General features: G+C 41.0%; 1 protein-coding gene across 6 annotated transcripts; it reads left to right on the top strand.

The window, feature by feature from the left end:
* Nucleotides 1–9,882: 9,882 nt before the first annotated feature.
* C1QTNF7 (C1q and TNF related 7) lies at nt 9,883–120,556 on the top strand. 6 transcript variants are annotated; one of them, XR_007125282.1, is made up of 4 exons: nt 43,954–44,306; nt 110,978–111,223; nt 116,756–117,820; nt 118,009–120,556. XR_007125282.1 is itself a non-coding variant. In XM_047718928.1 (4 exons), the coding sequence occupies exons 3-4, from the start codon at nt 110,986–110,988 to the stop codon at nt 117,385–117,387; spliced, it is 870 nt and encodes a 289-aa protein (XP_047574884.1). In that variant the 5' UTR covers nt 43,954–44,306; nt 91,993–92,054; nt 110,978–110,985; the 3' UTR covers nt 117,388–120,556. The 6 variants fall into 6 exon arrangements, 5 of the variants coding, with proteins under 5 accessions (XP_047574885.1, XP_047574883.1, XP_047574884.1 ...); XM_047718928.1 differs by adding an exon at nt 91,993–92,054 and having other exon boundaries at nt 116,756–120,556; XM_047718929.1 differs by lacking the exon at nt 43,954–44,306 and adding an exon at nt 9,883–9,946 and having other exon boundaries at nt 116,756–120,556.
* The last annotated feature ends 3,943 nt before the right edge of the window (nt 120,557–124,499 follow it).

Raw genomic sequence — 124,499 nt, forward strand, 5'->3', positions numbered from 1 at the left:
TCACGCGCGCTCCCTCCACTCCCACTTCGCTCTGTAAACACTCGTGTTCGCACGCCCGCTCCCACACGCGCACGCCCTCCCCCTCGCTCCATAAAAAAAAAAAAAAAAAAGAAAAGAAATGGGCAGAGGACATGAACAGACATTTCTGCAAAGAAGACATCCAGATGGCCAACAGACACATGAAAAGTGCTCCATATCACTTGGCATCAGGGAAATACAAATCAAAACCACAATGAGATATCACCTCACACCAGTCAGAATGGCTAAAATTAACAAGTCAGGAAATGACAGATGCTGGCGAGGATGCGGAGAAAGGGGAACCCTCCTACACTGTTTTGGGAATGCAATGGAGCAACCACTCTGGAAAACAGCATGGAGGCTCCTTAAAATGTTAAAAATAGAACTACCCTATGACCCAGCAATTGCACTGCTGGGTATTTACCCTAAAGATACAAATGTAGTGATCTGAAGGGGCACGTGCACCCGATGTCTACAATAGCCAAACTATGGAAAGAACCTAGATGTCCATCAACAGACGAATGGATAAAGAAGAAGTGGTATATATACACAATGGAATACTATGCAGCCATCAAAAGAAATGAAATCTTGCCATTTGCGACGACGTGGATGGAACTAGAGGGTATCGTTAGCGAAATAAGTCAATCGGAGAAAGACAACTATCATATGATCTCCCTGATATGAGAGAGAGGAGATGCAACATGGGGGTTAAGGGGGTAAGAGAAGAGTAAATGAAACAATATGGGATTGGGAGGGAGACAAACCATAAGTGACTCTTAATCTCACAAAACAAACTGAGGGTCGATGGGGGGAGAGGGGTTGGGAAAGGGGGTGTGGGGTTATGGACATTGGGGAGGGTATGTGCTATGGTGAGTGCTGTGAAGTGTTTAAACCTGGCGATTCACAGTCTGTACCCCTGGGGATAAAAATATATGTTTATAAAAAATAAAATTTAAAAAAAAAAAGGTAAGGTTTGTAATTTAAATTCAAAGTGAGCTTTGCTACTCCACAGTTCCCATCCCCACATCCACACTAACACTGAACCCACTTAAATCAACTATGTGGATCAAAAGCCTAAGACAGATTGAAACAGTGGTGGACCCACCTTGTAGGGTAATGACTTGCCGTACTATTGAATATTACAATTTTCAATGATATTGAAAATTATACATGTCACCTGAGCACAGGAAATGTAGGGGTAGACATGAGAACTGTCTCTGCCTAGCACTGAAGACACAGATTATTCTCTGGTCTACCACAGAATCAGGAAAGAGCCCAGCCAGAAAGCCTAAGGTGTCAAGCTGTGTCTCCACCCACATAGTGAACTTTGGCCAATAAATTTCAACCTTGGACCCAGCATGTTATAATACCATCTTCATTAGAGGGAAGCTAAACCAGGAAAAGAAGATTGTGGAAAGGGAAGGCAGACTATAGTATCACCTCTCTCTTTCCCGTGGGCTGAAGATGAAATGTGAGCAGGGAGATAAACATGTTCTCCCTATCCCCACAAGGGTCGGGAACTTAGAACAGCCTCTTCTTGAATTTACTCTGCCCATGATTTGTATCATAATGTCAAGAATTCTTTGAATCAAGTGTTTTTTGGAAAACATGGAATATTTTACTCCTTAGTGTGAGATTGATTGCACATCATAGTACAGTTTTTCACATCATCTGTATCTGTGTCTTTCATAGACTCTCTCACACTGACTCCAGGCTCAAGCATGAGATGTGCTTTGGCAATGGGTCATAGCAAACTTGATACAAGCACAACTTGAAAAAATATTTGCATATTTCACTTCTTCTCTTGGACTCATACAATTGCCTGGATACATGTCCATACTATCCTTCTAGGAATAAGATACATGAGCTGAGTCAATTGCCCTAGCCAACCCATCTTAGAACAGCCACAGCCAACAACCAAAACACCCACCAAGACTAGAAGAAATGCTTAGCGAAGCACCACCAAGATCAATGGAACTTCTCAGTCAACCCACGATTCATGAAGAATAATAAATGGTTGCTGGGGCGGGTGTCCCATTTATTTTATTTTATTTCTTTTCAGTGTTCTGAATTCATTGTTATGCACCACACCCAGTGCTCATGCGATATGTGCCCCTCCATAATACCCACACCAGGCGTACACAACCCCCCAACCCCACTACCCTCCAAAACCTCATTTTGTTTCTCAGAGTCCACAGTCTCTCATGGTTTGTCTCCCCTCCCAATTTCCCCCTCTCATGTCTCCTCTCCATCTCCCATGTCCTCCATTTTATTCCTTTGTGCTCCACAAGTAAGTGAAACCATATAATAATTGACTTTCTCTGATCAACCTATTTCAATCAGCATAATCTCTTCCAGTCACATCCATGTTGATACAAAAGTTGGGTATTCATCCTTTCTGATAGAGGCATAATACTCCAAGGTATATATGGACCATATCTTCTTTATCCATTAGTCCATTGAAGGGTATCTTGGTTCTTTCCACAGTCTGGCAACTGTGGCCATTGCTACTATGAACATTGGGGTACAGGTGGCCCTTCTTTTCACTACATCTGTACCTTTGGGGTAAATACCCAGTAGTGCAAATGCAGGGTCATAGGGTAGCTCTATTTTTAATTTCTTAAGGAATCTCCAAACTGTTTTCCAAACTGTTACATTCCCACAACAATGTAAGAGAGTTCCCCTTTCTCCACATCCTCTCCAACACTTGTTGTTTGCTGTCTTGCTAATTTTGGCCATTCTAACTGGTGTAAAGTGGTATCTCAATGTGGTTTAATGGTTGCTATTTTAAGTCATGAAGTTGTTGATTTTAACCTAGAAATAGGTAAATCATATATCCTAAATGAGATTGCTCTGGACTGAATTGTGTTACTCCAGAATTCATCCATTGAAGCCCTATCTTACAATGTGATGGTATCTGAAGGTGGGGGCTTTGAGAAATAAGTTGGTTTAGATGAGGTCATGAAGGTGAGGGTCTCATGACAGGCTTTGTGCCCCTATAAGAAAAGGAAGAGATACTCTCACTTCTGACCCCATGTGAGAACCATGAGAAGGCAGCCATCTAAAACACCAGGAAGAGAACCCTCATTAGAACCTGTCCACACTGGCACCCTGATTTCAGACTTCCAGCCTCCAGAACTGTAAGAAAATAAGTGTTGTTGTTTAAGCCACCAATTTACAGTATTTTGTTATGGCAGCCCAAGCAGACTAGAACAGCTTTTGGTACTGAGAAGCAGAGTGCTGCTGTAGCAAATACTTGAACATAAGGAAGCAACTTAGGCATTGAGTCATAGATAGAGACTGGAAGAGTTTTGGGGTATACGAGAAATATGGACATTAATGGCAATCCTACAAGGTCTCAGACAAATGAGGAACATGTAATTGGGAACTAAAGGAAAGTAATCCTTGTTAAAAATCTTAGAATCAGCAGAAAACGTGGTTGAACTATTCTAGTGTTTTGTGGGAGGTAGAAAGTGTGAACAATGAAACTGGATGTTTGGCTTGCTTTTTTCTGACTTCTTACAGTGAAATGCCAAAAGACATAGATTAATTGAAGAAAGAATTGTTAAGCAAAAAAGGAACCAGAACTTGAGGATTTAGAAAATTCTCAGCTGATCCATATTGTAAAAATGAGAAATCTTGTTCTGAAGAACACACTAAGGGGTGTAGCTGAACAATTTGATAAAGAGATCAAGTGTAGAGCTCACGAACTTAATCAGTTTATGATATTTTGTTATGGCAGGTGAAAAGATTCCTATATATAACTAGTATCATCCAAACTTATTTACTATCCTATCCCTTCCCATGGAACATTCCAGAATATGATTCCACAGACATACTCCAGGGAAACACTGGGATAAATAAATTATAATAATACAAATATGTCAAGATACAAGATTTTAGAGACATAATAAAAAAGGACAATCAGGATTTTATGGTGGAATATTTTGGGGAAGTAGAAAAGGGAGTAAAAGCAATATTTAAAATCCTGAGAACCTGAGAGGATTGTGGTATTAATGACAGAATTAGGCAACTCAGGAAGAGTAGTTTGAGGGCTAATCGTTTTGCCTTCAAGATATTAAACCTGAAGGAATGTATTATCCCCAGGAAGTGAAAGCCAGCAGGCATGAGAAAAGTGGTGCTATGGGAGAGGTCATATTAGTTCTCTAGGTTCCAAATACTGGGTGACCAAACTCATGAAAGAAGATCCTGCAGAGCAAAGAGAGTCAAAGTCCAAGTGAGGCACTTTAAAGTGCTGTGACATAGGAGGGATAAACATACAGAGACACAGAGTGGAAAATGAGTTGTTCAAGGCCAGTAGCAGAGTTCAGACTATAACTCAGACTGTTGATTCTTTTTTTTTTAAGATTTTATTATTTATTTGAGAGAGAGACAGTGAGAGAGAGCATGAGCTAGGAGAAGGTCAGAGAGAGAAGCAGAACTCCCCGGGAGCTGGGATCCCGATGCGGGACTCGATCCCGGGACTCCCAGGATCATGACCTAGCCGAAGGCAGTCATCCAACCAACTGAGGCCACCCAGGCATCCCAGACTGTTGATTTCTTGATAAGCCTACTACAGTGCTCATGAGCCATTTAGCATAATTGGATATTGGTTCACTGAAGGGCAACCAACCAAGATGGCAACCTAATTGAAATCATGTTGCATGAAGAACAGTTGAAAGAGCCAGAATCATCAAACTTGGGATAAGGAAGATGGACCTGTGGGGAGGGAAGAGGCCAAGTGTTGCCTCTGGAAATTGTAACAGCTTGTATGTGTGGAAAATGGAACAGGAATTTACTGTTACTCAGAGAATACCTGGTCAAGTTAGGGCCTTTCTCCCAGGGAGCTGTCAAACAGAAGAGGACTGGCGTTCTGCCAAAGCTATACAGGAGGCTCATGAACAAAGAGATAGTGAATTAGAACCTCTCAAATCTTCCAAGTCTGCACTTCTATGATTTAGAGATAGTCTCCTTTTCCAGTTTTGACTATTTGCAATAAGTTAATCTGCAACCTTACATCACCAAGAAAGTTAAAACAGGTTTTCAGATTTTCTCACCAAGACTGGAAACCATGAATGTGAGTGCCTGAGAGACTCAAAGAAATGGCTGTGCCCCATCTCCATCTCTCAGAGCTAATAGGAACAAGCACACAGTAGGCACCTGTGTACCATCTGATCCTCTGGGGCATGTCAACACCCCCTAGTGGCTTCACCTCATAGTTAGGACCGGATTATTTCCTACCATTCTCAATAAAGAATATTTCATTTACTCTCCAATCTCCAAATATCAGTAACATCTTACAAGAGGCAGATGAAATTTTCCAACAAGATTCATTTTTCCTTTGGCCTCTTCCTTGATGTCTTCACATGTTTGATAGAACTCAGAAAAGGCTTTATTATAAAATCCAGATGAAGCCACCTGGGTTTTAGGATATAATTGGAAACTTGGCTGCTGCATGCATGGAAAGGAGAAGAAATAAAGTCAACCATAAGAGCACAAACCTTAATATATGAAAAATGTTCAAACTTCATAATTACATTCAGATAAGGAACTGCATGCTTTCCAAGAATAACAACCTGCTGCCTCTAAGAGTTTAGCATGTTTTTCAGAAGAAGTCTGTATTCATCTCTAATGTAATAGACGCTAAGGAAAATATACGGTGTAAGCATATTCTCTTCATTTGGCATGGAGATTGTGTTTTAATCAGCATTGAAGAGTTCAGGTACTAGAACCAGACAACCCACATTCAAATCCCAGCTTTGTGGGGCGCCTAGGTGGCTCAGTTAAGTGTCAGGCTCATGGTTTTGGCTCAGGTCATGATTTCAGGATCCTGGGATGGAACCCCTCCTTTGGGGGGGTGGTCCATGCTCAGCATGGGGTCTGCTTGAGATACCCTCTCCCTCTCTCTCTGCCCCTCCCCCTGATCACAGTCTCTCTCAAATAAATATTTTTTTTAAATCTTAGCTTTGTTACTTACTGGCTACATGACCTTGAACTAGTCACTTAACCTCTCTGTACTTTATTTAGGCTCCCCATCTATAAATTGAAGATAATGTTAGTATCTACCTCACAGGATTATTGAAAGAATTATATGAGTTCATACATTTACAGAACACATGAAACAGTGCCTAGCACATAATTGATGCTCAACAAATGTTCCTCATTTTTATCACCACTGCTTTAAAATGGTAGAAGATAAAAGGGCCTGACCCTTTTAAAAGAGCTTGCAGAATGAAGTGTTATTTCTAGTAGGAGAGCCCAAAATACTTGCGTGAGAAACAAAAATGTATGAAATAGGGCCTCCTGTGTCCCCATGTAGAGCAGTTCAAAGCCAGCACAAATGGCCTGAGTAGAGGGCAGCTTTGGGAAATATTAGCTCTCGATTAGCACTAATATGCTGTTTAGCACATTTCAACTGAGGAGCAGCCTGGAACAGTCAATGTCAGGATGACAGCCTTGTTCTGTACACACAGTAAAATAAATGTTTGGGTAACTGGAGTTTGCACTAGTCAAATGCTAACGAGTGTATTTAACTTGTAACTTGGGAGTTTATAACTTCCTTTATCCCCTGCTTTGAAGGTTGCTTGTGAAAGCTGACAGCAACTCATTGGACAATTTTCTTAATAAATGCAAATATTTTTAAAGGTGGGGAATAAATTTTGTTTTCAGCATCTAATTCTGTCACACTAATCTTTCCACGGTTTCCAATTTACTTAGCCCAATAGTGCACCATTTATAAACCTTAAATTTATAGTGTTCACAGTAGACATTTAGCTAGATTGGTTTTGCAAGAGCAAGAAAGTGGTGATTTATTTTTAATATAAAAATACAATCATTTGTTCAGTACTTTTTATTGTTTCAGGCCCTCTTCTGCATTCTTTGCATGTATCATCTCTTTTAATCTTCTATAAATCTTTCAAGGCAACTATCTAATGTATTAGAGTTGTTGACACTAGCCAACTCCCACAAACCCCCAAACTCAGTGGCGGAATACAGCATAGGTTCGTATACAATTCAGTAATGTCTGATGAGGTCAGACAGTTCTACTATGCAGCATCTTCGAAGGGATGCCTCAGGGTTTGGGGTGCTTTCTACTATGGAACTCCCCTCCTCTTTTGCTTCCTGCCATGAGGATAGAGGAAAGAGAAAAAATGTGGAGTAGGTACACCAGCTGCTGTGGTGACTCACAGTAAGTCCTGCTAAGTAACGAAGTGAGGTGTTTAATTAACTCTCATTAATTAACCCTACGTTACTCCTACTCACCTCCCATTGGTTGAAATCAGTCACGTGGTCAACAAACAGGGAGAGAGGCGGGGAAATAGTGAGGAATCTGTAGACGACCTGAAATCCTAAACACACCCGCCATAATTTACTCTTCTGGTCCCCAAATATTCATTTGCTTCTCTCTTTTGTTATGTATAAGGAAAAGAACACAAACACAGAATACACCCCTCTTCAAAGTAAACAACCTCAAATTCCATCTGGTCATTGCATTGAGATCAAAGAGCAGACTTAGGAGTTATGTGAAGCTCTTGTCATAAGTCTGGATGTCCCATTTCTTGATCCAGTGATCTGTAAACAAGAGGAAAGTGATCACTGTCACTCCAAAAGTCAAGTTTCTTCCCTCTCTCATGCTCTCCCTTTCTCTCTCTCTCTCTCTCTCTCTCTCTCACACACACACACACACACACACACACACACACACACACACAAAACAAATGGAGTTACAGTGATGATACAAATACAACAAAAATTTCATGGAAAGCATTCTGGATATGGGCCTGGCCCTGTTCTCTGGGGAGAACTTCATTGTCCTTCTCTATGGCCATTAGTTCTTCCTTCTAAGAGTCTCCGCTTGCTAACTCTGAAGCATGTGTTGGGGAGCCAGCCCTCCATGCAGCCCACAGTTCACCTGCTGGTGGGAGAGGTTGTTTTCAGTCTTCAAAGATATTTCTAGTACAGGCTTATACTAACTTTAGCAATGTAAGACCTTCAAAAGACTGGTAGGTTCCTAAAAGCCATCAAATTTAAGTACCATCTCTCTATTCCCTTTTATATCTGTTTATAATTTAACCATTTATTTCCCAGGCTCATCTCCTTCTTGAAACACCTTGCAAAATCCAGTCAACAGCAGCCAGCACACACAATGGATGTTTCCCTGCCATGCACCCCGCCACCCCACACCCAGCCTCCAGTCCTGGAGCTACAGGGTGATGTGGCACAGATGGCTTTGCAAGTTATCGTAGATGTCACCACATTTCAGCAATTGTGGTGCTGGGGCAAAACAGGGCACATCACCTTTCCAGCCTCTAGTGTCCATCTCCTTGCCACTCAGCTCCTAACTACTTGGCCAATGGCACTGAGTGTGGGTTTTTGTCAGAGCGGCACCCCACATCCTTTACTAATTTTGGTACTGGTCAGGGGAAGCAATGTTAACTGTTGTGGTATATCACAGTGACACACAACAGGTCCTGCTAAATAACGTAAATGAGGTGTTTAATAAACGTTTGTTGGGTAAATGCAGCATTTTGTGTATATATACAAATAGGTTGTTTAACATATTTGTATGTAATCTTTCACAATTAAGGAAGCAAATGCTTAAACAAAGGAATTCAAGGTCACATAACTGGAAAATCATGGATGCTGGTCTGGGACACTACATGTCGTAGAGCCTGTAGATGTCTCCTCAGTAGAAGCCAGAGCAAATAGACTCTAACTTTTTCTCTGCTTTCATAACAAAGAAAATCTGAATCCAACTGCTTCCCTGCAATTTTAGACCCATTCCCTCTGCACTATTTCAGTTAGAGATATTGTTCCCTGTCCATAGCATAATAGTTACTTTAGGTGACTCAAAAAACACAGCAGAAAATAATCTATAGTTTTAATATAATAAATGAGGTTTTGGTCCTATAATTGTTTGCATAAGTCTACATAAGCACACGGAGTAGATAGATCATGTCTGTGTTGACATCTCTATTCTCCACCAAATTCCTTATTTTTTTAACTAATGTTTTCTATATTAGGAAGTTTTATTATGCCATAACCATTCATTAAATCTGGCAAGAGTATATGTCGCCCTGTTTGCTCTCTGTACAAGCTTTGACATATTAGCCTTCCCTGATACAAACTCAAATCGTCGAAACTGTTGGATGATCTGAGCAGGTATTTACTGAGTACTTATTATCTATCAGGTACTGAGGAAGACCTGCTTTAAGATCTACTATAAATATTTTTAAAATCACCATTTAAGTTGGCTGTAATTGGAATTCATAAATTTTGTGTGTGTGTGTGTGTGTGTGTGTGTGTGTGTGTGTGTGTGTGTTTAATGGCAGGTGGAGAAACGTGGTTGAATGAGTAAAATCATTGCTTAAGTCTCTATGTCAGAGACTTAGCCAGTGACATGGACACACACTGCAAAGTGAGTATCCCTCCTACAGATTATGATTCACATACAGAATGCAGGTTAAAATAAGTCCAATTTACATGACATTAGTTTAGGTATTTTCCCCTTTTATGAAACTAAAATATATACTAATTTTACATTTTCAAACAGATGAATTAGGGAAGAATTGCATAGAAATAATTGTGTTAGCAAAAGTGATGCTTAAACACAATTTCACTAGTATTACTGTTCTGTAAGTTGAGACAGAAACTTTTCTGTATTTTCTGTGGTTTTTTTCCCTTTCTTTTCCTTTTTTTTTTTTTTTATCCCAGTGAAGTGATGCCATTTGGTCTCAAAGCATCACTTGAAAAGACAAAGAAGCAACTGAAGTCACACAGTGAGAAGAGCTATGGATAAAAGAGAGAAATAGAATTGCTCAGATACCTGAAACCTTTGCTTCCCATTTGCCTCAGTCCGGGGTTTGCAGAAGAACGTCACTGGCTCCAACTCTTTCCTAACGAGCGTATATATTAAGCTCTTTGAAATGTGAGTATTATGGGAAGGATTGCAGTTGCTTTAAATTATAGACGTTGGCAAGTGGTGGGGAGGAGCGGGAGGTTGTTTAAACTGAGGGACAGTTGCAAAACTTCGTGCAACAGCATGAGCTCCAAGCTTCAAACACATTCTCATGCTCAGAAGAGCACTTTATTTTTCATCGAGTTATTTTTTGTATTGTTTCGAAGCAGCTTCGAATAAGACGCACATATTTCTGCTTTAAAATTTTTAATGGTTTCTAAATTCATGGGACAACCAAAGCAAGAAAGCCTCATGTCTGGGGGGAAAGTGTGACATCAGCAATACCCAGAAAAGGTAAGCCACTCTTTTCATTGCACTTTTCTCTTTTTCCCTCCTGTTTGGCCTTCGTCAAAAATATTTACTGGGAGAACTTAACAGAGCTGCTTGTAAAGAAATGGGGAACTTGTAAAAATATGTCAACAAATTATGAATCAAAGGTTGGAAATCCTTAGCAGTCATGCCTTCTCCTGCTTTCTATTCCGCTTGATGCAAACCTCTGTGAAAGCTTTGACTCCTTGAAAAATGGGATTTCTCTTAGAAAATATGTGCAGGAGATTCCTCAGAATCTCCAAACCGATGCGTCTCACATTCACTAATGTGGTGACGGGCTCATTTATTGCCTGGGTCAGAGTATCTATGTTTTCTTATCCCGATATATGAAACTCAACTTCCGGAGCTGTGATCTTTGTATTAACTTAGAAATCTTTGCCATGGAAGATTTTAACATCACTCCGAAAATTCTCTTAAGTGTGGTTACTTGTAACTATGTGGTTACAAGTTCTTACAAACTTGTTTTGCAGAATACGTTTTTTAAAGTTAACTAAATCATTTGGCTTTTCCTTTGTAACAACACAGTGAGGATATTATGGATATGATGTCCTCGGAGAAAAAAGTTCAACCCCAAGTTTGTTCATTCCAGTTGCAGTTGACTGACCATGCTAGAGTCTGAGTAGGGTGTCTCTGCCCTCTTTGTTGTGCCTCTGATACAGGTAGGGAGCAGAAAAGCTCAAATATTCCTTGGTTTTCTAGGGCATTGGTCATATGGGAAGTATGCTGTGGTTTTAGGTGGAGGGGTACATAAATGTGTGGTGTGTTGTTCTCATTTCCCTGGGAAAGTCTCTGTTATCAGATTTCCCATCTTTCCGAGGCAGAATTCCAGGTGCAAATAACTAGCCATCCACAGAGATCTATCAGTAAATTCTTCCGGCAGACTATGATTTTAACAGAACGTTCATTCCTCCGCACACACATATATGCTCACAGGCGGAGGCAACAAAGCCGCACGGGTTTAACCAAGCTTGAGTGGTCTGGGACATCTAGGCAACCCCAGTCTGCAAAGCCCACTGGTGCAGAAGCAAGAGCAAAATGCCCATTGGGCCTGGGTGAGATGGGAGGCTCTGCCTGGGGAAGCATGCTTGTGTTGGGAAGGGTTCTACCTGCCTTGCCAGAACAGCTGCTGCTCTGTCTCTGGGATATTTTTTCCTCTGTATCAAATTCTAATTATATAAGATGGATTATGGTGGCTTTTCCTACATTTTGTGGTCTCAGTGGGAAAAAAAAAAGAGATTAAGATCAGAAGGAAGATGTTAACAGAGAAGAGAGAAGTCAGCTCGATTAGCTCATTGCAAGGTGGTCGAGAGAAACTGCTAGTTCCTTTCTCCATACCCAGTTGTTGGTGGAGGAAGTGAGGGATCCATGCCTGCCACTCCGCCGTCCTTCTCCTCCCCTTGTCTTCCCTGCTCTCTTCCTCCCTCCACTTCTCTCCACACCGGCCATGCAAGCTCAAGAGAGGGAGCAGTGGATTGGACGGACAAGATTATTACCATCTCCTCCTCTCCACCATTCCCAGGCCAGTTGGGGAAGCCCCCACCCTATTTGGAGGGGGGTCTCCAGGACCCCACCCCATGACTTCATCACAGGCAGCTGGGGAGCTGGGGTGGCCAGCGGTTGCATGGCGCCTGAGTACACCCTGGGGAAGGGTGCGGCCCAGAAATGCGCAGTGTGGCATGACGTGGCTGCTGGGGAGCGGGGTGCGGACTTCCCATCACGGGCTCTTGTGGAGGCTGGCGGCATTTCTGGAAGCCAGGCCCGCCAGGCCCCACCTCTGGGCCTGAGAAGCCCCCAAAGAGGACAAAAACAAAAAGGCAATTAGAGTTGCTAATGAAGCCCCAAGCCAGCTGACTCATCTGAGGCACAGCCACTGGGGGGCTTTGTAATGAAACCTGGACAACACCCTGGAAAGGACAAGTCAGGTTTGTCCCCAAAAGAACACTGATGAGAGGCCTGATGTGACCTAATCGTTCTCCTCACCTCATAGAGGCTGGGGAGAGGCCACATCTGCAAGGCGCAAAGGGAGGGCAATGTTAACTAATGAACTGCCAGGGCATTAGGGAGTAATGTTGTCTGAACCTGACAAGGGTTGGAGCCAGCGTCAGCCCAGGTTGCCAGTTAGAGTCACACTGGCAAGTCCATGACCCATGACCTGACGAGCCCCAGGCTAGGTAAGTGACCCCCTTGAGCAGCTAGGAAGATTGTATTTCACCAAACTCTAACTGAGCATCCACTCTGTGCCGGAAACTTTACCAAGGCTCTTAGGAAATGGCCCTTGACAGAGAGACCAAATGTTAACAACAGTGGAAAACACAGAGGGGTTTGCACATCAACCTGCTGATATCCAAAAAAGCTCCTCGTAGAGTTGCATTTGAACTGGACCTTGGAGGAAGGGTAAAATATCATGAGCGAGGCAAGGGGGGCAGGAGCATCAGGCAGAGGTCAGTGAGCAAAGGTGCAGAGGTGGAAAGGTCATGGCTTCTCCCATGAACCAAGGAGCTTGGGAAGGCAAGACTCTGTTGCCCAAAGTGCATCCCAAGGAATAAGACTTTCATGAGTTATTATTAAGAGGTTAACCAAAAGCATTTCCTGATCAGGCAAATTGGGGAATGTGAAAAGCTGTGTACCACAATGGACCAGAACTCAGGTTCTGGGGTTATAAATATCTGATTCCAATCCCAGGTCCAACTCTTTAACTGCTGTGAGAACTTGGACCATTCAAGTTTCTTCATCTGTTAAGTGAGGATAATAATTACATCTATTCTTAAAGGGGATAAAGCATTTGAGGATTAAATGAAAGAACTCAGGTAAAGGGTCTACTGTCAAAGTATCTGCCATGAAAGAGCTCAATGAATGTTAGCTACTCTTACTAGCTTTTTTTTTTTTTTTAAATGTAGGACTTCTCACAGATTTTAGTTTCTTACTATATCCTCTGTCTCTCCATGAGCAGGTCATTAGCATCTGTTTTCCAAACTTATCAGATTGTAAAACCATCCCCATCCCTTTCCTGGAGTATCACACAAACTATGGAATATAGAATGCATGCTGGACAATGGCAAGGCTGAGTTGGCCCAGTTAGTTGAGGCCACATGGGCTTCCACACTTGCATTTCCCAAGAATTAGTTGAAATTTATCAATCTCTACCAGCCTCTTCACGCATTGTTTTCCATGTTTCAAGGAAACAAAAGCCCCACAACTGGGATTTTCATATCTAAGAAAATTGACTTAAAATAGAAAAACTATTGTCAACTTTTACAGGGGAAAGTAACAACAAGGCAAATTGTTGTCACACCCAAATTTCACACCCAAAAGGTCAGTCTTTGCCTGTGTTTTGAGGGCCTACTGCATAGAGGGCAATGTACAGGACACAAACTAACTAAAACATGATCCCACGTTTAAGGAGTTATCAATCCCAGGGGGGAAACAACACATGAGATTCAGTACCTAAAAGGCAAAACTAGATTTATAAGGAAGAATATAAGAGACTTCAAAGTGAATGAGAATTCACAGAAAAGGAGCTTGCAGTTCTTTGGAGTAATCAGAGTAATATATAACATTCTTTGATGTTTACTATGTACAAGGAACTATGCCAAGCCCTTCACAGTATGACTAACCTATGTATATTTATTTCATAAGGCTACACAGTCGGTGTTGACTTGCCCATCTCACAGATGAGAAAACTGAGCCCTAGAGAAATTCAATAACCTGCCTGAGGTATTCTAGGAAGTAAGGGGCAGAATATACTCTCAAACCCAAGTCCATCTAATGCTCTATATTCCTCACCCAGGGAAGGCTCCTGAGAGGAGGGAATATGTAATTTAGCCTTGAAAAATAGATAAGGATTGGTGGGAGGGGTATTCATTCCAGGCAGCAAGAACATTAGTAAAAACATGAGAGAGGACAGCGTGCGGAGTAGCCACAAAGCTCCCTCAGCAGAACAAAGGACATGCATATAGAGCTGAGGGAAATGAGCTCAAAAGACTTGGTTGATTAAAAAAAAAAAAAAAAAAGGGAAGAAGAAAAAAAAAATGAAAGAAAAGAAAAGAACCAGACTTGGTTGGAATCAGATCATAGAAAGCCTTGAATGCCAAACCACAAAGTTTAGATTATTTTTTAATGGAATAATCTTGTAAGTTTGTAAACAAGAAAGTTTATGAGAATGGTGATTTAAGGTGATTAATCAGTGTCCAGAAGGGATGAGACTAAATCTCCAGTTAAGAAGTAGATGTTTGTCCAGATAAGAGATAACAGCACCAGGTATTCACACAGCAGTTAAAGACTGGAGATGCTCGTTGGGCCCAGCCCCCTAAACCTTCTACCCCAAAGCCCTGACCATCACAGTGGTCTGTCAGAATAATAACCTTAAGGTCTTGCTAAATCCAAATTCAACCCTATAAAATGGGAGAGGGTGGGGGATGGAAGGGATGGGAGGATCTAGTTGACATCCAAGGGCCTTCTGATACCTCAAACTCCATGAAGATAAATGACTATGCACTGTTATGGAAATCATTAACTATATAGCTCCCTATCCAGTCACATTTCCAGACCGCATCTCCACATCAAGCAGGCATATTTCCAAAAGAATTTGAGGATTTGCAAAATTTTATGGCAATTACATAGGAGTGGTATTGGCATGCAGTGATTGGGGGAGGGTATACTTTAATATATCCCTTCAGGAGAAACATTTACCCATCATCCTGGCTGTGTGCTTTTTGCAGAATTTAGCTGCCTACCTCTTGTGACAGAGTCACCCTAACTGCAATTCATACATCAGGACCTTGTAGTGCTCCAAATGGTAGTGACTTATGTAGGTGGCTTATGACCTCCTCCAGCTCCCAAAAAGAGGGTCAGCTTCCAGAGAGTAGAAATTCATGCATCTTTAGATTCTTTGATTTTTTACCAATATGGCGGGTCTGACTCAATTTACAAATGCAGGTTTCCAAGAAGTGTCACATTTTCTTATTGTCTTTCCTTCAACTTGAATCTGATTCTAAGGGTCCATGCCAACAGGAATTCAGGTTTCGGTTATTACCTGGCTCCTCTCCCCATGACCTCCAATACCAGGGAGGTCTTCATGCCAGTTATACCCACTCTTATAAATTGCCTGTCTCTTAGATGTCTGTGGATTCTGATTTCAAACCCTGCATGGGAACTGGGAATCATTGTCCAGGCTGGGAACCTAGAGTCTGAGCAATCCCAGGCCACACAGAGTCAGTGTTTCCACTTCTCACAGATGTACCCATCCCTGACACTCTGTCTCCAGGTCAGTGGGGGGAGTCTTGTATCAAAGGCTCCCACTCCACCTCTCTCAGCATATACACTTGGACTTGGACCTTCAGAAAATAAAGCAGGAAGTGTAACTTTCAAGAAATTTTTGTTTCCTGCTCTGCACAACCTTGAAACAAGGACACACAAAGGACAAGGCAACATTCTTGGAATAAGCTGGGGGTGGAGAACACAAAGAAGGTTGTCATTCCCCCAATGGGTATTCAACAATCATTAATGAAAGATGTGCCCCAATAACTAATGAAATGGCTCCTCCAAAGTTTGTTACCAGAGGAGGTATTATTATGATCAGCATAATAGAGCCTTTTTATCAAACATCTATCACATGCCAATACTTCACAAACGCTGTGTCCATATCCCCATCTTTCAGATGAGGAGAGGTGAGCAGCTTCCCTACGATCCCACAAGCATGATGAGGTAGGGCAGGTATTTAAACTCAAGTTATGCCCGTCTCCAAAATCCACACCCTGTCCATTCTGCCACATGGAGTCCCAGAAAGGATTCCTATTTTCAATTGGGCAGTCTACAGGTCTGCTCTTGATGGTTGCCTTTTCTGACTAAAATTTGTTTAAACAAAGGATTTGGGGGGGGTTCTGTTTTGTTTTGTTTTTTACCATGAACATAGTGTGACTCTGTTTGATACAGTAATAATCTCACAGAATGGTTTACTACCCCATGTCATCATTCATCTGCAGGCAGCATCGAGGCAAGTGTACTCTTGTTTGAAAGACAAGAGCAGGATAAGTTGACTTGCCCAAAGTCATGGAGCTAGAAAGGGCTTAAACTCATATATGTCCATCTCTACTTCAAGGGGAAGGAGTTATCCCTAGTTAATGAAAGGCTAATTATAAAATAACATTAAATATTTGCAATTTTACAGTCTTTTCATCTGCCAATAACAGAAAACTGCAGCTTATGTAGTTCCCTTAAAACACATCTTGCCAGATGTACCGTAACATATTTGAGAACCATCAGTAAGGCATTAGTTGGTAGCCTTGCCAATTGTCAACATCCCCAAAGGAGCTCATTCCCTTAAGTTGATAAATAATTTTTTCCAATGTCTTTCTTGCATCATGATTTATTTTTTTTTAGGAAAGACTTCTTACAAAGTAATTTTTTCCCACTTCCCTGTGAAATCTCATTTGACATCAATGGAATCTTTGTCAAGGGACTCTTTGAATTTATTGCTATTATCAACCCTTCTTTTTAATTTAATTTTATTTTTTCACTGCTTTAAGATTCATTGTTTATGCACCACACCCATAGTGCTCCATGAAATATGTGCCCTCCTTAGTACCCACCACCAGGTTCACCCCTGCCCCCCTCCCCTTCAAAACCCTCAGTTTGTTTCTCAGAGTCCACAGTCTCTCATGGTTTGTCTCCCCCTCCGATTTCCCCCAATTCACTTTTCCTTTCCTTCTCCTAATGTCCTCCATGTTATTCCTTATGCTCCACAAGTAAGTGAAACCATATGATAATTGACTCTCTCTGCTTGACTTATTTCACTCAGCATAATCTCCTCCAGTCCTGTTCATGTTGATATAAAAGCTGGGTACTCATCCTTTCTGATGGAGGCATAATATTCCATTGTATACATGGATCATATCTTCTTTATCCATTCATCTGTTGAAAAGCATCTTGGCTCTTTCCACAGTTTGACAATTGTGACCATTGCTGTAAACATTGGGGTACAGATGACCCTTCTTTTCACTACATCTGTATCTTTGGGGGTAAATACCCAGTAGTGCAATTGCAGGGGCATAGGGTAGCTCTATTTTTAATTTCTTAAGGAATATCCACACTGTTTTCCAAAGTGGCTGCACTTTGCAACTTGCATTCCCACAACAGTATAAGAGGTTTCCCCTTTTCCACACCCTCTCCAACACTTGCTGTTTACTGTCTTGTTAATTTTGGCCATTCTAATGGGTGTAAGGTGGTATCTCAATGTGGTTTTGATTTGAATCTCCTTGATGGCTAATGATGATGAACATTTTCTCATGTGTCTGTTAGCCATTTGTATGTCTTCTTTGGAGAAATGTCTGTTCATGTCTTCTGCCCATTTTTTTGACGTGATTATCTGTTTTTTGAGTGTTGAGTTTGAGGAGTTCTTTATAGATCTTGGATATCAGCCCTTTGTCTGTAGTGTCATTTGCGAATATCTTCTCCCATTCCGTGGGTTGCCTCTTTGTTTTGTTATTATCAACCCTTTTATCATGGGTAGATTTCTATAAATTTCCCAGATCATTATCATCCCCTCTTGTCCTTCACAATAAAGACCATATTCCTTGGAATGGACTTGGAGGGCCTTTAAAAATCTGTCTTTGGACCACATTCATTGTCCGCGTTCTTCCCTCTTGCTCCCTGCATTTGCATATACCCAGGTATACCAAGAATCACAGACTAGGGGTTCAACAACAGAAATTTATCTTCTCACAGTTCTGGAGGCTGTATGTCCAAGGTTAAGGTATCAGTAGGTTTGTTTTCTTCTGAAGCTTCTCTGCTTGGCTTACAGATGGCTGCCTTCTTGCTATGTCCTCATATGGTCTTTCCTCTACGCAGAGAAGCCCTAATAACTCTTTGTGTGTCCAAATGTCCTCTTCTTATGAGGGTACCAGTCAGATTGGATTAGGGTCCCTGTTCTGGGCCTCATTGTAACTTTATCACAGCTTTAATGGCCTTACCTCCATATATGGTCATATTCTGAGGTACCTCAACATGGAATTTCAGGGGGACATGATTCAACCCATCATAACCCAATACCTGTGCACAGTGAACTCCACAGTTTCTCAAGCACCCCTTTTCTTTATGTGTCTTAGGTCTAAAGAATTGAGTCCATTCTCTTGCCTTTGTATGAATTATAATGAATCATATAAAACTGCTGATTTTCAACCATTTTATAACCCACCAAAAATACCAACTTTATATGATTCCAATATAATCTGGAAACTTAACAAAAACAAACTTAACAAAAACAAAAACTTGATGCCAGACCCTTAAAATATCTCAGAAATTGTTAATCATCCCCCTGTTTGTCCCTGAGGCTAAGAGGGAATGGTATCCAAACAGACTTTTAGATACTTTTTAAAGATCTTATTTATTTATTTGAGAGGGAGCATGAGCAGGGGGTAGTGGGAGCAGAAGGAGAGGATGAAGCAGACTTCCTGCTAATGCAGGGCTTGAAACCAGGACTCTGAGATCATGACTTGATCTGAAGGCAGATGCTCAACTGACTGAGCCCCCGGGCACCCTGAACAGACTTTCAGAATTGATCCCCACTTACAGATTCATCTCTAGTTTCAATGTCACCAATAACAAAAAATTAATACTTAATAAGGTAGCACCTTCCATTAAAACATGACTGGTGAGCAGGAAGTTATTAATTATACCCAGAATATGGCCCTTTTTAATGTTTCTCCATTAGTCCTTATGCTGCTTTTAGCAGTAGCAAGGAATAGTCCACTTGAAGATGAAGCTGCCTTCCCACACTTCCCTGGGCTCCTCACACTTACAAGGAAGACTTGCCCCTGGACACCATGGGGTTTGCTGACAATACTTATGCCCCTCTTGAAACAGACATCCACACCTCAGCACCAAATTCCAGACAAGTTTCACATCTAGTGCTAACCCCGTATCAACTTTCTAGGATAGAGAGTGTCTACTTGGAGTCCTGCGTTGAGAAAGGAGTAAGTATTAGTACTCTAGGAGTAGCAGGAAAGAATATAGAATGAAATTAGTGAATTCTAAGGGAGAATCAGATACTTTCTAGAGCTCCTCTAACTACTACTCTACATATTGTCTATAGCCCAGACTGCCAGGAGACCAGTTAACTCTCTCTGATTTAAATACTCTATTTCCTCAATGCTAAATTAGCATCAGTTTGCTAGTAAGCCCATCTCATAAAAAAGCTAACTAAGGGATGCCTGGGTGGCTCAGTCAGTTGGGCGTCTGCCTTCAGCTTGGGTCATTGTCCTGGGATCGAGTCCTGCATCTGGTTCCTGGCTCAGCGGGGAGCCTGCTTCTCCCTTTGCCTGCTGCTTCTCCTGCTTGTGTGCTCCTTCTCTCTCTCTCTCTCTCTAGCAAATAAATAAGTAAATAAAATTTTTTTTTAAAAAAAGACCAACTAAGACACTAGGATTATTTTTTAAACTTAGTTGTTAGCAAGGTCTATTTTGACCCATGGTGCAGTGTTGCTTTTCTTCATAGCTAACTATACTGGTTCTGTGTGCCATTTTCAGCCCTAACCCTTCCTGACTGTGCAAGTTATATGAACTCTAAGCCACTGTGTGTTCATCATTGAGAATGGGAATAATATATTCCTATTCCACTGGACTCACTGGAAATAGCCAATGAGATATTATGTGAGAAAAAGTATACAACCTAAAAGGTGATACAGATTTTTGTTATTGTGAGGAGCCTGATATTTTTGGCCAGCCAGCTAACCTTTCCCTTGGCCTCCTTGTTATTTATGGAATTGCTTCTCACTGAACACACATACTTCTAGTAGGGGATTAAAACAAAAGCACAAGCAAGAGAAAGGAATACACACCGGATGCTCAGTAAATGGGCTTGCATGTGAATGAAACGTGTCAAAGGGAAGGATTTCAGCCAAGAGGAAAGTGTTTCCATGATGCTGTCAAAGCAGAGTGACAAAATGCAGACTGGCTCTCCCAGGGGCTTGTTTGATCAGCCAAGGCCTTGGATGTTTGTTTTGCAATGATCTATGCTCACCATTTGCTCACATGGTCTACACTGTTGTTCTAATACTTTTTTCTGCCGAAGAAAGTGTACCCATGTCTTAGCATTATCAGCAACACATTAGCGAGCTCTAAACAATACACAAAGTCAAGGGCTACCACCCTAAAGCTCTTGGATTAATGAGGTATGCATGAGTGGAAAGTGGGAGACAGAGACCCTGGGGACCTAAGGCAGCATGCTCCCCCTGAAGGAGGCAGGCATCCCCCACTCTAGTGGGCCAAGTTCCTAGGGCAATGTGACCTCACGGTGCTAGATTTTCAGATGTTTCAAGTAAATCCATATATCTGGATTTGTATGTGAAATGTTCCTTTTAAAAAACACTTGCTGCGCTTTTGACTCTTAGAAATGGCAATTTCATGTGACTCAACCCAATATAAGCTAGAGACAAAAACAAAGTTTCCACTTTCTTATTGTGTAGGAAATCTTAAGAGCCTTTGCGCTTCAAAAATCTTACCTAAATAAACATGTATGTACATGCACTCAACACTAACAGCTATCCTCAATGAGGGCGATCCCTGCCCAGAAGGTACTCATGTGATAAAGCCTTCTTAAATTCTTTCAGCAACCCCAATAAGGCTGGTCCTGTTTATCACTTTTTACAAATAAGACCCAAAGCCTCATCATCAGTTAGCAATGACACATATGGACATGAGCATATAGTCCCCTGGCCAACAGAGCTGGTATCCTTGTGTTGTTTGAATGGGAGGAGGAAATATAAAGCACATGTCACTACCCACCCCCCAGACATGGGCAGGTTGGGGTGAATGCTTTCTCCTGGCCTCCTGCAGTAACCTCCAATCTCCATACACTTTGTATTAGTGCTCTCAGACTGCCATAAATAAATAATGCCACAGGCTGAGGACTTGAACAGCAGAAATCTATCTTCTCATAATTCTGGAGGTTAGAATTGCAAGAGCAAAGTACCGGCAGGGTTTGTTTTTAATGAAAACCCTCTTCCTGGCTTGCAGACAGCCGCTTTCTCACTGGGTCCTCACATGGCAGAGAGAGAGAGAGATCTGATGTCTCTTCCTCATATGAGGACACCAGTCCTATTAGATTAGGGACCCACCCCCATAACCTTGTTTACCTTAATTACCTCCTTAAAGGTCTTATCTCCAAATATAGTCACATTGAGCATTAGGGCTTCAATATTTGAATGGGGGAAGAGGACACCATTAAGTCCATAACACCCCCAACCTTTTCCATGGAGTCATCCTGCCCCCTTCCATGGAGATTCCACCTCTTCTGTCATTTTCTTCATCTTCCAGTTCATACCACTTGTCCTGCTCTTACCTGTCCACTTCACTCAGCCAGCTGCCTCCCCATTCCACTACTTCATTCTTCTACACAGTCTCTCCTTTCTCCCTTTCCTCCCCGCTCCCACATTCTCCACCTATTTCTCTCTTCCTCTGCTTTTTCTACCAGTCTCTTCCCTTCCAGCCACCCCCTACTCCAACATCCCATCTGTTCCCCCATTTTCTCCTCACCATCTTCTCCCTCCCTCCCCATCAGGCCTAGATTCCATATTTGTGTGTGTGTATGCCCTCCATAACTGGAGTGCCTAGCACTGCACCTAGTACAAAACAGAAACCCCAGAAATGTCAGTGTGCCCCTCCCTTACAGGCTTTGAGGCAAGTTCAAAGATAAGAACAAAATGAAGCATTTTAAGTAGAAATCAAAAATCAAAGCCATGAAATGAAGGGACAAAATGTGTAAACCACAAGGACAAATCTAGTTACCATGAGTGAGCATGAAATTTCACTTCCTGGCAGCCAAGCCCAATCTTTTCACACTTCAAGTGACTCATACATTCTCTAGCATGCTCTAGGTACAGAGCCACAAGAGGGGGGATGACGTCCCTTTCTGCAGCTCTGACCCCGCCCCACCCTGGAACAAGTGTCTTTCCCCACATCTCAGCTCACTTTTCAGTCCTGGCTATGCACCACTACGTTGCGTTAAAATCTCACTCACATCCTATTTAAATGTTGTTTTGTGTGATAAACCATGCAAATCTTATAATTAAGGCAATTGGTAGTTGAAGTTGTTGCCATGGTGTTGCTAGAAGGAATCTGCAATCCGTAGTTAATCACAAAGCTTACTGAATGCAGGCTCAACGGACAGCTGGCTGGTTAGGGGAGAAAAGGATCACAAAAAGCAGGGAGGGAGGAGTGGGGAAGAGGAACATGGCAGGGTGGAGGGGTGTAGAAAGAAAAGTTTTGCTGAATCCTTACCACTTTCCTCAGTAGACACTCATTTTCCTCATCTTTCCCAATCCTGTGTTCTTTCCTTTTCCTCTCACCATTACTGACTCTCTGAGGCCCACAGAGAAATCCTGTCTCCATCTCAAGCTGCTTCCTCCCAACGAAAACCTAGTCCTTCATTTCCCACATTGTCTGCTGAGCAGAGAAGACAAACCATCATTGCAAACTTCCTGTGTTGCTATTGACCTGGCCACTCTCCCAGATGTGTTCTACAACTGGTCAGTGCCTGAGAGTCACTGCTCTGTTACACTGTGGACACCACTTGTCAACAGGGCCATTGTCAAGCTGAATAGGGGTTGCTTGGATGATGGGAAGAGAAGTTTTAAGACCAAAGCACACATAGAAGGGTGGCAGGGTCCTACCCTGAAGAAGGGAAAGGAGGGGGAGGTACAAGACTGATTTCACGTATTTGAATATTTATTTCCCTCAGGAAGGACTTCTGACGCAATTCTCCAAGCTTTGGCCTCAATTACTTAAGATTCTTAATCCATAGAGGATTTGACTTCAGTTAAAATAGCAGCTTTATTGTTTTCTAAGCTTGTGTTCTGGGTCCTCATGTCCATCTCCTTGCTGGAAAAAAATGAAGAAAATAGTATCCTTCTCACCAAAGTTGTGTGAGGATATAATATGATGCTCAATAAATAATAGCTAATATTAATATTCCCAGTACTTCTGTTGAGATGCAGTAGAAGAAAAAACTTTAGATATGCAGGGTTATTTAGTTGTTTGGATCATAAAGTACAAGATTTTCCTTCCTCCCTCCCTCTCTTCCTTCCTTCCTCTCATCCTTTCTTCCATCCTTTTTCCCTTCCCTCCCTCCCTTATCTCTTCCTCATAGCCACCCAGCTGTACTCTGAACCTATATTCAGTAAGCTTTCTGATTCACCAAGAATTATGGATTTCCTTTAGCAGCACTATAGCAACAACCCCAATTATAAATTGCCTTACTCACAAAACTGCATTCTAAACAGGACTTGAGTGAGACCCTGAAAGAGATTCAGAAGAAGTGTGCAGCAAGTGGGGGAAACAGAACTTTGTAATATTATACAAATGAAGGAGAGGGTGGGGTGTTAGCCGTGGTTCTCAACGTTAACTACACCTTAATCATCAACAAAGGAGCTTTTAAAAATCCCAGTGCCCAGGCTGCATACCAGACCCTCACATAAGAACCTCTGGGGGGTGGTATCCAGGCATCAATCATTTTTAAAGCCCCCTCCCCAGGTGATTCTAATATGCAGACAAGACTGAGATCTGCTGTTTGAAAGAAAGTGGTGGCCACTGGGCTGGGAAGCTGCAGAGTTGACGAGCTTGTCGGCTATAGGCACAGCATGAGTATGTTGGTGAGAGATGTTTCAGGAGAAGTGTGGAAACAGAAAGCAGGCTGTGAAAGGAGCAAGAGGCTAAGAAGCTGCTCCACCCTCAAGGCTCCAACCTTCAACAAATATGGTGGAACTGGGAAGGGAAGGTTGAGGAACAGAGCTTGAGGAGTTAGCAAAAGCAAAATAATTTCTTTTTAGAAAATGAGGGACCTGAGCCAGAGAAGAATCTACCATATCTTGTATGCTTGCAATTTTAAATTTTTGAACATAGTGAAAAAGGTGTTTGCATTGATCTGGTAAATTTCATGTGGACCATTTCTGGTTCATCACAGAGTCTTGACCAAATGGCCTATTTTACACCTCATCCTTTGTTTCATTTTAACTGTCATTTGTTACATTTCCTGTTATGTGTCAAATATGTCACTTGATTACCTCGGGCAAACCTCACAAAATCCTGTAGCGTGGCTGCCTCCCATTTTACAGATTAGGTGAGGAAGTGAGATTCAGAGAGGTTGGGTGGTTTGCCCAAAGTCAGTAAGTGGCAAACCAGGGTTCAAACCTGGGTCTGTATGACACCAAAGCCCACCAGTCTTTTCACTCTGCCATTGTACCACCAGATAAAACACAAATTCAATCCTTGGACTGCTGCATGTTCCCATTGAAACCCACAAAATGACTAAAACTATGACCTGGAAGGTCATGTCCCAGCACCAGAGCCTCTGAATGAAATTAATCAGAGAGTAGAAAATGTATCAGAGGCTGCAGCTCCTGCTTTGGGTTGCAGAGAGCTTGAGCAAGAGGGGGTGGGCACAAGGTCTTTGCGTCTTTGACACAGGTACTCAGTAGTGGAGGAGCAGGCAGAACCGAGATCTGACAACTGACACTAATCTGATAATGCAACATCCAGAGCTCAGGTGCAGTAGGGTTCAGAGAGAAACAGCCACACTCAACTCTGTTCCTCTCCACCATCTACCCATTCCTTCCTTCTTCCATGGATATGTAGTCCTGGCTGACCTCTGCATGCCAAATCATCTGACACATGCCAGCTCATTTGACCACCTTCCCTTGCTGAAACTGAATCTCCACATCCCCTGATTATCCCTGAAAACTGATTTGTGTCTATTTGCAAGTAATACTTTCCTTCTGTACATCCAGGTATATACGGTCTAGAGGGCTGCTTTGATTTCTGGAATATTAGCTTAGAGGAGAATGAAATCTAATAAAAATTTATAGTATTAGCTCCAAATAGCAGCAGAATCTGTGTTAAAGAGATGATTTCTATTTGGGCTGCCATCTGTAGGTATTATTCCTTACATTCAAATAAGGGACCGACCAAAATATTGCTTTCCCTTCCAATCAGGAAGCCTAGAATTGCTGATGCAATGTCCACATGAAAAAGCCAATGACATTTCATGTTGCCTTTAAAAAAATTTTAATATCATATTTTAAAAGAAACTGGCCAGCAAGTTCATTCCAGGACAAGTTTTAGATTCTCTGCAAATCAAAACGGTTAAGACCATAACAGAGACTATTTAGTTTGGACAGACAAACTGCCAACATGCCCATAAAAGGGAGAACTGGCTGAGCATTTTTCTTTTGGCTCTTATTTCCAGATTTTCTTCAAAAGTTAGTCTAAGAAACATTTGAAAGAAGCCATGAGATATACCCATAAAACACAAATGCCTCAAATAGAGCTTGAGTCTCAGACCGATTCCATCCGGGGATTTTGTGGTGATTCAGACAAAATTCCTATCTATGATATCCTTAACTGATTATAAAAGTCATCAGAATAAAGGAAATGTGGACATTTGCTGAGTGCCTGCTGTGTGTCTGACATGTGCCTGATGTCCTTGCTGTTAGACAAGCCTTGTCTCAGACTGTCTTCCCACAGATATATATAGATAAATAGATATAGAAATAAATATATGATACATGTTTTTTATTAAGATTTACTTATTTATTTAAGAGAGAGAGAGAGAGCATGAGTAAGAGCATGGGGAGGGACAAAGGGACAAGCTTGATCCCAGGACCCCAAGATCATGACATGAGCTGAAGTCAGATACTTAACCCACTGGGCCACCCAGGCGCCCCTATATATATATATATATATATATATATTTTTTTTTTTTTTTAAAGAATTCTATGAGGTAAATAGATATATTAACTATTTTATCATTATGGTTTAGAGCATATAGATGAAATTTCAAATGATAGCGCATAACCAAAAAGAGGACGTTTTGAAGCAATTCTAATCCTTGGAAATCTGAAGCTGATCTTTTCTATGTTCAAAGCTTCACTCAAGGTACATCCCAGTATTTGTGGATCTCTGTGACAAAGTGCCACTAGCCCCTCCTCTTCCACAGCTGTTTTCTGGAAGGCTGATTGTGTGCACTTAATCCTCATCCAAACCCACCTGCCAGCTGGGGAAAATGAGGCTCAGAAGTCCCAAACTTCAAAGGAGAGGAGGGTGGACAAGGTCTTGAAGGAAAGAGAGGACCCACAAGTCCAGTGGAAAACAGAAAAGACTCACATATGTAGTCCCTAGTGAAAGCCAAGCAGCCCTGTTTGATCAGAGTTCTGGAAGTCATGAGATAAAAGTTAGATAAGGTTTGGATAAGAGTTCAAACTGTGAAGACTCAAAGCAGGAGAGGTAATGTTGACTTTAGCCTCAAGGAACTGACGAACTATCAGAGGCTTTTGAGTGACAGAGTCAAATGAGATACAGAATTTCAGAAGGATTAATCTGGCCACTGTGTGAAAGAAGGACTGAAAGTGGGGAGGCTGGATGGAGAACTTTCCTCAGGGTTCCATGACAGTCTGAAGGCCATGGCTGTGCGGAGGCTCCGCAGGCCATCTGGGTTCTGCTGTGTCCTGTTCTGGATGAAGAAGGCATCTTTAGGCTATTCATATTCCACCCAATGGGCTCATGTTGAAGGGCTAAATTTCACGGCCTTTGATGTGGAAATGTCATCCTGACAGTGCGGGAATTCCAGGAACTCTTCCAGCCTAGAACATCTTCTGAAGAAGGAGCTCCATACACTCATGTTGACCTTAGGAAGCGGGAAGACAAGATAAGGAAAAAAGTCACTGGGGGAAAAATGTGCTTGTCTCCTAAAGAATTTCCCAATGCTGGGCACCTGGGTGGCTCAGTGGGTTAAAGCCTCTGCCTTCGGCTCAGGTCATGGTCCCAGGGTCCTGGAATCGAGGCCCACATCGGGCTCTCTGCTCAGCAGGGAGCCCGCTTCCTCCTCTCTCTCTGACTGCCTCTCTGCCTACTTGTAGTCTCTCTCTCTGTCAAATAAATAAATAAAATCTTTTTTAAAAAAATAGAATTTCCCAATGCTGTAGGACACAAATTTAAATCAGGGCCCCAAAGCAGAAATGTCAGAATGTGAAGGGCTCACGTGAACTTTGTTAATACTTAGAGAACAATTTCCCAGAGAGATACTGCTGCCTCGCTCCACCCCTGTTCATGAACGCATGCACATCAACACTGGATTCTCACTTTTATTAGATCAAATTTTAGAGATCAAGGCATTAGGAATATTCTGGCAAGGCCTTGCTTAGGGGCAGGTAATAGGTCCCTGCTGTTTACAGGTCATAAAAATTCAAGAAGACTGTGTGGAAAAAAGGTCTGGAAATCTCAGATCGAATCTCAGTTTGCTTATCTAGATGACGCTGGGCAAATTCATTCAGCTGCAGAATGGTAATAAAAACAAGAGGACCAGATGAAAGAATATAGGTGGACAGTCTCATAATGGAAGGAAGGAGCCCACACAGCAGTAAGCAGGGCCATAATTCAATACCTGCAGGGCCAGGCAGGAGATGAAAATGAAAGCTGTGGACCCCAGTGAAGACCATGGAAGCTAGACCCTTCCACTCCATCCTAAGAGGGCACCAGCCACCAAAACAGTCTCGATTTATTTTCCGGTTTTTAAATAATAGCAGCTAATTCAGATTATCAGTTAAGCCCCAAACAAAACATTGTATCAAACTTGGCAGTTTGCAAACAAGGACTGACAGCTTGCACACCCATGTTCAACCTTACGTGGGCCACCTGCTAATCGTGTGGGTTTAAACAAATCCCACACCTTCTCCGAAGCTTACTTTTTTCATCAAAGAAATATGGATAATAAGGCCCATGCAGAGGGGAGTGGTGGAGATGAACTGAGACTAAGTGCAGGGGGCTCCCCAGCAGGTGACAGACTGCACCAGCATTAACTCTTTAGTTGCTGGTCTGCCGAGAGGTCTGGCGGGTGGGAGGCTGGCACAACAGCTTTTACCAAAGCCCACCATCTAGTGTCCAGTCCCCCATACTGCCCAATAAGTAATGACAGTTATTACTAAGGCTCAGTTAAGCTTTGTCTTTTATGCCTGCTCCTTACCCTCCAGAATGGTCTTCACAGCCCTCAAAACTGCTCTGCGTCAAGAGGGACAACCTATGAGAAAGATGGGCCTATCTCTGACTCTCAGAAGACACATGACATTTAAATGACACCTCAGAGGACAGAGTGATGTGGTTAGACACGGGCTGGTCTCTGCAGCCGAGGGACCCCTGATGTGCTTGGGTTTGGCATCAGGGGCCTGGCAGCTGCAATAACCATGGTCTGGCCCATGGGAAAGGCCTACAGGGGCCTCAGGCCGCCATCCTCTGGATAGTGAGGGCTTTAGGAGTAGGGCAGGTGACCAGAATTGCAGGGGATGGTCTATGGGCAAAAATAATCTACCAGGGGCGCCCGGGTGGCTCAGTGGATTAAGCCTCTGCCTTCAGCCCAGGTCATGATCTCAGGGTCCTGAGATCGAACCCCACATTGGGCTCTCTGCTCAGTGGGGAGTCTGCTTCCCCCGCCCCTCTCTGCCTGCCTCTCTGCCTACTTGTGATCTCTGTCTGTCAAATAAATAAATAAAAATTTTTTAAAAATTAAAAAAAATAATCTATCAGTCTCTTAAAGCACACAGACTCAATTCTTGCAAAACAGGTACTCCTGGTCTATGTAGAGTAATTCCAAAGACTGATTTAGCAAATCCTGAACTTCTGCTCCTGTGGAAAACACAGGGTTAGGATCCTGCCAGCTTCTGGTCACAGCGTTTCCATCACTGCATCAATATATAACCTTGTTCTACGTGTGTTTCTGTTTAAAGGCACTTTATTTAATGTGTATTGCCGACTCATTAACATAGAACTCATGGCCAACAGCACTGTAACTCATGCCTGAATAAAGTTTATCTTACATAATTTCTCCATAAGGCATCTCACAGCCCTCTTGGGCTTAAGAACACTAAAAACACTTGTTATGCTTGGGGGTCATTTGAACACAAAAATCACCACCACCCCCCCACAAAAAAAAAAATTAAAGTGCCCAAAACATGGCACTAAACAGACTTGCTAAAAGGATACTTGTTTATAGTATGAGAAACTGAAAGAGGAAGATCATGTGTCACCTGGTTTGATCCCAGCTGGGAACATGCGCCTCAGGGGACCCAAATTTTTGCTGCTCTGAGCATATCTGCAAATGGCCATGGAAGTGCCGTGAGGATTGATTTGCATTCACCAATAAATTCCAGCAAGTAGGCAAATTCATAAATACAGAATCTGAGACTGTTTCCAAAATCCATTCACACACTTACGTATGAGACATAACATTTACAGGTAAAGTCAGCATAGCAGAGCTCTGGTCAATTCATATCAACTCAGTGTACATCTAAGACCTGCAAGTATTAACGAGCCCAGAGGAGACAATGGTTGTCAAAAAAAAAAAAAATCCATTGTAAATTTGGATATCTTTTTCTCCAAAGGACATAGACCCCAAATGAAATTATCCCTGAGACAGCTTTCCCGGATACGACATCAGCCACTTGCATATTTTAGCATTCAATAATAGAAAATCGTCTTCCTGTTGAATCAGACTCTTTTTCTGGATCTTTATGAATTGATCCTAGTTCTGTCGTTGGGAACTATACAGAACAAGGCCAGCCCTCCTTCCACATGATGGTCTCTCAAATATTTGAAGACACTACCAGGTCCCTCTTCCAAGACAACTATTTCCCAATTTAACATCTCCATCTGTAATAATTTCCTCACTTTCACCATTTTTGTCATTTTCTTGGAACATGCTCTAATCTCTTAGAAATTAACTGCTATCACCCACTTAGGCCCTAGAATAAAATTAGTAGCCTCAAACTCTGCTGATAGCACAGTTAACTTAAACAACTTAACTGGGGAGTAATTTGGCAATATATACGACATTCTTTAAAATAAGCATATCCTTCTACATCTTAAAATTTATTCTAAGTAAATGCTGAGATTTTGTTATGAGGATGTTCATTACAGGGTTCTTTACAATTCCAACATGTGGAAGTAATCTAAACATCCCAAGAATAGAACAGCATTAAGTACAGCCATTAAAGACTACGTATCCATTAAAGTGACAATGTAAACAAACCCAAATTGACTTACATAGCTACTTATAGAATCGTAATAGAAGATTACAGAAGAGTAGGTACAGTCTGATTACATTTTTATTAAAACATCCATCTGCACTCCCAGAGGTAAAGAAAAACATTCCCAAGAATTAAAGAAAGATATTCCCAAGAGTTTAACACAAGCCCTTGAAGGTTTAATTTTAAGTGTTTTCCTTCTTCTTTATTTTTTCTATAATAATCTATTACATTCATAATAAAGAAAAACAATTCTATTTAGTGTTTAAAAAAATTAAAACAGGGCGCCTGGGTGGCTCAGTGGGTTAAGCCTCTGCCTTCAGCTCAGGTCATGATTCCAGGGTCCTGGGATCGAGGCCCGCATCAGGCTCTCTGCTCAGTGGGGAGCCTGCTTCCCCCCTCTCTACCTGCTTCTCTGCCTACTTGTGATCTCTCTCTCTCGCTGTCAAATAAATAAATAAATAAATAAAAATCTTTATTAAAAAAAAAAGATTAAAACAATTCTGATTGTTCCCATTGCTTTCAGGAAAGAGTCCAAACACCCTGGCTTGGGACATGAGACCTTTTATGATCTCACCTCTTAGGGTTGTTTCCCTAAAAAGCTACACACACAAACACATTCTAAAATGCCCCATATTTGTATCCTCTTTTCCACCTTATACCTTCTGTTTGAGATGTCCTCTAGGTTTCAAAGGATTTGGGGAGATTATCCAAAATTATACCACTAACGAAGAGCAAATCCAGTCCAGGCTACCTGTTTCTGGAGCCCATGCTGTCTCCCCATGATCCAGATGAAAAACTGAGACAGTCAAGGTGATATCCGTCTAATCATCTTTCTGTCATATTTAAGTTCAGCATAGGCAAACACTTAGACTTTTTATGACATTGTCTGGGGGAGAGTAAAAAGCCCTGAAATAGAGTTCTTTCCATTGCCTATCGACAGAAAGTCAAGATGATTCCTTAAGTGTGTTTTTCCTTTTTGAGAAGGATGATTGAGGGTATTTGGAGTAATATCTTAGCTAGACATTAAAGCACAGTTTGCAAACATATGCCCTGTGTAGTCAAATTTCTCTAATATGGTCTACTTTGACTTCTTTGTCTCTTTCATTATAAGAATTTAATATTGAGTTTCAAAATCCAAATGGCATAAATAAATTCCAGATGTCTCCCCAAATCCCTAAGTCTCACAGTAGAATGAGGAGAGACACAGCTATACATGAGTAGGTGGTTACATTTTAATTCACTGAAAAACTGAAGGGATCTCTGAGCAGTTGGTCAGACTTTCTTCCATGAAAAAAATACAGAAACTCTTTTGAGTTTCTTAAGGACCTGAGTCCTCAAGATTTATAACCCAGCTATTTGACATATGTTTTGCTTTATTTCTCCCCTCCTTGGGCAAAACAGCCTCATCGTGAACGTGGGGCCCTGGGGACAGGCTGTCTCAAATCCAATTCAACTGGTGACTTTAAGCAAGTCACTTAACCTCTGTATTCCTCACTTCTCTCATCTGTGAAATGGGGATATTCATATTACCTACCTCGTGGGGTTATTGGCAGCAGGGGTTGGGGTGGTGAGTGGTTTAATAATTGGAAGTGTTTAGCACAGTGTCGGCCACACAGCAAAATGCATTCATTGTCACCTACCAGGTATGTGTCTGAGGAGCTGAGTGAGGTCCTCAGTGGCTAAAAGAGTCTTCTCTTTTCCATCTTGATAAGCTGGGGTAAGTCTCCTGAAACTTGCATTGAGAAGACTCTCATCCTTTCTTCTGTGAGTGACTAACAAACTAACTTTAGATGCAAGATCCTTCCCCTAATCCTGGCCCCAGACCACATAGCCACTACCTGAGTCCACGTTCCTGATCTCAATGCCTGGGCCACACCATCCCTCCCATTTTGCATCCAGGACAGCACCACACATGAAAATGTAAAAGCTCTGTCCTCAGAGGACTTGTGGAGGGAACTTAACATCTCCAATTAACTAAAGGAGATTTTATATATATATATATATATATATATATATAAACACCAAAGAATCATAACAATGCTCAAAAATACTAGTTTTCTTTCCTCATTTCTCCTTCACCATTAACGACTGGTATTGATGTTTGCAAGAAACATATAATCATACCCATAAAGACCTCCACTGCTAACCTTCCAGAGAGAATTTACAGTCTGTATATCCTTCAGCATGTATATACAGTCTGTATATCTTTCTAGACCATGTGTCCATACCAGAGGGCAACCTAAACAACTTGGCACGATTTCATACTGGGTGTGTCTTCACCTCTCTACGGCAATGAAAACTTGTGTGAGGGGCACCTGGGTGGCTCAGTGGGTTAATGCCTCTGCCTTCAGCTGAGGTCATGATCCCGGAGTCCTGGGATCGAGCCCCAGGTCAGGCTCTCTGCTCGGCAGGGAGCCTGCTTCCCTTCCTCTCTCTCTGCCTGCCTCTCTGCCTGCTTGTGATCTCTATCAAATAAATAAATAAATAAATCTTTAAAAAAAAAACGCTTGTGTGATATTCTGATGGTTACAAATCCCATTCACATACATCACCTCCCTTCCACTTCATCTCAACTCCATAGGTAGGTATTATTATTACCGTTGCTGTTACGGCTGCTATTGCGGTAATTCCACATGCTGGGAAATTAAAGCCTCCATAAATGAAAAGACTTGCGCCAAATTATGCATCTGGTCTGTGACTCAGTAAGGGTTTCAATCTGGGTTGTCTGTGTTGCCATTCCATGCTTTATTCCTACCAAACTCCCCTGCTAGAGTAATAGGATTCAAGACCAAAAACCTGAAAAGAAACTTCATTAATTCTTTGCTGCATCTCTTCCACTATGTCTTTTTTTTTTTTTTAAGCTTTTGATTTTCCTGTTTTATCTGATGTTTCTGTGGTTGGCAAGCTGAAGCTCAGCCGTCTCGCCGTGAGGCTGGAGAGGTTTCTGTAGGCTCTAACGATTGTGTGCTAGATGGTTGGTTTAAGGAAAAAAAGACATGTTTAATTGGTGTTTTCTTTCGGGCAGAATTGTGTTACATTGCAGCCAAATAATGCCTCATCTAAAAGAAAAAAAAAAAGAACTATTCCAGAAAGTTTGTTCAGAAGGAAGCCAAATCTTTTGCAACAATGAAGCATTATACACAAATCTGAAAGTATTTCAGACTGAGAATAGGATGGGAATGTGCAGTAGAGCTGTGTCAGTTAGGGAATGTACTTGAGCCCATGTAACAGAAACCCAACTTCAGCAGCCTGGCCAGATAGAGGTTTATGTTTCTCATCTACAGTGAAGTTAGTTTGGAGATATGCGGTCAAAGGTTAATATGATGGCTTCAATGTCATCAGAGACCTGGGTTCCCTTTTGCTCTTGCATCCTGGAATGTGGCTGTCTTTATCATGATCACAAGAAGTGTGCTCTACATTAATGCTATGATTGTATTCTTGGCAAATGGCGAAATACAAAGAGTAAGATCTGAACAGGTGACACCAACCTCTTTCACATTCAAGAAGCTTTCCTAACAACCTCTTCCATCAACTTCTGCTTATATATCCTTGTCCCAACTGGGCAGTCACATGGTTTCCCTTGCCACAGGGAGCCTAGGAAAGGGGCATGACGTGGTCACCTTGCCTCCGCAAACAAATAGGGTTTCTGTTAGTATAAAAGAAGGGCAAGATGAACATTGGGAAGCAACTGACAGGGTCTTTCAAAAGAGTTACCATTCACTGAGGGCCCACAGTGTGTTAGGCACAAACTAAAACAAAGCTAAGAAAGAAAAAACACTATCTTTACATTAGACATATGAGAAATTATATCCAAAGAAATATAAAGTGTGAAATGAGAGGCACTGTTCTCAGAAGATCGCTATGTGTATTTCTCTCATGTGACAATGCCTGGCACAGAGTAGACATTCAAAAATGGTTTCAAATGTTTCTCTTCTCTTTGTCCTCTCTCTCAACTGAAATTAGAAATGCAATGCCAGCTTTAACTTGGAATGTCTTTATATTTGCATTGTCTAATTAATCTTGTTATGATCTAACTATGGCTACTGTTCTGGCCTGCGCATTCATATCCCCCAACCTTTGGCAAACATAGCACTGCTGACTCTATTAGATTATGTCAAATCTTTCTGGCTTGATATGTTCTCTCTTTTTGATTGACTCTCCAGAGCTATAATGATACTGTTTTCGCTTTCAATTTCAACAGTTAGGACATAAATAGTCTTTGGCTTGGTGGCTTATCAGCCTCCTCATGATGCATGGCACTTAGTAGGGACTCAATGATATCTATTGAATGAATGAATCTTCCCATCATAATTTATCAGCTGTATGATCTTAGGCAAGTTTCATAACCTTCCCTGAGTAAGAAAAAAAAATAAATAAATGTTTGTTGTCATTACAAGCCACTGAGATCTGGGTGTCATTTGTTATGCTGTGGTATTATAGCTATAATAGGTGATTACTACAGCCTGCAGTGGGGGGAGGGAATTCATGGAAAATAAATGTTCTGTAGATAATGCCAAAGACATTTACTATAGAACAGTACCCATACCATAACAAGACACATTGTTTTTCTAGCATTCATTACAATTCTAATCTTGAATTCTAATAATCGCACATATAATAAATACTAAAAAACATGACACACAAACTTCCTTGAATTCTAATAATCGCACATATAATAAATACTAAAAAAACATGACACACAAACTTCCCCAAATCACACTGAGATTTTTAGAGCATACATAGATCACCAACGTGGAAAAGAAATGTTTTCTGGGCAAGCATCATTCTGCAGCATCAGTGAGCAAGCACATGGGATGCCAAAGATTCAGAAAATACCCTGAGTGCTTATCTCACCGACTCTGCTGCACTATACATGTGTTTGGTTTGGATAATGGGAAATCATTAAACCATCTCTCTGTTGGGAGAATACAATGGGTAAAGAATCTCTCTTTTGTGAGGCAAAAATTGCATCTCTTGATTGTCAGTAAAACGAAAGCTGGAGTACATTTGGAAATCTGACATATGATCACCTGGAACTTCATCCCTACCAAAGTAAAAATACATGCCAGGGTACTTTGGGGTTTTCCATCTTACTTGACATTCTCATTTATTTGACTTTTTTTCATGAAACAGCCAATGAAACAGGAATTTTGGAAGCCACAAGCAGGTGTTTGGCACCACATATATGTAAGTTCATACGTAGGGTGTGAGTCACAACCTAGTATCTTTTCAAGGCATTTGTCAAATAGTGAAGGATAGTTCTCAAGAGATTTCTTTTTTTCAGGAAGCATGAACGACTGGGAATGCATTTGTATACTTTGGAATTAAACAGACCTGGATCTGATTCCCAGCTCTCCTGTCTAGTAAATGTGCAACATTAGGCACACTACTTATCACCATTGAGTTTTTTCCTCATCTGTGAAATGGGAAAAATAATCCTTAAGTTAAATCAAGTGAAATTGCTGTATTTGCTGTCAAAAGAAGCCAAATATTACCAATTTCATGTGATTCAACCTATACCTGTCTTACAGAACTAAGTTCAGCATAGAAAGCCAAGTCTGCCGACGTCTACTAGTCACAACTCATTTGTTGCATGCGACAGCACACTGCTGGAGATAGCTTAGAAAAAAAGGAATCCATTAGCTCATGTATTTGGTCAGTTTAGGAATTGAGTTAGCTTCATGCATGGCAAAATCCAAGGGTTCAGATGATGCTTTTTTGATTTTGTCATATATGGTGGACAGTATGACCAATGATGATCTTTAGTAGAAGCAAAAGGAACTTCTCTCTCCCAAGGGATGCCTTTCTCAGGTTACATGCTCACCCTTACCAGTCACTGTTTCCAGATGTGTCAGATGGCTTACTCTACTTGGCCCAGCCTGGTTGACTTTCTCACTTCAAAGAAGGTGGCAAGAGGGAAGGGCATTGTACAAGCTGGCACAGTTAAAAACTACATAAGATAGGGAAAGTGTTAACCAAAGAATATCGGAGCGCTAGGTAAGCAGGAAAAAAAAAAAAGATATCCATTACATTGTGTGCAATACTTAACCCAGATCCTGGCATGCAGAAGAGGCACTAAAATTAGCTAAAGCATTTCCTACACAAATTTCAAAGGATATAGGAGGTAATATTTACCCAAAGATAAGATTTCACCTAAAGATATGGTGACCAACTTTTCTCCATTTGCCCAGGACTCTTCTGGTTTAACACTATAAGTATCATGCCCTGGGAAACTCAGTCCCAGACAAACCATCTTGTTTTGGACAATCCAATTCTAAAACTGGACTATCCAATTCTAAAACTGTAAGTCCCGCATCTGGGGAACCCCCTCAGTCCCAGGCAAACCAAGACAGCTGGTCACCCTGCCCAAACACGACACTTGTAAGTATAAATTTGTTAGCTGCATTTGAAGCCTTATTAGGTCAGTTTATTAGTTGCTGCATCTGTAGAAGAATGATGTGCTATAGTACATCTCAAACTGGAGTTGGTCCTATGGGGAAAATGCAAAGATCATGCCTGCTTGACTTAGAGTTACAGGATCTGTAACTTTACTCTTCTTCCCACTCTGCTTTCTTGGTTTTTCTTTTGTTGTGTCTTCCTCCCTTTTTTCCTTTCCTCCCTTTCTTTCCTTCTTCTTGCCTTCTGACTGATCTTTCGTCTTTCCCTCTCTTATTTTTCTCTTTCTCTTTTACTTTCTTTTCTGGTGACATATTTACCTTTCAAACTGCATATGACTTAGATTTTGTTTGAAATCTTCAAAGGAGCTGTTATGTGTTGTTTGACTGAAACAAACAGGCCACAGTAAATTCATTTATCCTGGACAATGCACCAACTAAATGGAAACTTCATTGCTGATTAAAGCAAGAAGTATTCGCATGATTACCAGGAGTTTGCAGAGACAGCATGCTTGAGATATTGAGAGCGAAGAATGAAACCACTAGGATGGGGGAAGACAGAAAAGATGGTGATGATTGTGAAATGAGGAATATGGAGATTGTAAAGACTTGAGATTGAGTTCTTCCAAGGGCCATTTTGGTTTAAGTGTTTACATAGGGGTTACATCTACTACTACTGGAAATTGCTGGGATTTAGAAACTCTTTCTTCTTTTGAATCAATATTATCATTAGTTAAGCAATGGAAACCAGGAAATCCTTCTTGGTTACAAACTATGCTTTGAAGCCAGGCATGTATTTGAGTGTTCTCAATCAAAACCTTAAAATAAAAATAGAGAGAAAGCAATTTCTCATCTTCAAAGAGAGCTATCAGTGGGGAAAACTGTCTTTGGAATTGTACTTCGGAGAATGATGTGAATTTTGTTGTCCTGATTGACGCACTGAAGTTCTAAAGAACTAATTGCACTTCAGAGACAAATCCAAATAAATGCTCCCTGATAGCAAGTTTCCACCCACAAGTTAGGCTCATCAACTCAGGACTTCTATGAAATTTGGGTTCTCCAAATATGAGTATTCACGTCACTTTCACAATTTCTGTCATTACGTAGTACCACCTGTGTCATTTATTTACCTAACATTTTCCTGCAAATTTACTTTTTTAATAAGATAGACTAAGCTGATACAGCCAATGTGGCTCATTAGGGCTTGTGAATAACCTTTGTGGGAAGAAAATTATCACTCGCAAGAAAAGCAGTACACCATGAGGCATGAGTAAAGGATAGGAGACTCACCATCTCTGGTCCTCAGGTTCGTTCTATCTTTTGGTAACCTTAAGATTTGGGATAAGTGACTTCAGTTTTCAATCTGTATGGTTGTGAATATTAATTAATTGAAAGAATTGGTGAATAGTCGCTAAGATTCTCTTTTTAGTCCATTAGCGAAGAGAGAGAAGACTTACATAGTCCTATAGCTCAGAAGGTGCACATTGGGAGGAATTGTGTCTTAGCTAGGAAGGGACAAAGGATGCATCATCATCTTTGTTTCTAAACTGGCTTCCCCCCTAGACTTTAATCACTTGTGGCTAGTGAGTCAAAGATAATAATCAAGAGGGGGAAAACAATGCTTTACCAAGATTTTATGAGTCTTTCCACACAAGCTGAGCTGATTAAGAGCTCAAGTGAGAAAACAGAGCCCAGAGTTAGGGAGAGGCTGGAATGTACTTCTTCTAAAGAAAAGCCAACAACGAGAATTTTAGATAATTTTTTTTTAACCTTTCTGCTCTCCTGTTATTTTTAGTATATAGGCTATTTTTAGGGTATTTATTTTCTATCTGACACCATATTGAAAGTATATTCTTTCTAATAGCCTTTAAAATTTGCATGCATTGTTTAGGTGTATTATCTGCCAATAATGATAAATTTTTTTCTTTTAATCCAATCCTTGTACCTCTTACTTTTTGCTTCCTGTCTTACTACATGTAAATCATTTTAGCACTATTTAGGGATGATTAAAATAGTTTTGCCTTTTTGATACACTATGATAAAGATGACTTGGAGAATGTAGCAACTAAAAGCCCAAGAAATAGCTAAAAATATCTTACAATACTTTGTAGGTAATGTGACAATGCCTTGGAGAAAGACAATGGGTAAAAAAAAAAAAGCATACAGAAAAAAATATCAGTGAGCAATATTCCAACTGAATAAATGAATGAACACAATGAAATGCAAGAATCAAAACCTGGAGGCACCTGAGGGGCTCAGTGGGTTAAGCCTCTGCCTTCAGCTCAGGTCATGATCTCAGGGTCCTGGGATGGAGCCCCACATAGGGCTCTCTGCTCAGCAGGGAGCCTGCTTCCCTTCCTTTTTCTCTGCCTGCTGCTCTGCCTACTTGTGATCTCTCTCTCTCTCTCTCTCTCTGTCAAATAAATAAATAAAATCTTTAAAAAAAAAAAAAGAATCAAAACCTGAATGTAAGGCTTCAAGTATGAAATGACATGAGGAAATTATCATTTATATCAATGAGGATTCAGTTAGGAAACTAAAAATCACCCTAGGTAGGGATTGAAGATGAAAACTCGAAGCCTGAAACAACCATTGAAAGAACTGTAGGCAATCTATACATAGGATCAAATTGCATTGACTTACACAACACACAAATGAATCCATGCAAAACTAGTGAAACCTGAATACGTTCTACAATCTAGTTAATACGGTCGTACTGACACCAGCTTCTAGTTTTGATACATTACAGTGATAAAAGATGTCACTATTGAGAGAAGCTAGTTTTTGTTTTATTTGGTTTTCATGCAACTTTTTTTTTTTTTTTTTGCAAACTTCTATGACTCTATAATTCTTTCTAAGTTAAGAAAAGGAGGCTATGGAACCAACAATTGAATAAAAGACCATGCTGTTTTTCTGAATATCCAGAAGTGCAGGATTGCTAGGAAACCACACTAGAATATGTGATTCCAGGATCTCACCCAGAAGCTCCTGTAAACCTTACATCAGTTGACTGTCCTCACTCGGGCCGCAACTGCCACTAAAGGATGTCACCTCATTCACTTCTGCCTTTTACGTGCCTATGTGTGTTTTCATTGGCTGATTCTAACCAGAGAAACTGACTGCAAAGGTTTGGGGGAAATCTAGATTCAGGCTTCTAGTCCCTGACCTAGAAGGGAAAGTATAAAGGTCCAGGGATAATGCTGAGTTAAAAACTTATATCCCAGCTTACTGATATTTAATAAATACCATACATTTATCATCCAGTCTCTGAAAAGGGGATTAGAAGAGGGAAATTGGTCAAATTTTTCAGTTTGTAAATATAGAAAATTCATAAATAATTTCGTTTCCCAGCATAGTTTCTTGGTCTCTCTGCCAAGCCATCTTCATCCAAAAGAATTTATAATAAGCAAAATTTTATAATATTTTTCCAGCTTATAAAACAATTTCACATGAACTCTTTCATTGGCCTACCAAACAAAGCTGAGAAACAGATAATAATAAAACACATAATACTTATCTACAAATTTCACTTATGTTATCACATTTCCTTGTAACCCACCAATAAAAGTGTGTTCTTTGTAGTTCTCTATATACAAGACCTGTCTTTCCATGTCCTGGCACATGTGGCTTCTTTAGCTGGGAATGTCTTTCCTGGTACAAATTCCTCCTGGAAAGCCACATACCTCCTCACACCCTGTTTATTAGGGTCTTGCTTTATCTCTTTCCTGAAAGAGACCAAGGTTAATGGAACATGAACAGGAAGCCCCCCTGTGTGCTGCCCTTGCAGAAGTCCAGGGATTGGCTAGCAGGTATGATCCAAGATCCATTCCTCAGCTACCTCTCCTTACTCCAAGAACCTCACTCTTGATGAGCCAAATCTAACTTCCCCCATGCAAAACTGCAAGGAGAAAAATTAATTTGGTAGTATACAGGGGGCCTAATAAGAATCTACCATTAGGGGCGCCTGGGTGGCTCAGTGGGTTAAGCCTCTGCCTTCAGCTCTGGTCATGATCTCAGGGTCCTGGGATCGAGCCCCACATCGGGCTCTCTGCTTGGCAGGGGGCCTGCTTCTCCCTTCTCTCTGCCTGCCTCTCTGTCTACTTGTGATCTCTCTCTCTGTCAAATAAATAAATAAAATTTTTAAAAAATTAAAAAAAAAAAGAATCTACCATTACACTGCAGTCCGAGGCGTATGTTTGCCAGTCATACCACTACTGCAAATGAATCTTGTATCTCCTCCTTTCTACTATTTATTTCCCCTGATTCACCAATTTCTACTCCTCCTTTCCTTCCCTGTAGGTTCTCATGTTAGTGATCTGATGGCTAGAGACACTTCACTGACCCAAACACCCTTGCCCGCAGTGAGTTTACAAACTAGTGAGGAAGACAAATATTTTGTAATTATCTTAGAAATAGTATAACCAGGGGCTTCTGGGTGGCTCAGTCGTTAAGCATCTGCCTTCAGCTCAAGTTGTAATCCCAGGGTCCTGGGATTGAGCCCCACATCAGGCTCCCTGCTCAGCAGGAAGCCGACTTCTCCATCTCCCACTCCCCCTGCTTGTATTCCCTCTCACTGTCTCTGTCTCTGTCAAATAAATAAATATTTAAAAAAAAAAAGAAAAGAAATATAACGACTGAAACAACTACTGTAGCTATAAAGCAACATTTATAAAGTTTTAGAAAAGGAAAAAAAGTTATGAAGGAGAAGGATTGGACAGTATAAAAGAGAGCTACGGCAGGTGAGGGGCAGATCAAAGCAAGCATCCCTGAGGTAAGAATGCCAGTTGAGTTCAAGCTTATGAGAGGGATTTATTCACATAGAGGAGGCTGGGAGGAAATCAGGGAGAGAACAAGAACATTCTGGGCAGATGCCCCACAGCTGTCAGCCTGAACTCAGGGGTGCCTCAGGGGTGCCTGAGGGAAATCACAAAGCTTCCTCAACCCTCCCTCCCTTCTCACCAATACCACCCTGACATGAGGCACTTGAACTCAGAGAGCAAGAAGGAAACATAGAGGTTTATGGTTCAGAATCCAACAGAGGAGAGGAGGAGGTGGAGGCAGACTATGTCACGAAAAGAACATGGTACTGGTCATCACAGTTTACATGCGGACACTGATAATTATTAGCTGTGTGGCCTTGGGAAAGTTACTACCAGCATCTCAGAGTTGTCAGGAGGATTCAGTGAGAAAAGAAACGAGTAGGGCCTTAGACCCAGTGAGTGCTTAATAAGTTTAGCTTTATCTGCTCACTTTCTCCAGGGTTGCTCTGTGTCCCCTCAAAGTTCATAGGTTGAAGCCCTGACTTATGAGACAATGCAACTATATCTGCAGATAGAGTCTTTGGGAGGTAACTGAGGTTAAATGAAGTTATAGGGATGGCCCTGCTCCAAATGGCCTGTGGCCTTATAAGAAGAGAGAGATGGGTGCTTGGATGGCTCTGTTGGTTAAGCAACTGATTCTTGGTTTCAGCTCAAGTCACGATCTTGTAGGTTGTGGGATCAAGCCCGAAGCTCCATGCTCAGCAGGGAATACGCTTGAAGATTCTCTCCTTCTGGCCCTCCCCCCTCAAATAAATAAACAAATCTTTTTTAAAAAGATTATGTCCCTCTCCCCTTTCTCTCCCTCCATCATGTGGGGACACAGTGAGGAGCAGCCGTCCACAAGTCAGGTTAAAGGCTCTCACCAGAACCCAACCACACTAGCACCCCAATCTCAGACTTTCAACCTCTAGAACTGAGAAAAATAATTTCTATTGCTTAAACTACCAGTCTATGATAGTTTGTTATGGTGGTCCAAACCAGCTCCAATAAAGCCCAGTTAGAAAACTGCTCTTACAGATGATGGAGTGCAAATCTTAACTGCAAGGACATTCAAAGAATGAATTTATGAAAAGGCAAAGGAAGGGAATAGAATAAATGAATAAGACGGGGGGAGTGGGCTTGAACATTTTCATAAATGAGGCTGATCTCGATCCATCCTCTGTCTGGCTGTGACTACTTCTGAGATGCACACAGTCTCTCATGGGTCAAAACACTACGGATGATCTTCTGTGTGGTTGAGCAAAACCACTTTCTCCTTGTTTTCATTCTTATTGTTGCATGAGAGATGGGACACTTAAACTCTAAGAAAGACCAGTAGTGGCCAAAAAGTGGATCCAAGCACCAAGAGATAGCATGACAAGGGAAGAAAAGCAAAATATGCTCTTTAAAGGGAGAAGGAACGAAAGTGCAAGAACCCAGGATCCCTGGCACTCAGGGGTGCAAGCCAATGACAAAAATGGGAAGAGGTGGTGGCACCATACCATCAACAGTGCTCTATGTGTGAAATGCTATGCAGGATGCTGGAAAATACTACTTCACAATTTCAAAACCTGCAAAGGTTGATAAGCACTATCTCCATAATGACTCCATTTGATCTCACCAGAGCAAAAATGAGGCAAGCACAGCAGGACAGGGATGTCCCCAGGGAGGAAACTGTGGTTTGGAATGCTTCATTAGAGTTCCTTTGGCTGGCAAGCATTAGAGGTGGTAACCAAGCCTCCATTTTCTGATTCCAGTCCCAGTGTCCTTTCTGTGACAAATGTCAAGACATGCTCTATATTTTTGTATCTGATCTTGACTTGGTTTTCCAAGGTCAAAATTTTCTCCATGTCTATCTCATTCCCTGAGCAAAGGGTCACAGGATGGCTTCTTCCAGAACACAAAATAACATTGAATGGACTATGAGAACTGAAGGAAGAAGAGAACCATGTAGATGGGGACCTACTGACAAAAGCCACATGCTATAATGACTTCCCCCTTGACGAGACTGTCCCATAGCGATCCTTATACTGTGAGGCCACACAAGGATAACTGCAGTTTTGATTCCCACCTTGTACCTGTGAGAAACTGAGGCTCAGAAATATGAAGGACCTTGTCCATGATGTTCATTCTAAAGATCAGGAGTCAGATGCCAAACCCTTGTGTCCACCTCCATCTCCCTATAGGGGAATGAGCCCTGGCATGACAGCCAGTTTTCCAATCCTTCCACTCACTTCCCATGCCATCCTGGTCAAACCTTATAAACCCCAGGCTTCCTTTCCTTCCACTCTAAACTGAAGGGGTTGGACTGCATGGTCTCTGAGAACGTTCTCTAAGGTGGCTGGTAAGAAAACAATCACAAGTATTGGAACACATATTGTCCAGACTCTTTGTGCTGTTTCCCAAATATAATTCAGGGAGTCAGCCAACAGATAGAAGAGGATATTTATTCTTGCTGGTGAGGTCGACAGATACTTTTTTTGAGCTCGATCACACAGGAGGTCTGCAGGCCACAGCGTCATTGCACGTCATGGGCCCTGCGTGCTGCTCCCTCTCTCCCCGCCACTGCTCGAAGCCTGGGAGAACGCTTTTGAAACCAATCAGGAAATTACTTATCAATCTGAAGCCCCACAGAGTTATGAGTGCTCCTCGCTGCCAAAGGGAAGGGGATTTCGAGTGAAAGCTCCACATCTGTGCGCAGTAGAATTCAAAGACTCCAGCTGTTGGAAGGTCTTCCGAGCAATGTAAGTAAACAGCCCTCTCTCCCGATCGAAGTGAACTTCTTCAGGCTTTTTTTCTCCCACAGATGAGTCTTTTGGCTCACATCAGTGTTGAGCTGTTCTCTCTCTGTTCATCTGTGAGGTTTAGGGGTGTTTACTGACTGGGGCTTACTCAATGAACCATCTCCTCTGGGGGATACTTCTGCTGAACAGAGGAGAGAAAGCGAAAGTCGTCAGAATCGGCTTTGCTTAAGAAGGGTTAGTTTTGAAAAGAGCCCTTGACTTGGCAGCTCTGTTCCTTAATGACTATAGATCCATAGTTAAGGGGAGTGTGACACTGACATGGACACTTGTGGGGGCTTCACCCTGAAACACAGAGTGGTCATCGGGTTTGTGCCTACATAATTCAAATTTAAGGTGTTCTCTTCATTTTGATATACCGCAGGATTTTAATTGAGGAAAAAGGGAAACATTACAGTTTATACTGTCCGGTGGAGCTTTTCTTGCAGTGGTGTAAATCTTGTGCTCAATTTAATTTTGGTCGGGGGTGCTGATTACTTTACTGTTCATTTTATTAATCAAATGGGCTCGGCATTTTACACTGCTGTGGGGAGGAGAATGTATTCATTGCAATGCATGAGTGTAAACATTTAGGCTGTGTTGATAAAAATGTGGGTTTGTATTAATAGTAATTGCGTGATGGGATTACATAACTTCATACATAACGCATTGTACTGGAGTATATTGCTTTTAAAGATATTTTAAATCAGATTGTGATTTAAGGACTGAAAAAGTAATTGCAGGTATATAGCTAATATAAAATAAATAGCTCTGTTTTGATCAACCTTGTTCCCTGAGACCCTACAGCTTCTCCAGGAACTTGAGAGTCCTTTTCCAAGGGTTCCTCATCAAGAACGCTAGCGTTTCAGGGAACTGGTGTCCCGAGATCTCAGACTCTTCCTCACCATCAGACTATGCATCTTGTAATATGTCTTGATTCCAGTTTGAATAATAAAGGCTCACACCCTCATCTTGGTTCTTCTACTCGCTGGAAAGCTACCCTGAGCACAAAAACAACTGCATTTAACTCCGGTTAATATCTGACTTCCTTTCTTCCCTTTAAACAATTTTGGTTCATGGTTTGATGTCCTGTGATAACAAGACTGGTCTTATTCCCAATATGTTAGGTACTTACCTCCTCCGTGCCTCAGCGCCAGCACAAGCATAAGGCATGTCACAGGGTCAGGCAGCTCCGTGTGGAAAGATACTTTAGCTACTAGGAATTTATAACAGCCTATTTCCTATGTAGACACCCCCTGGTACCCTGCCTGGAGCAACTTTTAGTCAGAGGAGATCTCTAACCTCTCACCTTTACTTAATACATGTTATATAGCTAATGTGCTAAAAGCCATAAAAACAAGAGGTGAGATGACGCTCCCCTCCTAGAATTAATATGTCTGTAGTCTGTACAGCCCAAGACAGCTTTTGTTTTCATGGCAATAATTAAATAATTCTGGGCACTGGCTGTTAGACATGTGCGGTGCAGTGGATCATAAAATGGAGGGATACATGCTTGAAATGTGAAAGGAAATTATCTAAACATTGGGAAATATTTACTGTGTATTGACCATGCACTTGGCCCTCTGCTCACCCTGTCTCGTGTGGTCTTGGGAGCAGCACATGAGGAAACATCCCAGAGTGGCCCAGAGTGGACCATTAAGTTGGTCACTTAATGCCCCTGTGCCTTGGTTTCCTTACTATGAAATAAAGGTAAAAACCTTGGGACTCATGTGAAGGTTCAGAGTTAAGGAAAGCAAAGTATTTTTTTGTCTCTCTTACAGGAGAAACTGAGGTTGAGTTTAGCTAAGTAACTTGCCCATGGCCACACAGGTGATGGCTGTCAGGGCTACGATTTGGGAGTAAATGATCTGGCTGCATCAGACTGGAGAAAGGGCAGTTTTTACCAGCTTCCCTTGTGCTGTTGGGTTCTTCCCTGTACATCCTTATCCAACCCTCATAGTGCCTTCTGGATGAAAGTAACTGACCGTTGCCCATGAAGATTTCAGACAGGGAAACAAGCTCAAGACTTGAACCAATTTGCCCTAGGTCACACACTTAGAAATCAACAGGGCTGGGAGCTAAGTGCAGGTTTTGGAATTCCCAGGCTTGTGGCCTCTTCAAGACCCCACACTCTTGATGGGGATGGGGTGGGGTGGGTGAGGCCCATACTGCCTCCCTGCAGGGGAGAGTGAGCTAGCAGAGGATGACCATGCTTGGCATCAGTGAGGCCCTCAGCTGTGCCTGGCCCGGTGCCTCATTAATTAAAGCAGGTGCCGAGGCCCTTTATCAGTAATTCTCCAGAGGATAGAATGTGCATCAGACTTTAACAGTCACTTTCCTCAGCCTGTTCTGTAATTTGGGAAAGAATGAAGATTGCTGTATCCACCTGAAGAAGGTAAAAAGTTCGGTTAAATAAAAGAGATGGAGCATTTTCCTCATTCAAATTTTTGGATTACACTGAGGTCAGAATCAACCTCAGTTCAGAGTTGTTTACTGTCATATTTATAACCCTGTGCTTTCTTCCTCTTTCCACACGTGTCTCCTTCCAAGCACTGTGACCGTCCAAACGTTGTATCATCAGCCTCTTGACTGCACCAGCAGAGGGGTAGATATCCTTCCCTTTGTTGGCTTTTTATTATAAATCAGTACTGCTCAGTAGAGTTCATCACCATATTAGAATAAAGCGAACTATATATGTAATATGAGAAATTTACTAAATAAACTTTACACAGAGAAACTGGCAACTTGGAGCATTTACTGTGCTGAATAAAATATTATGAGATTGCTTTCTCTGCAGACTACTACAGCACAGATAGAGGCAAGCCAAATGTGTCCTCAAAACATGTGCTGGGAACTTCAGCTGCCTTGGAAAGAGGTCATGGAGGGCGTGGTGGAACAGGAACCACTGAATGCTGGAAATAATTTCCAGTGGTGGCAAATGTCAGGAGTTGAAGGGAAATAGCCAGAGTTTTGAATTCTGGTTCAATCACTTTCTAACCGCAAGACTCCAAGTACATCACTTACCTCTCAAATGCATGTAACAGACATAAACAACCCAACATGGTACCTAGCACAATGGCTGCCCAATCAACAGGGGTTACTTTTCTCCTTAGCTCTGGTCCATTCAATCCACAAATATTAACTGAGCACCTACTATGTGCCATGCATTATTCTAGATATAGCTATGAACTAGCCCAAGTCTCTTCCTTCATACCTCCAGAGAGGGTGACAGTAGATGCATAAATCAGGTTGTAACCGCTGAGACTGGGAAGCATTGTAGAGAAAATACAAAATGGTGATGGGGTAGAGTGACCAGCTGTAAATCCATGGGGCTTTTTTGAGACTTGAAAGTCTGTTCTGTCATTTTCTTTCCTCACCTCAGCATCAAATGCCAGGAGAAATTTTATGAAAAGAAGGACAGAAAAATTTCTGAACCAAACTACTGCAGTCATTTCTTTCATTGCATCTTCTGGGCATTTTTCAAAATGTTCTTCCTCATCAAAGATAAATCAGTAGGTCCTAAGTGCATGAAGATTAATTAATGATTCTTCTTAAAAAGTTCAAATCATCACAATTCCTAGGGATTATATTGTTGGAGAGGAGAAGAACCACCGCATGCAGATTTTTAGGGATGAATTGTGCAGCTTCACAATGACTTCATGTGTGGCTTGAGTCTGAAATTGTACATATGTTAGTGCAGCCAACATGCGAAGCTGCCAGAATTCAGCCGATCCAACTCTCTATTAGCCAAGAGTCATGTGTACAGCTTTGAAAAACAATCCATGGTCTGTAATGTTTCCTTTCTTAAAATGGTGCAACAAACCTCACTTGAGTCTGAGACAGCGTCTCTCCATAGCGAAGGTCACAATGCAGATAACTTGTACCAGAGGAGTCTTTGTCTTTCAATCAGCCCACTATCTGTGGCCAGAATATTCTTGGCTGTAACAATCCAGATGACTGTCTCATTACTCCATTATGCCTTTATCACCATCATGTAAACCCCAATTATGGATCCACAACTTAGAATGAAAGTTATGTGTACACAGCAAGACAAAATGCACAGGTCAATGTTTTGGATTTTCCAATAAATTACTGGTATTTTTCTGTTTAATTTATAAAAATGTGGTCTCTCCAAATTGTAAATGCATTTCTAGAAATTACTTTGAAAACAAGATCCCAAGTTAAAATGCAATGACTGAGGGGCGCCTGGGTGGCTCAGTGGGTTAAGCCGCTGCCTTCAGCTCGGGTCGTGATCTCAGGGTCCTGGGATCGAGTCCCGCATAGGGCTCTCTGCTCAGCAGGGAGCCTGTTTCCCTCTCTCTCTCTCTGCCTGCCTCTCCGTCTACTTGTGATCTCTCTCTGTCAAATAAATAAATAAAAATCTTTAAAATGCAATGACTGAAAAATAAGAGCAAAGAGGATGAGATTAAGACATTGAAGTTAATTAACCAGCAGTAGAGAGGGTTGTGGGGTAATTCAGTGATGCTCCTTGGGACTCCAAATCAATCTCACCCAGAGAATGATGGTGAACTGTTGTCCTGAGGGAAGAGAAGGGGAAGGGTACTACTGTTTTTCATGCACTTTTATGACAGATACTACTCACGCAATTTTAAGTACATGACGTCCTCATCATGACACTTGTGTGGCTATTATTTGCTTGTTCTACAGATGAGGAGCTGAAGCTTGGTGCAGTTAAGTAACAAGGAAGTTCAGCACCAACTAGGAAGTGGCAGGACAACCTGAATCCAGGACTTCCCTGTTGCACAACCCACTCTACTACTCTGCTGGAGAAAGATAAAGGGTTTTTTCACCAAACCTCCTACACACATGCAATACACATTCTATTCAAGTAAAAAAAGAATGTATTGCAAGTTTTTTAAATGTTGAAATGGCCTCCTGAGGGAAGAGGTTGAGGAATTATCTTCTTTGGAGGTCTATTAAACCCAGATTGGTTATCATACATATCTGGTATGACTTCAGTGTGATTCTTCTGCAAGGTGAAAAGAGCCAACATGATTTCTTAAGGCCCTTTCTAATGTTTCCAAACAAAGGCCAAGTCTACATCCATGCAAGACAAAACGGTGGTAACATGGCAAGTCTGGTCATCCAGCTCTCCTTCCCAGACTCCATGCCAAGTTCTTTGGCTGGAGTGATGTCCAGACTTTCTGGTAATACCACATTCACTTGGATCACAGGCTCTTCTGGCCATTTCCCCACAAATAGGGAGGGGACCCAACTCTGGAACCCATTTGTGCCCAACCAAAGGAACACAATTTGGGTGAATCTATTATCTAAGTTGATGGCTGTACTTCCAATGTTTCAGAGCTACAAATCGGGACCAAACTGGCATGAAAGAATGGAACATAGTTAGAAAATAGTAATGTCTTCCAAAATTCTGCCTACCATGTGTATCAGTTAACACTTGTGAGCATCAGAAAAATCTAGTTCCTTTCACATGTAAGGGGTTTATTTTTCTCACTCAACAAGAAGCCTAGAGGTAGATGATCTGAGGATGATGTAGCTGTTTCAAAGATGTCACCAAGAAACCAGGCTCCTTCTGTCTTCCTGCTTTGCTCCTGTTGGTTAACACATGGCTTTTGTCCTCATGGTGGCGAGTCAGGTGCTGCCCCTCCAGGTTTTGAGTTGATATTCCAGGCAGGAAGGCAAAAACCTTCTTGCCAAACTTTGCCTTTTTATTTGGAAAACAAAGTCCTCTTCCAGGACTTTCCATGTACCTGGGCAACCCTTGCTACAAGGAGATCTGGAAGTTTGTGTATTCTGTCTTTAATATAGAAAAAGACAGGGGGTGGGAGTAGATTGGGGTGGGTTTTGAGAGAGTCAAACCTATAGTACTTGTCAAAATATTTTACAAATTCCTATTTCTGAAAGCAATGAATTTGGAATTTGATACATAATAAATATTATATAAACATTTGCTAGATGCATCTATTTTGATACTTTGAGCATGAAAATATTTTTAAAACAACTGGTAAGGGGCAGGGAGGGACAAGATTCTACCCAAAGTACCACAGAGTAGGGAGAAGAAATGGATCTGGTGTCAGATCAAGGTCTAAATTCCAGTTCATACCTAATTAGTTGTGGGATGTCTGTAGGCCTTCATTTATTTGTATTGAAAAGAGGGGTAATGAGGTGGGGGATGCCTGGGTGGCTCAGTCTTTAAGCATCTGTCTTCTGCTCAAGTCATGATCCCAGAGTCCCTGGATTGGAGTCCCTGGATGGAGCCCCAGTCAGGCTCCCTATTCAGTGGGGAGTCTGCTGTTCCCTCTGTCCCTCCCGCTGCTCCTTCATTCTCTCTCTCTCTCTCTCTCTCTCTCTTACTCACTCACTCTCTCTCTCATAAATTGATAAAATCTTTAAAATATAATAAAATAAAATAGGGGTAATTGGATCTCCTGGATGGCTCAATCTGTTGAGTGTCCAACTCTTGATTTCAGCTAAAAACATGATCTCAGACTTGTAAGGTCAAGCCCTACATTGGGCTTCCTGCCCAGTACAGAGTCTGCTTGAGAGCCTTTCCCTCTGCCCCTCTCCCTGCTCTCTCTTTCTCTCTCTCTCTCACTGTCTCTCTCTCAAAATAAATAAACAAATCTTTTTTTAAAAAAAATAGGGGTAATGATAGCAACCCATAAAATTACTTTAGAATTAAATAAGATATGTAAACTTATAAATAATACACCATATAAAGAGTCTGGCACATAGTAGGCTCTCAAGAAATGATAGTTCTCTCTTGCTTTGTACTTTTTATCCAGCAAGTATGTGAACTTCATGAGCTAAAGTTGAAAAATCAGCTCTTTGATTGCAAGAAATGAGAACAAATCCACTAAACGGTGTGTACCCTTGCTCTATCAGTGCACGCCAAAATTCTTTCATTTTGGGCTTCATCACATTATCTTAGCAAACCAGACAAAAATGTCCAAGTGATTTTGTTTTCCAAACTGCTTCATACACTTCAAAGTGCCATCTGCTTTTGACTTGTTACAAAACAGTCAACAGAGCCATTTGGTGACATTTTAAAAAGTGACCCATGTTTGTTACCAAGGGACATGATTCCTAGAATTTGTGCAATTTGTTCTGTGTTGTTGAGATGTGAAGTAAAGGCTGCACAGAAACTCTCAGCTGTTTCAATACATTATCCTCATCCTAATCCCCAAAGCCAGGTCTTAAATTGTGTTTCTTTCCATTTTAATTATCTCCCCATGTCATTCCAACCTTTCCAGTCAAAGGTGTATATTTAGTGCTTATCACCTTATAGTCACCACTGCAAAATTAAAAAGAGGAAATGAAACAAACTGAAAAGAGTTCGCAGCTTTGCCAAGTCAAAATCCACCCATCAGCCAAAATCTCACGTCTGTACTATGGTCAGGTGGGAAAAAAATGATAGAACACAACTCAAAGTCATTTGCTCTTGTTCGCATATGAGTGAACCTTTTAAAGTCATCTTTAGAAAGCCATTTAACTTATTCTCCCCATCCTTACCTGGAAAAATTAGCGAACATTCCTGCCCCTCCCATCCCACTTGGTTGATATGAAGACCATTGAGATAATGTACTAGATGTGCCATTCAAAATAACACATGATATATTCAAGTATGTTTCAGCATCTCCTGTCCATTGTACTATAATTTGTACCATATCATAGTGCATAATGAATTGCATAACCTTAACTGGTTCCCCTCTGATTTCTCACCTTATTTTGATCTTTCTTTTTTTTTAAAGATTTTATTTATTTATTTGACAGACAGAAATCACAAGTAGGCAGAGAGGCAGGCAGAGAGAGAGGAGGAAGCAGGCTCCCCGCAGAGCAGAGAGCCCCATATGGGGCTCGATCCCAGAACCCTGGGACCATGACCCGAGCTGAAGGCAGAGGCTTTAACCCACTGAGCCACCCAGGCGCCCCTATTTTGATCTTTCTTGACAAGAGGCCATTGCTCTTCTGTCACTCTCTCTTCCATACCTCAGTGTGAATGTAGCCAATTCTTCCTGGTTTCTACCTGATTTCTAGCTATTCTGACTAAATATCCAGGTCTCTGCAGCCTGACCACCTCTTTTCCTGACTAGAATGAAGCCAAATTCATTTCACATTCATTGAATACATGCTTACTTATTGGATCAGAAGTGATCCAAACAGACAAAAATCCCTGCCCTCCTTGAGATTACATTTCAGTCCTCTGGCCTCACCAGTGTAGGCAGACTGATGAGGACACCTCGAAATCTGATGTCATGCTGTCTCCTCTCACCAAGATCCTTGCCCCCACGAGTTCTATGCTCTGCTAACATGGGCTCATAAATTGCTGCACAACAGTCACCATGTAAATCATGGTCCAAATAATCATAGTCCTCTGTGAAAATCACAGACCTTAACGGGGTCTAACTTGAGAAGGGTAACATTCAAATGATGGATGCAATCTCTTGTTTTCCCAAAGTTGATCATCTTCATATAGCCAGAGTGTTGCTAAGTTCTGGGCAGAGATGGAGAGAAAGCCACTTTCCCATGGTGAGTCACCTGACTCAAGTAGTTGTGGTTGTACCCAGAGATTGAAATCTTTACTGGAAATATCTTCCTAAAAAATTTCCCTGGAAACATTTCTTTCAACATCTGACATTAAAAACTCTCTCCATAAAGACTTAAAAGCAGTCACTGGGCAGGAAATAGAAATGCTTTATATCATCTGTCCATATATATCCCCCTCCCCATTCAGATATCTGTGCACCTACATCCCCATACCTCTCCTTAATGGTCAATATCCAACTTATAGTTGGCCTTAGCTAGAACACTCTAGAAACCAGTGAAATATGGACAAGCTATCTAAACTGTTGTTCCTTCAAATTAGTAGAGTTTGGAAATAGTTATTTCCATCTACTCCCAAGGACAGAATGGCCAGGCCCAACTGAATGCCTTCAGGTAACATCTTCTAAAGCACCCTTAGAAAAAGTTGATTTGCTTTCTTCACCCTTTCTTGGTCTGCACATTGCCTTTAACCCATCCAATCTACTTTCCTTAGAAGAACAGAGAAGTATTATAGTTAGAGGTAGGTCAAGGGAGCCAAGTCAAGGTTATTTCAGGATGGAAAAGACTTCAACACTGATACAGACTGAGATCAATCAGCCAATGCTAGAAGATGAATCTACTAGAGAATAAGAGAGGATATCTGAGCCAGATAATCTAAGAGAGGCAAGAGCTACCTCAAAACAAACCCCCAAGGCTGGGCTTGGTTTTGAACAAACATGGTTCCTGCCTCTCACCAGTGTCAATTGAGACTGGCAGGAAGCAAGCAATAGATGGTAATGTGGATAAATTAGGGATGATGGAAAAATTGAGGGGATCCTGATCATGCTCTCTGTTTTTCTCTGGGAGGTTATAAGTGGGGTCATTGCTTAAGATAAGGACAGTGAGCTGATTAAATGTGTACTACAAATACATAGCCCAGTTCTCATCATAGAGAAAGCACTAGAAAAAATATTTACTTCTTTTCCCCTTGATAGCTTGCAAACTATAGCAAATGTTTATCTCCAAAAGACATCATATAAAAATAGCCACCATGACACCAGCCATATATTTTGCATTTTAAGTGAAACATGTGAACCTTCCTGAAACTTTTATTTTAAACTCTGAACTATAACGACCTCTCTACACTCATCTCAGTTTTTGAAAATAACTTGGCTCAAGTGCAGACTGTCAGAAAAGCCCTCTGACCACACATATTCTCTTCCTGTGAGCCACAAGCCTGAGAATGTTCTGGAACCTTGCCAGCAAAGAGGTGTGTGGAGGAAGAAAACTGAACTCTTGGAGCTTTTGATTTCAGTGCTGTAAAAATGGTTCCAGACATTACAAATGAGATGAAGATAATCTAAAACATGGATCGTTTCCATGTTTGCCCTTTGAAGATTTTAATAAGCATCAGCTTTCTTGGGCCAAATCAGGTTCTTAGCTTCCAAATGTTTCATATTTAGCCTGTCTTCTTTTGATTATTTGAAATCATAAGGGTCAGTTTGGGGAGGTTTCATGCTCAAACTCGAGGGCAGCTGGCTGACAGACCACAGCAGGTAATGGCCTCTGAGGAGAGCAGAGGTTCTCCTTCTGCTTGCCTTACCACCCTTCTCCCACAACATGATGGGGAGGAGGATGGATGCGGATGGACCAGATCCAGATTCAGCCAGGTTTGAAGGTTCCCAAGAGGAGACTTCTTTTATATGAATAAGGGTTATGAATTTGAGATTACTTTAACACTGGTTTTCTCAATCTCCCTCTCTCTCTTTCTCTCCTCTCTTGTAAGAAAGTACTAGTCTCTTTGACTTGTTTTTTAGGAATTCTGGTCACCTGCAAGATCAATATAGTTAATCATAAGGAGCCAGGACTCTGTAGTCACAAAGTGCCTCACACCATTCTAGGCACTCAGTATAGAGACCATATCAAAACAGACAACTTCCTCCTCCAGACATTGAGAAGTAGACAGGCAAACAAAGACAACAAAAGATGTACCTGTCATGAAGTGATGAGGACAATGAAGAGGGAAGTAGGTAAAAGAGATGCAGGTATGCTGCTTCAGAAAGGTGAGTCAGGGAAGGCTAGGGTGACGGGAAGTCAACTCGAGCCAGACTGGAAGGTAAAGAGGAATAAGTCATGCCAGCTTCTGGATGAAGATCATTCTGGCCTGAGAAGTAACAAGTTGAGGGAGGACATCATTGATGGCCCCTGGTTCATCCGAGAAATAGGAGGATGCCAGGTGCCTGGAATGAAGTGCATAAGGCAGGATGTGAGGTAAGAAGGGAGTGGAAATCAAGCCCATCTAAGGCCTTTCAAGGGCCTTGAGCTTTATCTCAAGGGATGCAGGAGGCTATTGCAGCGTTTTGAGCATGAGAGTGACTGACAGGTTCTGACTTAAGTTCTAAGACAAGTCTAAGCCTGCTGTTTGAGAAATGGACTATTGAGTGAATGATATCATCCCTACTCCAAGCTCTCAACAGGCTTGCCAAGCTTATTATTTCAACAACAATAGCACTCGCAGTTGGTAAAGAATTCACAGACCAAAATAAAATGGACATGCATAAAATGTCTTACATTGCATTGCTCTCCTTAGGGCAGACTAACCCCATCAGAGCATAGTAATAAAATGTAATTAATTTGATTAAGGACATTTCTATTTGTGGCATTTTTATTTCACCAGCCAGAAAGCTCAAATACCAGACTGCTTTGTTCAAAACTAGACCTGAAAGCCAAAGGAAAAATTGTCCGTTGCCTTTGTTTTCCCTGGACCTGCCTTTCCTGGCAGAGTGATATCCCCCGGAATGTGGGAAGGATATTTGCATCCCAGCCCAGCTCACCAGGGTTATGGGGTCCTACCTGGCCATTGTGACCAAAGCTCTAGTTGTAACAAGATGTTCCTTTGCTGGGCTTGTCTCTTGTGCATGGGACTCTTTGGGGTCAGCTTTTTTTTGGTGGGGGGGAAGCAGACTAATACAGAAACAAGCTAATTGAAGACTTAGATGTGAGAAATCATGGATCCCAATCAAATAATGTTTATTATCATTGGTAAATTTTATTCAATTACTTCATCAATAAATACATGTCCCTACTATACACCAGATGCTGTTCTATAACCAAAAGCACAAATAAAAATACCTACTTCCATGGAGCTTCCATTTCATGGAGGAAGATAGACAATACCAAAATAAATTAAAAACATAGTATGTTATATGATAATACATGTAATGAGCCAAAAAAAAAAAAAAAAAGAAGACAAAGAAGGGAGAATGGAATGTTTGGATTTGTAACTTGGGGAAGAGTGATCAGAGAGACCTCACAGGGAAAGTGAAATTTGAGTATAAAGATGAAGTGGTGGTACAGCAAGATGAAGACCGATATAGATAGTATAGTTATAGGTATAAGTATAGATACAGATGTAGATGTAGGTATAGATATACATATATGTATACATATACACATGCAAGAACACTTGTAGATACACGTTGCCTACACATATACATTTATATATAGGTATTGATTACATAGGTATAGGTATAGATATGTACATACATCTGAGGAAAAGTTTTCTGGGCAGGAAGTATTGTGTATCCAAATACCCTGAGGCAGGAACACTCTTAAGGAGTTAGCGTGATATCCCCAGATATTGAGGAGCAGCACAGAGGCAGTATGACTGGTGCCAAGTGAGCAAAGGAGAGATAGGTAGATGATGAGTTCACATGGTTGGGCGTGGGCAACCATCGAAGGACTGTGGCTTATTCTAAGCCTTTACTTTGTAGTCTGAGTAGGAAGGGATCCCATCACAGGTTTGAACACGAGTGCTCTTCTTGCCAAGTGCCTTCTCCAAGGGCAGGAACAAGAAGACCAGGTGGACATAGTTGCAATAACTCAGACAGGAGCTAATATGAAAAGGAGCAGGGGTAGCAGCAATGGAGATGGTGATGAAGGGTGAGATGCTTGAGACAATGCTTAAGGAGAACCACAAAAAGTTGTGGCTAAGGTACAGTTTATAGGAATGCGGACCATCAGGGGCAACTCCAAGGTATTTGGTCTGAGCACTGGATAAAACTGTTACCAATTACATGAGGAAGAACATGGCAGAAAGAAATGACACTTTTTAAAAGATTTTATTTATTTATTTGAAAGAGAGAGTGAGAGAGAGAAAGCAGGAGTGGGAAGAGAAAAGCAGACTCCCCACTGAGCAGGGAAACCAACACAGGACTTGATCCCAGGACACTGAGATCATGACTTGAGCTGATGGCAGACACTTAACCATCTGAGCCACCCAGGCATCCCAAGAGATGACATTTAGAGAGCAGGCTGGGCATGCAGGACCGAGAGGAGGCTTGCTGGAGTGATGTCATTGAGAAGGTGAGAGGGGGAGTAGGAAGAGGGAATAGGATCCAGTGCACAGGTGTTAGGTTGGCCTGGGATACAGGCACAAACAGTTCATTCTAACAAGAGAGTGGCAGAGCATACCCACATGATGTCACACAAAAGGGAGTATCAATGCAGTGGTGGAAGCTTGTATGTCTTCTGGTTACTTCTGTTTTCTGAATAAAATGAGAAATAAGGTCATTCATTGAGCATAACCACAGAGGAAGGGGTACTGGAAATTTAAAAATAGAAGACAAAGTATAAAATAGGGTTTTTTAATTTTATTAAAAGATTTTATTTATTTATTTGACAGACAAAGATAACAAGTAGGCAGAGAGGCAGGCAGAGAGAGAGAAAGGTGAGCAGACTCCCCACCGAGCAGAGAGCCCAGTGCGGGGCTCGATCCCAGGACCTTGGGATCAGGACCTGAGCTGAAGGCAGAGGCTTTAACCCACTGAGCCACCCAGGTGCCCCTAAAATAGTTTTAAAAGAGAGTAAGATGGCTAATGAAATAAGAAAATATAGTATAATTGATAGGCAACATTAATCAAAGACCCTTTTGAGGGAAACAATCACATTTGGAGATAGAGGGCAGTGAAACTGGTTGTGTGTTTTCTCTAGTGCATCTAGCCAAAGTGGTAGTTTCGTTAAATAAGGTTCAGTAAAGCAAAGAGAGGCCAAGGAGTCATGAGGTCTTCCAGAGAGTAATTACCATAGAATCTAAACACGGTAAGGAAGCAGGTGAGGAGTTGAATAAAGGATAGAATGAAAATGGTAGTGTCCAAATAAAATCAAATAGTTGTTGGATTTGGGATACTGGATGGAATGCCAGAAAAGAAGCAGGGATAGGACAGCAGGAAACATGAAACTGAGTTTGTGAAGATACTGTAGTTATTGGTAACATAGGTATACTCATGTAAGTTGGAGACAAGACCATTGAAAGAAAGAAATTTCAAGGGGCTGTGGGACAAGGTATATGACAGATTTTCTGAGGAGATACTGAGTCACCTAGAATTAGGGCAGTGATATCAGAGAGAGTGACAGACAGAGGCCAGGAGCTGAAATCTTCAAGATATGAGAGGAGTGGAGTAAATTAGTAGATGATGTCAACCAGGAGGAGCAGTGGGTCAATGGATGGACAGATGACATGAGTGATACTTGATCCTGAAGGGACTGAAGAAGGCAAGGGGATGAACAGTCTGGAAATGACAAGAAGAAGCACCAAGTTCCTACTGTACATCTGGGCCCAATGGAATGAAGACTGAGGGGTAGAAAACAGCCACCACATGAGTGTGCTACAGGAACAGAGGTGTCCTCAAGGGGACAGCGCCAAGCTGTAGTCAAAATAAGAAGACGCAAAGACATTCAGAATGGAAGGTGAAGATACAAGGAAGGACCTTTGCTGATGAGTGACCTTGGATTCTAAGAGGCACTAGGAAAGGAAGGGGGAGGAGATGGGTCAGGAAAGGGGTTATAGTGATGAGAGTCCACAAGATGAGCAATGACCTGGAAGTATGGAAGGATATGAACTGGGATAAAGGATTTGATAAGACTCCCCTAATGTCTCAAGGCAGAAAGTAGAGGTGAGTCTGTAAGTGGGAGGGAGGACTGAGTTCAGGTCATTACAAACCATGACAGGTTTATGGATACTTAAAGATGGGGGAGTGAGGAGCCTTGTCTGGAGCACCCAGAAAGCTCTAGGATGTTTTCTTTGTTTCCTGTAGAGGTTTTCATGAACTCTCTTGTGGGGCCCAGGTTCATTGCTAATCCTGGAATATAAAAAAAGTGAGAAGGTAGGAAGCAAGAAAGGAGGCCAAGATGGCCAGAACAGACAGGTTATGGAGAACTGTGCATCATTATGAAAACCTGAGGCTTTACCCAGAAGACCAGGGTTCTTAGTCTTGTAATGTGACAGGGCCCCTTTGGAACGCTAAAGATTATGGTCTTATCTCTACTCTTACGTAACCCTGTACATCCATTTTGCCTACCATATCAGGGAGAATTTGTCATTTGTCTATGTCAGTGTTCAACCAGAGAACCAGAACCAGTACAAGATAGTATATATTAATCAACATATGGTAAGCAATCGGACTCTGCAGTTGTGAAGATTGTCTGGAGATTCCAAAATCTGTAGGGAGACCTCCAGGAAGAACACACTAGGACTTCCAGGCATGAGGAGATGCTGCAGAACTTAAGTGGGATTTCTTCTTTGTTCGGGAAGCCTCAGCTCTTAAGACCTTTTAACTGACTAAATCATGCCCACCAGATTACCTAGAAAAGCCTCCCTTACTTAAAGTCAACTGGTTTTAGATTTTAATCACCTCTGCAAAATTTCTTCATGCCAAAACCAGATGAATGTTTGATGAAAGTCTGGGGACTGAAGCCTAGCCAATAATACTGACCATGACATCAGTATATGCCCTAAAATCTAGAAATCCATGGCTGGGGCTCCTTTTGTGAGTGAGCAGGAGTCCATGAAGGGAGAGGGATAAGATGGTCCACCTTGCAGCTCAGAAAGATCAGATCTTCATGCTTAAGTGGTAAAAATTCTTAGTAAAGAATTTGAGTAAACAGTACTAAAAATAAAATATGACTTTCTCCACTGCAAATCCATGTGAACTACAGTTGGTCTCAGTGGGAAATCAAGCAAGTTGGAAAGAACCCCAAAGAAAAGTTTTTCCAAATTTCCCCGGATATCTCAAAAAAGGGAGTATCTGTCTAGTATGCAAGGATTTTTAAGTAATAGTTTAAAATTCTTAATAACTATCTCATCTTCCACTGAATTCATAATTAATGAATTGACAAATCTTTACAGGCACCTAATCAGTGCCCAGCATTCCAGTGAAAAAGGAAAAAAAATAATTAGACACAGTCTCCCTCACCACTTGTCAAGAACAGTCTCTTTTGGAGGTGGGGGGGGGGTCCATCAGTTAGCATTCTTTCAACCAAAAGTGATAGAACACCCAACTCAAGATGCTTCAAAGTAAGAAATGAGGAGGGGATTTCTTAATACAGAGAACTAAAATCTCAGATAGATCTTCTGGCTTCAGCTTCTATTGAATCCAGTACTCTAAGGATATGGCCTGAACTCTGTCTTTCCACATCTCTTGGTTCTGCTTTTCTTTGAGTTGACTTCACTGTTGGTCAGGTCTCTCTTTATGATGGCAGGTAGGGTCACCAACAGCTACAGGACTATATCTTTGCAGCTCAGCAATCCCAGCAGAAAAGTCCCACCACTGAGTTTCTCTGAACTCATTTCAGTCACTATCTCTCTCTTGAATGAATAATTGTGACCAGAGTAATATAAAACTCTGGAGAGGCTGGAGCATGGGTATACCCCACCGGAACCGCAAGTTCTGAGGGGAGGAGAAAAGAAAAGGTTTCCAAGGGAAAATCAAGGGGCTATTCCAGCAGAGGGAATGGATGTTTGCTAAACAACAAGAGTCAAGGCCTTCTACAGGAACATCGCAACTCAAGATCCAGAAACCTGTGCAAGCCAGAAGAAAACTGAGAATTCCATCAGACTCCCTGCCCTAAACGACGAGGCTGTTTCCTCCTCTCTAAGGGCAGCTAATAAAAACACTTACTCCGTCTCACAACTGCAACCATTCTTAAAACTCAAATGAGATATATGCTAATATATCTCATAAATAATAAACATTATATACTTTAAAAGATAAGATGATAAGATGATAGCTTAACCAACAAGGTGAGGCTGGGTTTGTGCTGGAAAGGAGAAGCAGGAAGATGGAGAACAAGGAGGAAGAAGTACCACTATTTGGGTGAAGTTACTCACAGGTAAGAGATTTGTTCTGGTTTGTTAGCATAGTTAGTCAACTAGTTAGTCTTAATAAGTTTGTGTTCAGAATTCCATGTACAAGGATGAATTAAAATAATGTAGTGAGGGGCTTCTGGTTGGTTTAGTTGGTTGAACATCAGACCCTTGGTTTCGGCTCAGGTCATGATCTCAGCATCCTGGGATCAAGCCCCACTGCAGTCTCCATGCTCAGTGTGGAGTCTGCTTCTCCCTTTTGCTCTCTCCCTCCACCCTCCCTCATATAAAAAAAAAAAAATCTTTTAAAATAAAAATAATAGTAGTGAGAGTTATAGATTTGTTCCCTACTAATTGCGTGACTTTGGGAAAGTTATTTTAACTTCTCACCATGTGCTTTGTCATTTGTAAAACAGCATAATACGAGTACCAGCTTCATAGGATAATTGCGAGGATTAAATGTGTTAATATAGGTAAAGTGCTGGGCATATAGTTCTACGAATATTAACTATTATTATTGGTCCTCAAAACCCATTGATAGGTATTCTTAACCTCATTTTTCTACATTAAAACACTAACACATGAAAGAATTAAGTAGGTAAGATAAGATGTTAACCCAGGTCTGACTGACTGAATGTCACGCTTTTTCTGTTGCAGCAAAGACTTTGTAAATATAAGCAGGCAGGGAGGGAAGGAAGGAGAGGGGAGGAAGGAGGGACAGCAAAGCATTCATGAGTATCCAGATCCTGAACCTAGATTTACGTTAACAATAGTTAACCAGAGATTCTAGAATATTCCTTTAACCTTGGATTGAGTGATACTAATTTAAATGGTTTTGTAGAGAAAATTTTGGCTAGTGCAAAAGGAAGTGAAAATTTGAGGAATGTGCCAGAGACACCAAGCTAAATTTAATGGCTCTTCTCTAGAAATTGCCAAACTCTCTGTTCCTCCAGACATCAAGAAACTCAACTCCATCTTCCTCCCAGGAAGCCCAGATGGCACAGCCATCCACCTCGTGGTGCTCATGGGTTTCTATGTAGAAGCACTCACCTGATATCCCTCATTCACTTCTCATCACCATCCCAAAGTGGATACAGCCACTGTCGAAGCTCCAAGGACATGTAGGAGAGAATGGCAAAGCCATTTGTGAACTGGGCCTCACCCCAAGCCCTCTGCTCCTTCAGCACCACGCTGGCATCTGTCCGGGAAAGCAGCCCCAGCCTTGGGGCCTTGGCCCTCCCTGCTACCCTGCATAGCCCTGCGGGACATCCACATCCTTCCATCCCTCCGTAGTCTCTCCAAGAACGCCCCCTTGCAGCCCTCCTTCTCCGGAGTGCAGTGTGGAGCACCACTAGAAGGCTCCCAGGCACCGACGGGCAGAGGGTATAAGGAAGGAGGATTTAGATAGCCAGGATATCCTAGGAGTCCTGCTTGGCTCTCTGGAAAACTATTTCCTTACTCCAGCATCAAACAGTAAACAGCAGTAATTACCATATAAAAAGAGCACCAACAGGCTTTTCTAGAGGGATTTGAATAAAATGAAAAGGTCTGAGTGAGAATAACCAGGAAAGTATGTGCATGCCAAAACCTGGGAGGTGCCCCCCAACCCCAACCCTGCCTGCCCCAACAAGGAAGTAATCATAACAATTGCAATAAAAGCCCAAAACAGATGGTGAGCTTGTCTGGAAGCCTCAGTTCCCTAACTGAAGGCCAGGAGCCTCCAACACTCATCCCTCACACACACGTTCTGCAGGACCCTTCCCTGGGATCAGAATCCATGGTCCCTGGGCTGCTAGAGCTGTGAAAAAGGCCAGGAGTGGACCTTCCAGGCAAGCTAAAACACACAGGATTCCCAGCCCTGGCCTTTCTCAGAATCCCCTGGGAGCGAAAAGGCAAACTCCCAGTCCTGACACCTAAAGATCCTGACCCTGAACACGTAGCATGGTGCCTGGGATTCCAGGTCTGAAAACCACCACTCCATGTAACTTCCTTGCTGTGGACACGAGAGGCCACCTCTCTGAACCCATTTCCTCAACATTTAAAATGAGGCAAACCTACCTATTCCATAGGGTGTTTGTGACAACTAGATGATGTGAGAGCACCAGCAACAAGCAGGGTTGTTCTCAGTGAACACGCACTTGCTGAAGGCCATGTACCAGGGTCTGTCCTAAATAAGGGGGACAGAGTGAACAAGACAGAAACTTGGCACACACCTGGACCTTCCAAACAATAAAACAGTAACCCCTCCTTACCTCAGAGGATGGCACAGCACTCAGGGAAAAAATAGAGCAGGGATGGGGGCACAGGGCCAAAACAGGGGGAGTTCTATTTCATACTGGGGGCAGGAGAGGCTCAGATGTGTGATGTTTGAGCAGAACCCTGAAGCAGGTAAGGGCACGAGCCTCTGAGACCCTAAAATATAAGCATTCCAGGCAGAGAGAAAGTCCCCTGCAAAGGCCCTGGTGTCAGAATATGTTTGGAATATTTGAGGAAGAGTGTGATAAGACAGTGTGGCTGAGGCAGAGGGAGACAAGAGGTAATGACAGGAGCTGAGGTCAGAGGGAAACCCAAGGACAGATGTGGAGGGCCTCGCCAGACACTGTAGCTGAACAGGGAGCTCTCCAGAAATGGCAGTTGAACTGACACCACATGAAAGACAGCGCAAATGTACATCAAGAGAAGGAGGCCTACATAAGTCATAGTCTGCTCATACCACAGAACCCTGGGCAGAGATGGACCTTCACCAGAGATCATCGAGTGAAGAAGCATGTTGTAGAAAAGAGATCTGTTTGGATCTCATTTTTTAAAGAAAGGTGTCTCGATATGTGTACATGTCTGTGCAGAGTAAAAAAGGTGTGGAAGGATGTGCATACAACATGGTTAGTAGGAGACTTTGAGGGTCAGGATTCAAAGGAGATTTATGAAAAGGAACTCTCACATTTAAATCTATATCCTTCCATATCATGTTCATTTTTTTTTTTGCAGGAAATATATTTGTTTTATAATTTTCAAAAACTACAAAATATGTATGGATCCAAATAGAATTGGCATCTACTCTTCACATTTCAGGTTTCACAGATGAGGTCATGAGGAATCTTACAGGTCATGAGCCATAAGATATGGTTCTGGTACTTTCTTACCCAAGGAACTGGAAGTGTCTTAGGAAGAAATCTGTACCCAAGGGGATTCGAATCACTGATAAGAATTTGAGCATTTCATTTGTTTCCCAAAAGAATTTGAGCAGAATGATCTCAAGAGGTACCTGTGGGATTTTAACTTAGGGAAGTGACTGGCTGAGAACACAGAGAGGCTGAGCCCTGAAAGATCTTTATGATTTACATTTTCTGAGAGGAGGGGCATACCGTGACACTCAGGGCCATGTGGGGAAGCTCCTGCTTTGGTTATAAGACAGAGGGAGAGAGAGAAAACTCTAAGGTACAGAATCTTTGTGTTTTAAAAGAAAGGTGAGGCAGGTCAGGGTACACAAGATTGGCTCCTTCGAATAATTCCAACAGTCTTTGGGACATAGGGACTGTCCCCAGTTGTCAGGTAGCTGGCCCTGAGTTGATTTAGGGCAGGAAGAATACAGACTTGAAGAGTTTGATAAAGGATTTGTTGGGGGGCGGGGGTCTCTGGGCTCTGGACTAGACTTTACATATAAAAGTCATGTTTCCTGGGGTGCCTGTGTGGCTCAGTGAGTTAGGTTTAGTGGTTAAATGTCTGCCTTCAGCTCAGTTCATGATCCCAGAGTCCTGGGATCCAGCCCTGCTCAGAGTGAAGCCTGTTTCTCCCTCTCCCTTTGCCCCTCCCTGCAGCTCGTGCTCTTTCTCACTATCTCTATCCCTTTCTCAAAAAATTAAACAAAATCTTCAAAAAAAGAAAAGTTATGCTCCCAGGTGAGCCTTTGCCATCTCCAAAAATTGGCTAGCCCTAGGAAGAGCAGTTTCTCCCCAACAGTGAGGTCATAACTGCCAGAGCATCAAGAATACAAAATATAAGATAACTGGTAAATTTAATTGGCTCTGTTATGAATTAATGTCAAAAAGTTCAGAATCTAAGAAAACACAGTTACAGCAATGACCCACTTAAAAGAGGCCAGTGTCCTGGGTCATAAATCAGACATTCTTTGTTGCCAGGAGGCATAACCAGCTGTGAGCTGAGGGGGAATATGAACAGGGAGGCAGGGCCAAGATCCAGGAATCCAGAGCAGGGCAAATAATTAATTACATGACATTGAAAAAACAGCAGAAATTCATAGAACCTTCTATGTGCTAAGCAAATACAGAGCACTCTCAGTATATTACCTCTAACAACCCTTTGAAACAGGTATTAATATCACCTTTATACAGATGAGAAAACCAAGGCTCAGAAAGCTAAGTGTCTTGTCCAAAGTCATCTAACCAGTAAATGGCAGAAGTGGGGTTTAATCCTCAGTTCATATGATTCCAGATTCAAAGAGCCATTCCTCATAAAATTAGGTTTAAACCAGGGTAGATGTTGATCTTTAAAGAGATTGATTCAGGTGAGTTGGGGGAGGAAGAAGCAATGGCGGCTATCAGCAACAGTGTCCCCTGGTCAGGGTGTGACTTCCAAGCAGAGCTGCCAAGCAAGAAATTTAGCATCACGGAGACTCTCATGAGGATTCGAGGGCAGATGTCATTCCAAGCCTGGCTAGGCAGCAGGAATGGGCAAGAACTATAGCTGGAGGGTGCCCAGATGTGAAGACTCAGCCACTTGTCCTGCATCCTGGACCTCATGGTCCAGATCCCCACCAAGGTAGCCTGAGCCAGCCTCAGTGGGGTTTGACTAGAGACCAGAGACCAGAGAGGGGCTGGCTATGGATGGGAGGGGAGCAGCACCTCCAAATGGGAGGGCCAGGGAGCAGACAGGGACTGGTCCAGAGGACCATAAATAGCATGTCACAGAGCAGGAGAGGTCCCATTAGGAGGTCAAGTGAATCAGCACTGGTGCCCATTAACATTTCTGCAAGCTTCTGGTGTTCATCCTGATCCAGGGCAGAATCGATCAGTATTTATTGAGCACCAACCATGTGCATGACACAGACGATCATGCTTTGGTTTCCCCAAAAGTGGACCTTAAGACAAAGACTTGGGAGTAGACTGGTTTTTGTGCACAAAGCAGAAAGTATGCATAAAGCAAAGAGATAGTAAAGCAACAAGGAGGAGTGTTATCGAATCGATCAACACTGTGGGCAGCCAAGGCTCTATCCCTCTGGGGACCCTGGGGAGCCATGTAAAACACACTTCAGGGTGGTCTCATCAAAGATAGGGAGGCTGAGGTATTCGTCCACCAGCCCATGTCTCTCACAGGTTAAGGATCACCCCTGGGTCTCCCCATCTCCTGCACTTCCTGGCAACCCACAGACTCCTGTAGCTCCAAAGAAATCCCCCAGGCAGGGAGGCGCAGGGCCACAGGCAACTCAGGAGACAGCTGTCATTGTGAATGGGAACTTTCCCCTGCAGATACAGGTGGGCTCTGGGGTGGGCCGAAGGCCACAGAGCAGGGCAACATCAGTTTCTGATCCACGGAGAGCCCTCACAGACCCTGTGCTTCCATACTGAACTCTTTGTAGTTACCGGGACCCCAGCTCTGCAACAATCTGGGCTCTGGCTCAGGATGCCTTCAACTGATTGGGAACCCCCTAATCAAAGTCCTGGGCTGTACTCAGACATCCCTTTCTCCAAAAGTCCCTTTGTGACCATCTATCCTTTGACAACAGTCTGCTTCTGGCCACTGAGTATCATGAAAGGGACAAAAGACACTGGTTAAGCTCACTCTCTGAATCACACTGGGCTTAAAGACAGTAGTTAGTCCTGGCTCTTATCTTCAAGGGGCTCACAGTCTGCAGCGCAAGATCCCAACACCTTCTAGGCTGTGAACGCTTCCAAGAGCCTTTAAGGCTTCTCTTAGAAACATGCTTTCTGAGAAATGAAAACAACATTCTTTGGAATCAGCTTCACTCTAGATGCTAAATTAGTCATAGGACACCTAATAGCTCAACAAGGCAGCCCCACCCACAGCCAGGGAAATCCTCCACTTGATGCTGGTAACTCCCAAGTTCTATTTCCAAGAATCCCCAAATCATCCAAACCACTTTGGAAGGTACCACTATGTGGGGCAGCCACACCACCCCCACCTCCCCTTCCCAAGCACAGCGCAACCTCAACCAACACATGAGCTCTTCAACAAATCTGGTCTTGATTGCTCTTTTCTCCACTTTGACTACTGTCATTAATCTAGTTATTCATTCATTGATTCACTCACTCAGCCAACAATTTCCTGAGGGCTAGTCATGGGTTAGATACTATATTTGGTTGCAGTAATGTAAATGGGAATGAGGTATGACCCCATGTAAAAAAGAGCTTATAGACCCTAGAGAGGATAGCTATTTAATTCTTCCACACCCAGCTGAAGATTTTAAAAATACTTGGGCTTACCCAGAGTTCTAATGAACCCCAGCTAGAATCTGTCTCCCAAAATCTAACAGCAAAGCCAGTCATATTGGATCTGTGCTTACCATCCAGTACTGGTCTCTCACCAGAGACGCCCAGGCTCAGGTCTCCAAGGGGGCACCCTCTACTCAAACCTCAGGACTGAGCTTAGTCACCCTTTTTTCCTAAGGCCTTCCATGACTCCATCCTGAGGAAGCTGTCTACTTCCAGTGCCAGTGGGTATCTCTAGAGTGATGGAGATGATGATGATGATGATGATGATAATCATGGTCAAACAGGTGCAGCTGAGGTCATGCTGCCCTCATTGTCCACTCCAACTCTGCTGTTTGGTCACCTGGGCCAGTTCCTTCATACCTCTGTGCCTCCGTTGTCTTATCTCTAGAGTGGGGGTAGTGACAGTGATATATGTAGAGCTGATTCTACAGATTAAGTGAGATAGAGCACATACAGATGTATCCCAGTGCCTGAGAACATAGTAAGCACTCAGATGTTAGCTCCTGTAATCTCAGAAAATGCACAACATCTGATTTCCATTGTTACCTTAATTTCACCATTATCTCCTTATGTATGTCTTGCACAATGGTAGGTAATTATACATGTGTTAAGTACATGAATAAATGCACTGATGGGCCACTTGCAAAATTAGCAAAGTGCTTTCAAGTAATATGTACTGAGTGCCCCCTTGGGACCAGGCACTGCTCCAGGGGCTTTCCCACATATTAGTTCATCAGCTTTTCCCAGTATTCTTGTGGGATTAAAAAGTCCACTGCTATTATTGCATTTTTACAGATAAGAAAATAAGATCAGAAAATTTATGCAATTTCTCTGGGGCCATGCCATTAAAGAATGACCAGGAAGGTATGTAAGGCTGGATGGTCTGGTTCTGAGGAAGAGATGTCATTACGGAGCTAATACGCAAATTACAGACCGGACCTGACCTAAGACATCTTCAGTTGTCTCTTGGCATGGTGGTAATTCAAATATGCAAGATTTTATTTTTAGGAAACATCTAGGATTGTACACACATTTTTTAATTACAGAGAGAACAAATAACTTGATTAAATAAAAGAAAAAGAGAAGCCATTGCAGACTATGACCTGAAGGCAGCAGCTCCCTTGGCTCTTTAAGGGAGATACATGATCACATAACTGATCAGAAATCAACTGAGTTTGTCCAGAGGTAGTAATTGAGGCTGTCAACAGCAATTCGTTTAGGCAAAAGAAGATGTAGGAAAGGAAGTAAAGAGAAAAAAAAACAACAAAAAAGCTTGGGTTCCATTGCTTCATTTCCTGGTGAACCCAAGAAATCTGAAACCTCTTCAACAAGAGGCCTTAACTTTGCAGAGTCTACAAAATTTTCTCTCCAATGTACAAGGAAGCCAATGAAGCTAGCCAGTGTCCTGGATGGGTGACGAACGATTTGCTCTGATGGCATAACTTTCAGCCAGCCCTTCTCACCACCTCAATGTCCAGGCTCGTTAATATTTCATACAGAAATTGTTGGCTTTTCTTGCCCTGTGTTGGTCAAAGACTATACAGGAGAAAAAAACAAATCCCAAATTTCAATGGCTTAAAACAGCAAAGGCTTCTGTATTCTCTATTGTTTTTATTGCTACATACTATTGATGCTACAATATGGTTATTGCCAAGTGCTCAACATGGGGTAAAAGTGTGGGTGCTCAGAGACCTAGCCAACTTTACCATCTTCCTAGACCACTATCATGGCATGAGACTTCATAGTTCAACAGTGAAAGGGAAGAAAGAGGGTAGGAAGTTCATGTTACTTCTACTCACATTTTGCTGTGCAAGCAATTCATCTGACCATGCCTAGCTTTGAGGGGAGGAGAATGAACAGCATGTCTCAAAAGAGGCTAGGACCGGAAATACTGCTGGGCATCTGTCTTGCGTACCTCACATAGGATAAGTCAGAATATCCCTACAAAAATCTACCTTCACACTGCTGATAGCCAGGGGGAAGGGAGAGGCACATAAATAGGGAGGAGTCAAGAAGATGCATTATGTTTGTTGTTTGGGAGTCTCTGGTTGGGAGTTTCCAGTTGGGAGATCCACAGGACTGGTACTGTGAAGATACTGAAGTTCAAAGGAATGTGTCCTGTCTGCGACGTGTAGAGAACAAGAATCTCAGGATTCCTCTCAACCACCACTACCAACACTCAACATGAAAACATCAACCAAGTTCTAAGGGACAAAAAGGGGGCACAAGAATTTTCTACTCAGCCAAATGGTACCACTACAACAAGAAACCAATGTTCTTAAACATGCAAGAATTTAAGGACTACAACTTGGTATGAAAAAGGATGAACTGGACTGAGAGGGACAACTCTGGAAATCACAACTTTACATGTTTCCTAAGTATCACTGACACCCTGGAGACCAAAGTCTGAGGGAGACATTTCACCAGGGCAGGTTGAATGGAAGGGCAGAGACCACAAACTAATATGGATAACCACACCCTACCCCATGTCCCCTCTGCACTAGTGTTGATCAACAGTTGAATGCACCTATTCATATTTGAGTAATACCCAGAAAGAAGCCAGGTGGCAAGGACCCCAGTATAAGTATTCTAAGAAGGGGGAAAGCAAGGAGAAAAAGTAAATGCTGAAGACAGATTAAAAATATATATACAGCTTAAATGATCTCTTCCAGAGAACAAAGACATTAGTTCTCTTCAGTATTAAGTCATTGACGACATAGTTTTTCAGAGGAAAAAAAAGTTTGGAGAGAGAATAGAAGTGATCCAAAAAGAAATAAGAAGAAAACTGGTTGCAAAGTGAACTGGCAGTGCTCAGGAAAAAATGGAAGCTAAAAATAAAGCAATTAGAGAGATGAAAGTCAACTTAGAAGAAAGTGAATATAGATAAATATCATGGAAAACGCAGGCCACGCTTAAGAAATCGCAGGAAATGAAAAAGAAAGGAACAATGGGATCAAAATGATTGTAAACAAGACAATTCAAATTGAAAAAAGAGGCAGGCTGACATCCTCAAACTGGTATTTTGAACAGAAAACACAAGGGAACAGGGAAAAATACTTAAAGAAATTCAAAAAAAGTTTTTTGAGGTAAAGAAAACCTCTAAGGGTTTTTTTTTTTAATTTTTTTCAAATTTTTCTTTAAATTCGAGTTAGTTAACATACAGTGTAATATTGGTTTCAGGAGTAGAATTTAGTGATTCATGACTTACAAAACCTGGTGCTCATCACAAGTGTCTTCCTTAATACCCATCCCCCTAACTATCTCAAGATTTAAAGAACGCACTGTATTTCAGGAAAAATCAGCAAAATTTGAAGCATCAGGGCATGTTCTGTGAAAATACTGAAATTCAAATGGGCGTGTCCTGTCTATGTCGTTTAGAGAACAAGAATCTCATGATTCTTCCAACCACCACCACCAATGCTCAACATAAAAACATCATCCGAGTTCATAGGGGCAAAAAGGAGCCCAAGAGTTTTCTACTCAGCCAAATGTTACCACTATTACAAGAAACCAATGTTCTTAAATATGCAAGAATTCAAGGTCTACAGCAGCAAAGTGCTTTCTGAAAAATACTTAATGAAGAAATCCAGCATTCTAAGGCATGAATCAAAATTAAACACCCAGCACCATAGAAGGACAACCATAAGCACCAGATCCATTTAAACACAGAACCAAAGCTGAGCAACAGTGGGAATGAGTCAACAGAACATAATTTAAATGTTATAATTCCAGATAATCTAAAAGTAATACTGTAACTAACAAAAAAATCAGGAGGCTGAGGCTGGAAAGGAAAAGAAAATGCATAAAATCTCCCGTTCACAGCAGAAAGTAAATACCTATCATGTAGAGTTGAAACATCCAGTTTTTAAAAAGTGAAATCATGCCAAACTCTTAATATTTTTTTTCATAATTGTCTCTTCACCTGAGAAATATGTTTTAGGAGTTAATATCTCTTATTATGAACAAATACATATGTGCAGCAAAAGAAAGCTTAATTCTACTTTCTTTTTCTTCTGGTAAATATAAGTAGTCTTGGGTTTAATCATGTTTATAAAAATAGCAGGCATCGTGTGAACCTATTTTTATAAAGCTGTATCTACCAAGGCTTCTGTCTAAATACGTACCTAGAGAGAAATTCAGGATGATATTCATCAATGTTGGCAAAATGGCTTCTGAGAGGGAGAAGTTTTTGCTTTGCTCTTTTTTCTTTGCTTTTTTCTGAAATTCTTAGATTTTGTAGCTCCTTCTTACTGTCCTAAGCAACACATGCAACCTATGTCTCTCATTTCAGACACTGGTGTTGGTCTCCTCCTGTCCCACCCTCTTACCCTGGTGAGGTGTGCATTTTCTAGAGCTGCCATGACAAACACCCATAAATCTGGTGCTTAGGACCACAGAAATTCATCCTCTCACAGTTCTGGAGGCCAGAATCCAAAATCAAGGTTTTGGCTTGATTGGGTTCCTCCTGGAGACTCTGAGGTAGAACCCATTTCATTCTGCTGTCCTAGTTTCCCGTGGCTACCCCACCTCCGGGCTCCTTGGCTGACAGACACATCACTCCCATTTTGTTCCCACCCTAATCCAGGACAATCTCCTCCCCTCAAAATACTTAACCTATTTATATCTACAAAAACCGTTTTTGCCAAGTAAGATCACATTTGCAGGTTTTGGGTGAACATGTCGTTTGGGGGTCAACATTCCATCCACTCTAAATATTTTCCGAATGGTGAAAAGTGAACCTCTGTGCTTACACCTCTGTGTGGTTCACGGAAGCTGCAAGCATTCCTCTAGATGGGGCCCAAGGATCCCTAAAGATCACAGGTTTTAGATCCAGGTAAATATCCAAGGACAAGTTCTTTTTTTGTCCACTTACTGAGCTGTATGAATTGGGGGGAATGACTTAACTTTTCTGGGTCTTGATTTTCATCAGGAAAATCATGTATGGTCTGCAAATCCTGATGAAGGGTAAGGAGGATTATAGTTTGTTTAAAGTCATGCATAATATGCCTAGAATAGGGTAGATGCTTCTCAAGCGGCTTCGAAATTACATTTTTTTAAAATTATATTTTCAAAGGACTATGACTGGGAGGCCACCAGCCCTCAATAATTTCACCAGAGGAGAGGGAATGCCTCAAACTCAAAGGCATCTGCAGGAGTCAGTGACCAGCATCACTTAAATAGTGTGTTCTCTGACCTCAGCTAGGCACCTGGGACTTTAAAACATCAGAGTTAGGGCCAACCTGGCTGGACCTGGATCACCGTGTGATCCTCAGTGAGAACCAAACAATCTGAGAGACCAAGAAAGCCCAATCATCTTTTCACCAAAGCCTTTGGCGTGGTTCCCTTCTCAGGTAAAGGACATCTGCACAGCACTGTAGAAAGCATTTTTATATCCTGTGGCAATTTAATAACACATCCGTAGCATGGAGATCGCAAATCCTAATGCACATTAGGGTAATCATAAACCACAACACACAGGCTTACCAAATTAGGTTCAGCAATCATTTCAATTTTAATACCCATTAAGTTATTCAGAATTTTAATGATTTTTATTAACATGCTGTGGAATTACTACTGGAGTCATTTCCACTTTTCCAAGGTGATAAATGTATCTATTAGGAAGGCGTTGGCTGCAGTTGACAGAATACCTCAGGAACAGCAGCTCTAACTAAATAAGGGTTTTATTTCATCCCGTAACAAGAAGTCAAGGGAGTTGCTGGTGTTAATGGTTCAGCTGCTCATTCAAGCCATCAGAGACCCAAGCTGCTGCTCTCTTCCCACCCTGCGTCGTTAACATGTTGTCTTTGTCCTCAAGCATGTCATTGAATGGCTCTGTGTTTGAGACATCACCTCTGTTCTATTTAAGGCAGAGGAGGAGGTGGGCTGCACCAATCGTGTCCCTTCCAGAATTCTCCAAAGTTTTCTTATACCTGACTGGGCAGAATGGTGTCACATGCTTCCCAAGGCCACCTGCACTACAAAGGAGGCCCAGAAGGAGGCATATGTTGGCACCTGACAAAATCAGAATTCTGGTAGCAAACACAGGGGTGTAATGGGTATTGATTTTTAAATTATGATTAGTAAAGTAGGGCTGACATGTAATCTTATATTAGTTGCAGGTGTTACAACACAGCAATCCCACAACGCCTGGATATCGATTTTAATAACAGTATCTGCCACAAAAAGAAATCTGAAAGGCTCAGGAAACTACAACTCAGAAAACCCTGTCCCTTTCTCTTGGCCAATATCTGTTGAGGCACTATCCCTCTCCCTGCTGAGCATTTCTCATCTGGATAATTAGGGTTTAGGATAAAATTTGAGCGGAACGATTTTTTAAAAATGAAAACCAGATCCTGTTTTTCTCCCACTGCCTTCAAGAAAACTGAACTTCAAATAAAATTTGAACTCCTCCCCACAGGCTGAGACCCAGTGTGGTCTAGCCCCTGTCCAGCCCCTTGGGGCCCATCTCCTGTGACCTTGTTCTGGGTCTCTCCTGCTGCCCTGTGAACAGCTCAAGGGTTCCTGCTGCAATGTCTTTGCAGTGGCTACTCCTCTGCAAGGTTCCACTCTCCCCCTCCCAGGGGCAGGCCATATCTTTGCACCTCCCAGATCTCTGCCCAAAGGAGGCTTCCCCAGAGAAAACTCCTCTGAGCCCCTCTCTGAGACTCCTCCTCTTCCTACCTGCTTTCTAGTACTCCCATCATTTATCGTTATTTGAAATCATCCCTGTGTGTACTCCCTTACTCTCTGCCTACCTACCACTTTGCAGCGCCCCTCCTCCAGGGAAAGACCACTTTTTGTCTTATTTGCTCTATTTCACCAGCTCCTGGTCCATGCTTTGCACATCAAAAGTTCTCAACAGATATCTGTTGAATGAGGATATGGACCAGAGTTAAGAATCCAAACGTCAGGGCGCCTGGGTGGCTCAGTGGGTTAAGCCGCTGCCTTCGGCTCAGGTCATGATCTCAGGGTCCTGGGATCGAGTCCCGCATCGGGCTCTCTGCTCAGCAGGGAGCCTGCTTCCCTCCCTCTCTCTCTGCCTGCCTCTCTGTCTACTTGTAATCTCTCTCTGTCAAATAAATAAAATCTTTAAAAAAAAAAAAAAAAGAATCCAAACGTCAAAAATCCAAGCAGAATAAACAATGGGGAAGCACGTTCCGGGAAATGGGTCCCAAGAGTAGAAATGTACAGACGGTCACATGAAGATGAAGGCAGTAGCCTGTGCTTGCTGCCCTCAAAGGAGCACACAGTCCCCCCCTGGAAAGTAAGAGGAAAAGAGTGAAGGCACAGTATGACAACTGCCAGCTTCAAAATTCCAAACTGGAGAATGGTGCATGAAGATTTTGCTAGAGGGATGCATATTGCAATGTTATTGGCAATAGCTAAAATTGAAACCACCAAACCATCCAACAATAGAGAGTTAGTTAAGACAATTTTAATACATCCATATAGTATAGTTTAAAAACTACATTCCAGAATTATACTTTATTATATGGGAATAGGAGTGAATATAGAGTAAATGACAATAGAATTCCAAAAAAAAGTAATGCATAGAATAGTACAACTTAAAAAAGAAGAGAAAAAGAAAAGATGTATCTTTCCAGATGTAGATCCTAAAATGATAACAAGGTTATTTCTGGGTGGTCTGATGATTACAGCTGATTTCTATTTTCTTCCTTTTGTTTATCCATATAACTTAATTTTTCTATGATTAACATGCATTAATTATGTAATCTTTTTCCGTGTTGGAACAACTGAATTAGGAATCATGCTTTAAATCCCTTCTCGACAGTATGATCAAAACATTAGATATCAGAGGGTTTTTTCTTGGAGTGAGAGAGCAGACACATGAAAATGTCTGAGGTTCAGCAGGGCATGGGGGACAAGTGCCTGGATGGCAACCCCGATGGTATGAGGAGGCCTAGGTGTCTTTTGACTTGAAGGCCGGTGACACCGTATGAACCTGGAGATCAGCCACCATAGACAGAATGCCTCTTACAGATGTACCTTGTGCCAAATTCACTTTATCTTCAAAACATGTAAATTAGGTAATACTCTCCCATCTTACAGATGAGAATCCTGAAGTCTAGGGAGGCTCACTGAATTGTCCAATATCCTCCAGAGAGCAAAAGTTAAACCAGCTGGGCCTGACTCCAAAGACTTTGTTTCCGTACGTCACAGCTAATCCTCATTTATAATGTCAGCCTCAGTGCTCGCTTTGGCAGCACATATATATCATGTCAGCCTCAAACATAGCAGTGGAAGACAACTAGCCCCCAGTTGTTCCAGTGGATATCAAGCATTTCTTTCCATTGCCATTCTGGAACCATTAGTTTGAGGAAAATCTTAATCAGCGGCAAAAATCGGACATTAAATGCAACATGATATCCTGGATTGGGTCTTGGAAATGACAAAGAATATTAGTGGAAAGTCTGGCGAAATCTGAGCAGTCTGGAGTTTATTCTTTAAAAGATGACAGGTGATGGATGTTAGATAGATGATAGATAGGATGGAGCAGCTTTTGTTGAATGATGAGTTGGGGGTGAGGGAAGGGGGGTGGTCTACTGAGATTGAAACCTCCCTACTCATTCATCAACACCTCCCTCTATCTCAGGCCCAAAGAGCGTTCTAATTTCCCCAGGGGAGCACTTTGGATCCCCTTGAGCTGATTCAGTCTGCTTTCCTTAAGGATGAAGAAACTAAATCCTGATAATCAAAGTAGCTTGAAAAGAGCTCTCAGCTGGACATGGCAGAGTGGACTAGAAACCCAGGGTTATGGACTGAATGTTGTGTCCCCACCAAAATTCATCTGGTGAAGCCTTTACCCTCAATGTGATGGTATTTATAGGGGGACTTTAGGAGGTAATTAGGTTTAAATGAGGTCATAAGCATGGGACCCTCATGGTGGGATTAGTGTCATTATAAGAAGAGGAAGAGGGACTGGGGCTCTCTCCCCACACCATGTGAGGTTTTGACAAGATGTGTTCATCTGTAAGCCACAAAGAGGGTTGTCACCAGGAACTGAACTGGCCAGCATCTTGACCTTGGATGTTCCTGCCTCCAAAACCTGAAAAATAAATGTGTATAAAACCAAGGAAAGTTGAACCCATTTTAATCAAACACCTATATTCCTGAGAGGCTGTATGAACTGAAATATCGTTGACAAATACAGGGTGAATTGGCCATTTTTTATGGAATTGGGTATAACAGTATCACTGGAGCAATTGTCCGCAGCCCCAGACCCTGCATCCACATTAGCTGGGGGGTTTGTTAAAAGTCCAGGTTCCTGGGTAAACTTCAAAGATTCTAAATCATTACAACTTGAGAATGGGTCCCCGAGACCTGTATTTGCAAATGCTCTCCATATTCATAGTGGTTTTCTCAGGGAAGACAAACTGAGGAATGAGAGATAGATCTGGAAAGAATTATTTTCATTGTATATACTTTTGTTACATGAATTTTTCAAACACACTGCCATGTACTGCCTATTAAAACTAAAGTACACTTGGGGGTGCCTGGGTGGCTCAGCTGGTTAAGCGTCTGTCTTCAGCTCAGGTCTGATCTCGGGGTCCTGGGATCAAACTCCATGTCAAGCTCCTAGCTCATTAGGGAGTCTGCTTTTCCTTCTGTGCTCTCGCTCTCTCTCTAAAATAAAATCTTCCAAAAATAAATAAATAAAAATAAACTGCACTTAACTCCACAGGTACTGCCATGGTAGGGAGCAATGAATCTAGGGAGACTCTGTTGGGTCCCTGAAAAACAGAGAATTATACAGAATCAGCTGGCGGGTCTCAGGGCAGCCTTGTAAGTTAGAGTCCTAGCTGCAGCAATGAGCTGCGGAGTCCAAAAGCCTCAGCTCTGTACCTGCCTCTGCCCCAACCAACTTATCATTCACTTTTCTGAGCATCCGGTCTGTCAGATCCATATAACAGGACCAAACTAACAGACCTGTGAGGAGACAATGAACTATAGGACTCAGCCCAGAGCCTGGCACATAGCAGGCCCTCCGTAAAGAAAAGAATTTTTTTTTTTCTCCAGAGCCCCTGAACTGGAATGGAGGTGACTGGTACAATCAGAACTGAATCATTTTTGGAGGGCAAAATCAGCTGTCTTTTTTTTTTTTTAAGATTTTATTTATTTATTTGACAGAGATCACAAGTAGGCAGAGAGGCAGGCGGAGGTGAGGTGGGGAGGCAAGCTCCCTGCTGAGCAGAGAGCCCGGTGTGGGTCTCGGACCCATGACCCTGGGATCATGACCTGAGCTGAAGGCAGAGGCTTAACCCACTGAGCCACCCAGGCTCCCCCAAATCAGCTGTCTTAAAGGAAGAAAGCTTATGTGTTAGAATGGTCTTCACACGCCCTTCTAGGTACTAACAGCCAAGATTTCTCACCCTAGGGTTCCTGAAATCAGCACCAATCTAGGAAATCAGAACTCTGTATGCATTTCCACTTAACTTGTAAATCTGTGCATTTATAATTTTCTTGGACTTCTTCCACACTATTGTGAAGTTTTGGCTTATTCTATTTTTTTTTACCTAATTTTTACTTGAATATGCAAATAGCTATATTACAAAATATTTAGAAAATAGAGAGGAGAAAAAAATTCACAACTCCATGATGTGAACACAATGGATGTTGGTATTTTGTTATATTTTCTGCAAGGCTGTTAACGTGTGAGTTATAATCATCATAAGCATTATATAGTCACCCCAAACACTGTTTTGTCTCAATTTTTCTGTCAATATATTGCAAATATTCTCCCTATTATAGCAGAGTCATTATGACCATACTTTGAATGAGCTGCACAATATTCCACCGAGTGACTATGCCACAATACCTTTAATGACCCCCATCATCTACCATTCTCATTTATTCCCATTTTTTTTTGCTGTTTTTAATAATGCTGCAATGAACATTTTTGTATGTAGATAGTTCCACTGAATTAAAAACTATTTCCTTAGGCTAAAGTCACAGAAATGGCAAGTCTTCTCTTCCTCAAATATGAAATTACATTAGAGAACAGTATTATCCTAACTAGATAAACTTAGAAAAATAAGAGTTTCGTGTGAATGTGCTCTTTCTTTGGTTTTCAGAATTATCAGGGGAATAACTTTTTGCATAGCAGAAAAAAGCAGCCTGTGATCTACCAGAGACAAACAGGACTGCAAAAAGTTCACAGGACAACATTTTATTTGGCTGTTATATCTTCAAGATTAATTTTTAATTACAAGCAAGAGACAACCCAGATCTTTGAGAAGCATCAATGCTGGTCACCCAGCTCACGTCCCATTGTCCTCATGTGAGCAGGGAAGGAAAGAAACTGCCCTTCTTCCTTCTGAAAAAAGCCCTCCCTGGAAATGAGCATGTACACTGACTAAAACAATCCTTCGACACTATTCAGCAACTCTCTGGTGAGCTTCTCCCAGCACCTTGATGCCAACAATTTATTCCTTTTCCATTATTCCAGAAAGACAGTAATTCAATTCAGTAAGAACTTGTGGTATTAATAACAACTTATCTTTCCCGAGCACTTGCCACATGCCGATGTTCTAACATATATCCTAAATGTAGGTTAGCTTTCATCCCATTTTATGGAAGGCACATTGAGGCCAGAGACTGGAATTTTCTCAGGATCACAGTTAGTAGGTGGTGGAGCTGGGCTTCTAGCACAGGCATGCTGGCTTTAGAAATCATTATGTTGATCAACCCCTACTCTTATGTTTCCTGGGGCTCAGGCAGGATCCCCTGGTTTCACCTGTTTTTGTTTCCTACTGCTACAAATTACCAACAACTTGGTAGCTTAAATCAACATGGCTCTTAATCTACGGCTTGGGAGGTGAGAAGTCTAAAACAGGTTCATAGGGCTGCATTCCTCTTGGTGGCTTTAGGGGAGACAATTTTTCTTTTCCATAGGCTGCCTACATTCTTTGCCTTATGGCCATTCCTCCACCTTCAGAACAATCAAATAGCACCTCTTCTCTGATTCTGCTTCCCTCTGCTTCCGTCCTCACATTATTTTACCTAACACCAACCCTCTTGCCTCCCTCTAGTAAAGACCCTTGATTTTTTATCAGGAGCCTGACCTGGATAACCCAGGATAATCTCCCTCTCTCAAGACTTGTAACTTCATCACGTCTGCAAAGGCCCTTTGTCAAGCAAGGTTGCACAGTAACAGGTGTTAAGGGTTAGGACGTGGACATCTCTGGGTGGCCTGTACTCAGTTTACCATACCTGGGGAGTAAATAAAGCTGAAAGACAACACGGAAGGACACAATTGTACCTGCAGAGTTATTTCTTGGAGATGACACAAGAAAGAAAAGCTATCAGGCTTAGAGTTCCAGCAATCCTGACAGAACCAGCATTAGAGATGGAGATAGCATTTAAAGAAGGTATGGCCGCTCCTCCGTTTCTGAGCAGCTAACATGGTCCACATCCCTCACTTAACCCATTTCGTGATCACAACAACCCTGACGGGGAGCATCTTTGTCTGCAAAATAGGAGAGACGCTCAGATGAGTTACCTAACTCTCCTGCAGTCACAGAGTTAGCACCAGGCCTGTGATTAGGACCCAGGTGTCTCTGACGCCAAAGCACAGGTATAGACCATCCTGCCCAGGCAACTGCTAACAAAAGTGATCAAAATGAACCACACCAGCAGTGTGCACACAACCCTTCCACGACCACCCCCTGCACAACATTTATCAACAATTTCCCTATCCACTTGTTTGTCTACATGTTTGTTACCTATCTCTCCCTGAAGGTAAGGATCTTGTCCGTTGCTGACCACTATCACCTCAACTCTGAGAACAGGCCATGCACATAGTGGACACTAAATATCTGTTTGTGTAACAAATGAATAACACTTCTTTGACAGAGAGATAACCAACGTAAACAAACTCCACCACATACAACATGGCTGAGATGTTTAAAAGTAACAAACACCCCAAAAAGTCTTCTCAACAGCCAAAACAAACAACTCTACATCCAAGTTAATGCAGTATCTCTTCAGAAAACCCCATGAGACCCAATCCAGAGCCTGTGTTCTCTTTCTGGAAAGTGATTTCTAACTAATTGGTTGAGCTCTTTATCACTCTACTTCCTGCTAAAAGGGATATGCTTCAGTGGCTGGAATTAAAGAGGAAGATTACCCATCTGAAACACATCATCCAAGAGAGCAAGGTGACTGCATATGAATATGGGAGAGTTCAAGAGATGCATCAGTGAAGTTACAGCCTCTGTAGGTGAAGACAAGGATTCAGAGAAACTAACCCATGACATTTCTCAAACTGACACGTTACAAAGCCCTAACTCCAATACCTGTGTGCACCTCCCTCAGCCCCTACAAAATGGATTGTTTCAGTGTAAGGATCCCACCCTATGAAACACACATAACTAGACAGGACACCATGCACTCGAGGAGATAACATTCTTTCATGCACACGGGACAATCTCATTATGGTCATACGCACTTGATTATTTTTAAATTTTGACTCTGCATGTAAATATAACACCATTGCTTTTTTGATTCACCCTGTGACCTCACATATCCCTCCCTCATGGCAACTGGTCACTTCTTATCTCTCTGTCTCCTTTCCCAAGAGTGCTGTAATCTTCTTCGTGGCAGATAAGAGGCTACGTCATTTTTGAGTCTTTAACTTTGGTGATTGGTACAGCATGTTGAATGAATGAATCTTTTATTATAAAAATAGTGCATGATTATTACAAGTTTCAGAAAGGTAGACAACAACAAACAGTTCTATGATCGTGAAAAAACAAGAAAGATTTTATTATATTTTTCTCTTTTTTTAACATAGAGTGCTTTTTCTTAATTTTTATTTTTCTCCTTGTAAAATCCTATGTGCACATTTCTGCGTTGGGACTTTTTCACTGAACCTTATAATATAAGCATTCCCCTGTGCCATCTCAAAGTTCTGAAGGTTGATTAAAGATAAAACTGTTCTAACATGGCTCTTGAGGGCACCATTGGGAACATTATTAACTTCAACTCTGGTGTTTTGCAAGGAGAATGCTGCCTGTGACCTAGCTGCTAATAAATCAGGCTCATTTCCTCAACTCACCTAGAAAATCCTTTTGTTTTTCCTCTTTTACCTTTTACAATCCATGACCTAAATGGAGTTGGCCCCATGTCTTCTCAGCTTGATAACAGCCATCTGAATCTAGCCCTAAAACCAACCAGCAGCAGACTTTCGGCAAAATATGGTATAGGGCATTCTGGTTCTAGTGCTGTTCTATTGGGTTTTTTTCTACTAAAGTAAATGTTTTCATGAACTCACAAATGTGTTAGTCATAACCATCACAGAGTTCCAGTTGATGATTAAAAAACAAACTAGGTTTGGGAAAAAATTCAAGATGCCTTCCATACTCCAAATTTGTTCCCAGTCAACAGAGAACAGGGGCCAATGCCTTGAAACCAAACATATTTTTATGAAACCAAACATCATAAAACATGAGTGAACGTACCCTTACATCACTCAGACCACTAAGATTAATAGACACGCTGAAAGCATTTGCTTCACACTTGCTCAACTGAACAAATACATCTCTTCACAAAACTGATCCAAAATCTTGGCCATTCCCAGATGTCTAAAATCCAAGACTCTTTGCTCTCAAATTCCTCAATGAGAAAGTGTAGAAGAAGAGAATTTGAGACTTTAACTAAATGTTTAAATTTGGCGCCAGGAAGAGAAGGAGCTAAAATTGTATATTGAAGAAGCAAAGGAAGGAAGGAAGGAAGAAAGGAAGGAAGGAAGGAAGAAAAAAAGAAAGAAGAGGGAAAGAGGGAAAGAAAGAAAGAGAAAGAAAAAGGGAGGGAGGAAGGAAAGGAGGGAGGAAGGGAAGGGAAGGACGGAAGGAAAAGAAAGAAGGAAAAAAAGAGGGAGGAAGAGAAAATACACTGAGATAAATATCCACAAATAATCTCTTATATTATCAGTTTTATTTCTTTGAGAAAAAAGGACCTTCCTTCTATCCACACATGATACTATCTATTGGGAGGGTAGAGTGAGTTTGTTTTGTTTTAATGTAGCATTTATTGACTTTTTAAAACCAAAACAAATATGCTTATGGCCCCACATGGAAATTTGGAAATCAGAATGGAAATGAAAGTCGAAAATATAAATCATCCATAACACGTCCACACAGCAATAGAGCCACATTAATACTTTGATATTGAGGCTTCTCATCTTTGTGATACATTTATTATTTCCTAAAGCCAAAATGAATGTTCTAGAGACATTCTAGAGACTAGAGACACTATTTGACAGTCTATTTTCCCCTTAATAAATATATAATAAACATTTACCTCTGTCATTAACTGTTCTTATAGAATGTAGATTCTTTTGTTGATATGTCATTGACTTAACCAATCTACAACTGTAAAAGAAATAATTTGTAATAACCAAAAAAGAGTATGTTAAGCTGTGATCAACACCATTGTACATTAACCTTGTCTACATTTTTTAAAATTTTCTTCAAATTAAATCATAAAAGTAGAAATGTTGAGGCAAAGAATTGCACAATTTTCAAATTCTTCATATGTATTTTTCAATATACATTTTGCATTCCTTAACAGTTGCACCATTTTGTATTTGCACAATTTTGGACATGCCTATCCCCTAGCTGGTTTGAATTCTGTGAATCTTTACCAAACTACTTGGCCATTAAAACTATTTTGTTTTTCTACCACTCATTTATTTATTAAACAAGTGCCTATCCAGAAACCTCTTTGTGCAGGCTCTGTTCTCATGCTGGGGCACAGCAGCAAACACAGGCTCTAGCAGATATATTGGGTTGGACTCCCAACTCTGTCTTTCTCTGTGACCTTGGGTATGTTCCTCACCTGAGCCTCCATTTCCTCTGCTACTACAAGGAAGCAAACACAACCCACCCAAAAGGCGAGTGTGGAAGTTAGGCATACTGACATATGTGCACAGTGCTGCAGCCCAGGCAAAGTCCTCTTGGTAAGTGTTAGTACCTGAATTCCACTTCCCTGCAAACCTGGGCAGTTACTCTGGTGAGGCACCAGATCTTTCCATGACATTTGATTGAGCCTCAGTTGGGAAGACTTAGGCCTCTACCTGAAGTACACTGGTTTCTCCAGACAAATCCTTCTCCATTTGAAGAGGGAAGAAAGACCAGTTTATGGGAAGCTGATATTTGCAGTTGGTTAGAACTCACATTGACATTACATTCATTAAAGATGGGAATTGTGGTCACACACACACACAGTGTCTGAGTCGCATGACCTTGGAGTCCCTTCTTTTACCTTTAAGTCAGAGGGCTTAGTGGATGGAGAATTTGGCTGAAATTTGTCCAACTCTGCCTTCACATTCTGCTCTGGCACTCTATTTTGCCTTAGCTCCCCTTTGCTATATGGAAGAATTTCCAGCAATAACTCAAATAATGCTAGGGTTGTTTTTTTTTTTTAATTTCAGATGTTTTATAAAGAAATTTTCTTTAAAGTTTATTTTTTTATTAAAAAAAATTAAAAATCACCACTTAAGCTGAGGCTCCATTTTGATCCTTTCCTTGCTCCTCAGTTAACCACTAGCCTGGAGCTAGTGCATTTCATTTCCATGCATTACTGTTTGTGGAAGTAAAACTTACATGATATAAAATTTACCATCTTAAAGTAAACAATTCCGTGACATTTAGCATATTACAATGTAACACCACCACCTCTATCAAGCTCCAAAACATTTTCTTCATGCCAAAAGAAAGGCCCCATAACCATTAAGCAGTCACTTCTCATTTTTCACTCCCACCTCCAACTCTTGGCAACTACTACTCTGCTTTCCATCTCTATAGATTTACCTATTCCGGATATTTCATACAAATGGACACATACAATATGTGACCATTTGTGTCTGGCTGCCTTCACTCAGAATAATGTCTTCAAGGTTCTTCCATGTTATGACATGTATCAGTACTTCCTTTTTCAGAGCTGAATGATACTCCATTTTATGCATGCACTGTCTAATCTGGATAGAGTTCCATGCACATCTACTTACTGCCTACCATATTGTGCCAGGATTTCTTATTTGGTGATGATCCAGGCAAGAGTTCTGCTTCCCTCATATGCAAGCCTGGTGGATGGTGCAGACAGGAAGTTTGATGGGTGTTCTGGCACATGGTCTTTGCCACCAACAAACCCAGGTTCAAAACATGGTTCTAACCCTTCATAGTTACATAACTGTAACAAAGGTGATTGGCCTTTATGTCTTTGTTTCCTCTTCTGTAAAATAAGCATGAACTATTAACCACCTCTGTTAGGGTTGCTGAGTGCAGTTCACAAGACAATGCACAGTGACTTTGTGCTGGGACCGGCACACAGTAAGTGACAAATTTCACACATTTTTAAGTCATTGATCAAGTACCTGCCAAGTGGCAGGCACTATTCTAGTGGTAGGATTGCAATAGTAAACAAAACAATAAACAATAGGTAGCATCCAGTACAGAGAGAAAGTGGACAAGACAAAGTGAAGACCATCACCAGTGTGATCATGGGCTAAGGTGCTATGGAGCAGAGAGAGGGTGCTGGGACTGATGAGGTCAGAGAGATTCCCATAGGACATTCTGTCTAATCCATCAAGACTTAAACAAAAACATGTTTAAAATCTTTCCATTCCTCTATATCTCCTGCCACCACAGTGCCCACCATGACCATCTCTTGCCCTACTGGCTGCATCGGCCTCCCAACTGATCACTCATCTCCCTTCCCCAGCACACTCCAATCCACTGTCCACACAGCAGCCAGAGCATCATTTTAAGAATAACAAAGATGATGGTTTCCCCTGCTTGGTGGCTCCCATTACTTTTTTTTTTTTTTTAGTTTTTATTTATTTATTTGTGAGAGAAAACAAAAGTGGGGGAGAGAGAGGGCAAGCAGACTCCCTGCTGAGTGCAGAGCTAATGTAGGGTTTAATCTCGCAACCCTGAAATCATGACCTGAGCCAAAATCAAGAGTCGGATGTTCAACCTCAACCAGCTGAATCACCCAGGTGCCCCTCCCATTACTCTTAAGATACAATCTAAACTGTTCAAGCCCTGAAGTGATTTGACCTCATCTATTTCTCTGCCTGCCTCTATTGGTCACCTTGCCATGTAAGCCCCAACCCACTGTTCTTTCATTTGCTAGAATTCCCAAAGCCCTGTCCTGCCGTAGGACCTTCAGGCTCTTCTTTCCTGAGGGACTCCTCTCCTGTCTTCACCAGCTAAGTCATCTTCATGAATCTCCTTAAATGTCCCTTTCTTAGAGTGGTCTTCCATGATCCCTAGAAATAAAGTAGTCCTCCCCTTTTTAATCTCTATCACCAACTCCCTTTTTTTCTTTTGTAGCACTTGCTTTGCTTGGTATGTAATTACTTGCAGAAAAGAGGGAGTAAAATATAGTGGTTAAGAGTCTAAGCCTGGGGGAGCGTGAGTGGCTCAGTGGGTTGGGGCCTCTGCCTTCGGCTCAGGTCATGATCCCAGGGTCCTGGGATGGAGCCCCACATCCGGCTCTCTGCTCAGCGGGGAGCCTGCTTCCCCTACCCCTCCCCCGCTCTGCCTTCCTCTGTGCCTACTTGTGATCTCTGTCAAATAAATAAATAAACTCTTTAAAAAAAAAAAAGAGTCTAAGCCTGCATGGTGTCAAGCAAGATACATACTTCTTCTGCCTCAGTTTTTCCACGTGTAAGGTGAAAATAGTAATAATAGTAACTACATTCTCTGGTTGTAAGAAGATGAAGTGAGTGGATATGTGTGAAGCCTTCAGCACAGTGCAGAATCCAGGATGGCACTCAGTGAAGCTCTTGAGAGCTGCTCAGCCCCCTAACCCGCTGAAGATTCAGACACCTCATTGAGTCTGCTCAACAGTGTTGACCAATGCCTGGGCACATCGCTGAATGTTAATGAAGATTTTTTTTTTTTTTTAATAAGTGTGGGCTTGAACCAGATGAAGAAACAGAGAGAAAGATCTCGCAGGTTGAAAGAGAAAAACACATGCAATATCACAGAGCTCCACAAAAATGAGATGTATATAAGGACTAGAAAAGGCTTGTCTAACTCTATACCTCAGTGTAAGGCCGGTAGCTGGTATAGGGAGTGGAATAAATTTCAGTGGAGTGAATGGATGGTCTGGAGTTAGCAGAGCCAGCTTTCAGGTGATCTGGAAGAGTGGTAGGTTCTAGACAGCCTGAAGAGCTATGGAAAAGCAAAAGAAGCCCAGCAATGAGCAAGGCAAAAACCACTGGTAGGTCAAAGTCAGTGTGGAGTCCTGGATGGTGGGCCAAGAGGGCTTGCACCTTGGGTGCAGAAGACGTAGGAATAGATTCTACCTCCTTGGCCACATGACTGATTTTTGAGCAAGGGCCCCTGGGAAGCTTTTTAGGAAAGGCTCATACTTCAAAGACTCCATAGAAGAGGAACCCTCTGAGAACTGGGGCTTCTGATACACTTGAGACCTGACCACACCAGAGGAAGACTCTGGTGTCTTGCCAGAGCTGTCAATCCAGGAAGATAATGAGATGACTTCAACCCAGACAGTGTGTTTCATCACCTGTATGCCATCTGGCAGGGTCAGCTGAGCACCCACTATGCACCCAGCATGGCTCTAGTTCTGTGAAATTCAGATGACTGGGGCTTAACCCGTGGCTGGGGCTGCATAGAAAATTTGGGGATACCCAATCCAGAGATGGTACTATTGTTAATACCACTGTGGAATAAGCTTCAGTGTCCTCTCCACAAAGCATGTTGCCATGATGGAGCATCAGCAGAGGTCAGCTTTGCCAACTTTTAGCATTACTTCCAAATTGAAGATTCTGTGGCTCTGTCTGTGTTCCAGGGACTAAGGGTGCCTGACTGTTGGGGAGCTTACTTTCCTCTGGATTTTGTTTTCATACAAGAACAGGGTAGTGTAAATTCACACAACCTTTTGGAAAGCAGTTTGGCAGCATATATCAAGAGAGACATAAAACATCCAAATCTTTTGACCCAGTAATTCCATTTCTGGGAATATATCCTAAGGAAATAATCCTAAATAGGGATAAAGGCTTATGCACAAAAGTTTTCAATGTAATGTTATTTATAACAGAAAAAAATGGAAATAGCTTAATTGTCCAATCATTGGGGGGGAAGAAGATTAAATAAATTATAGTATAACTACTTGATGAATATTATTTGGCCATTAACGTTTCCAAAGAATAACAGAAGAGAGATGCTTATTATATAATATTAAGTTAAAGAAAAAGTAAGCAGATGATCCAGCAACCCCAGTTCTCGGTACATATCCAAAGGAAAAGAAAACAGGATATAAAAGAGATAGCTGTACTCCCATGTTTATTACAACATTATTCACAATAGCCAAGATATGGAAACCACCTACATGCCCATTACCCATTGGATGCATAAAGATGTGGTATATACAATTGAATATTATTCATCCATGAGACAGAAGGAAATACTACTATTTGAGACAATGTGGATGGTCCTTAAAGTCATTATGGTAAGGGAGATATGTCAAACTGAGAAAGACAAATACCATATGATATCACTTATATGTGGATTCTAAAAAAGTTGACTATGACATTGTATGGCTACAACGGCTATTGTATTACAATACATATATGTATCAAATCAACATGTTTTACTCCTCAAATTTACACAATGTTGTGTGTCAGATATATTTTAATAAGGAAGAAAGAAAGAAAGAGTAGTAACCATGATAGATAATATCACAAATCTTTGAACAGATTATCTATGCATGCACACACACAGAACAAAAAATAACAGAAAAAAATAAACCAGAATAGTAACAGTGGTTATCTGAGAGATAGAACTATAATTTGTGTTACTTTTATTTTTCACCTTTTCCTCTTCTACAGTTTTTCTTTAATGAGTACATATTTAAAATAAAATATGAATAATTCTGTATGACAATGATATTGAGCATATAGAGCATAGACAATAAATCTTGAGGTTAAAAAAGAATACATGATAAATAAAAAAATAAAAAAAAAGAATACATGTATTTTGATGAAAACTTTGTAAACTGTGAACAAGAAAACGTATTAGAAGGAAATCACACACACACATGCACACACACAGTCAAACAAAAAAATAAAAAAACTAAACTTGTCACTGGTTCCATTAGAAACATGACCAGTGTTTGGTTCGTTTTCTTATCTGTCTTTGCCCGACAGTGTTATCTGTCATAGTCCTTCATTCTTGCCTTCCTCCAATCCTTCTTCACATGGCAGTCCAAGAGATCTTTTAAAACTGTATGTATGGTCCTGTCTCTCCCCTTGCTTCGTATTGCTGTTCACATAAAGTCCAGGATCCACAATGACCTTTCCACTCCTGTGATCAGCCTCTGCCTCAGCCTCTACCTGGATTTCTCATCATGCTTCTCACACTATTCTGCTCCTCAACAGCTTTGTCCTACTTTTTCCAAGGGATCTTATCCTCTTTCAGAGCCACGTTTTTCCTCAAGCTGTTAGCTCTGTCTAGACAGCCTACTCTACCCCACCTCGCACCTATTTTCCCAGATACCTGATATCATCCTTCAAGGTTCAAGAAATTGCTTAGAAGTTATTCCTTCAGAGAGTTACTCAAACCACATAGATGAGATTATATTCTGAAAACACTGATCTAGAGCCCAGAAGGAGCACCACCAAATTCAAGCATTTCCTAGTACCAGCAAGAAGGTAAATTCTAAATACTGCTAAAACAAACAAACAAAAAGACAAACAAAACAAACAAACAAACAAACAAAAAACCCAACAACAATGAAAAAAAGGAATATCTCTGACCTAGAATTGCTTCTCCTTTCACCAACAGAAACCAACATTGCTTGAGTAGCACAAATGCCAGTCAATGAGAAGCATTACTTCATTAATTTTAACAATCATACCTGGTCTGAGCAGTTCTAGATTTTTAATTTATAGAAGAGAAAAGTAAGGTTTAGAGAGTTCATGCAAATTGCCCAAGGGCTCATGGCTGGGCGATGACGACTTTGGCCTTCAAAGACGGTGGTCTTATTCCGCCAGCTGCCACAAAGAAATGTCAGTGGGAAGAGAGAAGATGTGGAGAGTCCTGCTAATTTAGACTGTGGTAACATTCCATTTCTTTCTTCCTTTTTTGCCAAAACCACTATACTCAGCTTTCTTCCCAAGCACACTATGAGTCACTGTTGGATTTCCAGCTCTTTCTCCACTGGGATGGAGTCAGTGAGAATGTTGTTTTGGCTGGCAGGGGATATGTGTGCAAGTGGTACCACCTGCTGCTAAATCTTTGCCTTTGTTGGGTCTATTGTCACTCTTAACTCTGAGACTGGCCCACGTCCATGGGTCTCCTTCCAGAATGCCTCCAATGTTTTCAGCAAGAAGCAAATCAGAGAACAAGGGTCTTCTGTTATTCAGGTAGACATTTAGAAACACTAGACACTTGGAATAGAACTGAAATGCCCACAAAGAAGTGAACTTAACAGTTTTCAATAAATGTAAGCTATTATTATTATTATTATTGTTGTTATTATTATTAATAATTATGATGATGATGATCATCATCATCACCACCATCACCATTTTTCTGCCTAGATAATGTCACACAGACATTCTCAAAACACAGAAATGTTTCATCACTAAATGGCCATATTACCTCTGGCCTCCTTGCAACCATAGGCCCCTGGGTGGTTTTCAGGTGCAAACCAGGTGGGCACAGAGAACACAGGACAGAAACTCATCAGAAAACAGGAGCCAAAGCTGCAATAGTCAGAGCAGCAAAGATAATGCCAGCAATATTAACTCACTTCATAGTTACTGAGTGCCTATTATGCTCTACACAATGTGGCACTCATTTTCTGTGGATTATTTCAATTAATCTTTACAACAATCATAGGAGAGAAGCAGTTTTAGTGTCCTCATATTAAACTGAAGGTTTGGTCTGGGGGTCAGAAAAATCTGAGTTTGAATGCCAGAACTATTACTTAATAGCTTCACAACCTTTGCAAATTCTCTCATTTGGGATCCTGACTGTCCACTTCTATAATAAGCAGATAATAATACCTACTTCACTCAGTGGTCAGGATTTACAATGGTTAGCCTATAGTAGGTGCTTCATAAATAGGTGCTATTATTTGTTGCCTTCAAATTAGGAGTCCCCATAAATGATGTTGATTATTAGCCCCTTGAAGAACCTCCTCTGGGCTGCCAGCTGTAACCCTTCAGATAGGTCCCTTGCCCTGGCCCCGTAACTAATGTCCTGGGAGGGCAGGTCCTCCCAGAGACCATTAGAGAAAGAGCAGCCCTTTGTAGCCAGCTAGAAGGGAAAGCAGTTGTTTTTGACTTCCAAGGTGTTCTGGGAATCCGAGAGCAAGGTGGATCTCACCATTCCAACAAAAGCTACCCCACATACCAACAAGTAATACCTCTTCCCATATGTGCCTTCTGTGATTTTCCCTTGCATTTGTCCTGTGGCAAAGTTCTATCTAATGGATATTTTGGGTCAAACAATATTATAGAGTGGACTTAACTATTGGAATGAATTTAAGTAGGAAAGTGATATTATTCACTGACATGGCAAATATTCATTTATCAAGTGCCCATTGTTTGGGTTCACTTTAGTAACACACGAGAGCTCGGACTTGAAGTAGAAGATGGCAAGACCACAGAGAGCAGCTCAGAGGCTATTGCAAGAGTTTGGGGGAAAGACAAGGGAAGTAGGGGAGCTACTCACGTGGCTGTTGAAGCATCCTAGTCAGTAGTTGCCTCCAGAACCCAATCAGCATTGAAGACTAACTTTCTTGCTCTTATTCTAGAATAAATCATTAATCCACCACTATATAGCAAGCACCTCTAGATTCTAGCCCTTGGCTGCATGTGGGTAGCATAGGTGAATGAGACAGGGTTCTTGCCCCAGAGGAGCACATTATAAGGGTGCTTTCTCATACCTGAGTCTATATAAGGTATTACTCATGTACAGAATCCTAGATTCCCCATAGAGACTGAAAATCCCCTAAAAGTAGGGGTTGGCTCCTCCACATTTATTGGGGACCCAATGACTAGTACCCTTCTTCCCTTCTAGAACTTTAGATAAACTGAGAAGTGAAACAAATGATTGTGGGCATCCATATTGTGGAAATAAGTGAAGTCAAACCAGATGAGAACAAGAAAATGTTATTTATTCTGAATTTGCTATAGCAAGGGAGTGAACCATCATCACATACATTTTGGCAGAGTCTCAAAGACAGGCAAAGGGGTGTGAAAGCTTTATAGTAGAAGAAACCAGGAGGCTGATTGAAGGCTGTTGGTTTGGGGAGGAGGAGGATTTTGGAGTCCTCTTTGCCCCCTCACCAGCACTGCCAATCTACCCCTAATCTCAGTCCCCTTGTGCACCATGAGGAAGTCCTAGAAGCTCCCTCCTGAGCTCATGGTAAAGAATAACCAAGAAATACATATAAAGTGCTTAGGACAGTGCCTTGACACAATAAGCACTTGATAAATGGTAACTATTTTTTTATTTTTCATCATTCAAAGATGCGGCATCTCAGAAACAAGCTTAAGTGTCCTTCGATGGATGAATGGATAGAGAAAATATGGTATGTATATACAATGGAATATTATTCAGCCATAAAAAAGGAATAAAATCCTGCCATTTGCCACCCATGCACGGGCATTATGCTAAGTGAAATAAGTCAGGCAGAGAAAGACAAATGTCGTATGATCTCACTTATATGTGGAATCTAAAAACAAAACCAAAACTCAGACACATCCTACAGAATATAGATTGGTAGTTTCTGAGGTTGGGGTTGGGGAGGGTGGGTGATATGGGCGAGTGGGGCCAATGCATACAACTTCCAGTTATAAAATAAACAAGCCCTGGGCGTGCCATGTACAGCATGGGCACTATAGTTAATACTGCACTGTACATCTAAAATTTGCCAAGGCAGTAAACCTTAAAAGTTCTCCTGGCAAGAAAAAAAATATTTGTTAACTATGTATGGTATTGGATGTTAATTAGACTGTGTGACCATGTCACAACATACACATGTACTGAATCACTATGCTATGCACCTGCAATGAATACAACATTCTATGTCGATCATAGCTCAATGTCTGAAAAAAAGAACATGCACACACACACACACACACACACACACACAAAGGTACAGCATCTCTCATATGCCCCATATTTCTCAGGCAAGTGAACAAATTAAAGTTGGCACAACCTGGAGGCATAGAGGCGTTGTGAAGCAGACACATAGAGGTTTTGCTCTCATGGTCTGTCAGTCCGGTTGTCACTGCCCAAGTTCTCCCTTCGTCTCTCTCAATGAACAGCACCATAATGGGGATGGAAGGGGCAGTGCCCAGCCTTGTGGACACCTGCTCTGGGGCTGACCTGCTCCATTCTGTGCCAATGGACTCTTCAGCTCCCAAGGCAACTCAGATCACCCCGTTAGCCTTCACCTTCAAGACTCCAGGATTACCTGACATTTTGAAAACAGCACAGGCTCTCCAGTGTTTTCTAAATAATCTCAGGTCAGTTTGACAGGTTTTGTTATTGAAAGCCAAACACAGAAGCACCTGGCACTAGCAGGACCCATCCTGGATATGTGGCGGCGTGGAAGACCAGCTCTGCTGGGTCTTCCCTACTGAACTCGCCTGGCTTCTTGGAATTTCTGTAATGGGTCGTCAGAGAACTCCCACTGTACTCTGAAAAGATCCCTGAAAAAGCTTGACAGCTCTGTAAAATTACATTTCAGAACTTTTAGTTCACACTATGGCAGCCTGTGAGTAAAGTGCTTTTAAGACATTTTTGACTTATCTAAAATATTCTTGTTTTTGATTAAGAAGTCTCAAGGGCCGAGGGAGCTGCAGGGTGTCAATTGCTCTGTTATTTGTTATCCAAGATGATAAAAATTCCTAAGTTTTCTGAAATAGCTACAGAATAAATGATATGATGTGTGGAATTCGCCTCAAAAGCTACCAAATGCAAGTGTTAGGGGGGAAGGGAGCCTAAGTGAATAGGACACCAAGGAAACAATATTCCCCTTAGGTAACTTGCAGCTGGCTGCTGGATGCCTGGGGCATCAGTAGGCATCACACTCATGTATGTTTGAAATGTTCTGCAATTTTTAAAACATTTCTTATGATTTAAAATATGAGAAGTGATATTTTGGACATAAGGAGGAGTATCAAGTATTATGATCAAAGATAATGCTATTTGTTAATTCTCAATTATATTTCTATATATAAAAAAATACTGCAGTGTCTTCTCCATGTGAAGTTAGGAATGAGGGATTGCTGAGCAGCCATGCTATGAAAGGAGTGACTCTTGGAAATCATATAAGGACCTGAGTACTAAATCCAACATCCCATGCAATTGTGACCTTTGGACAAGTCACTTATTCTCACTGCATCTGTTTTCTGGTCTGTAAAATGGGAAAATCAGGCTGATGCCCTCTGAGGATCCTTCCTTCCCTGATGGTGTGAGATTCTTGCTGGAATATGAGTCCATGCACATCAGGATCCTCTCTTCCTCTTTCAACTCTGATCCCCAGGGCCTGGGACAATTCCTGGCACACAGTAAGAGCCAATAACATTTTTTCATTCAATGAGTGAGTGAACATGCAAGCTAGTTTTCTCACAAGAACTCTCTTCTTTCCTATAATGAAAGCAGAGTGGGTTTAGAAACCACACTGAAAAGCTGGAAAAGTGGCAAACAAGCATCACCTCCATGTATATTATCCTGTTATAACCTATCGGGGTTGAGGGAGAATTGATGGCTTGACTCATAAAATCTTATTTGTAGTCCTTCAGGGGCTCCTACCACCCCAGGAAAAAGACCAGAACTTTCCATGGCTAGGAGAGCCATCCTCCCTCCAGACTCAGGCTCTCCTTTGCTGCTTCTCAATGGCCTTCCTCAAAATTATCCTCTTCTACCTCAAGACATTTGCATGTGGCAATCCCTCAGCCTGAAAATGTTTTCTCACAACCTCTTATTGGTTAATGCCAGCTTTTGTTTCACATTTTAGGCCAGATACCACATCTCTAGGCAAGCCCTTCCTGATCCATGGTCTCAGCTATGTCAGTCACCCTGCTAAACACTCCCAAAACACTCTTCACTTTTCCTTTAGAACACCCTCTAGAATTTATTGAATTTATCGAATGACCTTATCTGTCCTTGATATAAGTAAGAAACAACTTCCTTCTTTCCCCATCACTTCTTCTAGTCAAATTATTTTGGATCCTTCTTCTCTGTCCTTTCATGACATCTAAGGCAAATTCCTTAACTTTCTGGTCATTTTTGGTTACATGACCCAATTTCATTATTTAATTGTGACTTATTTTCACATATTAAAAAGATAAATCTAAATAACTTTCATCTCACATCTAAAACATAGCCTGTTCTCTTTCCATGCATTTAACTCAGGATCTACTATGGTTTTTTGCTCTTCCTCCAACTCTTCTCCCTCCTTCCACTTTGAACATGTCTAGAGTCAGATCAGAACATAAACAAATTATAAAAACATGATCAAATTATTTTTGCTCAGTATGAGCTATTTGCATGGTTCTTTCCTGCCACACACAGATGTGCCCTGTCTTTAAATGCCAACTCTCTCTAGTTGAACATATTCCCAGGGTCATTAGAAGCTTTCTGAGAGACCTCCATACCACACAGTTCCCTGAATGGGTGATTCACTCCTTGGTTGGTAGTTTGTACTGCCCTACACCAGCCTCAGCTTCTGTACTCATTGATGTACTCAATGGCTTCTTACTGGCTACCTTGTTCTAGGAAGACTCTGACCTGGCTTAAGTTTCCATCTCGATGGCCCAACTCCACCTTCGTTCTTGGTACCATCTGTCTCTTAAGAAATTCATGTACCCTTGTCTCTCAGATGGCTATCCCTATGCTGGCTCCCTTCTCTGACAGCCTTTTGCTTTTATAGAGCTAGAATTCTCTAGTTTCTATGATATCATAAGATATCAACCTCCAGGGATGGGTCAAGCTCCTCCAGAACCTACTTATTGCATTTCTCTGATCCTGTGAAAGCTGCAAGGCTTTTAGCTTCACAGTTTAGTTAAACATCCAACTGGAAAATAAACAGCTTCTTTCTCGTGGGCCTCTTTCCCACTATTGGTGATCTCTTAAAGTCCTTGTCACCTGGCTGGAGAGGGGGTATCACTCTTCCCTTACTTCCCTCATAGGAAAGAAGGGGAGAGCTCATTAGCACTCTCTTATCAGCTAACAGCTTTTTACTTTGGAGGCTCTCTTCAACCATTACTTATTTTTTTTAACTTCTAGTTTTCTTTTATGTGGATGGAAAGTGGACCACAGCTCAGTGTCAGATCCAGCTGTTCTTAGCAAGTCTTAAAGGAATGTATGGACATTGACTGCCCATTATTCCTTGCTTTGAGTTCTCAGTTGAAACTCCAAGATGATGGGAAATCCAAATTAACAACCTGCTAAACACAGTTCTGTGATTATTTGATGAATGTCTGTCTTCTCCACTAGACTTTTCCTCTAAAAGGGCTCTACATTTACTCTCCCTTGAACACCAAGACCAAGCATTCTGTAGCTAGCATATAGTAACAGCTTAATAAATATGTGATGAGGTAATGAATAGAAGAACAAGAGAAAGGAGGGAGAAGACCAGATTTGTATGACTGGAACCCTGTGGTTTATAAGGACTAAAAGACAGGGCATCATTTGAACAAGAGAAGATCAAACAAAGATTCCCAAAGCCTGACTGTCCATCAGAATTACTCATAGACTATTTGAAAAATACAAATGCTTTGCCCTAATTTGCTGATATGCTGAGTCAATAGACCTAATTGAGAGTCCATGAGCTAAAGTGTATAGGAAAGGTCCAAATAATTTGCCAGGAGGGCTCAAGGGAAGACAAGGCAGTACCTGATGGGGAGAGTCAGGGGGACTTTTTGAAGCATCAAAGAGATTTTCTAGACAAAGCAATGGATAAGGATGAAAAATGTAAGCAAATGAAGAAAGGGGCATGGGGAAGACATGGTTAGCAGGAACTTGCAAGCCAGAGGAGATGAAATAAGTAAGGCAATGAGGCAAGAAAGACATTAGATTCCAGACAGAATCTAGTGCTCCAGGGAGGAAGAGGACTCAGGTGTGCATTCCACCTGCCTGAAAGCTCTTTAGATGCAGGAACCTGATCTTGTAAAGTTAACAACACCCTGGGGAGGTATATGGTATAGTGGTTGGGTAGGCCAATTGTGGATCAGACTACCCACTGTCTTTATCTCTAAAAGAAGAATGATAAAATTATTCATTTCAAGAAGTTATAATGAAGATTAAGGGAAGTAATTATGTAATGTCATAACATATAAGTGCTCATTGTATATCAGTTAGAACATTTTTTAATAATTCGAGTACCTAGAAAAATGGCAGTTCTGCACATATCTTCCCAACTTTGCATTTTGTTAAGGTTAGGTTGGTGGCTTGAAATTGGCCATGATGGGAAGTGTTTTTGTTTTTTTTTAAACACTCATCATCCAGGAAATACAAATCAAAACCACAATGAGACATCACCTTACACCTAACAGAATGGCTAAAATTAAAATTTTTTAAATTAAAAAAAAAAGAAATACCAAATGTTGATAAAGATGTAGAGAAAAAGGAACTGTTGTGTACTCTTGGTAGGAATGTAAATTTGAGCAGCCACTGTGGAAAATACTACAGAGGTTTCCCCCAAAATTAAAAATACCTTATGATCCCATAATTCCACCACTGGGTATCTACCCAAAGAAAACAGAAATGCTAATTCAAAAAAATACATGCACCCCTATCATGGGAATATTTACACCAAAAAAAAAAAAAAAAAAAAACCCACTTAGCAAAACTGCAAATGAACCTTAACCTTTTTTTTTAATTTTTAAATTTTTTTATAAAGATGTAATGTATTATTAGCCCCAGGGGTACAGGTCTGTGAATCGCCAGATTTACACACTTCACAGCACTCACCATAGCACATACCCTCCCCAATGTCCATAACCCAGCCACCCCATACCTTCCACCTCCTTCCCCTCCAGCAACCCTCACTTTGTTTCCTGAGATTAAGAGTCTCTTATGGCTTATCTCCCTCTCTGGTTTCATCTTGTTTCATTATTCCCTCCCTTCCCCTATGATCCTCTGTCTTGTTTCTCAAATTCCTCATATCAGTGAGATCATATGATAATTGTCTTTCTCTGATTGACTTATTTCACTTAACATAATACCCTCTAGTTTCACCCACATCATTGCAAATAGCAAGATTTCATTTTTTTTTATGACTGCATAGTATTCTGTTGTATATCTATACCACATCTTATTTATCCATTCTTCTGTTGATGGACATCTAGACTCTTTCCATAGTTTGGCTATTGTGGACATTGCTGTTATAAGCATTCAGGTGCACAAGCTCCTTTGGATCACCCCGTTTGTATCTTTAGGGTAAACACACAATAGTGCAATTGCTGGGTCATAGGGTAGCTCTATTTTCAACTTTTCGAGGAACCTCCATACTATTTAACAGAGTGGCTGCACTAGTTTGCATTCCCATCAACAGTGTAGAAGGCTGAACGCTTTTTTTGAAAGCAGAACCAACACACTGTTAGATGCTCTGTGGACATTGATAGGATTGTCTAGATTGAATTGCCTTTAGTTGAAAAGTGAGTTAAGGCTACAGGAAAACCAAAGCACAAGCTGAGAGGAAAGACTTCTCTTCATTGGAAAAGCAGAGGACGACCTTGTCCTTGGCATGACTGTCGGGCAAAAACAGAATCTGATTTTTTATTCTCAGCTAATAGTCCCTTCAGCATATTCTTTTATCCATCACTTTCACCATTGTCTCTAAAAAAGCATCAAAAAAGCTGAGTGAAATAGTCACTAACGAGCTTTAGCCCCATCAGAGCTATGAATGTTCTAGGAGACAATTTCAAAGGCTAGTTCTCTTTGTGGAGAAGAATATGTCTGAGAAGTTACAGATTATGAGTTATCTAAGATGAAAAATAACTTTTAAAATCTAATATTGCAGAACAGAAAAAAGTAGTGTGGTACCTAAATAATACAGGAAACTTCATCAGCAAGCATTAAAGGGAAGTTAAAGAAGTTGTGAATGACACAGAAGAGTGAATATAAATACCCATAATTTGTATCAATACTCTGCCAAGTTAAGGCAGTAATATAAGAACACATCTGTCTCTTTTGGAAGTCAAGAAACAATTTCTAAGTTCTTTGACAGAGATTGTGCTATTTCAAAGAGTGAATGAGAAAAGCCCATTAAGAAGTTATCACATTATAATAACAAAGAACACATCCAAAGCCTGAAACACCTGACGTTAAGCTTGAAAGGACTGGTGTTCTACTTCAGCCTCTTAGAACACTTCAGTATGGGGAATCGGGAGATTCCTTGAAGTCAGAGCGTCAAATCTTACACATGATAAAGTGTGATGTTCTACTGGTATTAAACTAATGGAAGCATTTTACCCCCAGTGACCTGCTTTGCCTATTTAAGTTCAATATGGTCCTTTTCTTTCAATGAATTGTTAGGATCCCATTTGCTTTTATTAGCATGTAGACTACTTAAGACCTCAATCCTCCCCTCCATGAATAACCGAAGAATTCTAGGGGTTTGCTTGGTTCAAAGGAGTCATTTCTAATTCCAACCCAGGTAAAACATACAAAACAAAACCTTTGGTTGTCCACCTTTCCCATTGATTGAGCTGTCACCAAATGGTGACACCATTGAACACTAGCCATGCACATTCCAGGAGGTGCTTTTGTAGAGGATGCTCTTGCTGACCCCAATATTACCCTCTTACTAAGTTTCAATGTAATAATCCTTTTAATTCACCATTGTGTGTTTAACCACTGTTCCCCCAAGGATATCTGCTCTGACAGAATGACTGAAAGCAGACAAACTTGCAGCCTCATTCATATACTGTACCAAAGCCACCACCCCAAAATTCTTTAGGCCTTACCTCCTGGTCAGTTCCACTCTGTGATTTCTTGATGACAGGCCTTAGACCAGACCAACCCTATAGTCCAAGACTGATTTCCTTAAATTTGTATCATGGAGAGGAATTGGACCCTTGGTTCCTTCCTTCTAGAAGACCGTGGGTGCTTTAAGCAAATAATCTCAACACCTCGCCAGCCAAAAATCCCTGGGAGGGAAAACCTTCATTCAGCTACTACCAAGTACCTACTTATATGCACAACACTAAAAGAGTCACTTGAGTGACTTCTCTCAATAAATATCTCCTTCAAGGTGTCTCATATCTCTACCCATATGAGTAGATGTGGCATTTTTACAAATTCCTTCTAATCAAACACAAGCACTTTGATGAAGAAGAATACTAGAACTGTGAGAGAACTTAGAAATAATGAAAGATACAATTTTATTTTGAGGATGAGAAGACAAACCCAGGGACATCTGATTAAGATCATGCTCTATAAATTGGTGGTATCAGGGGAGGAGGGGGATAAAACTGAAGGTGTTTAAGGGTACTAACTTGTAATGAGCAGTAAATAAGTCCTAGAGATCTAAGGCACAATATAGTGAATACAGACAATACTATTGTATTATAACTATGTAATACGATGACAACAACAATCATATTACAATATATAAGTATATCAAGTAACACACTGTACCTCTTACACTAACACAGTGCTACATGTCAAATTTACTCATTTGGAAAAAAAAGCACCCTGCTCTAATTTAGCAAAAAACTGTCTCACTTCAGGGCCCAAGGCATGGTTTTTACTACCTTATGATAGTACCCATATTTTGGACAGCCAAAAATTCAAAAGACCATTTCCTCCAGATAGGAAGGTGGATAGCTAGGGCAAAATGAGGATTAGCAGGATGGGGAGCCCATTCATCTTCTTTGTCAAATTTATCATCAGTGTCCACTTTGATAACTTTGAAAATACTTCTTCCAATTAGCATTCTCAAATGTTTGGGAAGAATGGTGGGGAAAGCAAGATAAAAACAAGGTTTTTCAGTCACCAAATTTCCATAAGTGACATCATGAATTATATATTGCTGTTGCTAAGGAGATGTGAGAAGTACGTATCACAAGGGAACAAAGAAATTGATTGCATCGAGGATGAGTAGTCACAGGCTTTGGAGAATCATTCTGCCTTTTGAGTTGTTATGATCAGTTCTCTATAGTAACAAAGACATATCAGTCTTCTAAAAATACCCAATCATTTACCCATTCAGCAGAGAACAAAAAGATCAGTGCAGTGTTCATAACCCTCTTCCATTTCAAAGCACATAGGATGAGGGGCACTTTTCCCACCATATTTACCAAGAATATTTACCACCTCTCCTTGTTTGTTCCATGAGACAACACCCAATCTCTAGAATTTGAAGATCCTACCTTGAAAATTCTCAAATAGGAAATGACTCTTTTCTCTAAGTTAACAACTAATTTCCAGTCAGTGAGTAATTTTTTTCCTGAAACTTCCACTCAGTGGAAAACAAACGAAGAGGGAAAAACTTGAGTAAACAAATCTGAAAAAGAGACCACGACACACAGAGATGGAGGCACCTCTAAATGTACCAGACAAAGAAAGCAGGAGTTTAAGGTTTATCTCAAACAAAACCGTAATTTTGACCGGCCCCTGATTGAGCCTCACTCCATGAATGACTTCCAGGGCCTCTAGCTCTTTGGGACTAAAGGAAAGAATTATTTTTAGCACAACTATTTGGAAACCTCTGAGAACTTGGATCTCTTTTTCTGTCTGGTACCAAAGCAAGTTTTTCGCCGAAGGTCTCATGAAAGATCCTCAGTCTCTTGTGGATTTAGAATCCTGGAGCAACCCACCAACCCAGAGCAAGGTATGGTGTTTACTCTTTTTTTAGAACTTTGGCAAATGTAGATGCAGTGGCCCCTTTCATTACGGTAGCTTTCTGAGTTTATTAAACAGACAGCTGTTAGAAAATTCCATAAAACTGAAGGTCTGGGTTCCAATCTCTGGTCTGACGCTAGCTGTGTGGCCATAGACAAGTTACCTGCCTTCTTGAGACATCTGTTCCTTGTCCAATCTACCACAAAACGGTCTTTTGGAAAGAGGATATGGACTTAACATTGCTCCGTAGACTACAAAATGTTTGTCAAATGTCAGCATTTTTTACTTTGTACCATCATAGCACTTTACATAAAGCAGCAAAGCTTTGTAAATCATAAGCTGTTCTTTAAGGAAATATTGATGAATAAATATTTTCTTCATTCAACCTTTGTTGACTCTCCGCTGTAGACCAGTCATTGTCCTAAAAATGCTGGTGGCACAGAGTTAATATTTTGGTGGAGAAAAAACAATTTAAATAGATAGCCATAACACAACATGGATATGAGGTGCTGCTCACTGCATAGTGACAGAAGGGAAGGTGTTCCATGGCCAACAGGAGAGGCAGTTCTGAGGAGAGAAACTGGAACCCCAAAGACAGAGATGAGGAACACAACAGAAGCAGCTGGAATGTGAACACCTCGGGTCCCCACCCTGTCTTGCTCACGCTTAGAGCCACTCCTAATGCAGCTAGAGAAGGACAAAACTTGCTGTTGTGAAATCTCTTCCTCTGCAGGCCAAGGATATGTCGTGTTTTGGCCACCCTTACTTACCTATCTTCTTCCTAATGATTTCCAGGCAGAATACATTCTCAAGTCGAATTAATAATTGAGTCCAGCCCTTCATCATGAAGTAATATTACAGTTTCCCTCACACAACGTAGGAGAAAACTCGAGTGTTTGGAGACAAAAAGAGCTCAGTTCAAATCCTGCCTGTGCCAGTTGTATGGCTGTGTGGACGTGAGTCCTCGGAGTCTCGATTTTCTTATCTTTAAAATGAAGATAATGTCACCTATTGCACAAAAGTGGTGTAGGATGAAGTAAGCGATGCTTTAGAACACCCAGCACAGTCATAAAAATACTAGTAGGTTCCCTGCATCCCAACTCATATTGTTTTTTTCACTTGGTATTTTGTATTTCAGGGAAATACACAGATAACAAATACACTTCACCATTTTGAAGCATTTAGTTCTGGGGCAGCAAATATACTCACACAGTTTTACAACCATCACACCATCATGCATCTCCAAAACTTTCTCATTCTCACCAACCAAAACTTCATATTCCTTAAACATGAACCCCCGACCCTACTCCCCAGCCCCTGGCAACCACCATTTGACTTTCTGTCTCTATGATCTTGACTATTCTAGATGCATCTATAGGTAAAAATCATACTGTATTTGTCCTTTTGTGACTGGTCTATTTCACTTAGCATAAAGTTCTCAGATTCCTCCATGTTGTAAAATGGGTCAAAATTCCCTTCCTTTTAATGGTTGAATAATATTCCATTGTATGGAATATTGTGTTCATCCATTCATCTGTTGATGGCTCTTGTGAAGACTGTTGCTATGAGCATGGATGTACAAATATCTGAGTGCCTGTCTTCACTTCTTTTAAGTGCAACTGCTGGATCATATGGTAATTCTGGCTTACATTTTTGAGGAATTAATTTATTATTATTTTTATTATTATTAATTTATTATTATTATTATTATTATTACAGGAAGATTAGTTAATACCATCCATCACCTCTCATAATTATCACTTTTTTGTGTGCAGTAAAAGCATTTATTGTGTGTCATAATCACATGCAGTAAAATCTATTCTCTTTCAAATATACAAAGAGACAGTATTGTTAATTATAGGCACCATGCTGCACATTAGGTCCCCAAAACTTGTTCAGTTTATAGGTGGAGTTTGTATTATTTCACCAACATATCCCCATTTCCCCCACCCTCCAGCCTCTGACAACCACCATTCTACTCTCTGTTTCTGTGAGTTCAGTGTTTTGGATTACAGATATAAGTTAGATCATAGAGTATTTGTCTTTCTCTGACTTATTTCGCACAGTATAATGCTTTCAAGGTTCATCCATGATGTCACAAATGGCAGGATTTCCTTCTTTTTATGGCTGAATAATATTCCATTGTATATATGCCACATTTTCCTTATTCATTTGTCAGTAGACATTTAGTTTGCTTCCATGTCATGGCTATGAATAATGCTGCAATGAATGTGGGAGTACAGACAGCTTTTTGATATCCTGTTTTCATTTCCTTTGGATATATATGCAGAAGTGGGGTTCCTGGATCATGTGGTAGTTTTAATTTTTTGAGAAATCTCCATATTGTTTTCTATAATGGCTATATCAATTTACATTCTCACCAGCAGTGCACAAAGATTCCCTTTTCTCCATATCCTCAGCAAAACTTGTTATCCCTTCTTTTTGCTGATAGCCATTCTGACAGATGTAAGGTGATATCTCATTGTGCTTTTGTGATTTGTACTCCACTGATGACTAATGATATTGAGTATCTTCTCATGTACCTGTTGGCCATTTGTATGTTTTCTTTGGGAAAATGTCTATTCAGATCCTTTGTCTGTTTTTAATCAGATTATTTGGTTTTTCCTGCTGAGCTGTATGAGTTCCTTTTATATTTTGAATATTAACCTCCTACTTGATACATGCTTTTCAGTTTTTTTCTCTCATTCTGTACATTGCTTTTTCATTTTGTTGAATGTTTCTTTTCCTATGCAGAAGTTTTTAGTTGGGTGTAGTCCCACTTGTTTGTTTTTGCTTTTGTTGCTTGTGATTTGGTGTCATATCCAAAAATACTGTTGCCAAGACCAATGTCAAGGATATTTTCCCCTGTTTTTTCCTAGAGGTTTTATGGTTTCAGGTCTTATATTTAAGTCTTTAATCCATTTCAAGTTGATTTTTTGAGGGATGTAAGTTAGAGATCCAATTTCATTCTTTTGTATGTAAATATCATTGTCCCAACATCATTTTATTGAAGAGACTATTTTTTCCCATGAAAGAAGTATTCTGGGCTTCCTTGTCAAATATTAATTGACTGTATATACATGGATTTAATTTATTTTTTTAAAAAGAAAGAATCTCATCTGTGGGCATATTGTCTAAAATTTCAATTTTTGCAGTGATTTATTCAGTATTTCTCCAAGTATTTTTTATTGCTAGTTTAGCAAGAACAAAGAGTTCTATCACTAAATATCTTACAAAACACTACATACTACATTCATGCTTTACAGATTCAAAATACACTTTAACATAAAGGCTGTGAAATCTAAATTACCATGAAGTAAATAGAAGTTTAAAAAACTAAAAACCTGTTACTGTAATCCCTATAGAAAAATAGGATGCATTAACATCCCAGGACAGATCTGTTCAAGATTAACAATATTTCCAGAGCTTTGATTTTCTCACTCCAAAGGAGCGTGATGTTGAAAAAAATACATTTTAGCACATATTCTACATAAATTTGCATATTCAATGCAATCTTTCAAAATATTTTATGTAAGGAGTGTGACTGCAAATGTGTATGAGGGTTTTTTTGTAGCTTTGAAAATGATCTAAAATTGGATTATAGCGTACATTGAGTTGTATACTTCAAATTGGTCAGATTTATGGTGTGTAAGTTAAATCTCAATAAAGCTATAGAAAATATTGTAATGTTTATAAAGCCATGACCTGCAGAGTTCAGCCCCAGCCAAAATAACCAAGTTCACTGCAAACCAGTGGGAAAGTGGGTGAAGGATAGATTTTTCAATATAGAGTGTTGAAAATATACAGTTGGATCCCTATCTCACACTTGTTATCAGAAACATTCTAGAAGCACTGGTGTGGCAGTCAGTTAAGCACCCAACTCTTGGTTTCAGCTCTGGTCATGATCTCAGGGTGGTGAGACAGAACCCTGTGTTGGGCTCCACGCTCAGTGCAGAGTCTGTTTAAGATTCTCTCCCCCTCTCCCTCTGCCCCTTCCCCACTTCTCTCTCTCTTTCTCTCCCTCTCTCTCTCTCTAATATAAATAAATAAACCTACAACTGAAAAAGAAAAAGAAAGAAACATTCTAATGGGTCAAATATTAAATGTGAACAAATGAAACAACAAAAGAACTGAAAGTGGGAGAAATCTTTTTATTATCTTGAAGTGAGGAAGGCCTTTTCAAAATAATAAATTGAACTTCAAGAATGTTGGGGGCTTTTTTAAGATTTTATTTATTTATTTGAGAGAGAGAGAGCATAAGAGAGAGCATTAGCTGGCCAGGGAAGGGCAGAGGAAGAGGGAGAGGGAGCCACAATGGGGCTTAATCCCAGGACCCTGGGATCATAACCTAAACAAAGGCAGACGCTTAACTGACTGACCCCCAAGGTGCCCCAAGAATGTTTTTGTGATAAAATATTTTTAAATGCATTGAAGAAAATGAAATGGCAAACTGGGAAAGCTATGTGTTGTTAATGTCATAAACTATGTACAGGGATGCCTGGGTGGCTTAGTCAGTTAAGCATCTGCCTTTGGCTCGAGTCGTGGTCCCAGGGTCCTGGGATTGTGACCCACATCAGGCTCCTTGCTCAGCAGAGAGCCTTCTTCTCTCTCTGCCTGCTGTTCTCTTTATGCTTGCTCTTTCTCTCTCTCTGGCAAATAAATAAAATCTTTTAAAAAATAAAAGATAGTGTACAAGCAATATATAAAAAGAGTATATTTATTTATATATTTTAAATATATCAATATTAAATATACATATTAAATCTATAAATATATTTATAGATTTAAGATATATATATGTGTGTGTATATACACACATATATACACACATATATACACATACATATATATATGAGAAAATCTCTTAGCTACCTGAAAAGTCTAGATACAAAAAGTCTAGATACAAAAAGTTGCATATAGTGTGCCAAAAACATGGAGAAGAAGAACACACAACAAACTAGCAACAATGATTGCCTCTAGAAAGGGAAAGTACATGTCTGTAAGACTGGGAGGAGGGAGAAGAGATTTACTTTTTATAAATGTGCATGTTCTGTCTATACCAAAAAAAGTAAATATTTAAAGTATTTCTAAATACTCTAGACTATGCAAAATTAAAACAATTCAAGTCTTTTATTTGTATTTTTCAAACATGGTGAAAGAGACCCACAGATCTCCAGAATATTTCTTTAAGTCTCTCTTTTTTCTTTCCCTTGTAATATTCTCACAGTCCATTCTCTCTGCTTCATTTTGTTTTTCATAAAACTAACACCTGGCCCCCCAAAATATATCCTTCCTTGCCCACAACCTGAGGCTTTTTTTGTGCCAAACTCTATTCTAGATGGTTGTAGAAGTCAATGACTAAGACAAAGTCCCTGACCGTCATGGAGATCACATTCTATCAGATTGGTGATAAACAATATTTTTAAAGCATAATAAAGGTAATAATAATCTAGTGAGTTAGAGGTGGTAAGTACAAAGAAGAGAAAACAGTAGAGCAGAATGAGGGAAGATCAGGATGTATGAAAGGCTATTGCAATGTTAAATACAGTGTAAGATTTACACTGGAATATTATGCCTCCATCAGAAAGGATGAATACCCAACTTTTGTATCAACATGGATGGGACTGGAAGAGATTTCTGACTGAAATAAGTCAAGCAAAGAGAGTCAATTATCATATGGTTTCACTTACTTTGTGGAGCATAAGGAATAACAGAGAGGACATTAGGAAAAGGAAAAGAAAAGTGAATTGAGGGAAATCGGAGGGGGAAACAAACCATGAGAGACTGTGGACTCTGAGAAACAAACTGAGAGTTTTGGAGGGGAGGGAAGTGGGGGGTTGGATGAGCCTGGTGGTGCGTATTAAGGAGGGCACATATTGCATGGAGCACTGGGTGCGGTGCATAAACAATGAATCTTGGAACATTGAAAAAATAAAATTAAATTTTAAAAAAAAGAATTGGCTTCAGGGAGAGGGTGGTATTTGAGAAGACTCAGAAAGGGAGATGAGAGGGGTGCCTGGGTGGCTCAATGGGTTAAGCCTCTGCCTTCTGCTCGGGTCATGGTCTTGGGGTCCTGGAATCGAGCCCTGCTTCAGGTTCTCTGCTCAGCGGGGAGCTTGCTTCCCCCTCTCTTTCTGCCTGCCTCTCTGCCTACTTGTAATCTCTCTCTCTGTCAAATAAATAAATACAAATCTTTTTAAAAATTAAAAAAAAAAGAAAGGGAGATAAGAGAGTGAGACATGTAGATGTCTTGGGGCAGAAAGTTCTAGACAGAAGAAACAGTATGAACACCCTAAGGCAGAACATTCCTGGTGTCACTGAGAAACACCAAGGAATTCATAGTGACTGGAGCTGGAGAGTGGGAAGGAGAGTAGAGGAAGATGATTTCAGAGAAGTAAGGAAGGTGGGTGCCCAATCCAGTAGAGCCTTGAAGACCATGTACTGTGAGGTTTTTGACTTCTAAGTAAAATGAAGAACTAGTGCAGGGTGATGCCACTGTAGTTTTCCATTATACCCTACACTCCTTTGTTATCATAGTAAATTGAGTCCCAAGACTTGAGCGGTCACTTACCACCATGCTGTCATTGTGCATCAGGCACCACATCATGTTTTTCATCAGTTCCAATGAGGATTGTTAATGGGTAATCATTTTGAATGCCTTTCAAAAATTCTAACTGGGTAGGACAGAGGGCATCTGCCAGTGCCTGGGTGGCTCAGTCAGTTGTGTCTGACTCTTGATTTCAGCTTGGGTCATGATCTCAGGGTCATGAGATGGAGCCCTACCCTGAGCATCAAGCCTGTTTAAGATTATTTTCCCTCCCTCTCTGCCCCACCTCTTTCTATATAAATTAAAAAAGATTATATTCTAACTGGGGATGCTTCTAGCATTTAGACTATAGCACAGACAACTGAGTGGGAAGAAATCAAAGAGGGAGACAACCCATGAGAGACTCTGAACGCAGGAACCAAACTGAAGGTTACAGAAGGGAGGGGGTTGAGGAATGGGGTAACCAAGTGATGGTTATTAATGAGGACATGTGTAGTGATGAGCACTGGGTGTTACATGCAACTAATGAATCATTGAACACTGCATCAAAAATTAATGATGTGCTATATGCTGGCTAATTGAACATTATAATAAAAATAAATAAATAAATAAATAAATAAATAAATAAATAAATAAATAATATCCTAATGCATTTGTCAATGAAAGGCAAACCATTTGTTCAATGAATGCATCTCTTTAGATTGTGTTATTTTTACCTTCTTAGAGCAGCTTTTTCTTGGCGGTTGGAAATACTACTATCCTTCCAAGCAGATCTTTAAAATTTCTCCTTCTTCTACCCACCATAACCTGGAAGCTTACCACAAGCTTCTTGATAAACTAATACCCAACTATGGGTATGTTGTGTTTTCAGCATCTCCACCAGTGTCTGAGATGCCACTGCCCAAAGTGTCTTCTCTCCACATAATTTCAAATCCCTCATAGAACCAAATCCTGACCTCAGCCACAGCATCCCATTCCATGTCTCTTTTTTTTTTTAAGATTTTATTTATTTATTTTACAGACAGAGATCACAAAGAGGCAGAGAGGCAGGCAGAGAGAGAGGAAGGGAAGCAGGCTCCCCACCAAGCAGAGAGCCCAACTCAGGGCTCGATCCCAGGACCCTAGGATCATGACCTGAGCCTAAGGCAGAGGCTTTAACCCACTGAGCCACCCAGGTGCCCCTCCATGTCTCTTTAAACACCTTTTTATGAGTAACTTCTATGAGCATGTTCCTCTCTTTCAAATTCCTTCTCAAAACCTCCTGTAATCAGTTTTTTACAAGAAAAAGCTAGCAATTTAATCACTATAGTTTGTTTTAACTATGGCAGGGGTATGCATAGAATGTTCTTTCATTTTCTTTCATCTGGAACACCCTTGAAAGGGCTCGTATCTTTATGAGATCCTCTGGGCTTCTCAGAAAGTGCCTTAATCCCAGTTGAGCAATGGGATCAGTACTTTTGAGTTTGTGTTATATTACAGCAGACAGTACACAGCAAAAATATTCTCCTGGATTTGGGGGTGGGGGGTCATGTGGGGAAAGAGACACTGGCAACATGGAGATTTGGTCAAGGAAAGAGAGCCTATATTTGGGTAAGTTGCCTCAGTTTTTCACTAACAAGATTTCTAGGAAACAGATTTATTTTGAACCACATGTGCACACTGTGTTTTTCTCAGTCTCTCATTCCTATGCTCTGGCAAGTTTCTAGGTCTAATTCCAAGATGTTGCAATTTCCCCACAGGAATTATAAAACTGGTACCATGTGCCTGGTTAATTTTCTGATGTGGCTGTCAAAAAACAAGGAAACTCCATCCGATTGCTTTTTTCACATTTTAACGTTATTGGCTTTGGGCGAGTATATGCCAGGCATGGATATCAAGCGTTGTTGAGATTTCTTATTAAAGCACAGGCCCAAAACTATCCAAAACTATTGGATACTACTATCCAGGAACTATTCATTTACACCTCCCCAAAACCATGTGTATGCATTGTCCATCCAAGAAGCTACTAATCTTAAGGACCATTGAGCCTAGAAAATCAGGCGTCCCAGCCTATACTGCCCACCCCTCAACTTATATGCCAAATTTCATGCTAACAAATGATCCACCATGTTCAGGATCCTATTTTTGGAGGGAAAAACAAAGTCCTACTAAATCATAGCTGAAGAGACCAGTTGTCTGCTTCCCTAGAAGCACGTGGCACCATGCATGGTTTAATTTCACTCAGCTCTTTAATTGAGCCTTGGTGTTAATGACTTAATGGTTCACCAGGGCATTGTATCCTGCAGGTTTTAAATTAAAGTTTGAGAATCCCCTTGCAGGACATGCACAGTACTTCAATTAACACTAATTGGTGTTACACATGATTATCAAGTGAAAAACATGTTTTCCTGAGAATGACACTTCTTTTCTCCTGCATTAAAAAGCCTGTAAATTCTAAAGAAATGATCATGGATGCATGCAAAGACTAGATATACCAATGTCTAGCATAGGGTTTATGTTGGCAGAAAACTGGAAGGAAATATCTACAATGGAGAATCATGTACATAAAGGAAAGTAGAGAAAAATGCATCTTTTTTAATATTATGAATAATTTTTGAGACAGGAAGATGCTCCTGATATACTGTTAAGTGAAAAAAGTTGAAAAAAATACAAGAATGGCCTAATATCACTTTTCTCCACAATACAGACCAGAAGGATGTGTGTATCAAAATGTTAACTATAATTATCTCTAGTGGTGAGAACGTTAATCTTGATCTTATTCATATATATTTCTAATTTTCTAAAAATAATGCATTATTTTTGCAAAAAGAAAGTGTTCTTTTGCAAATTCCATCATTGACCCCACAGGAAAAAAATACAAGTGGCTTTATTTTGAAATTGTTTAAATCAATCCTTCATCTCCACCAATCCTTCTGCGGGGCACTGAGAACTCTCTATAAGTAATGTGTTAATAGTTTCCAAGGGAATTATGAGAGTAAACTGGGTTTTATACATGCATGGAAAGGTAAGCACTGAAGTGAGGGGTTGCCGATGCCCATTCCCATGTTCATTTATGCCAAAACTTCCACCTGAGTGGGTGCATTTATGTCCCTGTGTTTCTTTTCCAGAGCCAAAGATGTTTATCTTGCTCTATGTTACAAGTTTTGCCATTTGTGCCAGTGGACAGCCTCGGGGTAATCAGTTCAAAGGAGAGAGCTACTCCCCAAGATATATCTGTAGCATCCCTGGCTTACCTGGACCTCCAGGACCGCCTGGAGCAAATGGTTCCCCAGGGCCCCATGGTCGGATCGGCCTTCCAGGACGAGATGGTAGAGACGGCAGGAAAGGAGAGAAAGGTGAAAAGGGAGCTGCAGGTAATGAACAATGAAGTTCCCTAAACTCCCCTGGTCTGCGCTCAGTGGGGAGTCTGCTTGGGATTTTTCTCTCTTCTCCCTTTGCTCCTCCCCGCACTGGTGCTCATGTGCTCTCGCTCTCTCTCTCTAAAATAAATTACTAAATCTTTTTAAATAAATAAATACATAAATGAGCATGCCACCTTAAACTGTTTCCTTTCTTTATTGCCTTTTCTAATGAGAATTGCTCCTGAAATCCCTTCTCTACTTCACCTTCTTTAATCGTAATTAATATTGAGCCCTTTCTATGCTTTGGATACTGCTTGAAACTCTTTACCTGCAACCATATTTTATTGTAATGACAACTTTTTCAGTTATCCCATTTTACAGATGAGAACACAGAGCAATAGCATGGTTAAATTAATTACTGAAGACGGAAGTTCACTACTAGTGACCGACAGAGCTGGATTCAAACACTGATGCCTGAGACCACAGGGCGATCACAGCTAGCAGGCAATGTCTGGGTGTGCAAGGGCATGGATAGATAGCAGACAGATGGACAAGGAAGGGAAATGGACAGTCGAAGCAGAAGCAGGAATCAGTAACCAAAAGCACAGGTACCATCCTGCTCTGTGCTAATATCCAGAGCAAAGTCACATGAAGGACTTCTAGATTTTACTTTTCAGAGATGAAATGACAATAGCAGTATATAGCCCACCCTTTCTGGTTCATCTCTTCCCCACCTATCCTGTTACAGCTAAAAAAGTAGATTCTTACAGCTCTTGATGGCAACACCATTGCCCTCTACTACTTCAGTAATTTTTACTTTTTCCCCCCACAAGTAAGTTAGCCCAGGAAGATTGCCAGACTCTGCAATCCTTCAGAGTAAACCAAATTGAAATTACTCTAAAGAGGAAGTGATTTGGCATCAATCTTTGAAAACAAGTTTCTGAGTGTAAAGTCTAGTACGAAAGATAGGAAGAGAAAAGTTAATCCATTCTAAGAAACAAGTCTCTATCTAGTTATTGCAGCTGATTTACTGATGTTACATGAAACAATAGCATAATATATATGCAAGTTACCCGATAATTACTCATTTCTGTATTTGCTATGCAGAAAATACTTGGAAAACCAATTGCTACCAAACGTGTATGGGTATTGTTCAATATTAGATAAAAAATCTTTACGTAAATGTTCAACAGCTTATCTACGTTAACACTTATGAATACAACTTACTGTGTCATGATCATGAATAGCCTTGAAATCCTGTAAGAACACCAGGGTCAGAGTTACATATGACCAACCCTTTTAATTTACTATGTCTGGAAGCAATAATGTAGTGTTTATACAAGCAGGCAATGGAGTCAGTTGGATTTAGGCTCAAATCTTGGCTCCTTCAATTACTAACTTAGCACCCTTAGGCAAATAGCTACTTTGAGCCTCAGTTCCCTCATTTGTAACCTGGGAGTAGTAGGGATGATTGTGATGATTAAGTGCAATAGTACATATAAAACACTTAGTAGAAAAGCTGTCGTGTGGTAGGCACTTAGGAAATGTTAGCTGTTGTTACATATCACACAGTGCTCCACAAACATGAGTCATAGCTAAGTTCCTGAATATCCAAAGTCGTATAATAAACCAGAAATGAGTGATGGGTTTCATGAGGTAGTTCTAATGTCATTTAAAAATAGGTATATGGGTATGCATTCAGATTAAACTGAATGTTCATAATTGCTACAATTTTAAATATACAAGGCCAGCTTAGTCATCTATCTACCCATGCTTTATTCTTCAGCAAGGTTCTTGTGTACATATTGCTATCTGGTATTATTCTAGACCAGTGTTTCTCAACCTCCACCCTAATGACATTTGGGGCCAAATAATGAGCTACTGTGGGATGGCTCTCCTAGCATTGTAGGACACTTAGAAGCATCCCACTAGATGCCAGTGGTAACCTCACCACCCATGACAACACAAATGTCCCCAGACATTGCCAAATATCCCTTGGTGGGCAGTATAAATTTGTCCCCTACTACTGTTGTAGACAATGAGAACACAAACATGAATATGACATTGTCCTTGCCTTGACAAACAAACATGGGGATGTGGGAGGCCAGTATAGAAGCATATAATTACAATATTCATCATCATCATCGTAGCCATTTATTAAGAACTTATTGTGTCAGGAATTTTACATTTAGTGCTTAACATCTACCATAACCCTGTTAGAAATCATTACAATCAACAATTACAATGTTACAGTGAAAACATTGAGATTCACAAATAAAATGACTTCCCCAACCTGAGATGACTTAAATCCAATATACACAAATACACATATAAGGATATGTAAGAGCCAAGAAAGTTAGGAATGTCTGTGTGTTCAATGAAGAAAAACACACCCCATTTACGAACAATAGAAATGGAGCTCTGGGGCTTTGGGGACAAGCTTTTAATGCAGCTGAAACTGGACACAATGTTTCCTTTGATTCTTCTGTCCCCTCCAATGATACCACATATGTCTTCTCATTCATATACTCATGGTAAACATCCCCATCACATGCATCCAATCAAGGGCAAGCAAAATCAAGCATAGTTTTGTCCAACTTCTTTACCTTAAATCACAAGCACAGAACTTATTATACCAAATTAGAAATGTTCTTTTAAAAATATCTGCCTCCCTCACTGGTCTATAGCAATTAGTCTTATAGCCTAATATTGCAAGTTAATTTAATCTGAATGCACATCCCTAGAGATATCTTCAAATAACACTAGAACCAGCTCATGAAACAGATCATTCTACTTTATTAAATGGCTTTAGATATTCATGAACATATTTGCAGATAACAGTATAATACATAGTAACAGCTAACTTGAGGGTGGGACAGGTGTCAATCATGTCAAGGTCCCACTCAGCCCCTTGTGTAGTGCCTAGCATGTAGTGGATAGTCAAAAAATATTACATGGTTTAGATGTATGTATACATGCACATATAAATCCATGGATGGATGGATGGATGGATGGATGGATGGATGGATGGATAGATGGATTGGAGAAAGAAATAGTACTGAAGAAGAAATCTTTGTAAGCCCATTTCCTAGAGAACTAAGAATTCCTTTCTCCAAGTGTCAGTACCTAAGCATAGACTAACCACTACTCCATTAATTCTCCTCTCTACCCAAGTATATGCCTGAATAGGAAGGGGAAGAGTGATGTATCCCTTCTTTCCATTATTCATTAATTGGTCCTTAGCACAGGTGCAAATCCTTCATGCAAACAGGAAGAATTACTTCAAGTTATTATAGCTAATCCCTGATTATCTAATTCAATAGCCATAGAAAATCCAAACACTGAGATTGGACTTAAATCCAATTCTTCATATTACAAATGGAGCATTGGAAAGACAAGAAGTGACTTGCCCAAGTCACAGAAGCAGGAGGATTGGAGTACATAATAGTTGAAATTGTTGTTGATGCCAAAAAGTTTTTTTATTAATATATTAAAGGTCACTCAAGGAGACAGCAGAAGTTAAGCTCCTATTGAAAATAAAAATAACAATTTAGAAGTTGTGGTCCTCGATTCACAAATAAATTCAACAGTAAGACAGTATTCATATTTTATTCCTACCAAAAAGAAGCAAAGGTCAGACTATTTCAAGAAATAAACACAGACTATACTCTGGCTGGGACCAGTGGAATTTCAACTTCACAACAAAAGCCACCTAGAACTTGAGGACAGTTCTATGATCAGTAATAACACTGATCCCAGTCACCAAAAAAGGGTTTCATTCATGATTAGATTCTTCTGTGCATCATAAATTGTTAAAAAACCTCTTTCCAAAATTACTAAAACAAAATACTGTACATTTTAAGGGTATAGCATTAATTCTCCCCAAATTTACATTATTCAGAATATTTCTTCCCTACATTTGCCAAATAACTGAAAAATTATTAAGCTCAAGCACTGATATACATGTAATATTCAAATAAATGATACCAGAGCACTATTAAGATAAAAAGGTTTAGCTTAATAAAAGTTCCTGAGAACAAATACATAGTTAAAAGAGTATGTAGATAACTACACAGTATACCAATAATATATTTTCCCTGACTACAAAAGCCATGATAAATTACCAATAATTTGGATATTTTTGTGCATGTATCATTATACAGGCATTATTTACGGAATGGATTTGACCATAAAAATTAAATGACATTTCATATTTTGTTAATTTATATTTTAATTAAATATTTTATATAATATAATACATATTATATATTATATATGTATAACATATATATAACATATGTATAACATATATTTTATATAATATATAAATAATATATAATATACATTACATATATTATATATATGGTTTAAAAATTGAATAGATGTTGCTTATCCCTTTCAACCAATGATCATAATTTCTCTGCATTTAGCCTGTGGTTGATCTGTAGGTATAAGATTTAGACAAACAGAAAATATTTCACTGTGGTGATTTTGAATTTGTTGAAATCCTTTCACAGATATTATGTCTTTTCTATATATAAGGAGACCCAGAGAAATTAAGGGACTTGCCTAAAATGATACAACCATTTAGCTGCAAAGCCAAACAGACTTTAGGATTCTTGATTCCAGCCCCAAAGGTAAGAGGCACTTTGATGAAGGGGAAGCATCATTACACTAGGACTTGGATTCCAGTCTTAACCTTGCTACAGAAGCAAGTTTCTTCCCCTCTCTGGGATTCAGTTTTCTCCTCCAAAAAAGGACTACCGCATAGGGGTGGCCCTCACTGTTGTTTGGTTATCGTAGCATATTAAGCCCTCAGTACATGCTGTTGCACTCTACAATGTACACTCCAGCACCTGCCTCGGGGGGATGCTCAAGCTCCAGAGTCAGGCAGGCGTGAGTTCAGGTCACAGCTCCATCACTTACTACCTGTTCCCTTGAGCAAACGAACTTCTCTGTGGCTCAGTCTCCCCACCTGCAAGGGAAGCAATAGTAATTTCCTAATCCATAAAGTTGTTGCAAGGCCTAAAGAAGACAATGTCTGTGAATAAAGTGCTGTCCTTGGTACATAGTAAATGTTGAATAAATATGAACTAATCTAATCTTCATTAATTCTTGTATTATTAATACCGATAGAAGTGGAATGGGGCATAAGACAAAATAGCCTTGAAGGATTCATCTGGTTCTGTCTGCCCCCATGACCCCACTCTGGGGAATAATATCATTATGCTCACTGAATTTCTCCTGTAGTGACAAATACTGTATGTGACTGATTTCATTGCAGATGATTCATCATCAAAATAGCATTTAAATGATTTCTCATGTACTCAGGAACACTAACCTGAAATTCTGATGAAAATTTTTTATTTCCATTTTAATGCATCAGTGATTTTTTTTCTTTAAAGATGCATTAGTATTTAGTAGTTTACTCTTGAAAGTTGATTAGAGAGACACATCTAGGGTGTTCTGGCACTTTGTGGGGCATGCTGTTTGTGACTGTATATATGGAGGAACTATCAATTAAACTGTAAACTCTTTTTAAAGGTTTGAGAGGTAAGACTGGACCACTGGGCCTTGTTGGAGAGAAAGGGGACCAAGGAGAAACTGGGAAGAAAGGACCCATGGGACCAGAGGGAGAAAAAGGAGAAGTAGGTCCAGTTGGGCCTCCTGGAGCAAAGGGGGACAGAGGAGAGCAAGGGGACCCAGGGCTGCCTGGAGTTTGTAGATGCGGAAGCATTGTGCTCAAATCTGCCTTTTCTGTTGGCATCACTACCAGCTACCCAGAAGAAAGGCTACCAATTATATTTAACAAGGTCCTCTTCAATGAGGGAGAGCACTACAACCCTGCCACAGGGAAGTTCATCTGTGCCTTCCCAGGGATCTATTACTTTTCTTATGATATCACATTGGCAAATAAGCATCTGGCAATCGGGCTCGTTCACAATGGGCAGTACAAGATAAAGACATTCGACGCCAACACAGGGAACCATGACGTCGCTTCCGGGTCCACAGTCATCTATCTGCAGCCGGAAGATGAAGTGTGGCTGGAGATCTTCTTCACTGACCAGAACGGCCTCTTCTCAGACCCAGGTTGGGCAGACAGCTTGTTCTCCGGATTTCTCCTATATGTTGACACAGATTATCTAGATTCCATATCTGAAGATGATGAGCTGTGATTAGGACTCATGTCCTGAATGTTCCAAGATCCTTATGGCAGACACTTTGATTTAATCCGGGGCCTTGGAAGGTGGAGCAAGCAGAAATGAAATCCAAAGAGACTCCCACTCAGATTCCAAAGCACTTACAGAGAATTCTAGCAGCATCTATTAAAGCAAGATCAACCACCAAATGGTTGAAAGCACACCAAAATGAATTCTATAAAACAATAACCCCAGATAAGAATCCTCTCGAAAGCAATGTTCATAAATATTTAAACAAATTAAAGACAATGTTAACAAATTTTCTATTAAACTCCTTGAGTGATAAAATCAGCTGGCAATGATACTGTCTCATTAAATCTTCATAAAATTGCATATTTGCTTGCTGTTTAAGAGAATCATAACACCCGAGACGAAGCCTTTAACGATTCTCAAAAGTCAAAAACTAAAGGTAAGAGATACTGAGTAATTTCTGGCAAGCTAAAGTGAAGCACTAATTTCCTCTGTTTTGTTATTTGTTCCTTCACGCTCGTGTATGTATTCGCTCAACAACTCTTTAGTAGGCCTGTGTAACCCAGACACAGTGGTGGTGGGTCAGATTGAATAGTGAGTTAAAACAAAGTCTCTACCTTCATACAGGCTGGTGTGTGATGAGCATACTGTCACAATTCAGTGAGATGAGCCCTGACAGACTGACTCGAAGCTGGATGCACATAGGAGCTGCTCTATCCTGGAGAAGGGAGACAGAGAAACTTTTACACATGGAAAAACGTTAAGCATTCTAAGTTGTGTGTATTTAAGGAGGTGGGAGGAATACAAAGAAAACATGAATTCAGCAGCTGCATTCACCCCATCTCACCCTCATAACACCACTGGTATTTGCCATTGGAAGGGGTAAAAATCTAAGAGATAGAGGGGGCCCAAGAGGAATAATGTAAATGAAGAGACACAAGTTACTGAGATCAGTCTGGAGAGCATTCTCCTAAATCCTTTAGCCTGACAGTTTCCCAAAACAATTATTATTCCTCTTAGCTTATGCAAGAATGAGGGCACTACTTTACATTGTCAGGAGGAATTATTTCTTATAGATCTCCAAGGTATGGAATTCAAGTAAAGTGAAGTATATGTTCACTGATTTATCATGTGTTGATGGGGGTGAACAGGAGGAAGATGAAGAGAAGCCAGAGGTCTGAACAAGTAACTGTCCCTTCCAAGCCTCACAGTTCCCACAGTCCCGCGGTCTCTCGGGGTGAGTGTCTGGTTCCCTACTGCAGCACAGTTCTTCACCATTCCATCCCAGTCAGGATTCTCTCCCATCTTCCACCCCCTTACTCTCTTCCTTTTTGGTGGCTTCTGCTCCTCCTTCCATGTGTTCTCTCTTGGCTCATTTATTTGATAAGCTTTTTTTATGCTTCCTCTGTGTGAGTCACCACAGGATTCTGTGATGGTGGAGGAACACCAAGGTGAACATGGCCCAGCCCCTGCCACCCAATTTCCAAGGACATGAGAAAGGAAATGACATGCACACACATACACACATACACAAAATACCAAGAATTCTGGAAATGAGCAGACTAAAACATGCTAAGTGCTAAACTGGACATAGAGACAAATGCTCTGGAAGAAATGCTGAGGGGGACATGTTTACTCTCAAATTGGGGGGTGAGAGAAGAGGGCTTGGGAAATCTCCTCTGCCCCTTGCACTTTCTGAGGTAGCTGGGACATAGAAGGGCCAAGGTAGGGAGAGAGGTAAGAATGGGGACAAAGCATGAAAGTAAGAACACAGACCCAGAAGAGCCTCAAATGTCAACCTGACAAATGTGGACCTCAGTTATGAGGAACCTTGGGGTCCCTGTGTGTCCCAGAGCTGGGGGCTGCTGTGATCAGAGATGACACTGGCAGTGATCAAGCAGCAATGTGTAAGGGCAATGCCTGCTTCTCCCATTGGCAGACCTACTTCCCAACATCTTCTCCTACATGCCATGTTTTGCCCATTGGTTGCTCTCCTCCAGAGTCAGGACACAGATCTGGAAGGCCAAGAGCAATGAAAGTAGAGAAGAAGAGAAAGCAAAGGTGGTTTGGATTAGTCACCTGCTATGACATAACAGCTGGACCCGGAAGGCCAGGTTACAGAGTGTAAAAAACAGCCAACAGCAGAAGCTCATCTGAGGAACATGAAAATATGGGCCCTTTGAAGACCATGGGATTTGCTGGAGAAACTGGAAAAGAAGGATTTATTGTAGAAAATCATGACCCACAAAATTATTGTGTAATTTAATTTTTTTTTCTGATTGCGATCCATTCATGCATTCATTTTGTGGACATTGTTTACTTACCTTTTAAATGTTTCTTTCATTACAAAGCCTATTTTGAGTAGCTTTTTTAAACTCGCACTTCTTCAGCTGGTTCTAGGCCCAAAGATGAATTTTATTTTGAAATATCTGGTGGACTGGTGATGGGGACCAGAGACCTAAAGTGGGAAAGGAGAGACTATTTTGGTAATAAAAGGATAAACTCCTTAAGCAAACATAGGTATCTTTTATTCCTTAAAAAAGAAATGACAGATGGCATTTATCCACATTTATGGGTATTTGAGTAAAAAAATAATGGAAGACTGATTTTGGTTTAAAAAAAATAATTCTAAGTCTCATTCCAATCATGCTTTGTGAGAGCTGACTTGTAATGAATATGTATTAAGAGAGATTTATTAACTATATAACATCTTGTTCCAGAAAGGATTTAGAGTCACTTGCAAAGACAGATAAAACACAGAAAGAATGCATTAGTCAGAATCAGGTGAGAATAAAAGGGCAAAACAAATTTTTAAAAAGTGAGAACAGCACAAAACATGTGTGTGCCTGTGTAGCACACTTTCAGGACATGTCTGTTTCCTTGTACCTGTGCATGCAAAAGGGCATTCCCGGGTCATTCGTCATTGTGAATGATGTTGTTTGCAGTGATAAGAAGGTTCTATAAACTTTGAATATACTTCTTCTGTGCCAGTCTGTGAAAATAGATCATGGACATAAAAATATTTCAGAAATTGACTAACGTGTTGTCTGATACCTTCTACTCTCTCACCTTCTGTAGCCTCCGCTTCCAACAAACAACATCCATACCCCACCTGTCACCAAAGCCAAACCTAAGGGACATTGTTGATGTTGTTCTTCCCCTTCCCACTGAATTTTATTCAGTATAAATTCCTTAATGTTTCCAGCTCTTACACATACAGTTCTGGGTCATCACATCTTTCCATCCCCAATGTCGAGGTTTCATTCATACACTCATTGTTACTTCCCCAGATGAGTAAAAACTTTCTAACTGACCCTCTGCCTCCAGCCACAACCCTCCAATCCATTCTCTCCAATTACAGTTATGATCATGTCAATCCACAGTTTAAAGAACAATAATGGCCCTCCAATCCCTGCAGTATGAAAGGGGCCAGGAATTTTGGAGACTTTGCTATCTGGTATTCATTCCATATCCTTTTTCTGGTATTCATACCTGATTTCCTTCTGAAGGACCACCCTCCTTTACATGCCAAGTCTTTGAGCTTCTAAATGGAATTGACTCCGATACTATGTAAATCACTGGCCTGAACAATCAGAGCATAGCATTGCACTCACCAATATAATTGATTCAGGTGACTCAATTAGAGACTGAGACTTTACTAGGACTTCTCTAGAAGAGAGTCTCATTCTTTCCCATTGGACTTGAGCCTGTGAGACTCCACAAGCTATTCTACCATCACAGACCATAATTCCATTTGAAATGGAGCCACACACAGGAGGAGTAAGGACAGAGATAAAGAGAGTCTCCTTTCGAACATTAGACATGCCTATAGCCAGGCTTCCCTGGGACTTTTCAGTTACAGTTACTATTCATGCCATTTTTACCAAGTCTTTTTGAGATGGGTATTCAACCATTAGCAAAAGACATCCTACCTAATATTATCACCCTTTAGTAAGGCACATTAAGCCCTTGGGGATCCAGCCTCTGCTTACTTTCATAGTCACATTGCCGAAAGTCACCACAAGAAACCTATAATCCAAGCAAATGCAAGATACCTACAGTATTAGGATGCCTTGTTCCTATGTGCCTCAGAGCCTTTGCACACACTGTTTTGTTTGCTCATCATGCTATTGCTGTCTTGTCTGCCTGCCTTGCTCACCTTTTAAGACTCAGCTAGGGAATTACTTCCTTTTCTCTAATATTCCTTCTTTGCTGTGCCCAAGAGGAATCATAGGTGACCTCACACATTTTCTTTGTGATCTGAGAACTAGTACAGAATTATGATAGCCATAGTGAACACTTGGCACTATTTCAAATGCTTTACGTGGATTAGCTCACTTGGTCCTCACAGCAATTATTCTCTCTATTTTACAGATGAAGAAACTAAGAGCCAGAAAAGATAAGAAAAATTTACCTAAATAGGGTCACAAAGACCCAGGGTCACAAAGAGCACCAGAGTCCACGCTTAATCATCATGTTGGGTCCTTCTCTTATTACATACTCATTCAATACCTGTGCATAATGGCACTGCCCATATACTTTTCCTCCCCAAGATTTCATCTATTTATTTATTTATTTATTTGAGAGACAAAGACAGAGAACCAGAACAAGTGAAGAGAGGGGCAGAGAGGGAGGGAGAGAATCTCAAGCAGACACCACACTGAGTGCAGAGCCTGACATGGGACTCGATCCCAAAACCCTGAAATCATGACCAGAGCTGAAATCAAATCAGAGGCTTACGTGACTGAGTCACCTAGGTGCTCCTGCACTGCCCATATGTTACTACATTTGGCTATCTATCCTATACATCTTTATATTCAAGGGCTGTACACAAAGCCAGCCTTAATATGTACTCAATAAAAAACGTGATGAATTGATCAGTGCCAAGTTGTTTTTAGCCTCAATTTTTGCATGTGTTTCACAGATGAATTATTGCACTGTGGGAAAAGTGCCCAATTCTTCCATCCTCTTCTTTTGATGCTTATAAACATCATTTTCCTCCTATTTCAGCTAAGCCCATCACAATCAGGACTGGCTGCTGCATGACTGAAACATGCAGTGTGGCTGGACCAGGCAGCTCTGCGAACTCTAGGGAGATAAAGCTGTCTCCCTTAAAAACAAAGACTAGCCCTGGGACAGGCATCGAGTTTTTAGGTCTGGTTTAGTTCTGCCAAGAACTCAGTCAATCTTTTATATCACCATGTTTATCATCATGCTGAGACAAATCAGGCAGCCTGAATTCCTCTCCATCTTCCTCACAAGACAGTCTCTATAGTTAGGACACACACACACACACATGCACACACACACACACACACACACACACACACACACACACACCCCTGCCCAGATTAATCCTAATAGAAGCCAGAAGCAAGCAGGACTACACTGTGCACAGACCTCCTGTGTCCCTCAGTGTGGCTGGTACTCAAGTCTAAGACAAGCCAAATATGTTGGGTAACTGAAGAGTCCTTTGGAGAAAAATATTTAAAACACACATAAAATTTTCAATGAGGAGTGTTTAAATGCTACGCCAGGGTTCCCAGAGATACACTGACATTCCTTTTCTTTTTGTTCTACCACAAGTTTTCTCAGCCTCGACAATACTGACCTCGTGAACCAGATCCTTCTTTGTTCCATGGGTGTATCATCCCTGGCCTCTGCCCAGTAGGTGCAATAGCATCTCCTCTGGTCATGGCAGTCAGTGATATCTACAGACACTACCAGATGTTCCCTGAGGGGCAAAACGGTCCCCAGCTGTGAACCATTTCTGTATAATCTGGTCATGGCGACAGAGTCTGCTCAGTCCTCACAGTCCACCTGTTGGCCAACAGCCATTTTCTAGCTGATCTTTTCTTTTGACAGACATCAACCACCTGGCTGGTCACTATTTCAAGGGAGATATTTTTTCCTTTTCAAAGGATCCCGTAGTTGCAGAGTTCCCTATCCTCAAAAGCACATGAAAAGAAGAGAGAAGCTATGCCCTCATCCCAGTTGCCTCTTGCTATGGCTAAAATATTTCTTTTGTGTTCTAAGACACAAAAATCACAAAGCCTCCAATTTCTGAGAATGTATGTCAAGAAACAATTATCGATGTGTGCAAAGATTTAATTACAGAGAAAGCCTTGCAGAAAAGTTTATAACATGGAAAACTAAGAAATAGCCTAGTGATAATAGAATATTGGTTAAATGAACTGTGATACATTCGTCCAACAGGATATATGGAGTGTCATAAAAAATGGTGAGAATGAAAATGCATTGACATCATAAGATCTTCTTAGAATACAAACAGAATTAAGCAGATAACTGAAAAGTGTTTCCATAATCATTCCACTTTTAAGGTGTGATTGCATATGTGTCTAGAAAAAGCTGGATGAAAATAAGTGATTCATGTGGACTTTTTAATTTCCATCCTTTTGATCTTTATTTTCATTTTTATAATAAACATATTTTACTTATTTTATATAAAATGTTTTTATATTAGCTCTTGGATAGTCAGGTTAGTTGTACACTATTATGCTCCCAAAAGATTGCAGAGAAAAGTCTAAGAAGAGAAAGAGAGAGAGAAAAAAAAAAAACAAAACTAAAATTGTAAGTTCCGTGTGAAACGACATCATCCCTTGAGTTTTCTGGTGACATACCTGGATATCTATTCCAGAGGATTCTTTAAAGCAAGAACAAACCAGAATAATCCTAGTTTATATATATATTTTTTTTAATTATCCCACCCTAACTTGAACAGGGAAGGAAATGAGTCCTGAATTGACATCATTTTATTGAGTTTTTATTAGTCCGTAGCTATAAACCCAATGGATTAGCCACAGTATGAAGTCATTCCTAATCGATGCATCTGTTGGATGGCAAAGACATTTATGAGCAGCAATTTGAAGAAGACCACATCCATGGCTTCACTCCAGTGCCATCATGAAGGTGGCAGAATTTATTGAAATAAAACCTTGCCCAATCTAGTCAGAATTCCAAGAAATTATCTGAGAGCACTGTAAGTAGAAAAATCATAAACTCTAAGGGGTTACTTAAATATTCGCACATTATCTTTTACCAGATTGCTCATGAGATGCTGCCTTGGCTGAAATGAACAGCAGGAAAAGGCGAAGTCT

The sequence above is a fragment of the Lutra lutra genome, chromosome 2 (genome assembly GCF_902655055.1).
Source record: "Lutra lutra chromosome 2, mLutLut1.2, whole genome shotgun sequence".
Classification (NCBI taxonomy): Eukaryota; Metazoa; Chordata; class Mammalia; order Carnivora; family Mustelidae; genus Lutra; species Lutra lutra.

What these genes read in the sequence shown, in the direction of transcription:
- C1QTNF7 (XM_047718929.1), top strand. Translation starts at nt 110,986, where the DNA reads ATGTTTATCTTGCTCTATGTTACAAGTTTTGCCATTTGTGCCAGTGGA. An exon ending in AGGTGAAAAGGGAGCTGCAG is followed by an intron (nt 111,224 to 116,755) that starts GTAATGAACAAT and finishes CTCTTTTTAAAG; the next exon opens with GTTTGAGAGGTAAGACTGGA.